We start from the raw sequence: 144,179 nt of genomic DNA on the forward strand, positions 1-144,179 counted from the left end.
TGTAACAAATTAAATAGGCAGTTGCCATTATAAATAAACATGGGGTTTTGTAATGGAATTAGAAAACACCAATGTAGGAATTTAATATATTTACTAAATTAAATCCACATACTCTGGTCCAATTAACTTTTACTCAACTTCAATTTTCCTGACAAACACGGTACTTCCCAATATCAGTTTGACGTTAATTTTGATTAGTTTGAACCTTTGTCCCCATCATAGCAGCGAGAGGGCACAATTTCAATTTGAGCTGATGATGAACATGTATAGTAAGTATGTGCTGAGGCAAAATGACACCGGATTCCAGTTCTTCAGTGAAAATAGTTTATCTGAAAGGATCATGCTTCAGCTTCCAAATTCTTTTCCTTTGGTACCGTTCCCTCCGGGATAACCTAGTCCACTCCACCACTATACCCAACATCTCTCCCGTCACTCATGGGACCTTCCCATCCAATCGCAGAAGGTGTAACACCTGTCTCTTTACCTCTTCTATGCTCACCATCCAAAGTTTAAAACACTCATTCCGGGTTAAGCAGTGTTTCACTTGCACCTCTTTCAATTTGGTCTATTGCATTCGCTGCTCCCAATGTGGTCTCCTCTATATTGGAGAGACCAAGTGTAGACTGGGTGCTTTGGCGAGGCAGCGGGAAGTGTAGACAGAGTCAATAGATGGGAGGCATGATAGCACAGCGGTTAGCACTGCTGCTCCACAGCTCCAGGGACCTGGGTTCGATTCCCGGCTTGGGTCACTGTCTGTGTGGAGTTTGCACATTCTCCTCGGGTCTGCGTGGGTTTCCTCCGGGTGCTCCGGTTTCCTCCCACAGTCCAAAGATGTGTGGGTTAGGTTGATTGGCTATGCTAAAATTGCCCCTTAGTGTCTTAAGATGCGTAGGTTAGCGGGATTAGTGGGTAAATATGTAGGGATATGGGGGTAGGGCCTGGGTGGGATTGTGGTCGGTGTAGACTCGATGGGCCGAATGGCCTCTTTCTACACTGTAGGGTTTCTATGATTCTATGATTCTATGATAAGGAATTAGCTGACAAATAACAATTTCACTCATTTGGATTCTTGCTGCCACTTACTAAAGAGGCTAAAGAAATCTGTGAACAAACATTGTTTAACGTGACCTTGTCACCTCCAGCACATATGGCGGCATGGTGGCACACTGGTTAGCACTGCTGCCTCATAGCACCAGGGACCTGGTTTCGATTCCCAGCTTGGGTCACTGTCTGTGTGGAATTTGCACGTTCTCCCCGTGTCTGCGTGGGTTTCCTCTGGGTGCTCCGGTTTCCTCCCACAGTCCAAAGATGTGGACTGTGTGGATTGGCCATGCTAAATTGCCCCTTAGTGTCAGGGGTATTAGCTAGGGTAAATGCATGGGGTTATGGGGATAGGGCCTGGGTGGGATTGTGATTGGTGCAGACTCGATGGGCCGAATGGCCTCCTTCTGCACTGTAGGGTTCTATGATTCTATGATATGGATATCACATGTTTCTATTCTAACACAGGTTTGCCAATTATGCAGCCTATTAACTGATTTCACCTGTTATAATCAGTGTGTAATAATACATTATGGCAGTATATGAAAGTAGAAAAACAAAGTTTGAAGTAAGTACATCAAAAATGAGGGAATCAGCTAAATAATCGGGGTGCTGAACAGAAGTCAACACCATGCCCAGTATAGTTACAGCAAGTTTTTCATGTAGTGTTGGATAATTTATATTTTTCAGTAAATCTGGATAAAACAATAAATTAGACTAATTTAGGAACAAAACAAACTCAAATCAGTAGGGTTGCAAATAGTAAAAAAGCAGAAGCACAACCAGCTGTTCATCAGTTTAAATTTTTATGTGAAGCACCCTGAGGCAATGGCCCCTGAATTTATATTCATGGAAAATTAGTCTTGGCAAACAAATTAAAGGGAATAGTTGTGCAACAATTCTGCTTTTTCACCAATCTACCCTTGTGATAACTTGCAAAGGACACAGCATGCAGTCCTTTCATTTATGTGCCTCCCAGTTATTGTTTACTGCTATTAATAATATAGATTTTTAATTGGTGCAGTAGATTTACAAAGTATTGTACAATATTAGGAAACAACTAGAAACTTCTGCTAAAGAAGTCTCCCTAAGAGTTCATGAATTGCATGTTGCCTTTTTTGCGTTAATGCTGAAATATTTGCAATGCGAGTACCATATAGCAGTCTTAAGCTCCCACTTTTAAGCTGCTATTGAATTAATTGTAAATCACTTAGTAACTCAAGTACTGTTCTCACTTAGTTTTCTATTTGTTTTCTCCTTAGTTTTGCAATATTGCTGCTGATATGAAAGACACTTTTTAACCTAATTGACTAAAACTTTGTGTAGAAGTACTGGATAGCAATCACTGGCAACTAGGGACTAACAGCAATAAATGTTTATTGATAATGCTGAGCAGTTCTTATATGTTGTGTGTCTGCTCGTGTCCAGGGAGAACTCCTGTGCCCGCAACATGTGATCTCTTTTGTACCCACGTCAACCCAGCGTCCAAATGTTCATCCAGTCTACATCTTCTCTGTTCAAGTTGGGACAACCAGTAATAGTAGTGTAACGGTGTAAGAGAATAGTCACAAAGTGTAAACTATTTACAGCATACAAAGTTAAGCAGGGCTACCAGTACATACCTATTTACATTGTGCAAAACACTGATTGGGCAGCTGCAGCTGGTGCATAGCCCATCACATCTCCTCCCCCCTTTTAAAAAACAAAGTTCATTTGTAGACTAGTTCATCACATAGTCCTTGAACTCTGTATTTGGTCTACCCCTACACCCTGAGCATGTGATTGTGCCAGTTGGCTGTGCTTGAGATGCCCTTGGGTTGGTGTCCTCAGTGTGGATGGCATCAAACATCCTTGCAGCATACCCAGTAGCTGCAGGGCTTGCTGTGTAGGCCTCTGGAGGAGTTTCTGTTTTCATTGATGTGGTGGGTCATGATTGCAGGTCAAATGCGTCATGTACAGTGGTGGTTGATGGTGCTGGTTCAGATACCTACAGTAAGTGATGCCGGTTTCATACGTAATGAGCACCATCTGAGGCAACCACATAGTTGTTTGGCTGTGCGGCATGGCTGTATACCACCATCAGTTTGTCATGGCTGTGTGTTCTCTGGATCCTGACCATTTGACCAGATTCTAAAGGATAGTGTGTGAACATTTTGATCATGATATCTCTTTCTCCTTCATTGTCACTTGATGAGTGCGTCACTCATATTGGTTCGGCTTTTGGTTGAAAGAGGGTCTTGGCAACAAGGATCGTGTGTCTGGAGAGCATTAGCTGTGTTGACAAGGCCAGACCCTGTCTCGGCACATTTCATAGGCTGAGGAGTGCTGCATAGAAATCTGTGGTCTTGGGCACATTTCTCAAGTAGATGCTTGGCTGAGAGTACTGTCCATTTTGCCTGGCTGTTTGACTGTTGGTGTAGGGACTGCTAGTGATGTGCTCAAAGTCCCATGTGTGATAAAAGTTCCTGAACTCCCTGGAAATGAACTGGCAAGTGTTGTCTGTCATTATCCTGTGAGGGATTCCATGAATGATGAAGTGTCTCTTGAGCTTGCCTATGACTGTATTGCTCTTCTTGTCTGACATGTAGTCAATTTTGAACCAATCAGAATACAAGTTCTGGCGGCATGGTGGCACAGTGGTTAGCACTGCTGCCTCATTGCACTAGGGTCTCAGTTTCAATTCTGGCCTCGGGCCACTATCTGTGTGGAGTTTGCACATTTCCCCCGTGTCTGCGTGGGTTTCTTCCGGGTGCTCCGGTTTCCTCCCACAGTCCAAAGATGTGCGGATTAGGTTGATTGGCCATGTTAAATTGATCCCAGCGTCAGGAGGATTAGCAGGGTAAATGCGTGGGGTTGCGGCAATAGGGCCTGGGTGGGATTATGGTCGGTACAGACTTGATGGGCTGAATGGCCTCCTTCTGTACTGTAGGGATTCTATGATATTATCTATGAAACTAGGACCAAGTGCTGTTCCATGTTGAATGTACCATTCCATTCAAAGATATCAACCACCGCAAGTAGCCATGGGAGGTCTGGGAGCTCATGTAGGCATGATGTGGAGATGCCGGCGTTGGACTGGGGTAAACACAGTAAGAAGCCTAACAACACCAGGTTAAAGTCCAACAGGTTTATTTGGTAGCAAATGCCAGTAGCTTTTGGAGCGCTGCTCCTTCGTCAGGTGGAGTGAGAGATCTGCTCACAAACAGTGCATACAGAGACACAAACTCAATTTACAGAATAATGTTTGGAATGCGAGTCTTTACAACTAATCAAGTCTTAAAGGTACAGACAATGTGAGTGGAGAGAGCATTAAGCACAGGTTAAAGAGATGTATATTGTCTCCAGACAGGACAGCTAGTGAGATTTTGTAAGTCCAGGCAAGTTGTGGGGGTTACAGATAGTGTGACATAAGCCCAAGATCACAGTTGAGGCCGTCCTCATGTGTGCGGAACATGGCTATCAGTTTCTGCTCCACTTCTCCAGCTTCCACCCTAAACACGTTAAAGAAGCCATCTCCTACGGACAAGCCCTCCGTATACACAGGATCTGCTCGGATGAGGAGGATCGCAACAGACACCTCCAGACGCTGAAAGATGCCCTCATAAAGACAGGATATGGCGCTCGATCATCGATCGACAGTTCCGACGCGCCACAGCAAAAAACCTCAGAAGACAAACACGGGACACGGTGGACAGAGTACCCTTCATCGTCCAGTACTTCCCTTGAGCGGAGAAGCTACGACATCTCCTCCGGAGCCTTCAACATGTCATTGATGAAGTCGAACATCTCCCCAAGGCCATCCCCACAGCCCCACTTCTTGCCTTCAAACAACCGCACAACTTCAAACAGACCATCGTCCACAGCAAACTCCCCAGCCTTCAGGAGAACAGTGACCACGACACCACACAACCCTGCCACAGCAACCTCTGCAAGACGTGCCGGATCATCAACACAGATGCCATCATCTCATGTGAGAACACCATCCACCAGGTACACGGTACATTCTCTTGCAACTCGACCAACGTTCTGTAAATTGAGTTTGTGTCTCTGTATGCCCTGTTTGTGAGCAGATCTCCCTCCCCACCTGATGAAGGAGCAGCGCTCCGAAAGCTAGTGGTGTTTGTTACCACATAAACCTGTTGGACTTTAACCTGGTGTTGTTAGACTTCTTACTGTGTTTACCCCAGTCCAACGGCGGCATCTCCACATCATGCCCTGTTTGTGAGCAGATCTCCCACTCCACCTGACGAAGGAGCAGCACGCTCCGAAAGCTAGTGGTGTTTGCTACCACATAAACCTGTTGGACTTTAACCTGATGTTGTTAGACTTCTTACTGTAGCTCACGTAGGTGCAGTGGATCTTTGGCTTGAGCCCAGTGCATGGTGCACACTGGATACTTTCCCCTCCATGTCCACGTACATTAAGGGCCAGTATAGGGATTCCCTTGCCTTGAATCTAGTTGCTTCCAGCCCTGAGAGGCCTTGGTGGCGTTGCTGGATATAATATCTCTGCAGAGAGGTGGGGATGACTAATCGTTGGTCACAGAGGTTCAGTCCATCTTGTACAGTTAGCTCCTCTCTCATTGAGAAGAATGTGCTGAGCTCATAGGGAATCTCATTTGAGGACTCGGGCCAGCCTTTCATAATGATATTTTGGAGCTGTCTGTCTGTGAGGTCCGTTTGCACGACATCCTTAAATCCCTCGATTCGACAAGACAAAATTTCCTGTATAATCATGATATCAATCTGCCTGGACTTTGGTGAGTTAGAATGTTCTGGAATGGACATCAGCAACCGCGTTTGTAGACACCATTGAGATTGTAGTGCACAGATTGAGTATCATGCACTGCAGCCATGGAGACACAGTGTGAAAAGACTTTTTAAGAATGGTTATGAGTGGTTGATGATCAGCTTCAATACTTACAGGATGACCATATATGAAGTCATTAAATTTCTGACAAGCGAGGACAAGCCTTCTTGATTTGAGCACAGCAACTCTCATTGTTAGTGTAGGCCTTTGATGGAAAGGCAATGGTCTACCATTCTGGATGAACACTGTGCCAAGTTGGGAGGCATACTAACTTGGGATGCTAGGAGACATCTACTGATAGGAGTACATGCTCAAGCATCAAAGCATTGTAGCACCAGAGGGGCTGAGCATCCACTTAAGCTTGTTGGATGAAACAGTATGGTGCTCCTGTGCTGGCATTTCCATTCAGCATTTTCGTGAAGAAGCTGATGAAGGGATCCAGTGACCTCACTGTAGAAAGGAATGAACTTGGAAAAATAATTCATCATACCAAGGAAGCACTGCAAAGCGTGCGTGTCCTGGGGAATGGCTATCTGTTGTACAGTCATTGTCTTTTCTGGACCTGGCTTCACACAATCGGCTGTGAACAAGTGGTCCATGTAGGGAACCTAGTTGACCCTGAATTTGCATTTAGCAGGGTTGAGCTTTAACTGTATGGTCCTGATTCTTTTGAGGACTAACTGAAGATGTGCATCATATTCTTGCATTGTATGACCTCAGACCAAGATATCACCGATGATGATTTTGCAGGGTTGAACTGCAAAGCGTTGCTCTGTGCACCATTGAAAGAACCCACTGCCAGCGGAGATCCCAGAGGGCTTGTGGAGGAAACTTGCCTGCCCACCAGAGACATTAATGTAATGAGTTTCAAGGATTCTTCATCCAGCGGATTTGCCAGAACATGAACTTCGTATCCAAGATGCTAAACACCTTGGCATTGGGCATGTCAACTGTAATCTGTTCAACCATCTTGATAGGGTGATGAGATCTGAGCAGTGCCTTGTTTAGGTGAACTAGGTTGATGCAGATCCTGACCATGCTGTCTTTCTTTGCTGCAATCACCATTGCTGAAATCCACTCTGTGGCCTCATCTATAGGGATTATGACATCCAGTGTTGTCATTTGGTTCAGCTCATTGATTACTTTGTTTCATTGCTAGAGTTACGCTTCTTGGAGCACAACTGTAGGTGGTACCGAGTCATCTTTCCTCCTGTGATATATATTTTTTACAAGTAGTTTCCCAATGATTTCACAGTTGAATATGTCTTTATATTCTCAGGCTAGGCACTGCAGAATGTGTGCGTCTGGACCAAGATGGATTGGTTCCAATACGATGCTGTCCCAGAGACCCAACAGCAGCTATACATTTTGGCAATGACCTGAAACTGGAATCTGCCCTGTGTGCATTGGAGAGTGGCCACATTTTCCATCTGTCATGCGCCGCAAGGCCCACCTGAATGTTAGGATCTGGGTTGATTTCCCACAACTGCCTGGGCAGGACATTGCACTTTGCTCCAGTGTCGATGTTTACTTTTAGTTATGCTTTCACACAGGCAATGTTTGATGTGGTAAAAATCTCACTCTTTTCCCTAATGGTGTCAAAACTCTGGAGAGGTGACCAACTGCGATGTGGCTGGTGGCATAGGCAGGCTGCTGTGGCTTGGACCTGCAACATTTCGCAAAATGGTTCAATTTGCCACATAATTTACGCCAAACATGTAGTTCAGTTCTGTTCATGATGGCCGCTGCAATTGGGGCAGGATGTACCCCATACTGCAAAAACCTTTGTTTCTCACCTGAGTTCTTTACTGCTTCTTTCTGATTGCTCCTTTAGCATACAAATGCTGATGACAGATTCCAGGCTTAAATCTTTCTCGTGAAGAAGTTGCTTGCAGACAACATCACTATGGACCCCATACACAATGTAATTTCTCACAAATTGGTCTGTGATGTTAGCCAAATTAGGATTTTTAGAGTGCGGTGTATGACTGAATTGATTAATCAAATTTTTGGTTGGTAGTATTGGTGTGTATCCAATATAATATTCTTTACAGGCATGCATCTGTGCTGAAATGTTTTTATCAATATCTCGGGATCCTCCTTCTCTTCCTCCATTGAATAAAAAAGAGTCAAATTTCTTGATCGCCTCGGGGGCCTGCTAAGTTTAGAAGAGTGCACGTCTGTACCTTCTTTGATTTATCTGATAGATCGGCATCACACTAGATACGCCAATCTTATTTGAATTTTGTCCAATTGTCTGCAATTTTTTTCATCAAACAGAAAGGGATCGATCCGGCAAAGTCCCTCTGCCATAGGTGTAGGGGGAGGGAATCAATGCAGGTCAGAAAGGATAAGTGATGCATGACCACAACTGAGTGATGCAAGGGCTACAGGTCACAGTGATTTAGCAAAGTTGAGCTGAAGAGGATGGGAAACTGTCGAGGGGAGTTTTTAAAATATTGGGCCCAATTTTACCATCAAGTTGTGCTGTTTTCGGGCACGAAAACTTGGTAAAGTCGGGCGTGAGGCAAGTAGCGCGATCCACGCCCACATCCGCGCTGGTTCCCCCTTTACTAAGGCCCGAAAATGGCTACGATCGGGACCGTGCCCAAAACAGGCGCGACGGCCATTTAAGTGCATTTGCATGCATTTAAATTGACTTAATGACCGTGTTCGCCCATCCAGAATTGGCGCGAAACAGACATGCTCCATAAATTCGGGTGCTCCAGAGATAGGTGACAAGCGACCGATGGCTCTCTGTTTGAGGTCGGTGGGGGAGCGCATTGGGTGGGGGGAAGGTGGGTCCAACGGCTCTCTGCCTGAGATCGGTGGGGGGAAGGGGGGTCCGCTGCCACTCTGCCTGAGACCAGTGGGGGGGAAGAGGGTCCGCTGCCACTCTGCCTGTGATCAGTGGGGGGAAGGGGGGGTCTGCTGCCACTCTGCCTGAGATCAGTGGGGGGAAAGGGGGGTCCATTGCCATTCTGCCTGAGATCAGTGGAGGGGGGAAGGCAGAGGGAGGTGCCCGCGATCAGTCTGGGTGGTGGGGGGAGGGGGAATAAGGGGGTCAGTAATGTTGTGGGGATGGGGTAATGTCTGTGGGGCCAGGGGGAGACATTATCCAGCCTGGGAGGGATGTGGCTGGGGAGCAGCATTCTATCATTTTTTTTCTGCGCATGCGCAGTTGGAGGCGCCAATCAGAGCTGCAGGGTTTTGGGCGCATTAAGCCCCGCCCACAGGCTGGTGCAGTACGATTCGGAATCGCTGATATTTTTCAGGCAGAGTGTGTATGGGGGCACCTCAAAACGGGTCTAAAAGTCGGATCTGAAATACTCCCAGTTTCAAGTGCGCCTAGAAGTTAGAATCAAAATGGTAAAATAGGGCCCATTGAATCTGAGCATGACAAAGGCATGGTTAAGACATTTGACTGCCGACTCCTGACACCATGTAAAAGTCAAAAGAGAAAATGCTGGAAAATCTCAGCAGGTCTGGCAGCATCTGGTTAAGACATTTGACTGCCGACTCCTGACACCATGTAAAAGTCAAAAGAGAAAATGCTGGAAAATCTCAGCAGGTCTGGCAGCATCTGTTAGGAGAGAAAAGAGCCAACGTTTTGAGTCCAGATGACCTTTTGTCAAAGCTAAAAGGCATAGAAAGTGGGAGATATTTATACTGCAGGGGGAGAGAATGAAAGATGAGTCATTGCCATAGAAACCCGGGGAAAAGACTGCTATTGCTGTCCACAGAGAGAATAAAGGATGTGAATGGCCAAACGGCAGAGAAGCTGTAAGCTGTGACAGATGAAGATGTTGGAGGATGGAGGGTGGGGGGGCGGGGGGGGAAATGGGACAGAGGTAGAATTTAGAAAAGGTGAAGTGGGGGGAAGGTAAGAGAAGGGGAATAAAGTAAGGGGAAAGAGTGGGGGGTGGAAGAAAAATGAAGAAAGACAATAAAGAAATAAAAAGTAGAGAACAGTAAAAAAATTAAATAAAATAGAATGAAAACAGAGGGGGCCGAGGTGGGGTAGAGCAAATCATCTGAAGTTGTTGAATTTGATGTTGAGACCGGAAGGCTGTAAATTGCCTAGCCGGAAGATGAGATGCTGTTCCTCCAGTTTGCATTGAGCTTCACTGGAATATTGCAGCAAGCCAAGGACAGACATGTGGGCATGGGAGCAGGATCATGTGTTAAAATGGCAAGCAACCAGAAGGTCAGGGTCCTGATTGTGCACAGACCCCGAAGGTGCTTAGCAAAGGGATCACCCAGTCTACACTTGGTCTCTCCAATATAGAGGAGACCACATTGGGAGCAGCGAATGCAATAGACCAAATTGAAAGAGGTGCAAGTGAAACACTGCTTAACCCGGAATGAGTGTTTTAAACTTTGGATGGTGAGCATAGAAGAGGTAAAGAGACAGGTGTTACACCTTCTGCGATTGGATGGGAAGGTCCCATGAGTGACGGGAGAGATGTTGGGTATAGTGGTGGAGTGGACTAGGTTATCCCGGAGGGAACGGTCTCTGCGGTTCCTCCAGACTTTCCATGCCCTTCTCGACTCTCCCTTTGTGTGACTCTGGCCATTTCTGCATCCTAAAATGGATTATAATCCTAGCCCTTTTGTGGGACTATTCCAGATCAGGTGTACTCCTTGGATTAATCACTCTCACTTAAGGTTGAAACAGACAGGCCATAAGACACTTAAATGGTTCTGAAGATCTGATCAAATCTCACCCTTGTTGAGCACTCATGCTGGAGAACATCAATTGTTTTTCAACAACATCCTTCAATCAACAGGAAACTGAGAAATGCAGACAATGGTCACTTCCTTACACTACACAGTTTTCAGGATTCAGTTAACAAGTTGTTTAGGGTCATCCTTAAGGTTATCCATTGATAGATTGTAGTATCTTACAATTTATCAATGCCTTTCTGAGGTGATATAAAGGTCAGTATTTGTTATTTTCTGAACTTCCTTGTGTTAGAAGGTATGCGATAGAATATTGTTGCACAATTATACTCAGGCATGTTTGCAAATTTTTTCAACCTTTGTTCAGCTCTGCCTTTAATTTGAACTTGGCTTTTAATTTTTAATCCCTACTCCATTGGATTTTAATCTTATAACTTCATATATTTACAGCTGGATTCTCCTATAGCTTTGTATTTATAGCCACGTCCCCTGTCCCTTCATCCTAGTACAACTTTGGCGTGCATTTACAACAACAACTTATATTTATATGGTGCCTTTAACATAATAAAACATCCCAATGCACCTCACAGGAGCATTATAAAGCAAAGTTAGACACAGAATGACATAGGGTAAGATTAGGCAGATAGCCAAAAGCTTGGTTAAAGAGAAAGGTTTTAAGAAGCATCTTAAAGAAAAGAAGGAAGGGGCATGGAGAACCAGACAGGCATAGAGAGGAAATTCCAGAGCTTATGGTTTAGGCAGCTGAAGGCTTTGGTCCAGCACTTAAAATCAGGGATGTGAGGCTGAATCAAATGAGCACTGATACCTAGACTTTTGGGGTTGGAGGAGATTAGGGAGATAGAGCTGGGTGAGGCCATAGAGGGATTTGAAACCAAGGATGAGAATTTTACAATCAATATATTGCTTGACTGAGCACCAATGTAGGTCAGTGACCACAGGGTGATGGTGAACAGGATTTTGTGCAAGTATTGACAAGGGCAACAGAGTTTTGGATAATCTCAAGTTTAAAGAGGGTAGAATGTGGGAGAGCAGCCAGAAGTGTATTGGAATAGTCAAGGCTCGAGGTAACAAAGAGATGAATGAGGGTTTCAGGAACACGTGAATTGAGGAGTGAAGTAAGGCAATGTTACAAAAGCAGCCTTAGTGGAGGCACACAATGTGGCGGAAGCTCATCTCAGTGTCAAATATGACACTAAGATTGTGAACAGGTTGGTTGACTTTGTTCCTGTTGCATGGGACAGATATGCAGTTGTTCTCTCGGGAACAGTGTTTGAAGCTGGAAGAAAGACAATGGCTTCAATATTCCCAATATTTAATTGAAGAAAAGTTATTTTCATTTAGTACTGAATGTCAAATAAGCAGTCTGATAATGTAGCAACATTGGAAGATTCAAAAGAGGCAGTAGTGAGGTAGAGCAGGATTTCATCGGTGTATATGTGAAAACTAACGTAGTGCTTTCTGATGATGTCACTGAAGAACAGCATATACATGAGAAGTAGGCGGGGGGGCAAGGATAGATCCTTGGGGGATCTCAGATGTAATGACATGGGAATGGGAAGAAAAGCCATTGCAAGTGATACTTTGGCTACATTTTGATAGATCTGAATGGAACCAGGCAAGTGCAGTTTTACCCATCTGGGCGACAGTGGAGAGGCACCAGAGAAGGATTGATGGTCAATTGCGTCAAAAGCTGTACACAATTTGAGGGGAGGGATTTACCTTTGGCACTGTTATATAGTATATCATTTGTGATTATGATAAGAGTAGTTTTGTGGCAGGGGTGAAAATCTGATTCGAAGGATTCAAACAAGGAGTTCTGTGAAAGATAGCCACATATTTAGGACGTGCCAACATGTTCAAGGACCTTGGAGAGGAAAGGGAGATTAAAGATGGTGGTAGTTTGCAAGGATGGGACTTGCAGGAGTCATTTTTATGTCAGGGGTGATGATGGCAGATTTAAAAGGACAGTACCTGAAGAGAGTGGGAGCATGTGGTGGATCTCACAAACAGAGTCGTAAGTTCAGAGAGGGCACACAGGGATATAGGAAACAAACCAGAGAGCGGGAGCTCAAGACTAAGGCAAAACAGATTTGGCCTGACTGATAGGCCGCATGCTTGAAAATTCTCTGTCTAAATCCCTCTAGCTCCCTCTCCTCATTAAGACTCTTCTTAAAACATGCTTCTTTGGCTCAGTGTCTATTTCCTGTGAAACACCTTGAGATTTTTTTTTCATTAAAAGTGCTACATAATTTAAAGATGTTGTATTAACACAAAATTAGTGGATCCAATGTAGAAAGAATACTAATAAATTGAAATGCTTAACTTTTGCATCATGCAGAGAATCTTATTGCTTGATGAATTCTTGTTGAAAGAGCTGGTGTGAAGTTACAGATTACAGCAGCTCACCTAGTTAAGAGATTTAATATAGGAATCCAAAACTGGGTTATGGAATACTAATTTCCTCTCTCTCTTGCTGAAGTGGCCTTCACTAGATCATAGAATCATAGAAACCCTACAGTGCAGAAAGAGGCCATCTGGCCCATCGAGTCTGCGCCGACCACAATCCCACCCAGACCTTACCCCATATCCCTACACATTTACCCGCTAATCCCTCTAACCTACGCATCTCAGGACACTAAGGGGCAATTTTAGCATGGCCAATCAACCTAACCCGCACATCTTTGGACTGTGGGAGGAAACCCAGGAAATTAGGATTTTAAATACCCTGTATTTAAAATCCTAATTGATTAAGTAATCCTTTTTTCATACCTTTTCCCTCTCTCCCCTTCAATCATCCTGCCCCCTGCAATTTATTCATACTTACCGAGGCCTCTTGTTTTTCCTCTCAGAACTTTTTGTATGTAAAAGCAGCAATAAACAATTGCATCACTTTGTCTGACTGTTTTGGTCAATGACCTTTGTCTTTAATTAGTGAAGGAGTGCTTTATTGCTTCACACATTCCTGGCAAATGGAACCTATCACTGGAGCTCACAGCATCTTCCCCAAATAACTGCATGCCACAGTGGGGATATTTTACATTTCTATATGAGACAGCAATAAACACTATGGTCAGATAACTGCACAGTGTTGTTTTTCTTTCCTGGTCATAGACAATGTTTGCTTGATTTTCTTGTTCTTGTGCATCCCCTGTTTATTAATGTGCAAAACATTTACATTTTGCACAGCTGTTATCTTAAACAGGACAACTTGTGAGCAGTCTGAATGGTACCTTCTGGGTTGCTGTGTTTTTCTCTTCTCTTAGCAGTCCCTTGGGATCAGGGATGACTTGCTTCCACTCTGGTCCGGAGTTCTGAGATGGCTAAATAAGTCCACTGAATTTATGCTGATGCACAGGGATCATTGTTGCATGTATTAATAGAAGTTAAAAGACCTACCTTGATAAATAAACACATCAACAAACACTAACAGCATTTATATAGCATCACCAACATAAAACAATGTCCCAAGTTTTTCAGAGAGGCCTGAGAACAAAAAGGAGGCTGAACCAATAAATTGACATTAGCAGAGGGTAACAATTGACTTAGTCAAAGAAATGGGTTTTGAATTAAGGGAGACAATAAAGTTGGGTCCAAGGAGGGTGAATCTGAGGCAACTGAAAGCAAAACTGCCAGTTATTGACTGAAGGGAAGATTACATATTTGAAGAATTGCTTAAATGCTATCATAACTAGGAGGGAAATAAGTAATATTTACAATTTTTATGGATATTAAAAATGAAAATTACATGAAAATACAACAAAATACAAAGTGATGTCGGCTTTGAAGAAATCAGATTCCAATTTTTGTGGTGGAGAATTCTGACCTCAATAATGTCGAAAGGCTGTCATGTGTGCAATCATCTCACAGGTTGCCTCCAGGAAGGCCTGTCCAATTTTCAGAAATTCACTACCCCCCCCCCCCCGCCTCCAAAGTTTCCACAGTGTGGCTGATAGGATTTCATGCTTAAACATCACATGATAATGAAACAGGACTATAAACTTAATCCCTCTGTGTAATGATGTCTTGGCATTTGCAGGTTGACTCAGTGAAAATAATCGGGCTATTAATTTTGAGACTAATGAACATACCCTGGTAACATTTTCAGCCCGAGTCACAAAATGGTACTGAAAATAAAACCACTAATTAGAACAATAATTGGGAGTGACAGCGATACTCCCTTTGCTTTCTCGGTCATTTGCACAATAAACATGTTTTGACAGTTGTGTTAATTTATGCTGGTATAAATCCAAATCTGTCAAAAACTTAAATCACTCAAGATCAGTGCTAGCATTACGTTCTAGTTGAACTACGTTAGATGTTTCAGATGAGTATCAGATTGATCATGTTGATTTGCTTTTTCACACATGAATTTGTTTTGAATAATTGAACTAAGCTAGTCCTACCAGTCCTGGAGTGAAGATGCTTGTTAGAGTTATTTCCTGTGCTCAAGTACACAGTGAATACATTTTATGCTCTCATGTCACATTGCAAAATAACTTCTGACCCATCAAAAACAGCAGCTTAAAAGCTTTGTTTTGGTCTAGTGGACAAAGAAAGTCTATTCCAAGTTCACTGACAAAGACTGATTGTGCTGTATTTGTTTGCAGTTAAGAAAAAGGAAGTTCATTGTAGTTTCATCTCCTCTTTTACTATAGTGTCACTAACTTGTGACTTTTGTTTCTTATTTTCTGTAGACTTCCAACACCCTTAATCTTATCATCACATTGACTAACTTAGGGCTAAGGCAATCATGCAAGGTTGCCACACATTAACCTTTGTGTCTCCATAGTATTTTCAACAAATTTCTGGCTCTAAGTAAATATACTGGAGTAAGTGGCAGCTTCATGGGTACCAAGCAGAAGAGCATTTAACATGAGTGGAACTGCACTTCTAAAATCATAATGAAAACATACACATTGCAATAATATCAGTCAGAGAGAATGGAGTTCAACACAATTTTCATTTCTGCTTGCTTACTGGAAATTGTCAGACACTTCTTAATGTAGTGCCAGAAATAGACAACAGGTTGCTGCTCTTTCCTCTAGGAAAGAGAAGGCTGAGGTGTTGCCTAATTGCAGGCTGTTAAAGTATGAAGGCTTTAATGGAGTAGATGTAGAAAAGATTTTTCCATTATAGAGAATCCAAAACTGAAGTTAATAAATATAAGGTTGTCACTAATAGATCCTGTGAGCGATTCAAGAAGAGTTCTTTAACAAGAAGGAGGGTTTCCTGACACAATATGTGGATAGACCGACAAGAGGTGGGGCCACATTGGATTTGGTACTGGGAAATGAACCGGGCCAAGTGTTAGATTTGGTTGTGGGAGAGCACTTTGGAGATAGTGACCACAATTCGGTGTCTTTTGTTATTGCAATGGAGAGGGATAGGGCCGTACGGCAGGGCAAGGTTTATAATTGGGGAGAGGTAATTACGATGCGATTAGGCAAGAATTAGGGGGCATAAGATGGGAACAGAAACTGTCAGGGAAAGGCACTAATGAAAAGTAGAACTTTTTCAAGGAACAAATACTGGGTGTCCTTGATAGGTATGTCCCTGTCAGGCAGGGAGGAAATGGCCAAGTGAGGGAACCATGGTTCACAAAAGAGGTGGAATGTCTTGCAAAAAGGAAGAGGGAGGCTTATGTAGGGATGAGGAAACAAGGTTCAGATGGCTCGATTGAGGGTTACAAGTTAGCAAGGAATGAGCTGAAAAAGGGGCTTAGGAGAGCTGGGAGGGGACATGAGAAGTCCTTGGCGGGTCAGATCAAGGAAAACCCCAAGGCTTTTTACTCTTATGTGAGGAATAAAAGAATAACCAGGGTGAGGTTAGGGCCGGTCAAGGACAGTAGTGGGAACTTGTGTATGGAGTCAGTAGAGATAGGCGAGGTGATGAATGAATACTTTTCTTCAGTGTTCACCAAGGAGAGGGGCCATGTTTTTGAGGAAGAGAAGGTGTTACAGGCTAATAGGCTGGAGGAAGTAGATGTTCGGAGGGAGGATGTGCTAGCAGTTTTGAATAAACTGAACGTCGATAAGTCCCCTGGGCCTGATGAAATATATCCTAGGATTCTTTGGGAGGCAAGGGATGAGATTGCAGAGCCTTTGGCGTTGATCTTTGGGTCCTCACTGCCCACGGGGATGGTGCCAGAGGACTGGAGAGTGGCGAATGTTGTTCCTCTGTTTAAGAAAGGGAATAGAAATGACCGTGGTAATTATAGGCCGGTTAGTCTTACTTCGGTGGTTGGTAAGTTGATGGAAAAGGTCCTTAGGGATGGGATTTACGACCATTTAGAAAGATGCAGATTAATCTGGATAGTCAGCACGGATTTGTGAAGGGCAAGTCGTGCCTCACAAATTTGATTGAATTTTTTGAGGAGGTAACTAAGTGTGTTGATGAAGGTAGGGCAGTTGATGTCGTATACATGGATTTTAGTAAGGCGTTTGCTAAGGTCCCCCATGGTTGGCTTATGATGAAAGTAAGGAGGTGTGGGATAGGGGGAAAGTTGGCCGATTGGATAGGTAACTGGCTATCTGATCAAAGACAGAGGGTGATGGTGGATGGAAAATTTTCGGATTGGAGGCAGGTTGCTAGCGGAGTGCCACAAGGATCAGTGCTTGGTCCTCTGCTATTTGTGATTTTTATTAATGACCTAGAGCAGGGGGCTGAAGGGTGGATCAGTAAATTTGCTGATGACACCAAGATTGGTGGAGTAGTGGATGAGGTGGAGGGCTGTTGTAGGCTGCAAAGAGACATAGATAGGATGCAAAGCTGGGCTGAAAAATGGCAAATGGAGTTTAACCCTGATAAATGTGAGGTGATTCATTTTGGTAGGACAAATTTAAATGTGGATTACAGGGTCAAAGGTAGGGTTCTGAAGACTGTGGAGGAACAGAGAGATCTTGGGGTCCATATCCACAGATCTCTAAAGGTTGCCACTCAAGTGGATAGAGCTGTGAAGAAGGCCTATAGTGTGTTAGCTTTTATTAACAGGGGGTTGGAGTTTAAGAGCTGTGGGGTTATGCTGCAACTGTACAGGACCTTGGTGAAACCACATTTGGAATATTGTGTGCAGTTCTGGTCACCTCACTATAAGAAGGATGTAGAAGCGCTGGAAAGAGTGCAAAGGAGATTTACCAGGATGCTGCCTGGTTTGGAGGGTAGGTCTTATGAGGAAAGGTTGAGGGAGCTAGGGCTGTTCTCTCTGGAGCGGAGGAGGTTGAGGGGAGACTTCATAGAGGTTTATAAAATGATGAAGGGGATAGATAGAGTGAACGTTCAAAGACTATTTCCTCGGGTGGATGGAGCAAGGGGGCATAACTATAGGGTTCATGGTGGGAGATATAGGAAGGATATCAGAGGTAGGTTCTTTACGCAGAGAGTGGTTGGGGTGTGGAATGGACTGCCTGCAGTGATAGTGGAGTCAGACACTTTAGGAACATTTAAGCGGTTATTGGATAGGCACATGGAGCACACCAGGATGATAGGGAGTGGGATAGCTTGATCTTGGTTTCAGATAAACCTCGGCACAACATCGTGGGCTGAAGGGCCTGTTCTGTGCTGTACTGTTCTATGTTCTATGTTCTAAGAGTGGTGCTACCACATAAAGTATTTGAGGTGAATGGCATAGATGCATGTATGAGGAAGCTAGATAAATGCATGAAGGATACATTAACAGAAAAACATGTTGATAAACGTAGATAAAGAAGGATGGAATGAGATTCATTTAGAACATCAACACCAACACTGGATTAAAGAGCCTGTTTCACTGCTGTAAATTATCTGTAGGAAGTGATTTACAATTTTGAACACTGAACAGTTCCATTGGTATTGATTTAAAAAATCAATTGTATTTTCTGATCTTATTAAATGGTGCTGAGCTTTACTCTTCCTGAAGGTTGCACTTACCAGATTTACCAACTCATGAATTAGGGCAGCACAGTGGCATAGTGGTTAGCACTGCTGCGTCACAGTGCGGGGGGCCCAGGGCCCATTTCCGGCTTGGGTCACCGACTGTGTGGAGTCTGCAGGTTCTCTCCGTGTCTGCATGGGTTTCCTCTGGGTGCTTCGGTTTCCTTCCACAATCCGAACGATGTCCTGGTTAGGTGGCATTGGCCATGCTAAATTCTCCCTCAGTGTACCCGAACAGGCGTCAGAGTGTGGCAACTAGGGGATTTTCACAGTAACTTCATTGCAGTGTTAATGTAAGCCTACTTGTGACAATATTAAATAAACTGATACTTCTGATAGCCATAAAATCAAGTTGGTTTAAAATACGAAGGACAATCGTAGTGAAAGAGCTCACATATACTTGATGCTAGTAAATGCTAGTGTTAGTAAACAGGGTGCTGACTTCATAGAAATCATAGAAATCCTACAGTACAGAAAGAGGCCATTCGGCCCATCGAGTCTGCACCGACCACAATCCCACCCAGGCCCTTCCCCCATATCCCTACATATTTTACCCGCTAATCCCTCTAATCTACGCATCCCAGGACACTAGCAAAGCCAATCAACCTAACCCGCACATCTTTGGACTGTGGAAGGAAACCGGAACACCCGGAGGAAACCCACGCAGACACGAGGAAAATGTGCAAACTCCACACAGACAGTGACCCAAGCGGGGAATCGAACCCAGGTCCCTGGAGCTGTGAAGCAGCAGTGCTAACCACTGTGCTACCATGCCGCCCCATTTAACCATTTACCACCAGATCTGGCTGGACCACATTAAGCATTTGAGTGTCCTATTCTTATTTGCCAAATTGTTCACTATTCCAGGTTAATACTAGAATGCATAGGCCTCTTTTCTTACTGGAAACCATCTCCTTAAGCCCTTCTCCTCTGTCCTCCCCACACTCAATTCCAACAACAAGTACAATGAGTCATGGACTTTTCTTCAAAAAGATTGAGACTAACCAATTTGCTGTCACTGCCACTTTTCACCATTCCCTTAGCCCACTGGACCAAACTTCTTCTAAGATTCTCCTGCTTCACTAGCCCTGAACCTGTATACTTGCTTGGATTTTCTCATGTCCTTTTCACTTGCTGCTCCCTCAACGCTATTCACGTTAAACTGCTGGCAATTTAACTCCCCTTTCTGCCTCCCATGTGAGCTGATTATGTTAACAATTCTCTCTCTTAAGATAATGTACCCATATCTTTGAAATCTGCTGTTATCACTGTTCTCCGCAAAAGTTGAACCCCTGACTTCTCCTTCCCTGCAAACCACCATCGGCATCCCTTACTTCTCCAAACTTCTTAAGCATCTTCTTACTTCCCAAACCTGTGCTCAATTTTCCCAGAACTCCACATTTGAATCCCTTCAATCAGATTTTTTTTAAAAGCTCTTATCAAAATCACAAATGGCATCCTATCTGACTGGGATAATTGGTACTCCCTCCTCATCCTTCTTAATCTGTCTCCAACCTTTGACACAGCTGACCATACCATGCTCTTTTAATGTCTATTCACTGTCATCTAGGTGGATGAGACTGCACTCACTTGGTTCCGTTCCTATCTATTTAGTCATAACCAGTGACTGAATCTACAATGTCTTTCCTTCTCACACTGTTACCTCGCAAAGATGTATCCTTCACCCCTCCCCTTATTTCTCATCTATATACTGCCCTTCAGCAACATCGCCTAAAATTATGGTATCATTTTCCGCTTGTATGGTAACTATACCTAGTTCCAACTCATTGCTCTATTCCCCCACTGTCTCTAGATTATCAGACTACTTACCCAATATGCCATGATGTGGAGATGCTGGCATTGGACTGGGGTGGGCACAGTAAGAAGTCTCACAACACCAGGTTAAAGTCGAACAGGTTTATTTGGAATCACAAGTTTTCGGAGCACTGCTCCTTCCCCAGGTGAGTGGAGAGTTGGGTTCACAAACATTACATATGTAGACAGAGACGCAATTGCAAGATAATGGTTGGAATGCAAGTCTTTACAGGTAATCAAGTCTTTACAGGTACAGACAATGCGAGTGGAGAGAGGGGTAAGTACAGGTTAAAGAGGTGTGAATCGTCTCAAGCCAGGACAGTTAATAGGAATTTGCAAACCCAGGCAAAATGGTAGGGGTTACATGTAGTGTGACATGAACCCAAGATCCCAGTTGAGGCTGTCCTCGTGCATGCGGAGCTTGGCTATCAGTTTCTGCTTGGTGATTCTGCGTACTCGTGTGTCTTGAAGGCTGCCTTGGAGAACGCTTACCCGAAGATCGGAAGCTGAATGCCCTTGACTGCTGAAGTGTTCACCGACAGGAAGGAAACACTCCTGCCTGGTGATTGTCGTGCAGTGTCCATTCATCCGTTGTTGTAACGTCTGCGTGGTCTCGTCGATGTACCACATCTCAGGACATTCTTTCCTGCAGTGTATGAGCTAGACAATGTTGGCCGAGTCGCCTGTGTAAGTACTGTGTGCCTAGTGGGTGGTGCTCTCACGTGTAATGGGTTGTATCCATGTCGATGATCCGCCACGTCTTGCAGAGGTTGCCGTTGCAAGGTTGTGTGATTTCATGGTTGTTGTTCTCCTGAAGGCTGGGTAGTTTGCTGCCAACAATGGTCTGTTTGAGGTTGCGTGGTTGTTTGAAGGCAAGTAGTGGGGGTGTGGGGATGGCCTTGGCGAGATGTTCGTCTTCATCAATGACATCTTGAAGGCTCCAAATATGCAACACCCAATATGCAGTACTGGATAAACAGAAATTTCCTCTAATTAAATATTGAAAAGTCTAAAGCCATTGCCTTACGTCTCCAAGACATACTCTGTACCCTAGCACTGCACACTTCTCGCTGGCAACTCTCTGAAGTTGAACCAAATTGTCTGCAACCTTAGGGCAAGACTTTGCCCTTTGGATTCAGTGTCTGATATTGTGATCAAATGATAGTTACAACCCATGGATGATATTGGAATAGTGTAGGTTAGATGGGCTTTAGATTGGTTTCACTGGTCGGCGCAACATCGAGGGCCGAAGGGCCTGTACTGTGTTGTTATGTTCTATGCTGTGTGGGAAGCAGTCAACGACAGTGTTTTTCCATGAATTTCCTAATTAGTGGCTAGAGGTGCAGGCTTGCTGGCAAATTAAGAATGGAAGGGAGACTCTCAAAACTGGAAGACCAAAAAGAAGCTGGGCAAGAGAAAAAAATGGTCAAAGCACCTATCCAGAAGACCTGCCCCCATTTCCATCTCCAGCCATATTCAACAGAGCAGGAAAGCGGTAGATCAGGAACCCCAAACATTGGTGTGTAAAAGATTCCAGTATCATTCTGAAATTGGATATTTTAGAACTTCTGCAATTTTCAATGAGCATCCACATTTTGGAAGTCTTTCTAAATCACACTTGGTGTCTGGAGGTGTGTATACCCTGGATTCGAGGCAGAAAGAATTTAACAGGTCAGTAAAATTTGGTGTTGGCCCCTTTACAGTTCACCATCAAACATTAGTTTGAGTCACATCCATGTTGTCTAAAGTGAGTTATGACAGTGCTATGATTGAAAAACATAAATGGCAATTAAATGATGTGGTGCCGGATTCTGACAATTGGCAAGTTGTAAGGTAAAAGAAGAGCATTTTAAAAGTGGAAAAGTCTTCAGATCCAATAGAATAGATTATCCACTGAATAAGCGGTATTCTGCATTGTAAAATATGGAAAGCATAGCCGGTGTCAGATCTAAAGCTAATTATTTACATTCTCCCCTTAGAGTCATAGGGGGTGATCTTACCATTTCACTCTGCCCATTGGCCGGCTGGTAAGACCACAAGAGAGCCAAGAAATCAGGTTCATGTCTGATTTCTCGCCTCTTGTGATTTTACGGACACCAGATATCTGGCGAGATCAGGGGGCTGATTGTAATATTTAAATGCTACTTAAATCATAGAATCCCTACAGTGCAGAAGGAGGTCATTCAGCCCATCGAACCTGCACAGACAACAATCCCACCCAGCCCATATCCCTGTAACCTCATGTATTTACCCTGCTTATCCCCCTAATCTATACATCTTGGGACACTAAGGGGCAATTTAGCATTGCCAATCAATCTAATCTGCACATCTTTAGAGTGTGGGAGGAAACTGGAGCACCCAGATGAAACCCATGCAAACACGGGGAGAACGTGCACACTCCACACAGTCACCCGAGGCCAGAATTGAAACCGGGTCCCTGGCACTGTGAGGCAGCAGTGCTAGCCACCGTGCCGCCCAATTATTACAAATATTACAAGTGAGTCCGGGACGGAATCATCCAGTCTAACTTGCTTCTGTGGCCCCATCGGTGGAGGTGCTCTCTGGCGAGGATCACGTATGTTCCCCATCAACGGAGACCAGACGTGATGGCCTTGCTGGTAGAACCAGAGAGCATTGAGCCACCGCTGGGAGGTTGAGGTCAACGGGTGTCCCTTGGGCAGTGCCAGCTTGGCACACTGGCAGCACCCACCAGGCACTGGGAAGTGTCAAGGGTAGGGGCTTGAGGGGGCAGGGTCGGAGGGGGCAGGGCAGACCAGGGTGGGCTTTTCGGTGGGAGGGGGGATTGATGAACACTCTGCAACAGCAATTATTGGAAGGTGGTCGATCGTTCCAGGCGGGAGCAATCGGTCTGGGCAGGGGGGTGATGATCGGTCCGGGATGTGGGGGGGCTGGCAATCGGTAGCTTCTGCTATGCAGGGTATATGTGGTTGTTCGTGGGATTGTCAGTTTGATGCCTTGGCAGCCTTCCAAATCACTAATGGATTCTGCACTACAATGTTTGTTTACGCAGCTGTGCTGGGGAGTGTGAGTTTGTTTACTTTTAAAGGTTTGTAATCTTCTCAAGTGGACACCATTTTAAAATGACCATTTAAGTAATCTGTTTATTTTGACAGATCTATGAACTTTACAAATATCTTAAATGTTATTCTAGGGATTGTGAGTTCTGTTTATAGTGCATACTCAGTGAATTGGTTGGGAGGATTGAGGAAAGTTCGAAAGGGTAAGGGGGTAGGGGATGTAAGAGAAGATTGAGTGAAGGGGTGAGAGAGGGTATATAGAAATGAGGGGACAGGGGATGAGTGTTAGGAAGGCTTTATGCTGATATACAGAATTGGGTTGAAGTCTCAGTGAATGGACACAGGCCTTTTCACTTGGCTGCCATGACATTGGCCCATCTTTGTCTCCACCTTGGGCGGTTACAGGCCCTCCCCATCTCAAGCGATTGACAATCACAATGGTCAGCACTGCCGGGATTGAGGCGAGATAACTGCATTGGGACAACTCTCAATTCCCAACTCCTTGATGAAAATCTAGCTCTCAGGCTCAAACTATTACGTACACCTCATAACTATGCATAGGCTTCATGGAATACATGATTACCATAAACAAATGTCTCATATGTAGCTGTGTTTGTTCCAAGTAGCGTTTGATGCAATAATTTTTTGAATATTAGGTTGATTGTTTGCTGGCTGTTTCCATGAATGAATAAAGTTGTTTGCTGCTGTTTACAGGAAACCCAACTCAGAAACACTAAACTGAAATTTCGTCTAAGGACATTCCCAGAGATTGCACTCAAAATTATGCCCATTCCATGAATGTCAAATGTTACAATCTCAGTTGATGTTATAACTGAACAGGAAGAATGGAACCCTGGCTCAAAAGACTTTTTTTTAATCAAACGTGGAGGAACAGAGTCATAGGACTGGTAATTAATTTTAACAACAAGAAAAAAAGTTCATTAAACATAAAAAAATTGGATTATAAACAATACTTCATTACTCCCCACTTAACTTAACAATTACACACAGGTCTTAACATTAACATGGATTATGAAGTATATCATAATCTACACTGGTCTCATTAATACACAAAGTCCCTTTGACACATGCAAAACGACTATGTTCAAGTACACACTTCTCTCTGAACCCGAATTAGTGGCCGGGATTCTCCCAAAAAAATTCTAAGTCCCCACTTTGTGGGGAAATGGGAGCAAATCATGCTGGGTTTTTTAAAATGTGATTTCCAGAATGAATCTCCGACACACTGCATCACACAGTGCCCTAGCAAGATTCCCTCTGGAAATCAGGGGGCGGCCCAAGAGGCCGGCAGCATAGCACTGAGCGGGCCACTATGCATGTGCCTATCTATCAGTGTGAAGGTCGGCGCATGCGCAATGGCCCTGCATTACCGGCCACCAGATCGCTGGCCATCCTGATCGCTGGCCAGCCCCGCAACCCCCATTGCTGGCCTTGCAGCCCGTTCCACCCCTGATCACTGGCCTCCCGGACCTCCCCGGGCCAGCCCCCCACCCCATCCCCCCAACAGTCCCGACCACCCCCCTCCCATCCCGATGGCCAGTCCTGATCACCTGTTCCCTTCCTCTGCCTGCGATCCCAGTGCAGAGTGACAGTGGGAGCCCCCTCCCCCCCCCCCCCCCACCACCACCACCGATCACCGCCCCCGCCCCCCCCCCCCCCCCCAATAGGCCCTTCCCCAATAGGCTGTGCATCCTCTGGCCCTGCCCCCTTGACACTGCTTGATGCCCAGTGGGCAGTGCCAAGGTGCCTCCTGGGCAGTGCCAGTTTGCCCCTTGGGCCGTTCCATGGTGCCAGGCTTCCCCTACCACAACCTCCTGGGGGGGCCTCAATGACCTCTCTTCCCTCCAGCTATATTCATATATAAAATCTATTTTAGAAGTGTCTACCAGTGCCTGTGCCTAAGAAAATGATTGCAATTTGAAAAGCCTTGGCAAACTTACACAATGCGTAGAATCTCCCAATTTCACCTGGGTGGGGGTAATATAGGTAGGGACAGGAAGGTCAGTTTCGGGTCTCAGAGAACATGTCATAAATGTTTCTATGTGTAACTCACTTACGTTTCAAATACAGCAATCTTTCATGCTGATTCAACTGATTCTGCTCAGATTGCATTGATATAATTGACAGAAATGAACAGAAACTCAACCTCAACTTGTGAAGAACCAGCAATTATGAGAGCCGTTAAGTTTTCAATGTGATTTATACTGATGCCATAAAAATGCATAATTCAGTGAGGTTTTTTTAACGCTTTAAAATTACAATAGAAATTGTACGGTATTGCACGGTAGCACAGTGGTTAGCACTGCTGCTTCACAGCTCCAGGGTCCCGGGTTCGATTCCCGGCTCGGGTCACTGTCTGTGTGGAGTTTGCACATTCTCCTCGTGTCTGCGTGGGTTTCCTCCGGGTGCTCCGGTTTCCTCCCACAGTCCAAAGATGTGCGGGTTAGGTTGATTGGCCAGGTTAAAAATTGCCCCTTAGAATCCTAAAAAAATGCGTAGGTTAGAGGGATTAGCGGGTAAAATATGTGGGGGTAGGGCTGGGTGGGATTGTGGTCGGTGCAGACTCGATGGGCCGAATGGCCTCCTTCTGCACTGTAGGGTTTCTATGATTTCTATGAAATACTGAAAAAATTATTTTATTTCTTGCTGCTTAATTTTGCTCCAATTTGTACCAGCATAATTACAAGAAATTCATGTGTACAGTTCCTAAACCTGGAGCCAAATTAGCTAAAATATGTCTGGGCAATGGCACCATTAGATGAGTACAAAAATATCTTTCTAGGAGATTTGTCCTTCTTATATTTACATGTACAATTTGCTTACACACATATTTTCTACAATTTTTTAGGTTGCATATTTGCTTTGCAACTTGATGGCATGTGAGTCTCGGGGTAAATACAGGTGAGAGGCCTTTGTGCTCAGCATATGATAAAAAATAAATGAGAATAGATCAACCCAACTCAGTCAGAACCTCTACAGATCAAATTGTGCATGGCCTAATTGACCTGAGCACTTAACAATTCAGTTTTATAATCTCTAATCCCAATGCTCATTAATTCCTCACATTATGGTTTCTGATTACTAACCAAACCAAGAAATTATATTTGAATACACCTGTGGCAGCATCGGCAACATTGGATGAAGCACATTTATGAAGTTTTTTTTTCCACACATTTATGAAGTTTTTGTACATGAAACATGTGCATTGTTAGTGATGTCTGTGCAGGCCAATAAGGTGAAAAGGACAATGCTCGGTTACATGGGATGTGGGGACTGGGGGTGGGAGAGGGTGGGGAAGGGCAGAGGCTTGGTGGGTGGTAAGGGCCAGGAGCGCAAGTCAAATGAAGTTTCAAGAGTCATCAAACCCAGTTCATGTTCTTCAGATTTTTCAGTTAAACTTTTATGGATATAACTTAATTTTTGAAAAATCTAGAGATAGGTAGCAGTTGAACACACAGTTTTAATAGATGATTTTTTTTGTACAATTCATTAGTGTACTTCCAATTGACAAAAGTTAAATCCTGATCATTCAAACTTCAGGCCCTTCAGTATTTGCATCACTATGCACTATATTTTTGTTCATTGATCCAAGAATACTAAGTAACAGGGAAGGGCTCTATATTTAATTACAGTTGATAATATGCCTTGTTGCAATGTTGGTAAATTATTCTTCGAATGTTGCATGTTAAAATATGTGTTTTGAAAACGGCAAAGGATGTTCCTGTATGCTAGATGATAGAACACTTTTAAGCAGCTTTGATTTTTGGAATTGTTTTTGTTTCCGCTCTAGAGAATTGTAAAAGTAATATATCTTCCTGGGGATGACTCTTTGAGGGTGACAGTTCCCATTCAAATAACAATGCACTGACAACCTATTGGAAACAACTCATTTAAAGAGGTCAATTGAGATTAAAGGGAAACACAGACACCAGCAAACAAGGATTGTTAGATGAAAGAGCTTTTGTGTGTGTTGTTTAGAAAGTAGTGATCAGCTTTCTTGGGAAATTTGCATCACAGTTAGAACTCCACTGGATTTATTGAGCAGTTTTATGTGACACTTTTAAAATAACAGTGTTGCTCCAATTAAGATAATCTCCTACAGGAATTTGCAGTTATTGAGCAATTTTTGAAGTAGATGTAAGCTGCAAGTGTTCCTCATCACAACTGCCTTTATTTAGTTCTTGAAAGCAAGATACAAAACTGACACCTGAACTCTGAAGGCTGATCCAGAGTATTAAGGAACTGAACAGTCCAACACAATGGGAAAAACTTATTTGCCCCAAAAGGAAATCTCATGGAAATATATTTTAAAAAACCTGGAATACCACACTGACAAGTTCAAACTCAGAAATTAGTTGTGAAATCAGGATTTTTTTCTTCACACTAAGAGCAATCAATTCATGGAACAGATTCCCAGGTCAGATAATTACGATAAACACCCCAAAATAATTTAAGATAAATAAAATCCTGTGTGGGGATGACTTGCTGGGCAAATGAGCTCAGATTTCTTACATTATAATAGCGACTAAACTTCAAAAGCTCGTCATTAGTTTTGGAGTTCTTTGGATTGTCCTGAGGGTGTTAAAGGAATGATATAAATGGAAGTTCTTTCTTTTCATTTAGATGTGGAATATGCCCTCTCTTACTCATTTTAGTGACAGAAAGTACTATTGAAAACAACATTAGTAAATGATTACTCTTGCAATTTAAGAGGAAGAATGAAGAGAGGCAATATAACATAAATGATCCAATTCTAAAGGGGGTGCAGGAACAGAGATACCTGGAGGTATAGGTACATAAATCATCGATGTGTCAGGGCAGGTTGAGAGCACAGTTAATAAAAGCATATGGGATCTTGGACTTTATGAATAGAGGTATGCAGTACAATTGCAGGAATTTATGATCAACCGAATCTTGTATAAAACATTGGTTCAGTCTCATCTGGAATATTGTGTCCCATTCTGGACACCCCACTTTAGGAAGGAAATGAAACCATTTGATAGGGTGCAGTAGATTGATTCACAAGAAAGGAAAGTTCCAAGGATTCCAAATCTGGGAGAAGCTGAGGCTTTTCTTCTTAGAGAAGAGAAGGTTAAGAGAAAATTTAATGGAGGTATTCAAAATCATGAGGGACTGGGCAGAGTAGATAGAGATTAAGAGTTTCCATTAGTGAAGGACTGAAAACTAGAGGACACTGATTTAAGGTGATTGGCAAAAGAAGCACCAACGACATAAGGAAAATATTTTTATGCAATGAATGGTTAAGTTCTGGAATGCTTAGCTGGAGGCAGATTCAATCATAGCTTTCAAAAAAGAATTGGATAATTACCTGAAGAAAAGAAATACAGGGTTTGAGAAATGGTAGGGGAGTGGCACTAGGTGAGTTGCTCTTGCAGAGTGCTGGCATGGACATGAAAGGCTAAATGGTTTCCTGCAAGCTGTAACATTCTATGATTGAGCTCATTTATAATCTATGAAACCATTGTAGCATTGATTTATTAATTCAACTGGTTGTAGCTTTTAAATCCACTTTCTCTGAACAAAAAGGAAGTCCTATTTTAAATTAGTTACAATAGCAAATTAAGTCAGTTAAAGCAGAAGGATGGAACTTGTGCCTAGAATTTTATAGTATTTTCACTTCATAACTTTTCAATAAAGCAAACACCAAATGAAAATCTAAGTCATTTCAGATGGTGACAGTGAGCCAGGAGGTTGTGAGTTCATGTCCTACTCCAGTCTGAGCACAAAAAGCTAAGCTGACACTCCAGCGCGCAGCACCAAGGGAGCATTTAAATGAGATGTTAAATCGAGGCCCAACCTACACTCTCAGATGGACATTAAAGATCACATGACACTATTTTGCAAAAGAACAGTGGAGTTGTTCTCCCTAGGATCCTAATCAATATTTATCCCTCAACCAACATAATTGAAACAGGTTATATTATCATTATCACAATGCTGTTTGTGGAATCTTACAGTGTTCAAATTGGCTGCTGTTTCCTACATGACAGCAGAGATTACACTTCAAAAATACTTAATTGGCTGTGAAGTGATCAACGAACATCATGAGATTGGGAAATGCAAGTTTCCCTTGTTGAGCAAAGTGTGTTGTTCTGTAGTCTGGCATTATGTTATTAATTCTGCATCTTGATCTTTTATCTTGGAAGAATATATTTGTAACTGATGGTCTGAGGAGGTACTGAATGGTTCATGTTGAAGTCAGAGTAGAAGTTATCACCATGTCAAAGCACTAAAAACTGACAGAATTTCATCATAAATAATCTTAACACACAACTGGTATTTGCGTGTAATCTCTTTATCTGATAAGCTAGATCAATCCAAAGCATGTGGCCAGAATCAAAAATGCAGTGGTATGTATGGACCCAAATTGACTCCGGGGCAATAGTGTACACAGACCAGGGGTTCAGAGATACTGCCAAACCTACCATGGAAATGAGGCAAGATTTGATAACTCCAATTGTCCACAGAATATTGCACTGACCAGATTTCCTGTGGGGGAATTTGCAATTGTTTCCTGTGGACTGGCAATGAAACAGGAGGTAAGCTAAACTCATCCATCAGACATTCTGCTTTATTCAGAAAATTACTCCCATTGTATTTATGCTTTGCACATGTCTAAAATATTATCTGAAATATGCAAAATCAGCACAAGTCTGAGGTTTCACCGTGGCAGTGACATTTAATTTTAAAAAGATACATTGGCCCTTATTTTGTCATGCTTTGTAAATGCTTTTTTTTCCTTAATCAAATTGAAATTCTAATTCTGCCAGTTCCTAGTGAGCATAAAGTAATACACCTCCAATATAGATTTATTAAATCTAGAAATATTAAAAATCAGCCCATAAGCCTTTCTTGCTGCTGTCACAATTTTGTCATGCTCGTGCATGAACATTTACCATTGTAAACTGCTTTGTCAACATTTCCCATTCAACTATGTTATGCCAAATGGAATGATGTAGCTTCATGCTCTGACCAGTCGGTGGCTCTATGGAATGAGTTTCTGCGGAGACCCAATCAGTCCACCTGGTATATAAAGGAAATATTGATTGTTGGCAATACCTCAGCTAATGTTGTTTTATTTAGCAATGCAATCAATATGAATATTATAGGAAGTGTTATATATACCCACGTAAAAGTCAAAGACTAATCTTTCTTGACAAAAATTTAAGGGATCAACTTTTACACGGATAATGTTTTCAAGAGGCAAGCTTTAAACTAAACGCACTTGTCCAGCACAACTAACATGGTTCTCAAAAATATCCACAAGGTAATGGGTGAAGTGGTGCCCACAATACCCATTTATTGTCCCTCTCTCTCTCCCTTTCCCTCTGTGTTTTAATTAAGGTGCCTCCCCCGCTATCCCAGCCTGGTCACTGAAGCATCATCACTGACTTCCTGGGGAAGTCCTGTTTCGTCTTCAACACAAGCACAGTCATGCTGCTCACCAGCTATCTCGGCAGTCTGCTCCTCTAAAGGGATGAGGACTCAAATGTCCGGAAAGGGTCTGCACCAACCAGAATCCCAGCCGGACCCTATCCCCATAACCCCATGCATTTATCCTAGCTAGTCCCTTGTCACTAAGGAACAATTTAGCATGGCCAATCCATTTAACCCGCACATCTTTGGACTGTGGGAGGAAAATGGAGCACCCGGAGGAAACCCACACAGACATGGGGAGAATGGGAACACAGACAGTGACCCAAGCCGGGCGCAGTGAGGCAGCAGTGCTAACCACTGTGCCACCACGCCGCCCCAATTGTACAGTCTGTTCTGGTCGTCTGAAGCTTTTGCTCAGGGTGGGGAGAGTGTGAGCCTGTGAGCTTGCCTGCCTTCCACTTGAGATCAATTAAGATCATTCACAGCTTGTTAAAAGTCTGGCTTTCTGAAGCTTTTGTAAATTTGGTGAAGGCAGCCAGCGTTCCGGAGCTGTGTGCCTCAGAATACCTGAAAATAGGAATGCATCAAGTTGGGGATGACTCATGGAGGTCAGAAAAGGTTTTGAAGCTAAGTGTAATATTGGCTGATCGTAGGTGAAGTAAAAGTTGCAAAAGCTCATCACAGGTCAGCATTAAGAATTTTACTTATCAGGGGGTCACCACCTGCTGGCATCACGTGTGTGAAAAAGTGAGAAAGACTGTTCAAACTCCATCAGAGCACCAGGAAGGATGCAGCTGGAAATGGGTGCTGCACCTTCAGAAATTGAGGCCATTAAAGATGAGGAGCAGCAACCTGCACTGGAAGGACAGAGCCATGGATATCAGAAGCCAGTGAAGAGGAACAAGGACTCAACAGAGCAAGAGACTCTATCTGGGGCACAGGATGTTTAGGTAGAAGCAAAGCAATCTGGACATGATTGAGAACACGTGCCGAAGGAGACTGAGACCCTCAATGCGGATGGTCACAGAGGTCTTTGTCATTGTCAATGCAGACCTCACAACTCACACCATGCCCTGTCAATAGCTGTCAGGGTAATTTAGGTCTTGAATTTCTTTGCTGCTGGATTCTGTGGATTAAGAGACCTCCACAGGATCTTACAGCTGTCTGTGCACTGCTGCATCACCGAGGTGACAGGTGATGCCTTTGCCAAGACTGGATAACACATCAGATTCATGACTGATGGGGCTCAGAGGTCACTGGTGTCTGGACCAGTCAGGTGGTTCCCTCATAAAGCCTCCTGCAAGGGTCTCAGTCATGATAGTCTGCTGTGCTCTCCATAACATTGCCCTTTAGAGATTTGGACTAGCAGGGCATCATCATCAGGGAAGAATTAGGAGCAGTAGGTAAGAGAAGATGAGGAATTGGAGGCAGAAGGAGCTGACGCTGAACAGAGCAGCCTATGCTGCATGACAGTGTGGCATCCTCTGCCGTCTTCTGGGAAGGGAATGTACCATCTCTTCCTCATAGATGGTATGAGCCTCTAGCTCCCCTGTGATATCTTGCTTCCACACTGGTGTAGTGGAAGGCTTTGCCGGAAGCTGCAGATTTCTCCCTTAGAAAAGCTAGTTTTTGTGATGGTTATTGGGGTGTCTAAATGAGTCCCACACTTCATCTTCCCTTGCTCTGTTCCTGCCCCCACTGGCTCTAATTGGACAGGCAATCCATCTCCATATTCATTAAATTTCATCCCCATGAGAATTTGAACTTCAGTCAATTTCCCACTAGAGGCACGTTTCTGACAGAGACAAAGACTGGCTCCTGTTTCCTGCCCCCATGGCGAGAATCCAGCCCAGGCATCTTTAAGAATTACATAGGAGTGAGAGTGGGGTTTATCTCCCATTTCTTCCTCTCGACCTCTGGGGTCTGAGGCAAGAGAACAGGAAATTATGTCTTGTATGTTCGTATGACTGTGATCGTAGATTCATCAGCTTAAAAAATGAAAGCACTAATTCAGATTCATCTGTTCCATGAAACATTATTATGAGCATTATTGTTGCTATGTTTAAAAATTTGACAAAGATTAAATGGTATTGGTCAGAAACATGTGGATTGTGTTGATAGCATTGGCATTGCGTGGATGCAAGCCAGGGGAACTCTTGTCGGCTTCCTTTTGGTAATCTTAAAAATACAAACCAATCAGGGGTTTAGGGAGAAGGAGTATTACATGGGTCATTTGAAATCCAAAAGGTTCAAAAACAAAGCAAATAACTGGATTCATCATTGCTTATTATTCTCAAAACTAACCTGACAGATATTGTCTGACTAAAGTTAACTTTTTATTTCTGCTAAAATATACAGCAACAGCATATCAATTTGTTTTAGTCACATATTTCAAGGTCATCTGTTATTCTGAGTTAGTTACTTGCCAGTGAAGAGTATGAGAAACCGTTCCTCTATGGAGCCATATTTCAATGCGTAACTTACAGCAATCTGTTAAAAGTTCAATTTCCCAGTCGTCCAGGGTGCTGCTCTTAGAATGGTCTTTTATTTTCTAAGTTTACATTTTAATTTTTAGTCAGTTCAAAATGGTTCCATTCCCTTGTTGCTATCACTGTGTCAATTATTATGCTTGATTCAGCACTAGTATAGGATAGACTGAGGCAGTGGCAGCTAGTTATGCTGCATGTAGGTACTCTGTTGTGTTATGTCCTGTGTGGAAGTCTGTAAGTTCCAGATCTCATTTGCAAGCAGCATCAAGCGGAAGTTGGGATATTTGCCAAAGGAAGGGAGGAAAAATCAGGGGCCAAGTCATGCGGCATTGTTCTTGTATCCTAGCATTCAGCTTAAGACTGATATTGGCACAGACCATATCTGCCCTCTCATCCAGGCAATGTTGCCTGCAAATAATGGCTTGGAAAATGAGTCAATAGAAAGTAGGCACTTACTTCATTTTTGAAAATTCCAACTGCCTATTTGAATTAGATACCATTAGAATAAAAGGAAAAAAAGACTCGCATTGATAAAAAGTAGATTGAATTTTCAGGGCTGAAATTAATTTGCAAAGCTGGGCATAGTTGACCACAATTACAGAGTCATAGCATCCCTACATTCATTGAGCCTGCACCAATAACAATCCCACCCAGGCCCTATTTCTGTAATCCCACATATTTACCCTGCTAATCCCCCTGACACTTAGGGGGAATTTAGCATGGCTAATCAACCTAACCTGCACTGTGGGAGCAACCGGAGGAAACCCATGCAGACATGGGGAGAATGTGCAAACTCCACATAGTTACTCAAGGCCCGAATTGAACCCGGGTCCCTGGCACTGTGAGGCAGCAGTGCTAACCACTGTGCCACCTTATCTCTAATGTGTTTCTCATCTCTCAGCTGCTATTCCTCAGAAAAGCTTCCAGATCTGCACTGATCACCTTGCATCCTCTCCTGATACCTGGCCCAAATACTTTACACTCCCACCAGAAATGAGTTGACAGGCCAGTGGGAAGCAGGGGGCATGAGTGGTACAATCAGGTGGGATGTCAGGGTAATGCCATGCCCATCGCCTACTGTGGAGTGGAGGTTACAATCAGATTGGTCATGATTTTATTGAATGATGGAGCAGGCTTGAGATGCTGTGTGGTCTACTTCTGCTCCTAATTTGTATGTCCGTATGTACTAGTGAGTGGACAGCACTGCTTTCAGGTGGCAAAATCACTGTGATCCTGAATTTCAATACCATTGATTGTTCTAGATCGGATACATAATATTAGCGATGCTAGTAGGAAGGCTAATGGAATGTTAGCCTTTATTGTCAGGATTTGAGTACAGGAGTACTGAGGACTTGCTTCAATTGTACAGAAGCTTGGTTAGACCATAAGTGGAGTACTAAGTGCAGTTTTGGTCCCTTTACCTCAGAAAGGATATTATTGCCATACAGGAGTGCAACAAAGGTTAGCCAAACTTGTCTCGGGGATGGCAAAGAAAGATTGCGCAAACTGGACCTGTATTCTCTAGAGCTTTGAAGAATGAGGGATGATCTCATTGAAACTTAGAAAATATATAAACAAATAGACAGGGTAGATGCAGATGTTTACCTTGATTGGGGAATCTAGAATCCGGAGCACAATTTCAAAATAAGGGCTCTTACTTTCTCATGGCCTCCAGACCTCACACTCAGTGATGGCTCGCTCTGGGGCCTCCCCTGTGATTTTCAAAGGGGGTGAGGACACATAGCTCTGGCATGCTCCTGCCCATCCTCGCTGGCTCCTTCTTATTGTCGGCTATCTTGGCCTATGGGAACATAAAGAGCTTGTGGAGTACGCAGCATGTGACCACTAACTGCACCACCCTCTACGGGCTGTATTGTAGCGCCCCGTGTTTCAGAACGTGGAACCGCATCTTCAGAAGACCTATGCAGTACTCAATGATGCCCTGGTGGTAGATTGGATCTCCTTGTATCAGATCTCCACCTCAGTCTCAGGCCTTCACACCATCATCATCAGCCATGGCCTTAGGGGGTAACGTTTGTTGCCCAAAGCCAATTCTTCAATGAGGATGACCCTTGAAGATGCTGGGTATCTCCAACTGTGCCTGGATGCAGGCATTGTGCACGCTTGGAGGATAACGTGCACATATGTGGATAATGTTCACGCGGTGGTTGCAGACTATCTGGATGTTCATTGAGTGGTAGCCTTTCTTATTAATGAAGGATACCCTTTGTCTAAATAGATCTCAAAGGGCGACATGGGTGCCATCAATTGCCCCTTGGACTTGGAGCATCCCAGCGATGGCAAAAGACCCATCCTGTTGGGCCTGGTCCAGGTGGAATGTAATGTAGCCCAATGCCTGGGAACACAGGGCATCCATCACCTCCCAGATGCATCTGTGCACTCAGGTTTGTGAAATACCACACAGGTCCCTGCTCAAGCCCTGTGATAAGCCATATGCAAACAAATTCAGGACAACCGTGACCTTCACTGCCACCAGGAGCAGATGTCCTCCTCTTCCTCTTGGTGCCAGGTAAGCAATAACCTGGCACAGATGTTGCACCATCTCCCTATGAAGGCACAGTCTTCAGTAGCACATAGAACCATAGAAAAATTACACCACAGGAGAGGCCATTTGGCCCATCTTGTCCATGCCAGCTCGAAGACACCCGAAGGCCCCACCTTCCTGCACCCGGCACATAGCACTGTAACTTACAGCACTTAAGATGCAGATCCAAGTACTTTTTAAAAGGGTTTAGGATCTCTTCCTCAAGTAGTGACTTCTAGACATCCACCACCCTTTACATAAAAAAGCTCTTCCTCATGTCCCCTCTACACCTCCTGCCACTTATCTTGAATCTATGTCCCCTGGTTCCAGAATTCTCCACCAAGCGAAAAAAAAAATATCCTGTCCACTCTATCCTCATAATTTTGTACACCTCTATCAAGTCACCCATCAGCCGCCTTTGTTCCAAGGAAAATAACCCCAACCTATCCAATCTCTCCTCATAACTACACTTTTCTAGCCTTAGCAACATTCTTGTAAATCTCCTCTGCACTCTCTCCAGAGCAATTACATCCTTCCTTTGATATGATGACCAGAACAGCACACAATACTCCAGTTGTGGCCTCACTAGTGTTTTACATAATTCCAACATTATATCCTTACTTTTATATTTTATACCTCTGCCAATGAAGGAGAGCATTCTATATGCCTTCTTTATAGCCTTGTCTACTTGAACTGCTGCCTTTAGAGACCTGTGTACTTGCACGCCAAGTACTTGCAGGCCATCTACCCTTTTTAGTATATTCCCAATTATTGTGTATTACCTATAACTGTTTGACCTCCTTAAATGTATTACTTCACACTTTTCTATGTTAAAATCCATCTGCCACTTTACCACCCACTTCACCAACCCATCTATATAATTTTGTATATTATGGCTATCCTCCACACTGTCCATTACTTGGCCAAACTTTGTGTCGTCTGCAAATTTTCCAATCGTGCCCCCCACGTTCACATCCAAATCATTAATATGTAACAGCAAGAGTCCCAACATCAAACACTGTGGAACACCACTTGAAACAATTTTCCATTGAAAAGGGCATCCACCAACTATTATCCTTTGTCTGACACTCTTTAAATGATGTGGAGATGCACATCACATCACAATACACATCTCTTTAACCTGTGTTGAATGCTCCCTCCACCCACATTGTCTGGACATTTAAGACCTGGCTGGCTGTAGAGATTTGCATTCTAATCAGTATTCTGTAATTTGATTTCTGTGTCTGTGCCCTGTTTGAGAACAGATATCCACTCCATCTGACGAAGGAGCTCTGCTCCGAAAGCTTATGGTATTTGCTACCAAAGAAACCTGTTGGACTTTAACCTGGTGTTGTGAGACTTCTATACTACTCTTTAAATGACCAGCACCTTCTGTAGACCTGTGGCCTAGAGTAGCGCTGCCTTCTTACCCCCCCTTGAACAAATGGGCAGCTGGCAGCCGAGCCTCTGCGGCAGCCCCTTGATGTTTGGGGACTGTGGTGTTGGGTAAAGCCTGCCCTGGTGCTCCACTGCCTTGGCAGCAATCAATAGCATTAAGGTTAGCTGGCCTGGCTCCAAGCCAAACTTTGGGACCTATTTTACTATTTTGATTCTAAGCGCTGGGTGGACTCGAAACTGGGAGTGTTTCAGATCTGACTTTTAGACCCGTTCTCAGGCGCCCCCACACGCACTCTGCCTGCAAAAATAACGATTCCGAATCTTGCTGCACAAGCCTGTGGGTGGGGCTTAATGCATCTCCGATCGGCACCTCCAACTGCGCATGCGCAGAAACAAAAATGATAGAATGCTGCTCCCCTGCCACATCCCTTTCCTGGCCGGATAATGCCTCCTCCTGGCCCCAAAGGCACTGCTCCACCCCTACAACATTACTGACCCCCTTAACCCACTTCCCCCCCCCCCCCACATCAGCCAGACTGATCGCGGGGCCCTCCCCCCTTCCCCCCCACCGATCTCTGGCAGAGAAATCCACCCTCCCCCTTCCACCCCGCCCCCCCAATCTCAGGCAGAATGGCAGCAGACCCCCTTTCACCCCCACTGATCTCAAGCAGAGATGCTCGGCACTTATCTCCTCACTAATCGGACTTATATGGAGCATGTCTGTTTCACGCCAATTCTGGATGGGTGAATGCGGTGGTAAAGGGGGAAGTACCGGTAAAGTTGAGCGTGCAGTCCATTAAGTCAATTTGGGCGCAGTCCTGATCGTGGCCATTTTGGGGCCTTGGTAAAGGGGGTACCGGCGTGGAGGTGGGTGCAGATCGCGCTACTTGCCTCACGCCCGACTTTACCAAGTTTTCACACCTGAAAACGGGCACAATGCGATGGTAAATTCAGGCCCTTTGTCTTCTCTCCGTTGGAAGGATGGTGAAGGACAGGGCGAGAGAGAGAGTGACAGTCAGCATTGCCACCCATCTTGTGACTCTCAAGTCCTCCCTTATCCTGGAGCAATGTAGTGTCTGACCAGCCCTCTCCATTGTAGACCCACTCAGCCTGGAGGAGCTGCTTCTACCAAGAGTGAACTAGCAGGGTCACAGACACTGGCTTATATCCCTTCCAACTCATCCATGACCTCAGGGCCAGGTGATCCCTCACCTCACTGCACCATATTTGTTGTGCTTCTGGACTGCTGGGGGTGGACACCCCTCTGTGGGCCAATGTTCACCTGGCCCTTCCAGAGCTTCCACTTCACACTACAGTTCTGTCCCCCCAAGTGACTTGGTGGCTGCCCCTGGTGATTAAACTCTCGGACTTCATTATTCATCCTGCTCAAATGAGGAGCCAATGTCCACAACACAAGGTGTCCACGATGGGCTCTGCTGAGCTCCTCCTGCATTTCCCTGGGAGCACAAGGGAGGGGGACACATGGAGGGACCCTGGTGCCTTCCTGTCTGAGATGTGGCAGCAGCTTGTGTGTTGGAGACGTGAGAAATGTGAGGGCATGCGTCTCCCTCTTAACCGGCTGAGGTGATGCCAATTCATGAGGAAGATTGGTCAAGAGACTATTGTTCCCTACATTTAAGGTATTCAATAAGGCTCCATAAACCCACTGCTTAGAAGGAATGGGCTGTCGTAGAGTGCTTCAGATCGCATGGCTGGGTGCGTATTTAGAAATCCTATTCAGACTGAGCAACTGTGGGGCTGAGATAAAGAGCGTAAGCCTTAATGGACCCTTGAGTGATTGACTCAACAAGGATTTCCTCAATGATACATGGGCTGTTTGACAAAGAATTCAGCTGATACTGGGTCATCTGTTCCTTCTGACCACTCTCCTCGGCTGATCATCTCTTTCACCAGGTCTGCAGCTGTGATTGAAAGGAGGTGGAAGTATTTGTGCTTAGGCCAAAGTCAGTCTCAGCAAGGAGAAATTCCTCCTGAAACATACAATTCCCATGAGTGTGAGGAGTTCATGGAGGTCTGCCAGGTCGAGTTTCTTGACTGAACCATGGGCAGGCCCACTGTAAGAGTGGATTCCTGAGAGAATAATGTGGACCTGTAGATGGACAGGTTGCATGGAATTATCTTTGGAGAAGGAGACATCACAGGTGAGACATGAAACTGATAGGAATCAGCTATGACCGGCCAGTTGCCTGAAAATACCATGGAGGCTGTTTGTGTGGATTTTGCATGTTCCCCACTTGCTTGCATGGGTTTCCACCAGGTGCTCCAATTTCCTCCCACAGTCCAAAGTTGTGCAGTTTAGGTGGATTGACCATGTGAAATTTCCCCTTAGTGTCCCAAGATGTGTAGGTTATGGGGATCAGCAGAGTAAATACGTGGGTTTACAGGAATGGGGCCTTGGTGGGATGCTCTGTCAGAGAGTCGGTGCAGACTCGATGGGCTGAATGGCCTCCTCCTGCACTGTTAGGATTCTAACTCTTCAACCACAGCATGGGGACATTCAGCCAGGCCACCTCCGTCCCGGGGGATAGCCAGGAGTGGGGACTCCCCCAGGTCACTCCCTCACCATCAGCATGGACACCCTTACCCCCAGGTGCGTTGCAAGATCCCCCTGCACACCTTGTGGAAGTTTAAGTGCCAACTTTGCCCTCCCTCAATACTCATTCTGCAAGGTCCCTCCTTTTGAGGACCTGTACCAAATCCTGCCTACGTGACTTCTGCCGGGAGTGGGGGGGGAACCATCATGGAAGGCTGCTGAATAGGGCTTCCAGCCTGTCGATTACATGCAGATCAGGAGAAATGCATGTTAATGAGGTTCCTTAGATCTGGGAGCAACCTGATCGGGGCCAGCATAGTGGGGAGAATCGCAACGGGTTGGCATCCAGCGCAAAACATGTTTTTACCTGACACATGATTCTCCAGGCCAATGCGATTCCCACAGGGGACTAGTGGGCCTGGAAAATCACCCGCCTCATCTATTCTATCCAGACTGTCAGGCTGGCTGCTTGGCGCATGGCTTATGATACCTGTGAACAACCAGAGCACATAAACTCAATCATCAGTTTGAATTGGTTAAGTTTAATTTATCAGTGTCACGAGTAGGTTTACATTAACACTGCAATGAAGTTACTGTGAAAATCCCCTAGTTGCCACACTCCAGCGCCTGTTCAGGTACACTGAGGGAGAATTTAGCATGGCCAATGCACATAACCAGCATGTCTTTCAGACTGTGGGAGGAAACTGGAGCACCTAGAGAAAACCTATGCAGACACGGGGAGATCGTGCAGACTCCGAACAGTGACCCAAGCCGGGAATCGAACCAGGATCCTTGGCGCTGTGAGGCAGCAATGCTAACCACTGTGCCACCATGCCGTCCGTGCTTTTAAATTGGGGTTGACAGGGAGGCAAGGGGGAACCCTATAGGAGTGGTGATCAGCAGATGGGAGCTCAGCAGGGGTGGTGATTGGGGATCTTTGCAGGGGTGGTGATCGGCAGAGGGGACAATTGCAGATGGGGGTGATCATTGTGGGGGGTGCTGCAGAAGTGGGGTGATCAGCAGGTGGAACTCTGCAGACGGGGGGGTGATCAGCGGGGGGGGTGGGGGGATAGAGGAGGACTTTGCAGATGGGATGGAGATGTGGATGGACCAGCACAGGGAACAATCGGTGGGGGAGGGGCCAGGGACCAGTGAAGGGAGTGTTCAGTCCGGGCGGATGGGGAGGGTTGGTGATGTCTGTGGGGGGTGGCAGTTGGTCTCTCAATTCTTGGCACCCCAAGCATCTCTGCTCCTGACTTCACTGGTGAATTTAGGCTCCGCCCCCCCCCAACTGGTGAGAGTCGCATCGGGGCTATCTTTTTGCACTGAGTGCCATAAGTTGCATTTCATAGCTCGCAAAACAATCCAGTGCCATTCTTTCCTGTTTTTTCATTCGTTCGGCGCTTAGAATAGGTGTGCATGAGCCTGAAGATGATCAAGAAAATGATGGTGTAAAAGAAAAATTGTCATGACCAATCATACTAAAGCTATGAGGCAGCAATTAATTGGGGTTGACAGGGAGGCAAGGAGAGGAGACTTCAAGATTCAACTGAAGAACACCTCCCTTCCCAACTCTCTCTTGCCATCACACCAAGCTTCCTACACTGATTATATTATAACCCTCCAAGTGTAAACCTTCCTATGTTTCATGGCATCACCATTATGCAAGTTAAACCAGCAGCATAGTTAACAAGAGACACCAAGGTAAGGTGTTCTAAAATCAATTATTTCACAAAATTAACTGTGGAAAAACTAAAATCAACCTAGCCCAGAGAAAAGCTCTGCCTCCTGACAGATGCACTCATTTCTCAGTTTTGCTGCTTGATGATGTGTTTCCTCTGCTGTTCGAGTGTGGGAGGTTGATGACTTCTGAATTGGGCGGCATGGTGGCACAGTGGTTAGCACTGCTGTCTCACAGCGCCAGGGACCCACGTTCGATTCCCGGCTTGGGTCACTGTCTGTGCGGAGTCTGCACGTTCTCCCTGTGTCTGTGTAGGTTTCCTCCGGGCACTCCGGTTTCCTCCCACAGTCCAAAAGACGTGCTGGTTAGGTGCATTGCCCATGCTAAATTCTCCCTCAATGTACCCAAACAGGCGCTGGAGTGTGGCGACTAGGCGTTTTTCACAGTAACTTCATTGCAGTGTTTGTTAATGTAAGCCTTGTGACACTAATGAATAAACTTTAAAAATTTTCCAGTGAGGTCACATAAGATCGCCATGGTGGGAAACCTTAAAATCCTTTGGATGCAGACAGCCCTTCAGCAAAATGTGCAAACGGTCTGGTACAGCCTGGCCCAGCTCATTGCTTATACCAAGAGGGACACTAGCTAAGGAGCTGGGGTAGGGAGCATTCCATATGATAAAATTTAGCTGCCTTCAGTCATTCCTGTCTGCTTATCCTTGCGACTAACTGTTCCTTCCTCAGATCTCCCAGAATCTCCCTGGTGAGCGGAAGAGAAGGACACCATAATGGAAGACAAATTGTCATTTAACCGTCCCCTACCCCACCTGCCTCTCAACTAGTGCACTTGTTGGTGCCAAGCACCAGCTGGGCCAGACAACCCTAGCCACTGCCTGGATGAGTCAGTTTGCAGCAGGCCCCTCTGCATCCAAAGGTTTTTGAGGTTGCCTACCATGGCTATTGCATCTGACCTCAGTGGAAATTCAGCAGTCATCAACCTCCCAAGCTTCAACTGCAGGTACAACACATAATAGGGGCATCATAGATAAACAGAGGAAAAATAGCTCAATGCTCTATGGATGCTAAGGAGTCAATAACGTGAGATTTGTTAGGAATCCTATCATAGTAACCCTGGTGAGGTCAGTAAACTTGTGACATTGCAGCCAGGTTCTGGTGCTTTGTTCCTAGCATTATCCTCCATTATTACTTCAGAACACCTTTCCACTGAAAGGGGGAAATGAGGGGGCAAACAACCTCCACTTGAACTCCAAACTTTAAATTTAAAAATTAAAAATTTCATGAATAACTGGCATCTATGAAGTGGCAGAGTGGTTAGCACTGTTGCCTCACAGTGCCAGGCACCCTGGTTTGATTTCAACCTTCGGTGACTGTGTGGAGTTTGCACGTTCTCCCAGTGTCTGCATGGATTTCCTCCAGGTGTTCCGGTTTCCTCCCACACTCCAAAGATGTGCAGGTTAGGTGGATTGGCTATGCTAAATTACCCCTTCGTGTCCAAGGATGTGTTGGTTAGGTGGATTAGCCATGGTAAATGCGTGGGGTTATAGGGCAGAGGAGAGACCCAGAGGGTGGGCTGCTCTTTCAAAATGTCAGTTCAGACTCAATGACCAAATGGCCTCTTTGCACAGTAGAAATTCTTTGGTTCTATGGCACGGCTCTCTGAAGTATAGAAAAGTGGACCTTCACTTTGAGAGGTACAGATTACCTTAAATAACATCAGCACTTATCATATTCATATCCCTGATTAGGCGAGCTGCAACGAACAGCATAAGTAGTGCTGGATGCCTGCCTATTTTATTGTAATTAAAGATAGGACCAATTTTGAAGCTCAATAGTTGTCTTGTTGCCCTCCCCATGTTCTGAATTCATGGGGAGAGAAATTCAATGTTACAATGTTGTGTTTCAAGCACTTGTACTTAACCAAAATACACCTAATTAATGGCAGTGATTCAATAAAGTACCAAATGTGTACAAACCCTGGTGTTGATATTTGGGGATTTTTGGAAATGTTTTCACTTCAGTCTTTTATTCTTATAAACAAAAAGTAGTGAACTCTCAGTTCCACTATAAATTCATCATGAATATTCTCGTCAAAAGGCATCTCATGTTCCTTCTAATTACATCTCAAAAAGAACATTTGATAGTAGTCAAAAGCGTTAAACATTCTCAGCAAAAAAAGGCCACCAAAATACTAATGACAGATATTTGGCGATAGTAGTTGGCAAACATTACTTAGCTTATTGCATAGGCACATGCGATTTGGTCCACTTTAAACAGTCAATTACCAGGCAAACTATGAGCCAAATACTATTCCACAATACTCTGTTGCTGTCATTGACCAGTCATCTGATTTATTGCGACCTATTCACTTGTACTTGTGAAAATCTACATATCAAAAATAATTTGATCAATTAATGCTTGCAGTGATTTGACACTTATTTAAGATTTTTATATGAGAATTCAAAGACATACAAACAATGCATAGCGGGGGGCTGTAAAATGAGATTTTTAGAACAATAATGATGCATAAATCATGAGCAAAATAACAAGCATGATCAGGACCACAAGTGGAATAAAATAATTTCCTATAATTTATCATGAATTGTGTTTACACCACATATTAAGTAAAAAAACTCAATTCACAAAAATTCAATTGAATTTTAAATCTTTGATCAAAGATACTTGCAAAATAAATGTTCACAATTTATAGGAGACAAAAACTCATGGCAGCATGGTCATGTTTATTTTCAAACAATTGTAAATAACCAAATGTGCAGATTGAGCTCTGGTTCCAATGGCATCATCAAAGAAATGCCTCTTTATATCAGTGCCATCTGTTTTCAAATGTGATATTATCTCCATACAATGCAAAAAGCACTTCACAAAAATAAGCTGTGGTATAAACATAAAAAGTTTACAAATTACGATTATTCTACATTATTTGTTTAAGTCTAAAACAAAACTTTCAACTGAGTTGTAGTTCTGGATTAAAGTAGCTGGTATAAACTAATGAACTGTGAGTGAAATGGTTTGAATGATAGCTCGGGCAGAATTTCAGACTTGTAGTCATTCATATTAATTTTATTACCTAAAATTCTAGACTAAGCAATATTACTTTGACCTGCAAAATGTCCTGCATGTATTTATGTTTTTTCCAGGCCGGTTGTTGCAATGCTCAGGCCTGACTGCATTCTAAAATAATACTGAAAAAGTATTTTGAAATAACCTTGATAAATTTACATTTATGTATTTCCTGTACTACCATAAAATCTATACTTTTGTACTAAAACAGCTTTTGACCTGTATAATTCCTTTATCCAAAGTCTACCTGCATTATTTACGTTGATGATTTATATTCATAAGGATTTCTATATGCTTCATAATCAAGAGGCAGTAATGCAATACTTGAAAGTTTTAGGTGTAGCCTCAAGCTTAGGGTGGTATTTTCCGAATCTATTTGACACAGGTGCAAATCCTGTTATGGCTGGAAACTCTTGCGAGGGCCATATTGGGATTTGTGCCAAGGAGATCTCAGAATGAGACCTTTCCTGCCCCCTGCCGGGGCGTAATCAGGTTCAAACCCAGCAAGAGTATGAACCTAATTACCATCAGTTTAAATAAATTAATGCCATAACTTCTGGGAACGTCAGATGTTCCCCCCTTGCCAGTATCACGACTGCTCTCCAGCAGTCGAGATGACCACATCAGGGCATGGAGGCCAGTGTAGCCCCCGGGTAGTCAGGGGTATGGCAGGGTACTATTGCCAGGGGCAGGGGATGGGGCCAGGTTGGCACAGCCAGAGGCGGAACAAGATTACCAGCGCCAATGAATGGATGGGAGGAGAAGATTGCCAGTAGCAATGAGGGTGAGGTTTCCGATGTCCATTTCGGGGTGAAGGGGCCTGTCTCTTAACTTTGAGATTGGGGCACCCTTTAAAGTGGTGCCTTGACCTCTGTGGAGCCAGCCTCACCAGCGTCTTTAGACCCTGCCGTTCAAGAATTACCATGCAAAACGCACTCCTTTTTTAAAAACAAAGTATTAGAAGATGTGGAGTGAAAATCTGGTTGTGTTTCTGGGAAGAAACATGCCTATTTTCTATCAGAACCTGCTGCTTTGCATTTTTTTCAGAAAATTCCATCCTTACACTTTATCCAGCAAATTGCATGACAAAATTGTACAAACAGTGCAAGTTATGACACAGTATAACGCTAACCTAGACTCATGGGGGGGAATTGATTCCTGCACTATTGTAAACACCAAGAAAGATGGTCACATTCTGTACAGATATAATCCTTGATGTAAATGTTACTGAGAGAATTTTTGAAGTGCAGCCCAAGTTGGTGATGTTTCAAGGATGTGGTATTTCCAACCTGATTGCTCTGAAGAAATTCAGATGACAGCTTGAATTGCAGCTCAACCTTACTGATATCTGGTATAGTCATGCAGAGGAAAGAGCTTTGTTGTTTTGTCATTTGCCAGTAAATACTGAATGATGTTGGAATGAAATAAAAGAAAGGGAATAGAGTGGGTATGCTTACTTCGTACATAGCACTTGTCTACAACAATCAGTAATAAATTGTCATGCATTTTATAAAATTGTTAGTTATCAAGTCATAAGACAAGGATTGCTAAAAACATTCCAACTATTTAGATCTCTCTACTAGCCCAAGTGCAAATTCCCATTCAAAATGTAAATGATCAAATTAAGACAAATTAAAAGTGCTTTGTGATAGGTTGAACTTTTGTATAAACTCAGAATGCAAAAGTAATTTTGTAGGTGACTTGATGACCATTATCCCATGCATACAGAACTTTCTCTTTAGGATTGTAGTCAATCTGTGTGGTGTAAGTGTATTCATTGATGAAGGGTAATTTTGGATTTATTTCAGTGTTTGTGTGAGTATCATATGCGTAAGACACTTGGCCTTCTTTTTCATTGTAAGTATCTACTGCATACAAAACACCACAAATAATGAAACAGTTGCCGTACGAATTGCGCTTGAGGCCTGTTTTCCAAGTTGTTTCCTTCTTCATTGAAAGATCAATAGGATCTAGTTTGCTGATGACTATGATTTCATGCTGGGAGTACTCATAATAGAAGGCAGGGTAAATAACCCACAGGCCACTTTCATCAACAGCAAAATCAATGTCTGAATGTCCTCGCCATTTCCATGGTGTTGTGTCTTCATATACCACATCATGAAGAAGGGTCCAGGCTGCCACATACCGCTGCTTAATATCATACTTAATTATATTCCTGGTAAAAGCCCTATTGTAATAGAATGACCCATTATAAACAACATGGCCTGTTCCAATCCAGTTATAAGGAAGTTTGTACAGATTGCTCCAGCGCCCTATTGGAAAAGAAGATACAAATGTTAAAACTATGAATTAGTGAAGTCACTCAGTTAAAAAGCAAATCCTTCATAAAATATACTGGATGGAGCCAAATGGGGAGATATCGTTGTTTCATGGATGTGTGGGAGTGTTGCTCCTTTAATAATGCATATTCGATAAAGTGAACTTGGAAAGTTTAGCATACAGCGATATAGACTGACTTGATTTCAAATGTGGAAGAATGTACAAAAGTTAGGTACATGACTGAATCAAAGTTCCACTGGTGATCTATGACTTCCAACAGTCAAATCAGTTAAAACATCAGTCCTCAGCTAATGTAACAAATAGAGAAGCACAATCTTATAATTATGTGTGCAAAACACAAGGGTCATCACTAAGCAGAATATTTCTACTACACCTATCTGTTGATTTGTAAAACATGTTATATCTCACCTTGTTTAAAGTTTTCAAGGTTCCTGAATTCTACCAGGTTGTTTCCATAGTAATAGTTTGTCACATAGATCCTGTTATCTTTTGCAATGGGATCTTTCATCCAAGCACCCTCATTACGGCCATAACTGTGATGTTTCTCAGGAGATTCAATCGTTGACAAAGTCCCATAACACTCACCTTCTCTGACTTTAGATAAAAAAAACAACAGTATGAATACCAGTAACTTATTGATATAAAGTCTTACTTGTGCAGTAGGTTGCTGTAACCTATGGCAGGAATTTTATCGCCTCACCTGCCCCGATTCCGGGGCGGGCGAGGCTCACAGAATGGAATTCTCTGTTGGCCTCAGGCAGGTTTTCACGAGCCTCGCCCGAGCAGATTTCCTTCCCTACAGGACATTAGTGAACCAGAATGATTTTACAACAATCAACATTGAATTGATTGATGACCATGAAGCCAAAGTTCACAATATGGGTCCCAAAAGATTACCTTGGGTCTCAGGGTTACTAGTCCAGTGACACTATGCCACTACCTCCCCTACTGAGATCCCAACCTTAGCCACACTCTTATCGGTGGGGTAGGAAAAGAGCAGAAAGAGGTATTCAACAGAAGTTGTTGCTTCAAATGAGGAGAAGGGAAAATAGAGGCCGAGCCATCAACATTGATCTTGTTGCCTCTTAACAGTTTATTTAAAAAGGAACCTTGAATTCTTGTACTTTGTATTCTTGCCCTCTCAGAATGGCATTGTGCATTACACAGGATGATCAAGATAGGAAGAAAATAAATGAACAAAGCTAAACTCCAGATAATGATTTTATGAATGAAAATGGATCATACTAGCTGTTTTTAATAATAAAAAACAAAAATAATGAACAAGTAAACATCCAATGGTTAAATCTCAATATGTGAAGAACAGTGCCATTGAATCATTATCTGTTTGATTATGCTCCTGTGCGGAACCTTGGAACATTTTACTATGTTAAAGGCACTATATAAATGCAAATTATTGTTACTCTTTGCAAACTGTACTATTTTCTGAGTTGTTACTGTAGCTGGGGCTGGGAAATATTCAGAAAGAATTTTTCATAAGAAAATTTGTGACTAGGTGAGATTGTATTCAAAATATTGAAAAGTTAAAACAGTTAAAAAATTATTATAAACGTACCTTTATTTGGCCCAGCTGACTGTGTGCTGGCAATGAGCGTGGTAGTCTCTATGGTATCAGTGCTTGTAGTTGCTGTACTGGTTGCCATGGCACTGCTGGTGATAGGGGCTTGAGTAACTGTTATGTCCTCTTTGGTCTTGACAGCTACTTCGGATTCACGAGAAACTGGAGTCTTTTCTGCTGTTCTTGACTCCTGATCCTCAGAACGTAAAGTCCCTTTAAGCGAATTATCTGATAGTGGTTTAAAAAATATCAATGTGACTATTTCAATCTTTGCAACGGAAAAGTGTCACCAACTGAATTATACAAATTTATAGAGCATTTATTTATTATTCTATTGTTGCAGTTCAGAGGCACCTTTCGAGCACTGTAAATCATTTTTCCTTGTTTTACAATTGTTAAGAAACTGGCTGAGGTTTTCTGTTTCTGCATTCATCAGGCAGATTTTATGTCTATTAAAGTAAATGGGTGGAAAACTGCAGGCTGGCAAACACAGAACCACCAGCCAGTGTATTTGGTGCCACTGATTTACAGTGACTTCAGTCAAATTCCATTGTCATTGCACACAATTCTGAAAATGCTTTGATGATTCAATTACATGATTCTATCCATTTATTTGATTGTGAAAGTCATAAAAAAGTCTTTGGTTATTATTTAATTCTGAACTGTAAAGCATTATTATAGTTTTGGAAGCAACCCCTTTGCAAATTTCTGGCTCTTTTATCATTTGTACCAAGTCTCCAAGAAAGAAAAAAGTTTTCAAAATGTGAAGGACGATACATATTGTTCTTCCGCCTTAGTGAATTTGAATCTACCTTATGTTAATCAAATTAAAACTTCTCTTTGAGCAGCAGTTTCCTGTCCCTGGGATGGCAAGCTTGGAGGCCAGGAAAATAGCGGGAGGCCGTGGCAAGTGTGGGGGCAGCAAATTAAGAGGTAAGCTCTAGTAAAACTGCTGAGCCATTCCCACTACCAGAAAATATCGTCATGGGTCAGATTCTTGGCCAAATAAAGGTATGTTTATAATAATTTTTTAAACTGTTTTAACCTTTCAATATTTTGAATACAATCTCACCTAGTCACAAATTTTCTTATGAAAAATTCTTTCTGAATGTTTCCCTGCCGCAGCCATAGCAACAACTCAGAAAATAGTATAGTTTGTCCCCAATGTTGGTGTCCCGAAGCCCAGGTAAAATCCTACCTGTTTTCTCTGAAAATCCTACCTGAAAATTGCACAAATGGTTTCAATTCAATTCCTAATGGGCATATTTGAGCATAATTCAGCATAAAGTGGCTGGCCTATAGAAACCCATTGACAATGAAATTGCTGAATATTGCACAGAATTGTGTGCGCTTTGAGATGCTACTGAAACTTATATATCCTGTTCATTTAACTTGAAAAACACAGATCACAAGGAGATTTAACATTGTTGGAGTTTTATCAAATTCCATCTCCATTAGTTTTTATCCATAACATCTGAGCCTCAGCTGGGGAGCTGCTAGATGGGATTCTATCTCGACCACAGTGATGCTGACTGGGTCAGATTCTTGACTGAGGTATGGGGAGGTGATAGTGGATCCTACGGCTGCTGAGAAGGAGGGGCACTGGGAAGAGGGGCATGTCTGTGATGGGAGAGAGGCTGATTACAATGTGTGTGTGTCTGTGAAGGATCATTAGAACTTCCTGGCAACACTAGTAATACATAAAGAAAAATCCCAAGAAAATGGTTCATTTTTAATGTGAGTACAAAGAACCACAATTAATATTCCTTTGATCCATCCAATCTAAGTGCCATTAAAATGCAATGGTCATCTGAGGAGGTGCATTAACTTGGAAAAGTCACTAAAATATGAAGTATATGTGAATTAAACCATTTGAGATCTGATTAATCTAATTCTAATTTTTGATTTCCTGAAGTCTTACCAACAGCCTAAGTGTAGTCTGGCATCAATTCACCTTGACAAAGCTATAGCAAGAAAACTAAAAGGATCCAACAAATCCTATTATTACTGCAACTGGAAGGCAATAAAACATATCACTCATGGCATGATGAAAGACACATTCCCAACACTCAATATAATGTGCATAAAACCCATGAATGAATGTATGATTCTGTTAAACTTAAGAATTGCAATAAAAATAGATTCAAGTGGGAAAACAATTGTTAGTGAACCAAGAAATTAAATTTACTTTCAGTACATTTGCTTTTTAATTGATGGGGCATTTATTTATCTTTCAAATATTTTCAGTAGTGCAGATTATTCATTATTCAATTGGATTTGAATTAGTAGCAAGTAAAATGTTACATCCTGTCACAAAACCAAACTCACTTCTGATGGCCTGCATCACTTACATCACCCACCGAATATCTTCTATTTCTTCCACTTTCTTACAATTTAATTAGTCTAAATACTTTTCCGTTCTCGCTGCTTAATAGCACCTGGTAAATTATCTTATTGCAGGTCAGTATTTACTGGTGTCAGTTACGCTTTAATGTATGCCTCTGATGCAATAGGAACTGAATTTAACCGAAGATCGACATCATTAAATTGCATTACTTGCTTCCCAATTGATAGGATAGGAAGAGAAAATATTTGGTAACTTCAATACCTGAACTAAATCAGCACATTATATTCTGACCAAAGAAATAAAATAGTTGTTATATAGAATATTCATTATTATTTAAATGGAGAGAAGAGCAGCAACACCACAAAAGAGAGACTTTACCAAGAATGTTTTAGTTCTTTTTCAAATGTTGACTTTTAACTCCATTGTATTATTCAGGAATGAAATTTTAAAAATCTACTGACATTCTCTCAGAGTACGTACTGTCTTGTCAAATATTACACTTTCAAACGACTAAACCTTGCATCGTGTAACATCCTTTGTGTGATGTTAAACAGCATCAATGTGCTTGCATAATGCCATTTTGGGTATAGTGCAATAATTTTACCACAACTTAATTAGTATTGTTGGTAACTTATTTGGCAACTTCTACATCTGCAGTATGTGGTCAAGAAAACAAAATGCCATTGCACTGCCTCATTAATGCAGCTGACTTTATAAGAGTATGTTGTGTATGCACCTGCATCTTTATCCAGCTTAAAAATGATCGAAATAGCTTTCTATGATAAACACAGAACTATTATTAGAAGGCTGCACCCTAATTAACAGTTATCAGACCATTTATGAAGATAGCGCACATTAAAATAATTCTTTCCCATATTCATGTTAAATTGATTAACTTACAATAAATTTTGGTCTGAAGTTCAAAAATTAAACCATTTGTGTGATCAAAAACATTTGAAATATAACATTTAAAAACAAATCATTCTTTGAATTTCCAGTGTCATTAGCAAGGCCAGCATTTTATTCCCATCCCTCAGTACCCTAAGAAGGTGGTATTGGGGCTCCTTATTTAACCGCTACAGTTCATATGGTGAAGACACTCCCACAGTGCAGTTAGGTAAAGAGGATCCAGGATTTTGACCTAACATTAATGAAGGAATGACAACAGCTACTCATATCATGAAGAAGTGTGATTTGGAAGGGACCTTGCAAGTGATGGTGTTACCTCTACCCTTGTTCTTCTAGAACAGACTTATCCAACATTTTCACTTGGGGGGCGCACATTTTTCTCACTCAAAAGGCTGATGAGCAAGTTTTGGCAAGATAATTTTGGCAAACTTTAAACTGAGTTTCCAAAAAAATGTTGAGGAATTAAGAATATAAACAATTGCTCAGCAAAAAGAAAGCAATGTCATAGCAATAAATTAATTGTAATTAATAAGATTGTGAGAGGGTTAGAGTGTGTGTGCCAGTCTTACTCCCAGTCTCGGGGTGCTCACTCACTTATCTTCATCCACTGTGAGTTGGTGTGTGTATGTGTTAATGTGTAATGGTGAACATTAGTGAGAAACCTGAGACTGGGAGTAAGGTGGGCACACACTCCCTCCCTCTCATATGTTCCCTCCCAGACATACTTACATATCTGCACACACGCACTCTCTCCCGCCATTCACGTGCACACTCCCCACATCTGCCTGCACATTCACTCACTCCATTCATCCTCTTCTCTCCCCCCACCATTTCCTTCAATCCAAACCTCCACAGCATCTCACTTCTCGACCTTGCAGCCAGCCTTTCCTCCTCTGGGCTCCGGCATCCTGTCCACCCACGGCAGGGCCACAGCCCTCACATGCTTTCCCATCACTGGCCCTTGTATGCTTTCCTGCTGCTGAGCTCCAACCCTCAAAAGAAGATCTCTTCTGCTGGCGTTCACTGTTACTGAAATCACACTACTTCTCTCCCATATTTGACTGAGATGATTAGCCTCTAAAATTGCAACCATCTTCCTCTGTATCAAGTATGATTCTAGCCACTGGAAAGTTTTCCCCTTAATGTCCATTGTCTTTTGCTTTAATTTAGCAAAACCGGAATTATACCAGATAAATAAAAACAGATAATTTAGCAAGTGCCGGAATAAAGATACTATAATAATATAATCCACAACATGCTCAAAAGATGATTATGGACTTACACCTGTTATTGAAATGTTAGTAATTCATTTATACCTGAAAATGGATTGTGAATGGGGTACATTATTCAATGCTGCAGTATATAATACTGAAACTAATTCCCTAATCAATTTGATATTTGGCTTTGCAGATCAATTTAGGCTCTTGAAAAAATGGAAAACAATTGTAGCTTTACTGCCAATATAAAAGCTATCTTAAATCATGAGGGAATAAGGACACATCTTCCTTGCAAAATAATAGAGAAACAGATGTACCATTAGACCACCAGGAATCAAGTGCAAAACCTCACTGTAACTACACAGGTCAAGTTAAGAACTTGGCTATGAGTCTCTGCTCAGCGACTCTGAGTTGTCGTGTGTCGTGAAGGCCGCCTTGGAGAACGCTTACCCGAAGATCATGCAGATGCTACGATAACGGATGAATGAACACCGCTCGATAATCACCAGGCAAGAGTGTTCTCTTCCTGTTAGAGAACACTTCAGCAGTCCCGGGTATTCGGCCTCAGATCTTCGGGTAAGCGTTCTCCAAGGCGGCCTTCACGACACACGACAACGCAGAGTCGCTGAGCAGAGACTCATAGCCAAGTTCCGCACACATAAGGATGGCTGCAACTGGGATCTTGGGTTCATGTCACACTATCTGTAACCCCCACAACTTGCCTAGGCTTGCAAAATCTCACTAACTGTCCCGGCTGGAGACAATACACAGCTCTTTAACCTGTGCTTAACCCTCTCTCCACTCACATTGTCTGTACCTTTAAGACTTGATTACCTGCAAAGACTCGCATTCCAACCATTATTTTGTAAATTGAGTTTGTGTCTTTATATGCCCTGTTTGTGAACAGAACTCCCACTTACCTGATGAAGGAGCAGCGCTCCGAAAGCTAGTGGCTTTTGCTACCAAATAAACCTGTTGGTCTTTAACCTGATGTTGTGAGACTTCTTACTGTGTTTACCCCAGTCCAACGCCGGCATCTCCACATCATGAAATCACCATTCCAGGGGTGATCTTCAGTTCTGCCAGGGCTAAAAGCAGCAGTCCAATCACGAGACCCTGAACCTGGAGGAGAGTGGTGAGGTCAACCCCTTAGTCCCAACTCGAGCTCACCCAACCCCCACGACCCTTGGAGGACACTCCGTCTATATCCTGGCAGCAGCAGAAGGCCAAATGGCCACTGGACCTACCTCCTTGATCCCACCCCCTCCCCCTCAAGACCCAAGGTGCCTGAGTGGGAGGGGGTTGAGTGGAGATCTGAGGGGAGTGGGGTCAGGTCACCCTAATACCTGCATGATGTGGGGAGGTGGGGGTGATTTGTTATTTGAGTGGTGGGAGAGAGGATGCCCCTCTTTGCTGAGTGCCAAATTCTCCATTCTCCCTGGCAGTGGGGCAGTCACAGACTAGATCGGAGAATCCCACTCTTGGAATCAAGTTTCTGGTACACTTGTCTCTACTATCAGACCCAGCAGAATCCAAATGATGCTCATTCTTTCGATTAAGCATGTTTTTCCTATCATCTAACATAATTTTATTTCTCTGGTCAAACGTTCCCGATCTAATTTGAAGCAATATTCTGAGTATTATGTCGATACCAACCAATATTTATATGCCTCAGTGAGACCCTCTCCTTTCTCAATTAATCTTAATCTTCTCTAGGTCTCTCTGAGCAGTACCTGACCAAAGATGTGGAAAAACCCTAGAAGTTTGTACTGTACTGAACAGGTGTCCTGGGGTCTGATTTTACTTCTAGGGTCAGGAAATAGATGTTGAGACTACTTTCGGGTCCTAATCCCACCCCTGAGGGGAAGCAGTTGCAGCCTTGGTTTTCCTAGGGTCAGACTGGCTGGAGGACATTTTAGGCAGCTAGTTGCTACAGAGGTGAGAATGGAAATGGGACAGAAAGAGAGAGCAGGATTACTTTAAGCCCACCCTGGTTGCCAGCCATTTTAGAGACTTATGCTGCATTACACATGAAGTAGGAAAGGCAGAGGGCTGGAACTTGGAGCTCGCTGACCCTCACTTTAATGATGCCATCTTAGAGGTTGGCCTTCAAGCAGTAAAGAGGAAAAGAGGGAGATCCTCTTTCCGGAAGTTGGCAGGAGGAAGATCACCATTCCTGACCAAGCAAGTATGGATCAAGGTGGTGGAGACCACAAGCAGTGTTTTAGAGGAACTGGGTTCAGTGCAGAAAGAGGTTCAATTACATTATTCACTCTGGCAAGGTTAGTAAAATGCCATTTTAAACATCTAACAGCTATTTGGTGAAGGAGGAGACCAGTAGTCAATATTTACCCTGATTAGATTTACTCACAAAATGAAACATTACAAGTTTACAGCCTCTACCTCTACTCATCATCCCAATGTCAATAAGTATTGCTTTATATGTGCTCAAATAATGAGTGCCCTCCACCTATTTATCCTTGCATCTAATCTATACAATTAACACACCAAACTCTCAAGTCAGGCCTCTGGGTATTTCTCCACATCATATTTATCCACCGGCAGACATTCCAGCTGAGGAGCCTGAAGGCACATTCTGCTCCTGATCACAAGTGGAATGTGTCCTGAGGGCACTTATTGACATCCCCTCAGCAAAGCTCAGAGCCGTAGCACTGCTGAGGATTGCTAGCATTGATACATGCCACTTCTTGCTATGAGCTATTGGCATTGTCTATAGAGGCCAGCGGTGCCGTAATCTCTGTTTTTGTCCTTCCACATGCAACAATGCTCATGAAATTGCCCAGGAAAGAGGAGGGATCCCCATCCTTCACACACTATAATTCAAGAAGGAAGCATGGAGATCAGCTGACCATGAACAAATCCACAAAGATGAGATGGTGGAGACGGTGAATAGAAACTGGAATGCATAGACTAAGGGGATGCATTGCACTCTAACCCATCTGACAACATGCCAAAAAACTCAGCTATATTGGAAAGCCCCAGCACAGGTTTCTGCTCTCAATGACTAGTTCTCACGATCTCTTCTTGCTTCACCCGCAGGTTCTGACTTTGAGGCACAAAGACCAATCCCTGCGTCATTACTGGGCCAAGTGCTGCTAGGGAAGGCATCAAAACAAGTACAATCGCACCTTATAAGTGCACTCTTCACCAACTCAATTTCAGTCAGCTTGGTGGGTCCTTGTGCACGCATAGATATGGCAATGGATGATGAGCATATCACAAGTATTCAACAGGAGGTTGCGAGAGATAGGGCCTGCTTTGTGTGCTAGTCCCCCTTGGATACAGGCAAACAACCCTGCTCAGCTGGGTCTCAGGAGTCACAGTCACGGAGAATCTACTTAGATCAGCAGCAACAGATTTGCTCCCACATGCCAGCGTTCCCTGAGGCGGTGCAATGTTATAGACTGAGAATGTAGCAGTCCATCCAGTTAACGTGCTTTGAATAGATGAGCTCCTCCATGAACACTAGTCAAGGGATGAGGCAATCTCCAAGACACCATCATCATCAGCCTCCTTGACCTTGGCATCTGAGCAGCAGAGCCCAGTAATGGACCAGTGATGCTTTGCAACAACCTTAGCAGCACCTCCATGATAGATGATGGCCATATGCATTTCTGACACAAGCCTAGTGAGCAGAATAACTTCACCTCATCTGGGGCCTCAAGGGGAGAACCACATAGCAGTGGCCAAGAATGGAGGCACTGCGTAGGTCACAGGGGTTTGTTCCATTTGTAACTCATTGTCTTTGTAAGCACAATCTAAAAATTGATACATGAAGCCAGATGTAAGAGTTTTCTTTTACGAATTGTGTAATAAGAAAAGAGGAATGAAACTGTGAAAAGCAGAAAGTATCCATGAATAGTAGTGAAACCCCAGACAGATGTGCACAACTGCGCCTGTTTGCCAGTGACCGAATGCTCCCCTCAACCGTTCCCCTTTTTATGCACCAACCTAATTAGGTGGGGCAGTCATGACTGGCTCCCTGCTATGTTGGCATCTCTATGTACCTGGTCTGCCCATGACCCAGTGTGCAGCCCATGTGCCTCCATCAAAATCTCAACCTTCTCCTCAATGTGCTCTCAATGAGCTCTCGAGCACTCAGCAGATCGAATGGGTTCACAGGCTGGCCTTGCCTTACCCTCTGCAGGAACAGCAATAGGAAACTAGCATGTCAGCTGATGCTGGTATTTTCATTACATGCCCACTTTTGTTCCCACCCCCAACAGGACCTAAAAATTCAACCCCATTTATTTTCTATTTGCAGGCTGGATAGATGCATACTATGGGCCACTTATGAAATTACAGTCCATTTTCCCGTCAATGTAAGTATATCTCAAGATTGCTAATAATAACAAATCTTAATGTTATAGTTAAGGACTTATCCACTATTGTGGCATCAAAGCTAAAACATCCCTTTCCAACCTGTGGGCCCGCTAAGTTCAAACAAGGCAAAAGAAAAAAAATAAAAAGTGCAAATACAACTGAGTTACTTGAACTTCAAGCACTAGGTTACGAGCAATCAGGAAACAGGGTGGACACCTTTATTATTCTAGTTATGTATGACAGGCAGACTTTAATGCATATGCATCACAACATCTAAAAAGTTTTTCACTTAATGAATTACTTTTTCAAATGCAGTAACTTGTGTAAACAATGCTATATATTAGCATTTTAACAACGGGATCTTCTAACCGCTGCTGGAATCATCTGTTCCCGCAGAAAATCAATGGACTTCTGTCTGGGCAGCCGAATCGCCCATGGCAGGTCTCACCACGATAGCCTAAGTTTCCCACAATCAATTTACCCCTCCCCAATATGCACACTTGCCCCTTGCTCTGTATACTCAAAAAGCTTTAAAATCTGTCTAATTCTCACAGCTGGCTGTTGGATTAAATTGGATGTCACTTCAATGCCTGTTTTCGTTCCAGCAATATTTTCTGACATCAAGACTGAAAACTGACTCACTGTAATTATCTCTGAGTGCAGGTGAATTCAGTAAGTGGCAGGACTAGCAACGGTCACATAGCCAAAACTCGTACTCACCTGGCTTCCTGCAAAGACTCAGTTCATGATCATTTTTGTGAGACAAAGGCTGCTCATTCAGCCTTGTTGCTCAGTGGTCATGTTCATTGCTACCAGCCAGTGCTACTTGTTCCTGCACATCTACCCGCAGTGGGGGCTGGGCATCTTTTTACTGGCGGCCGAGAAGAAAAGCCCTAGATTGCCAAATCTGATGCAGGTTGGACACGAGAATCATGTTTCCTTCTTACGTTGTCCATCCTGAACTCTACTAATATCCCGCAAAATACAATGGAGCAACTTAAGTTATTGCACAATCAGCTGCTCTTTCAGCTACCGCATGAATTGAGGTTGGAAATGCCAATGCTTGCTCCAAAAATAGAAGCTTGGCAACTACATAATTAGCGTGTCTTTTCCTTTGAAAATAAAATATAGTAAGATAATCTAGTCCTTATCAAAACATTTAATCGGAGTTCTTTTGATGGCTAAATGGATAAATTACCAAGTGCTGTTTTACAAATTTTTAATCCACTTTTAGACTGTATTAAGACCAATGCCAACTTCCAATGTATAGTTTTCCACAGTTGGCTGGAAGTCAAGAAGAGCCATTGTTAATGAATACTGACAAACTTTTGAGTTGTGGCCAGTTACACAAGTCTTGCATGTCAGGAGGCAGCCCCAATACAAAGGTATAAAAGCAGCTCTACAGACCAGGAAGAAATCTGTCTGAATGCTTAGTTTGTGCTGAATTAACTTGATTTTGGTCAGTGTAGTGCGGGAACTACAATTGACTTAGTTGGTTTTGCATTACGTATGTCTTACTTCATAACAGACTGAGATGTGATGATCGATAGTTACTTCTCATCTGAAGAATGGTCACTTGGGTGTGGGAATGGAGATCTCCCCTTGACAGTGGACTCATGCCCAGCAAGATTTACTGCCTTCAGGGGAGAAGAATTCATACTGGTGGAAATTCTTAGAAGGATAACTATTAACTGAGGTAAGTTATTTACAAAAAGATAACTTTATTCTGCTGGACACCCAGTTCATTTTCTTACTGATTCACCAAGGTTCATTGAGAAGCAGTAGTAAGTTTGCATTCCTGACATGTAAGAGCATCTGTTAACTATTTTCCATTCTCATATTGCTTCAATGAATATCGTATTGTTGGATTTGATAAATTCTCCTCTCTACTCCAAGCAAAAGTTTAATCATCTTAAAAAATTCTGCTTTCGAAAGTTAATGGAGTTATTGAATAAAGTTATTGAATTTGTTTTGCTGTTCACATTACTTGAAGTGATTTGCTGATTAAGCTTTGCAAAGCTTGAAGACATCTATTTCCTACATATTATGAAACAAACTTTCATTCTCAACAGTATATATAATAATTTGGGAAGGCGTAGATGCCTCACAATGGATCAGGAATATATAACACAGATCTTTGCTAATCTTCAGCTGTTGTCTGGAATGGAAAGAAATGAAAATCAAAAATCCCATGGCAAGATAACTGATTTAGAGGACCATCAGACATATTTGAAAGCAAAAGTCAAACTTCAACAGAATGATAAATCTCCTGTGACAGATGTTCAAATTTAGGAAATTGAATATGAAATCAGAAAGATCATACACTAGAGCTACAAGGTACACAGATGCTTCAAAAGTTTCTTCATCAAATTTCCTGATAATTTTTAAGTTGCATCAATATTCTAATTCTAAGGATACAAATATATAGGAACGCAAGATAATGTATTGATAATCTAATCTGATTATAATGAGATAGTGATCGTAGATTACTATGTTGAACATGGAAAATGTTTACATACATAAACTACAATGGTAATTGTCCTCTCCTAATTTTGTATCTTTTTCTTACATGGTGATAAATGGTACGTAATATATGATTTGTAAATACATTTCTCAATATTAGACTATTGCTCTTGTGTCCATTGAAAGATACAAGTTAGAAATTATGGCTTGCAATGTTACCATACAAATGTAAAACTTACTTGTGTGACATTTGTTTGCAGTGGTGAATAGAATATTGGGCATTTTAACCTAATTTACTGGATAAGAAAACACTGAATATGGTTGAATGGCATCAATGACTTCAATGGAGAATAAAGCTGGATGGATGTAAAACTAGCATTGAACCTGATCTCATCAGTTTGGGTTAGATTAACATTCCCCTGTTAACTTGCTTATCTATCCAAAATATTGTTTATATGTTATCCCCATAAAATGAATTCTCTCTTCTCTATTATATCAGTAGAGATGACCCAATACAATTTGATGGATATTTAGCAAGTTTTACATCACCAAGAATACAGTATCACTTAATTGTGGGTCTTACTGAATCAACATCTTGATTTAATTGAAGTTCATCCATTTCACTTGGAAAATTACATAATTTCTGGACTAACAAGAGGGGTATAAAAACATGAATAATTTAGTTTTGTTCATACGTACTCTTGCCACCATTGCCCATGTCTTCAAGTCTTCCTGCTTTGTAGTAGGTAACACTTTTTACAATACCTGGCTGATGGATACCAGGCTTAGTCTTGATAGTGGGCTGTGGTAATTTTACTGATGCAACATGTTTTGTTTTTGTAGCTGGCTTCTTTGTTTTAATTCCTTTGTCTTTCACTATTTTGGGAGGAGGTTTTCGAACTGCTGTTTTTTTCTTGTTCTCTGCTTTGTTTGAATACTTCTTTACAACCTTGGCTGTTGTTCCAGATGTGTCCTGAAAATAAAATCATACATTTGGTTATAACTTAAAAACTTCACAATTTTCCAGAGCCTTTTACTTAAGCCAGGGTTCTTTGCAGGTACTTTTATTCCGCCTTGTAATTCTTCTTTGTGCATCGAACATACACAGGGCTCAGAGTCTCTGACACTTACTAATCAGAACTCTCATCTTTGCATCCTGAATTCTAGTAGATATTCTTCCCTGTTGAACCCTGTCGCAATTCTAAATTTCTTTTTCTTGGCATCTCACATTCTCTCTTCCTTGGTCCTCATTTTCCTGAACTCAGCTTTGTAGTTCTTTCTCCATTTCCTTTATTTCCTTTCAGCCCTTGTTAATACTCTGCAGTCGATATTCCATATTCGCTCCAACCTGCCCAGTTGGTTCCTGACCCCTCCTTCCTGCAGTCTTCATGGCTGCTAGCTTTTTCTACACTAAAAGATCCAAACAGCTTGGAACCAATGTTAACATTTAAGAATGTGTGGGGCCATTCTAACTTACTTTGGCTTCATGTTAATCTGGACTTTCCTGATTGTCCTGGGAAATGGTTGTATCTTGGAAATATCATACTGATGTAGAGGTGGATCCTCTAAGAATTCCAAAAAAAATAATGAAGCTATTCATCCATTATGTCTTTGCCAATGTTAATTCTTCAACTGGAATTATCTCACACTGAGGTTATCAGATGATTGCCTTTACTTTGTTGGATGGGATGCTTGTTGCTGGCCAGTGGCCTACATGCCTCCAGTTGCAGTTAAATCAGCTGCTCTAAATTTTCCATGATCCAGTAAGTACTCAAATTAGTCATCATGGTTCCCTGAAGCATGGAAATTTTGAATCTGTTAGTTTAAGTACAAGTGTGCACAGTCCTCCAGTCTTCATGGCTGCTAGCTTTTTCTACACTAAAAGATCCAAACAGTTTGGAACCAATGTTAACATTTAAGAATGTGTGGGACCATTCTAACTTACTTTGGCTTCATGTTAATCTGGACTTCCCTGACTGTCCTGTCCAGTAAGAAGTTTAACAACACCAGGTTAAAGTCCAACAGGTTTATTTGGTAGCAAAAGCCACACAAGCTTTCGAGGCTCTGAGCCCCTTCTTCAGGTGAGTGGGAATTCTGTTCACAAACAGAACTTATAAGACACAGACTCAATTTACATGAATAATGGTTGGAATGCGAATACTTACAACTAATCCAGTCTTTAAGAAACAAAACAATGGGAGTGGAGAGAGCATCAAGACAGGCTAAAAAGATGTGTATTGTCTCCAGACAAGACAGCCAGTGAAACTCTGCAGGTCCACGCAACTGTGGGAGTTACAAATAGTGTGACATAAATTCTGATTCTAGGATCGCATGATAAAGACTTTATCATGCGATCCTAGAATCAGAATTTATGTCACACTATTTGTAACTCCCACAGTTGCGTGGACCTGCAGAGTTTCACTGGCTGTCTTGTCTGGAGACAATACACATCTTTTTAGCCTGTCTTGATGCTCTCTCCACTCCCATTGTTTTGTTTCTTAAAGACTGGATTAGTTGTAAGTATTCGCATTCCAACCATTATTCATGTAAATTGAGTCTGTGTCTTATAAGTTCTGTTTGTGAACAGAATTCCCACTCACCTGAAGAAGGGGCTCAGAGCCTCGAAAGCTTGTGTGGCTTTTGCTACCAAATAAACCTGTTGGACTTTAACCTGGTGTTGTTAAACTTCTTACTGTGTTTACCCCAGTCCAACGCCGGCATCTCCACATCATGTCCTGTCCAGGCCATCCTGATATAAAAGCAATCTACTTCATCATACCTTAATATTAACTATTGTTAACCTGGAGTACTCAATACTGAAACTGGGTCACAAATTGGAAAACTATTCTGTTGTTTAGCACTGACAATATGTCATGCCACTGCTCAAAACATCCTGCACAAAATAAGAACATTTGAAAATTAATATTTTAATTGTGTATTATATATTCTAAAGGAGTGGCATTGTTAATCAAGGATAGTTTAACGGCTGCGGAAAGGCACTTCGTGGGGGATCTGCACACTGAGGTAATATGGGCTGAAGTTAGAAATAGGAAAGGAGCGGTCACGTTGCTAGGAGTTTACTATAGGCCCCCAAATAGTAATAGAGATGTGGAGGAAGAAATTGCTAAGCAGATTATGGATATGTGTGGGGGTCACAGGGTAGTTGTCATGGGGGACTTTAACTTTCCAAATATTGATTGGAACCTTTGTAGGTCAAATAATTTGGATGGGGCGGTTTTTGTGCAGTGTGTGCAGGAGGGTTTCCTGACACAATATGTGGATGGGCCGACTAGAGGTGAGGCCACATTGGATTTGGTACTGGGAAATGAACCGGGCCAAGTGTTAGATTTGGTTGTGGGAGAGCAATTTGGAGATAGTGACCACAATTCGGTGTCTTTTGTTATTGCAATGGAGAGGGATAGGGCCGTACGGCAGGGCAAGGTTTACAATTGGGGGAGGGGTAATTATGATGCGATTAGGCAAGAATTAGGGGGCATAAGTTGGGAACAGAAACTGTCAGAGAAAGGAACTAATGAAAAGTGGAACTTTTTCAAGGAACAAATACTGGATGTCCTTGATAGGTATGTTCCTGTCAGGCAGGGAGGAAATGGCCGAGTGAGGGAACCATGGTTCACAAAATAGGTGGAATGTCTTGTGAAAAGGAAGAGGGAAGCTTATGTAGGGATGAGGAAACAAGGTTCAGATGGCTCGATTGAGGGTTACAAGTTAGCAAGGAATGAGCTGAAAAAGGGGCTTAGGAGAGCTAGGAGGGGACATGAGAAGTCCTTGGCGGGTCGGATCAAGGAAAACCCCAAGGCTTTTTACTCTTATGTGAGGAATAAAAGAATGACCAGGGTGAGGTTAGGGCCGGTCAAGGACAGTAGTGGGAACTTGTGTATGGAGTCAGTAGAGATAGGCGAGGTGATGAATGAATACTTTTCTTCAGTGTTCACCAAGGAGAGGGGCCATGTTTTTGAGGAAGAGAAGGTGTTACAGGCTAATAGGCTGGAGGAAATAGATGTTCGGAGGGAGGATGTCTTGGCAGTTTTGAATAAACTGAAGGTCGATAAGTCCCCTGGGCCTGATGAAATGTATCCTAGGATTCTGTGGGAGGCAAGGGATGAGATTGCAGAGCCTTTGGCTTTGATCTTTGGGTCCTCGCTGTCCACGGGGATGGTGCCGGAGGACTGGAGAGTGGCGAATGTTGTTCCTCTGTTTAAGAAAGGGAATAGAAATGACCCTGGTAATTATAGACCGGTTAGTCTTACTTTGGTGGTTGGTAAATTGATGGAAAGGGTCCTTAGGGATGGGATTTACGACCATTTAGAAAGATGCGGATTAATCCGAGATAGTCAGCACGGATTCGTGAAGGGCAAGTCATGCCTCACAAATTTGATAGAATTTTTTGAGGAGGTAACTAAGTGTGTTGATGAAGGTAGGGCAGTTGATGTCATATACATGGATTTTAGTAAGGCGTTTGATAAGGTCCCCCATGGTCGGCTTATGATGAAAGTGAGGAGGTGTGGGATAGAGGGAAAGTTGGCCGATTGGATAGGTAACTGGCTGTCTGACCGAAGACAGAGGGTGGTGGTCGATGGAAAATTTTCGGATTGGAGGCAGGTTGCTAGCGGTGTGCCGCAGGGATCAGTGCTTGGTCCTCTGCTCTTTGTGATTTTTATTAATGACTTAGAGGAGGGGGCTGAAGGGTGGATCAGTAAATTTGCTGATGACACCAAGATTGGTGGAGTAGTGGATGAGGTGGAGGGCTGTTGTAGGCTGCAAAGAGACATAGATAGGATGCAAAGCTGGGCTGAAAAATGGCAAATGGAGTTTAACCCTGATAAATGTGAGGTGATTCATTTTGGTAGGACAAATTTAAATGTGGATTACAGGGTCAAAGGTAGGGTTCTGAAGACTGTGGAGGAACAGAGAGATCTTGGGGTCCATATCCACAGATCTCTAAAGGTTGCCAGTCAAGTGGATAGAGCTGTGAAGAAGGCCTATAGTGTGTTAGCTTTTATTAACAGGGGGTTGGAGTTTAAGAGCCGTGGGGTTATGCTGCAACTGTACAGGACCTTGGTGAGACCACATTTGGAATATTGTGTGCAGTTCTGGTCACCTCACTATAAGGAGGATGTGGAAGCGCTGGAAAGAGTGCAGAGGAGATTTACCAGGATGCTGCCTGGTTTGGAGGGTAGGTCATATGAGGAAAGGTTGAGGGAGCTAGGGCTGTTCTCTCTGGAGTGGAGGAGGCTGAGGGGAGACTTAATAGAGGTGTATAAAATGATGAAGGGGATAGATAGAGTGAACGTTCAAAGACTATTTCCTCGGGTGGATGGAGCTATTACAAGGGGGCATAACTATAGGGTTCGTGGTGGGAGATACAGGACGGATATCAGAGGTAGGTTCTTCACGCAGAGAGTGGTTGGGGTGTGGAATGGACTGCCTGCAGTGATAGTGGAGTCAGACACTTTAGAGACATTTAAGCGGTTATTGGATAGGCACATGGAGCACACCAGGATGATAGGGAGTGGGATAGCTTGATCGTGGTTTCAGATAAAGCTCGGCACAACATCGTGGGCCGAAGGGCCTGTTCTGTGCTGTACTGTTCTATGTTCTATGTTCTATGTTCTATAATTGACAGCGGGCAATGAACAGCAATTTGATTCACAAAATGCTCAGCTTTTAAATTATAGTCAATTATATTACATTATCAAAATCATTTAATCAAATTGCTGCCTTGTAATTCACTGTAAACCATCATTTACTATAATTGTGAAGTTTACATTAACACACTGTCTGTGTGGAGTTTGCACATTCTCCTCGTGTCTGCGTGGGTTTCCTCCGGGTGCTCCGGTTTCCTCCCACAGTCCAAAGATGTGCGGGTTAGGTTGATTGGCCAGGTTAAAAATTGCCCCTTAGAGTCCTGGGATGCATAGGTTAGAGGGATTAGCGGGTAAATATGTGGGGGTAGGGCCTGGGTGGGATTGTGGTCGGTGCAGACTCAATGGGCCGAATGGCCTCCTTCTGCACTGTAGGGTTTCTATGATTCTATGATTTCTAGGGACACCCCAGCACCTTGTGCAAAATCAGTGTTTTCCTGTTTGTATTGCATGGTGATATCATTTTAGCAAAGGAAGGATGCATTTAATTCAACAAATGGTATGATGTTCTCATGAAAGAACGCCCATTATTGTACGGCTGTGTAATTAAGTTTTGTGAGTTAACCATAAATGGCTTTTTAAAGGACTACTTGTAAAATATTGTCTCAATTGTTTCAAGTGTAAAAAAACCACTACCTGTTGCTTATCTTCCACAGCAGCATCCTTCTGCAGCAGCTGCAGGCCCAATTTTGAAATTTCCTTCTTTACACTCAGCATAATATCAGAGTAGTTTTCATACCGTTTCATTTGGTCAGAGAGAGTTTTCACACTTTCTTTCATGAAGTCATTCTCTCTGGTCAGATTTGATTTGATGGTCTGAAATACAAAGTAACATTTAATCCATCTGTTCGATCCAGGACTCTGAATCAAGTTAGTCCAGCTTCAGAGTTGCAATCACATCAGCAGCTGCTTCAGAAGAGCAGCTTTCATTGTCCCAAGTTTGTTGAGGAAGAATGATCTCAGGTTAAATTGAGGCACATTGTTTTCATTTCTCATTAGTTACTCTTTTCTGGTGTGTGGATTGGCAATATCAGACATGACAATATTTTAAATGTGATTTATAATAATTTGTACAAATAGAATTTTTAAAATCAATTGCATGTTTACAGCACAGCCCAAAAGTGAAATTTGATGGAGATATTGGGTGGAATTTTCTGCTCCCTCCAGTGGCAGAAACTGTGGCAGGTAGGGGCACTAAATTTGGGGTAACGGAAAGATCTGGGGAAGGGGGGAATGGGAGTGACTTTGGGAATGAGGCCCTGTGGGAAAATTGAGGGTACTGGTGATAGGAAGGAACAGTCACAGTCAGAGAGGGAAGTAGAATCTGGTAGGGTGGCAAGTACTGTGTGAGAGTCTGCTGCTGCTCAGTGGGTCACAGAGGGAGACAAGACAGGTGGCTTGGATAGTGGGAGGGGACAGGCATTGGTTCTTAGGGGAGGAAAGGTGGATATTAATAGGGTCCAGGTTAATGGTGGTTGGGGGGGTTTAGGGGTGATAGAAGGGAGAGGAATAGTGATATTGGGTGGGGCTATGGTGATGGGTGGATGTTAGCAGGTGACGAGGGAGAGTAGAATGTGGAGAAGTGTCTCTGAAAAGCTAAGCGCACCATTTTCACAAGGTTGTTCTTGACAACACATTTGCTCTGGACATGTGAATCCTTAACGTGGATGGAGGGTCGTTTCTCCACATTGAAGGTCAACACAAGTGGCCAACTAAAAGGACATGCTAATAATTATGAGGCAACTGGATGTCACAACTTTTCAGTTGTGTTCTCCTCTCTATGGTGAAGCTCACATTGCAACAGGCTTGTTCGCGACTCATGGATCTCATAACATCAAGATACCAGCAAGATGTGGAGCTGCCATTTATTCTGTGCCATGTGCCATCGGCTAAAGTCAGAGGCAGGGATAAAGGGAGAAAGGGATAATGGTGGATTTCTCTAAGGGATGCGGCTGATGGTGGACAGCCAACCATGACTCCAAACCTCCGTACTCTCGGGTGAATGGTCATGATTGACAAGACATCATGTGGTTAGTCTTCTATGCTGCTAAGGCAATGGTCTCTCTATAGAGTCTCAAAGGTAGCAGAGACAAGTGGAGAAGTGTCTGTGTGAAGCTTCTTGCATATGGCTCTCATCACCCTGATCAAAGAGCAATGTGTCCATCTACATTCATGAATAAACAGACGGATCACCCATCTCGACATCCAGGATATCCTTTACCTGGAAGGTGTGGGCAGGGATGTCATGTCTAGACAGAGGCCAAGTGAAGGGCTTAGCACTTAGAGTCATAGAGCAATGCAGCACAGAAACAGGCCCTTCGGCCCAATTGGTCCATGCCGACTATGGTGCCCTCCCAGTTAGACCCAATTGCTTGCATTTGGCCCATATCCCTTTAATACTCTCTCATCCGTGTACTTATCTAAATGTTTTTTAAATGTTATTAAACATGCCTCAACAACTTTCTCTGGCAGCTGATTCCATATACGCACCACCCTCTGCGTGAAGAAGTTGTGCCTCAGTTCCCTATTAGATCTTTCCCCTCTCAACGTAAACCCATGCCCTCTGGTTTTCAATTCCCCTACCCTGGGAAAAAGACTATATATATTCATCTTATCTATACCCATGATAAGGTAATTCTCTTACGTTCCAAGGAATAAAACCCTAGCTTGGCCAACCACTCCCTATAACTCAGGCCCACTAGTCCAGGCAATATTCTTGTAAATCTTCTCAGCACTCTTTCCAGTTTATCAATGAACAGGGTGACCAAAACTATACACTGTACTCCCAAGTGTAACTTCACCAATGACATAGACAACTGAAACATAATGTCCCAACTCTTATACTCAATGCCCAGACTGATGAAGGCCAGTGTGCGAAACGCCTTCTTCACCCAAGCTGGGAATCGAACCCGGGTGCCTGGCACTGTGAGGCAGCAATGCTAACCACCGTGCCACCGTGCCGCCCCTGGGCTGCTATGAGTAAATGTCTACCAAGATGCCCTTTAAATATGGTGCTGGAACCTTTGAACCCATGAGATGATGGCATGCAACTTCCAGCCCACCCTGCCACAAACTTTGCTGAGCTCGGCATGGAATGCATAATTAATGAGCTGAAAAGTAGAAGAGTGTGCATGTTCACCCACTCAGCAGGAATCACGTTGACTTTCCCACCTGCCACTGCATGTAAACTCCAGAATGAAAAACTCCACCCATTGACTTAATGTTAGTGAATGCACAATAAATTGCTTCTTCATCTTACTATCAGGGTACTGCACACAAATAATATCCTGAGCTGTAGGGCTATCGTTCACCACAACAACAGATCTAAGATTTTGGATTGGGATTTGATTGAATGCAATAGTGACAGTTTTGAAGATGTACTATCAAAAGATTATATGAAAATATACTCCTAAAAATATACAATGGATTCTTTTTATTGTTCTTATACTTAGATACCATTAAGCAGCATAGAATCAAGATAAATTATTTGCATTAAGATTGCTCATGGGTTAGTTACATCTTGTACTGATCACCAGAGTAACACAGATAAAAATTGTGATTTGGTTTGCTTTAGAGAGATCCTATGTCAGTTCATGGGGGAAAAAAAACTGAAGCAAAATACAGAAAACCATGTTCTCAGATTCATTGAATGCATACTTTCTTGTAAACCTTACAAATCTGAAAACATTACGTAACTGATAGGATCACTTATATTTAGTGTTTCCAAATAAAAAAGGTGGCTTGCGGTGGTGGGGGCATAGAGGCCAAAGCACATTCATGCAATGCATCCTGGATTGAAAGTAATATTACTTTCTTTCACCCAGTTCGTAACTACATTGGGAATTTATCTTATGTCCTGCTTTGGTGACTGTTGCTTGGTCAATTGGGGAAAATCAAAGAGCTTACATCCTTGGATGGTTCAAAACATCCTACTCACCTGAAACAGAAGCCTGGGGTTCACCACCAAGAGAGTTATAAAGGAGAAAAATAACTTTAAAATAAGTTATGTATCTTTGTAATGCTGTATTTTGACATTCTTTGTTCTTAATTATAAATTACTTGTCTAATTTCTAGCTTCTGTTATTGCTGTTATTTATACAACAGTCATATTTAAGCAAGATGGCAAAAGACAAAAGATAAGTTTACTGTCTCGCAAAGGTTTTCATGGATTATTCAAATATTCAGAGCCCATATTTGTCTGAAGCTAATGTGTATTCACTGTCTTCCAACTGTGTATCTACTGATACTGTAATATTGGGCCCGATTCTCCCATCGCGACCCGCAACTTTTCTGGGTCCAGTTGGAAGAATCGCATCGTCGGCCTTTTTCCAGTATTTGCGCATGCGCCGGAACGCATGCGCATCTCCCAGAACCGGAGAATAGTCGGTGTCCAGACCACGCTGGAAATCGGCAGGAAGACAGGTGAGTGATTTGAATATTTTTTTAATGTGTTTTGCATGTGATTATCGGGAATTTGTCAGGCCCGATTGAATTTCCCACCCTGCCAGGAGTACTCCATTCCAGCAGGGTTCAGATTAGCTCCCCACGTTCAGGGAACGAGTGGGAGACCCCACCGGAATGAAGGAGGGGCAATCGGGGCCCCCCAGCGGGTCGGGCAGTGAGGGGGTGGTGCCCCCAGGGCATGGGCACCCTGGCAGTGCCAGCCTGTGCACCCTGGCACTGCCCAAGGGGCAAAGTGCCCATGCCCAGGGGGCACCTTGACACTGCCCACTGGGCATTGGGCAGTGCCAAGGGAATGGGGTCTATTGTGGGTGGGGCCTAGGGGTGGGAGGTCCCGCTGCCGCTCTGCATGGCGATCAGTCTGGGCTGGAGGGAGGCCAGTGATCGGGGTGGGATGGAGGGGTGGGGTGGTCTGCCAGTGGGGGTCTGCCTCCTGATCGAGCTGGCCAGCAAGTGGGGAGTCTGACAGATCGGGACCACTGCGCATGCACAGAGTTCCAGAGCTGTCAGCGTCTGGTGTGAATAGCACCCACCCCCGAGCTTTTAATGAGATCCCTGATTGTGACCTCAGCATTGCACAGAGTGGGGAGATTCAGGTCTGAAGTTGCCCACTGAAAAAAAACAGTCGTGATCTAGAACAGTTTTCCCACCAACTCAGCACTTTTGGGAGAATCGCCCACATTACTTCTGAATCTACAGTGAAAAAGCTATTAATATCACAAGTTCTGTCATGATTCCAAGCTATTCGGTTCTTCATCAATATTCTAGAGAATAACTGTAATTCATTTCTCAAATGACATCTCAAAACCTTCCCATTAAAGAAAGGGACAATTACCATGGCAAAACATTTTTTAAAATTAGTTTCTGGTCCAAAGCATAGGCAATAACTAAATTAATTAAAGGCAATTATCCAATCCGGCGACTTGAATGATAAATATGTACCATCCAAATTTCACTCTTGTACTTTTCAATCTGTCTTAAATGCAATGATTAGACAAATTATTATATTTTTAATCATATGATAATCCATCACTTTTGATCATTCATTTTAGTGTATAGTGTGCTTGCAACAAATTGACTTTTTCTTGACATTACTTTCTCTTCAAATTGATTTTTTATTTTTTGTGAGAGATGAAAATTTGCAATGCTAATACACCACATACTTATAAATATTGAAAAATAAAACATAGGACAATTTAAACCTTAATGTTTACTAGGAATTTTTATTTTGTGTGAAACAGTCTTGGTTGTCCCTTTAAGTTATCTTTTTAAATATAAAGTTCTATTTGCTGTGGGAGAAGCAATAAGTATGAAGTTGAGCATTGCCAAATTGTTAAATGAAGAATGTAGAGATTTTCTATGATGTCACCCATACTAGATTTAATACTATAATCAATTGTGGCTACATCACCTCTTCAAGGTTGTTCATCTGTGTTGCGACTTTTCGTATGTACGAGTGAACCTTCATCATATCGATGCTATACAAGGTTCCTTCCAGTAGATCAACCAGGGACTGCAACTAGAACAAGACCATAAAATGCTAAGTTAGACAATGTAGAGCACTTAGCTTTACAAAGGATCATTTTTTAAAAGCTTTCTTTCTCAATAGATGTCACTTTCAGAATTTGCAGAATTTTAAATCCATAATAATCTCGAGAAGGTTTCAACTAAAATATATTTTTCTATCATTCTGTCTTTCTCTCAGAAGTCATTAATTCTTTGCTGAGCAGCAGGTTCACAGGTCTGAATATCCTGCAGTATACAGTCCAAAAAGCTATTTTTCATGCATGAGACAGTAATATGGGTGTCAGCAGACTGTTCTATTCTTGGCGGTTTCACTGCCAAGCCAAATCCTGTCCTCACCTGATGTCCAAATGTTCAACTTGCCAAAATAGGCTCTTAGCTAATGATCAGAAATGGGCGCCAGAGCTATCGTTTTCCCTCCCTAAGTCAGGTTGCTGAGGCAACCCCAGATAGAATCCCTATAGTGCAGAAGGAGGCCATTCGGCCCATTGAGTCTGTGCCAACTCTTCAAGAGAGCAAATTACCCAGGCCACCCCCACCCCAACCCTGTGCATTTATCATAGCTAATCCACCTAACCTACACGTCTTTGGACACTAAGGGGCAATTTAGTATGGTCAATCCATCTAACCTGCACATCTTTGGACTGTGGGAGGAAACCAGAGCACCCAGAGGAAACCCACGCAGTCAAGGGGAGAATGTGCAAACTCAACACAGAGTCACCCAAGGCTAGAATTGAACCTAGGTCCCTGGCGCGGTGAGACAGTAGTGCTAACCACTGTGCTGCCCACAGATGAAATTGGGTAACTCAACAGAGGCTGGGAATCCAGCAAGAGAATTTCAGGTTTCTATAGTTCAGTCACTCATTGCTTTAGCAACTGCGCCATCGAGGAATCAGAATATTACCTTATTTAAATGAAGGGATCTCTCCTGACTAGCTCATGATTTGTCAGAGACTATGGTGTTTAATAATGTTAGGAGTATGCCACGTAAGGCATAATGCATTATTCTGATGTTAAAGTGGAAATGATGCTTTGGCTGAACTTTTACTTATCTGAGGCATGGGGAGTGGGTGGATCATAAAGTCACAGGGGAACAGAAAGCAAGGACTCCTCAGCATGCTGTGGAGTTTGAACAGAGTACCTGTAATATCACCAATTGATTGACTGGCTTGGCTTCAAGTTAAGCAGGGCACCTGGTTGATGTAAGCTGCAGAAACAGGTATATTCGTGGGGCAGGGTGGGTTGCTAATCATGGGCTCCCAGTTAGGAAGTGGACGAGGGGAGGATTGGAGGCTTGTTTGGAAACGACTGCTCTGACTCCTGATGGGGACACTGGGAGCCTGTTTGGGTGGCAGCAGAAGAGGCCAGAGACATAGGAAGTGGGAAAGAGACCTGGGAAGGAAAGTTCGGGGCTTGGAGGGAAAATCGCTTCACTGCTAGGGTGGAGGTCAGAAGTTGGATGCCTGTGGTAGGGAGATCAGAGGCCTAGATGGGGTGTGGGGTTTTAAGGTTTATGGGACTCGAGGCCTGATGGGGGATGATCCCTGCCCTGGTGAAGGGATTGAAGGCCTCATGGAGAAAGTCAGAAAGAGTATGCAATTGTGGGGGTTCTTTGGGTGGGCATGCTGGATTCAGGAGGTATGTGTAAAGGCACTCTCCTCCTGAATCCAAGTCCTTATCTGGATGTAGTTGCCGGATTCCCTGTGGTGTGGGAAACCTGGCTAACCAGGGTTAACATTTGAAAGCTGGAACAAAAGCTGAATTACAATGAGGATCTTGATGTGGAGATGCCGGCGTTGGACTGGGGTAAACACAGTAAGGAGTCTAACAAAACCAGGTTAAAGTCCAACAGGTTTATTTGGTCGCAAACGCCACTAGCTTTCGGAACGCTGCTCCTTCTGTAAATTCTGTATTCTGTAAATTGAGTTTGTGTCTTTATATGCCCTATTTGCTGTTTGTTAGCAGAACTCCCACTCACCTGACGAAGGAGCAGCGCTCCGAAAGCTAGTGGCGTTTGCTACCAAATAAACCTGCTGGACTTTAACCTGGTGTTGTTAGACTCCTTACTGTGTTTACAATGAGGATCCCAGCCTCGCTGTTGCATTTAAAATACTCCCTGTCTCCTTGGAACAGGTTGGTTGCCCTCCCATCTTGCGGTCTCCATTAAAATAGGAAGTGGGTGGATTTGAGTCAAGAATTGGGAATTTAAGACTTTTAACACCCACCCCCTCCCATCCAGCTGACCAAAACCAGGCTGTTAGATTAGATTAAAATTCCACGCCTTTAAGTCCACATAAGCTATTGTAAATTTGTAGAAGCCTGAAATAAATTAGAGTTTAACTGTTGTTGCTGAGGAAAAGTCACAGTTTGCCAAGAATTTGCAAATATCCAACCCTAGGCTAATTTACAAAGTTCCCCAGCAACATCAAATAAACCGTAACTTTTCAGTTATTCAGCTGTGATGTTTTGCATTTGGCATTATTATATTTGGAATGTGATAGCTGGTTTCACATTTACATTCATGAACTGTATTACTCAACCATTTTCTATTTGCTACAGATGTTACTTGGAATTCAAAGGGAAATGTTTCTGATTCTTTTATATAATTTCTAAAATAACTTTAATTGAACTACCACCTCTTTTGATTCCTCCACTGTTGCTAAGTTGTTGGACTGCTTATCCAACACCCAGCACTGGAGGAAAATAAATTTCCTCCAATTAAATATTGGGAAGATTGAAGCAATTATTTTCGATCACTGCTCTGAACTCCATTCCCTTGCTACCGATTAACCTACCAGGAGGTGGTAGCATAGTGGCAATGTCATTGGACTAACAATGCAGAGACCCAGACTGACGCTTTGGGGACATGGGTTCAACGGCAGCTGGTGGAATTTAAATTCAAGTGATAAAATTTGGAATAGTCTCAGTATTGGTGGCCATGGAAGTATCATTGATTGTTGTGAAGTCCCATCTGGCTCACAATGTGCTTTAAGGCACACCCCCGCTCATTGGCGGCATGTTTCCCCACCCCTCCCTGACATGACTGCTGGTATTGGGGCCCCCCTTCATGACCCCCGACATGCCCCCCCTTCATAGCCCTCTTTCATGCCTCTGTCATGCTCCACCCGTTCATGATCCCTACTCAGACTCCTTCCCCCACTGAGGCCCACCCCCTTGGCACTGCCCCGATATACTGGCAATGCCCACCGAGCACTGTCAGTGTGCCAGGTTGGCACTGCCAGATGAGCACTGTCTAGCCATGCATCCAATCACCGAGCTACAGTCCCAGGCCTGCTAATGATATGCAAAATACATTAAAATTCTCATTTAAATAAATTATGCAGCTCCACGCGATTTCAGGTGCAAAGCTGACGGCACTGGAAATCTGGCTGCCGGAGACACGCGGAGGGGAGCCCGCAAAACGGCTTCCGCTAGAGTCTCCCGGCCTGCTGCGCTACAAAAGCGGCACAGCAGGCTGGGAGAAACCCCCCCCCGCCATGTAGAATGGGCTAAGCATATTTAAGTGCCTTTCTGGACTAGATTCTGTTTGTGCCAGAAGGAACAGTGATTGCAAACTATTTGGCGCCTGGCACGAAACCAGTTTTTAAGCCCACATGCAATTTTCTGGGATTGGCGCAATCTGCCCCAGGCACAACAAGGCCAGAAAAATCGCAGCTATGGTAAATGTTATAAAAACCTAACTTTAAGATTTAGGTAGTCAAGCAACACAAGCTCAATCTTAGAATAGCAATCTTAAGTTAGTTTCACACAGTTTATCAGTCGGGTTCACAGTGTGGCTCACTTATGACTGCTAGAAGCCACATATATTCACACACAGACAGAAAGATCATGTCCATGTAGTACGTCTTTTCCTGCGAAACAAAAACTTGGGGACAACCATTCCAAGGCTCATTCCCCATGGCAATGCCTTGACCAGAGTCAACCTGCCCGGTTTGAATTTGAAACAAAAGCTTGGCAGTAGACAGTTTACTATTCTGTGCTGCATTCTCTATGGCAACACCTCTACCAATCTTAGTTCACTTGCCGACCAATCAGCACTCTCTTCTCATGCAGTATAAAGAGTTGTTCCCTTCACTGTTGTTTATCTTCCAAGCTATCCTGATAAGTGCAAAGATGAAAAGCTTTGACAGCGTGTCCCTTTTTTCAGCCATTTTCAAGTTACATCCCACCAAAGGATTATTTATGAAGCTACATCTTATGTGGCATAATCTTTATTATACATAATCTAACCCATATAGTATTCATTTTTCAGACTTACCAGACACAATAGAATTTAATTTTAATAAATTTAATGGACATCAACAGAAATTGGTTTTGGATTTTCAGATTTTTTAGGTATTCACTTGACATTGTATTTCAGGCGTACCTTAAAGAATTCTGGAGCCTGCTTTCTGAGCTTTTCCATTCTCCACTCGTTTTCACAAGGGTTGAGAGATGATGGGGGAGCTGTACAGGAACACTTACAGTCTGTCCCAGAGCTAACAGTTTCAACTGTGTAGAAGTCTTCAAAACGTAAGCTGCCATTTCTGATGCGACTGCAAGCATCCTTTGTCAGAGGTCTCATGATGCACTTGCAACGGCAGTCTGACCCCTCAGAAATCATCTGAACTTGGTCATTTTCCCCAAACAACTGTGGAAGTAAAAATAATTGGTTTAGCAGAAGCATATAAACCAAAGTCAATGAGGTTCAGTGCTTTTTACGGGCCTATCTTCATAGCACTAAGAACGAGTGTGTGTATGAAAGAAAGAATTTAAATTTATTTACTGCCTCTCACATTTTGGCATGTTCCAATGCAATTCACAGAGAAATAAGTATTTCTTGAAATGTACTTACTTTTATAATTAAGCATATAACTTCCAATTTGCACACAGCCAGCTCCACACACAAGAATGAAAGAAATGACCAGACAATCTGTTTGTGATGGTGTTGACTGAGGGATATGTATTGGACAGAATACGCATTGAATTCCCCTTCACTTCTTCAAAATAGTGGAATATAAACCTGAGAGGACTAAGAGGTCCTCAGTTTAATCTCTCAAACAAAAGACGGTACTTTCAACAATGTAGCACCCTACAGTATTGTGCTAAGGTGTTAGCCTGTATTGTGTGCTTTCATTTTTGAAATGAAGCTTGCACAACTCCGAACGAAAAGTGCTACAAAAGGGTCACAGCAGGTACCTTGGCCAGATTTTTCTGGGCGTTTTCGCCGACAGGATCTTCCAGTCTCGCTGACGGCGAATGCCTAATGAGGTTTCCTGACGGTGGTGTGCATAGAATGGGAAAATATGTTGACAGCGGTGGAATCAGATGTTCCTGCCACCAGGACCACCTCCACCACCACAAAGCACACCATAGAGGAAGCGGAAAATCCCATCCCTTTGAACAATCCTCAATATAACAATATTTGGTGTTATAGCTCATTTATGACATCCCAATGCCAGTCGAAGAATGCCAGTGCCCAACCCTTCCAATCCCAAAGCCAGGAATTGGATGCAGGTGCCCTCACTTGGTTCTCTCGCACTCTAGCCAAAATGCCCAATCCAGAGGGCTCCACAAATTCAGCCTATTGTCTTCTAAGTGACATGAGCATTATAGCATATTATTCTAGAGTTGTCAACCCTTCCTGATTGTCCAGGAGACTCCCAGCCACGAATGCAGCTTCACACGTGTGCATTTCCTTCACCTGCTTATGACAAGCTTAGTAAGAAGTCTCACAACACCAGGTTAAAGTCCAACAGGTTTATTTGGTAGCAAATACCATAAGCTTTCGGAGCACTGCTCCTTCGTCAGATGGAGTGGAAATGTGCTCTCAAACAGTGCAAACAGACAAAATCAAGATGCAGAATACTGATTAGAATGCGAATCCTACAGCCAGCCAGGTCTTAAAGGTACAGACAATGTGGGTGGAGGGAACATTAAACACAGGTTAAAGAAATGTGTATTGTCTCCAGACAGAACAGCTAGTGAGATTCTACAAGCCCAGGAGGCAAGCTGTGGAGGTTACTGATAATGTGACATAAATCCAACATCCCGGTTTAGGCCGTCCTCATGTGTGACATTCTTTAACCTGTGTTTAATGTTCCCTCCACCCACATTGTCTGTACCTTTAAGACCTGGCTGGTTGTAGGATTTGCATTCTAATCAGTATTCTGCAACTTGATTTTGTCTGTTTGCACTGTTTGAGAGCACATTTCCACTCCATCTGACAAAGGAGCAGTGCTCCGAAAGCTTATGGTATTTGCTACCAAATAAACCTGTTGGACTTTAACCTGGTGTTGTGAGACTTCTTACCGTGTTCACCCCAGTCCAACGCCGGCATCTCCACATTATGACAAGCTTCCCAGTTCTCAGAACATCTTGCATGACAACTGCTACTACAAAATCACAAGCAAAGACAGTTAACCATAAGCAATCCCTCCTTTATAAAGTAGATGCAACGTCATTTGCAAACTCAGTCAACATGTCACATCACATCATCAACATGCGGTCAAATGTTTTATGAGCACACCTCCAAAAATATGTCCAGGTTTGATAATCCTACCTTCCAGCAGTACAATCCCTCCCGTCCCCCCTCTGTTTTCTGAACCTTCCTGATTCCCACCCTCATAACAGGGCCAATCAGTTGGTCTCCACTCTCTGCAGTGGTGGGAGGTTGACATCATTGAGCTGGAAGCTTCTGTGCCCTGTTATCCAGCGAGATTGCAGATACTGCAGCAAAAAATACAAATGCAAAGATCACCCAGGCTAGCAGCCACAGCAGTGCAGGAGAGATCCATGCCCCTATTCCAGGAGTATTAGCAATCCTATCAATGATCAGCTTAACGTGTTTTAAAGTGTATTTTCAATTGTGACAAAATATTAAGTTTCAACTTCATTGTTTAATGTTATGTTTAGCTGTGTCATTTTCAAATAATTTTCAAAGCAAATCCAGAGCCCATGCTGTCACATTGCCTCAGGTGCTGATGGAACAATAGAAGCATGGAAGGGGTTGTTTAATTTATGTGTAAATTTTTTGAAGCAAACAAAGGATACAGCTCTATAAACAAATGGCTAAAGTCCCGGCCTATAGATACATGGAAAACTCTGCTGCTGTAGATAATCGAAGGCAGCAAATCCTTCTGCTAAAGTGGTACATATAAATAATAATATATTTAAAAAAAGGTTTCTTGGGAGGTTACAAGGTTTCCATCAATTTCTTAAACGGTGGCACAGTGGTTGGCGCTGCTGCCTCACAGCACCAGGGACCCAGGTTCAATTCCGGCCTTGGGTGACTCTGTGTATGGAGTTTGCACATTCTCTCCATGTCTGTGTGGGTTTCCTCCGGGTGCCCTGGTTTCCTCCCATAGTCTAAAGATTATGTGGATTGGCCATGTAAATTGCCACTTAGTGTAAGTGCATGGGTTACAGGGATAGGGCGGGGGATGGGCCTGGTAAGGTGCTCTGTCGGAGAGTCAATGCAGACTCCATGGGCCGAATGGCCTCTTTCCGCATTGTAGGGATTCTATGATTTTATGAGAACCTAATGAAACTGAAAGTTGACAGATCACCTGGGTCAGATTCCCTGTATCCTAGAGTTTAAGAAGCGGTTAACTATAGAGAGCGCGAATGCTTTCATTTTGGTTTCCAGAATTCCCTAAATTCTAAAATAGTTCCCATGGATTGTAAAGCAGCAAACATAATCCCACTATTCAAGAAAGAAGGGAGACAGAAAACAGGGAAACAAAGGCCAGTTAGCTTGACATCAGAATAGGGAATGGACTCAATGGGCCAAATGGCCTCATTCTGTGCCATAATCACTATGAAAAGAATGCTAGAATCTATTATGAGAGGTGTGGTAACAAAGTGCTTGGAAAATCACATTATGATCAAACAGAGTCAGCACAGATTTCTGAAAAGGAATCACATTTGACGAACGTGTCAATTCTTTTGAAGTCATTTTTTGTCATTTGTGTGGCATGAATGTTACTTGTCACATATCAGCACAAGACTGAACATTGTCCAGGTCTTGCTGCAGGCAAGCATGGGCTGCTTCAGTATCTATGGGGTTGTAAATGATACTGAACACTGAGCAATCAGTGAACATCTGACCAAATGTTGGACAGAAGGTCATTTATAAAATCATAGAATTCCTGCAATACAGGAGGAGGCTATTCAGCCCATTGAGCCTGTTCTGACTCTCTGAAAGAGCATCTCACCCAGACCCCTCACCCCGCCCTATCCCCATATATTTATCAGGACTAATCCCCCTAACCTACAAATCTTTGGACTGTAAGGGGCAATTTAGCATGGTGTGATAGGTATGACACCAATTGTGTTGCCCTGAATCTCATGATTCAGAATGTGCCACAATGCCAATTATATTTGACCCCACCAGAATTTAGTGGTGGCTCAGGGATTTAATGGGACTCACATTTTCCATGGCTCCTGAAAGCTGCACAGCAAACCCTATTTGATTTTCCTGCGGCCTTGTAGCAGGTGCAGTCCCTTATTAGAAGGCTGAGTGGCCCTGGAAGAACCCAAACTGAGCATTGGTGAATGAATTATTGCTGAGAAAAAGCAGCTTGATAGGACTGTCAACAACACTTTCCATCACATTGCTGATGTTTGAGAATAGACCGATGGGATCAGACTTGTCCTGCTTTTTGGGGACAGGACATAGCTGAGCAATATTCCATACTGTTGGGTAGATGTCAATGTTGTAGCTGTAAAAGAACAACCTGGCTCAGGGTGGTGCTATTTCTGGAACACAAGTCTTCAGCACTACAGCTAGAATGTTGTCAGGTCCAAAGCATTTGCTGTATCAAGTGCCTTCAGCAATCATTGCTACCTAATTCAACAGCCCTTGAATAGAGTAAGGTGTACATAGCCAATGGGCTAAGTTAGTTGGCAGGGATCACAATACACAGTTGTCCCATGCCTGATGGAAGTGATACAAGCAGCATACAAACTTTGTGCTGCCGAATGGCCTCCTCCCGCACAGCAGGGATTCTATGATTGTGACATGCAGCCAGCACGAAATGCACAGCTCTGTGCAGGTTTGTGCAAAGTTAAGATCAACCAAAGATAGCCAACACTTCTTAGAGGCAACCTACACCTCTTAAAGGAGAAGTTCATTCTGGATGCAGTGGGGAGTGATTTGAAAGAGTTTCTGAGCAGGAAGAAATTGAAGTAATTGGGCAGTAGTTCATAGAGTGCACTTCCAGGCTCTCAATGCTGGAGGTCTTGGTGCAGAAGGTATAAAATGTCTTCTCTTTGCAGGGGGCAAGGAGGTCTTCCAGACAAGCATTTAAAAGGGATTGGAAGCAGATGGCCTTGGAAGTCAGTGCCAGGAGTCTCATCTGAGCGTCTGTCTACAATGCCTGACCTTGCACAAGTGGTCAGGGTCAGTGGATGCATCTTCAAATGCCATTTCCTATTTACCACAATACCAACCTCACTAGGAACAACAAGTGAAAAAAATTGTCACTATCTTACAAGACCTAACAATTCCACTGCCATCATAAAAATGGTCCCTTAAAGTCACATGTTCAGTCCTAGTCACACAACAAAAAGATTGCAGGCATTGGAAAGGGTATGGGGAAGAGCAATCGATTTCAAATATAGAGGGAATGAATTATAGAGAGAGAATATAGAAAATATCTTACAGAAACCTAAGCATATTTGCATTCATTTAAAAAAAAACTTCTCATCTGCCACATACAAATTGCCTTGGCGACAACAATGCTAGCTGACTAATGGAAGTTATCTTTTTATAATCCTAATATCAGATTCTCAAACAAAGCTTCCCTCCGTCTTTTAATTTTGTGGAATATATATTTGATGAACTTATACTTTTATAGAGGCAGATTACTCAAATGTTATTTATTTGTAGTATTTTGGATGCATTTATAGGACTGTACCATAATTACGACTAATCCAAGATGTTATTTTATATCATAATCCAATTTCATAACTCAGAATAAAAATGATGGATAGAATAAACTGAAAATCAAGGAACATGGTCACAAAAATATATGAGCAGTCCACAATATTCAATTCTAATAGCAGGACCAGTGTTTATAAGAGTTGGAACACTAAGTTGTTAAGAAGTAGACACAAGATACCAGCTTGTGTCTACTTCAATTAGTCATATGGCACAATGGTTAGCACCGCTGCCTCACAGTGCCAGGGACCTGGATTCGATTCCTGGCTTGGGTCACTGTCTGTGTGGAGTTTGCACATTCCCCCACGTGGGTTTCCTCCGGGTGCTCCAGTTTCCTCCCACATTCTGAAAGATGTGCTGGTTAGGTGCATTGACCCGAACAGACGCCTGACTGAGGTGACTAGGGGAATTTCACAGTAACTTCACTGCAGTGTTAATGTAAGCCTTACTTGTGACTAATAAATAAACTTTACGTTATAGTGCATTTGAACTAATATTAGCCCAAAATACATATTTTCAAAAGTGATTCTTACAGATGCTGGAATCTGAAACAAAAACAGAAGCTACTGGAAAACCTCAGCAGATCTAACAGCATTTGTGGAGACAGAATGGAGCTAACACTTCAAGTCTGGATGACTCTTCATCAGAGCTCAACAATGAGTCATCCAGACTTGAAATATTGACTCTGTTCTCCCTCTACAGAAGTTGTCAGACCTGCTGAGATTTTCCAGCGTTCTCTGTTTTTGTTTTAAAAAGTGTTTTCATACAAAATAGGTGTTTGAGTGCAATAAATTTCTGATCTGGTGACTAATTTGGTAATTTGTAGCTATACAGTGAGCTAATAGATGAAAAATAAGGCATGTTTCTCCACGTAACATTAGTGTCTGCATTTTTTAAAAGTCTGTTGGTTGTAAAGCTGGTACATTCCCAAGGATAAGGGAAGATTCTTTAAAAAGACAGGTTCTTTATTATGTGGTAGTAAGAGAAAAGAAAATGAAAGCAGTCATGATGAGAGTTTGGAAAGAACATGATTGACTGATTATTTGTCTTTAAAACATGGATTAAATTAATGTTTTCTAAATGATATTCATTGTCACTAGATATTCTGTAAATCATGATTTATATTGTTTTTGAACTCCACACAAATTAATCTAACTGGGATTTATTTGTGAGCAGCTGAATTTGAACCCTCGGGTCATGTGTGTTTGTCTCTATTTTAATTAATAACTTTACTGTGACTCCAAGTATATGTGTAGAGAAAATAATTGTCTGATTGTGAATGGGTGCTGACATGGTAGAGAATATTCAACAAAGCTGGCTGCAGCATTAGTGACCAAGCTAAATAGCTGCTAATTCAGTTTTATTTTATCTACGACTCTAATTGTGTTGTGTCCATTTCTAATAGTTCACTCGAGTGAACATGCCCAATTCCTGAAGTTCTTGTTGGAAAGAATTTCTCTACATTCCCTCAGGAAATGTTTCTTTGGCTTCAGACTTTACAAATTTCCAACTATGTGTCTTTTCAAATTAAAGATCACAATGTCAAATGTTCATCTCAGCATAAGCTCTAGTCTCCTTACTCAGCATTCTTCTCAGTTCAACAGTTTTCAAACTGGAGGCCTGTGACCAGCGGTGTGCCTCAGGGATCGGTGCTGGGTCCACTGTTATATGTCATTTATATTAATGATTTGAATGAGAATTTAGGAGGCATGGTTAGTAAGTTTGCAGATGACACCAAGATTGGTGGCATAGTGGACAGTGAAGAAGGTTATCTCGGATTGCAACGGGATCTTGATCAATTGGGTCAGTGGGCTGACAAATAGCAGATGGAGTTTAATTTAGATAAATGCGAGGTGATGCATTTTGGTAGATTGAACCAGGGCAGGACTTACTCAGATAATGGTAGGGCATTGGAGAGAGTTATAGAAGAAAGTGATCTGGGGTACAGGTTCATAACTCCTTGAAAGTGGAGTCACAGGTGGACAGTGTGGTGAAGAAGGCATTCAGCATGCTTGGTTTCATTGGTCAGAACATTGAATACGGAGGTTGGGATGTCTTGTTGATGTTGTACAAGATATTGGTCTGGCCACACTTGGAATACTGTGTACAGTTCCGGTCACCCTATTATAGAAAGAATATTATTAAACTAGCAAGAATGCAGAAAATATTTACTATGATGCTACTGGGACTTGATGGTTTGAGTTATAAGGAGAGGCTGGATAGACTGGGACTTTTTTCTTTGGAGCGTAGGAGGCTTAGGGGTGATCTTATAGAGGTCTATAAAATAATGAGGGGCATAGATCAGCTAGATAGTCAATATCTTTTCCCAAAGGTAGGGGAGTCTTAAACTAGAGGGCATAGGATTAAGGTGAGAGGGGAGATATACAAAAGTGTCCAGAGGGGCAATTTTTTACATAGAGGGTGGTGAGTGTCTGGAACAAGCTGCCAGAGGTAGTAGTAGCGGCGGGTACAATTTTGTCTTTTAAAAAGCGTTTAGACAGTTATATGGGTAAGATGGGTATAGAGGGATTTGTGCCAAACGCGGGCAATTGGAACTAGCTTAGGGGTTAAAAAAGAGGCGGCATGGACAAGTTGGGCCGAAGGGCCAGTTTACATGCTGTAAAACTCTATGACTCTATAACAGAGTGGGATACTTCACTTTGGAGTTCAATCTATCAAAAACATTTTAGCCAAACTTCCTCAGAACACTGTTAATAAGAAACACCGTAAACATTGCATTAGTTGCAGGACTTAAACGGGAGAGTGAATGTATACATGCATAACTGAATTACTCTTCTTATCTAAGAATGATGAGCACTAAAGGTCTATCTGAAACAAGAATAGGAGACATCATAACCAAGAAAAGGGGATGTCTAAAACAATAATTGAGCCAGAAGCTCCAGTTTCAAGTTCCAGCCCAGGACTTGATGGCCAAGGAAGATGCATTCATAATGTGGCCAAACAGATTGAGTATCAATCTGCAAATCCTTCCAATGTACCACAAAAGGCAGGCAGTAAGAGCGGGAGAGATTCCTGGTCAGCCTTGTGACGGAAAGAACATTGAAGCTTCCACCATCACTATCCATAGCTCTGGACTACAATGAGCATGTAAAGTAAATGCACTTTGTCACAGAACCTCAGACTCCCTGAGTGAAATGTAACACACCACCACCACCAAAAAAAAACAGAGAGCAAATTTAATAAACAGGTCCTGGTGACACACTGTGAAGACAATCCAGTACGTGGCTACCAAAAGGCCATAGTCCCAGCTGACTGGTGGTGATATAACCTGAGGATCACCATACCTCAGGCGATGGGAAAGATTGAGAAGGTGGGGCCTTCATGAATAACCTCAGCTGGCATGGGAATTGAACCTGCACTGTTGGCATTATCCTGCATCACAAATCAGCTGTTGAGGCAACTGAGCTAAACCAAACTGAGCTTAAAGGCCATGCAGAAACTAGATACAGTTTTTTTATGAAGTTGATTTTTATTTGGGCAGAGTTTATTTTTCTGTATAAATAAATCAATTAGTAACGACAGAACCAGAGACAAAAATGAAATATTAATATTGTGGAGGAAGGGTATTAGCTTAACACTCTGTACTAATGATCCAGTGGACTGCGCTCTGAGGGAGCAGGACATATGTAATTCCACAAATTGTGCATTTTGATCTTCAGGGGAAAGAGTACAAATTGGGGTCAGGTTTGTCCCTACCAGGATGAAAAGATTATGCAAATCTTGCTCTCTTATGACCTGGTCTCGTTGTTCATAAAATGACCTATTTTTACTTTACTAGTAAACTAGTAATTTTCAATTTACTGGAATTGTTTTGCAATCTTTCACACGCTCTCTTGCCTGCATACATTTTAACTCTGTGTCTCGCTCTCTTTTTCCTGCACATAACTGTTACAATCTGCCTTATTCTTTTTCCTGCATACAATGTCATTGTTTTGGCTGTTTCTGTTTTTCATATAAATGGACTTGCAATCAGCATACAAGTATAACCTGTCCCATTTACTGCGTGCATGTTTGACATCTTTCTCATCCACTTTATTATACAAGATCTCATTCATTACATTCTTGTCTGGCAAGATGATATAATTCTTACTAATGTAATTGTTATTCATGATAATCTACTAATGACTAGGTTAGCTGAAAGAAAATACAGTTAAAATCTGCTCCTATTTCTTCATTTTACTTTCTTCTTGAAAATCATCTGTTATACTTGAAGTTAGGTATGGAAAGTCATATTTTATTGAATACTTATAAGAACTAACTGCCCTTCTAAATAAGGACAAAGAACCTTTGAACAAATGCATTGTCACATTGTTTTGTTTTTTAAACTTAATGGGCAGGGATTTTGTGCCCTCGTTTGCCATGGGCATAAATGGCAACAGGGTGCAAAATGTCATTGAGGTGCTGAAAATGAGATTCACGCCAGAGAGATCTGATGATGTAATTATCCCTGCCCCCGCCATCAGTGACATAATGGGTTTCCAACAATGCGAAGAAGGGAATCCCATTTCAGTACATTTTAATATCATTAGTGGGCTTTCCTGCTGTATCATCCCCCCCATTCGCATCTCCCCCCTCACTGATGTGATGTCATATCGGTCATATCGACCAACATGAACCAGGCAAAGAGAACCTGCCAGGGGTACACAGGTAAGTACAGCTCCCAAAAGGGAGAGGGACATGTCTGGGCAGCACCTTGGCTGTACCTGGGCACTGTCCCCTTATTTATATATTTATTAGTGTCACAAGTAGGCTTACATTAACATTGCAATGAATTTACTGTAAAAATCCCCGAGTCGCCGCACTCTGGCGCCTGTTTGGGTACACTGAGGGAGAATTTAGCATGGCTAGCATGTCTTTCGGACTGTGGGAGGAAACTGGAGCACCCGGAGGAAACCCATGCAGACACGGGGAGAACATGCAGACTCTGAACAGACAGTGACTGAAGCCTGGAATCGAACCTGGGTCCCTGGTGCTGAGGAGCTAACCACTGTGCCACCATGCCACCCTCGACATAGGGTGAGGTTCCCATATGTTCATGGGGAGGGGGGGGGGCGGGTGATCCATGTTTTTATTTTATTTTACTTTGTTAAAAATTGCACTTGATCTCTGGAAGACCGATGTTGCCGGCGGGCCAGCTGCCAACATGACGTTGTGGGACCCACTTCCAGCTATTTGTTTTCTCCAAGTGTTTAAAAGTTTGGTGGAAAAGCCAGCAACGTAGCTGTATCTTCCCCCACATTTGGATCTCCCTCCTCACCAATGTGATGTTATGTCGGCATGGTCTACAACAAGTCTGGACTAACATGAACCAGGCGAAGAGAACCTGCCAGGGGTACACAGGTAAATTTGAGGCAGGCACAGACTACTTTTCTCACTTGGGACAATACTGAAGAAAATAAGAAAAATTCCGCCCAATGAGTTCTGAGCAGAACATGAACTGTGCCTTTTTAGTTTTATTAAAATTAATTTTATTTTCCTCACTAATGAATGAACAGCGACATGACTTTTATTCATGTTTGCATTCTTATTTGGGGGAAAAAAAATCATTTTTAATGAAATAGGTTGCGGTGGAGAAACCCCTCATTTTAGGTTGAAAGTTCCTCAAGAAGGACTAAACTTTCATCACTGGCTGGCCAGCATTTATTGCCCATCCCTTGTTACTTTTGTTCAGAGGACAGTTAGAGTCAACCACATTGCTGTGGCTCTGGAGTCACATGCAGGTAAGGACAGCACATTTCATTCCCTGAAAGATATTAGTGACAATATTAGTGATATTTCTGACAATCAACAATTGTTTCATGGTCATCAGTAGATTCTTAATTCCAAATATTTTTTATTGAATTCAAATTCCACCATCTAATGTGGCAGGGTTCAAACCCGGGTCCCCAGAACGTTATCTGGGTTTCTGGATTAATAGTCTAGTGATAATACCACTAGGCCATCGCTTCCCCTTGGTTACATGCTTTTTCTCAAAGAGAGATATGACAGCTATATAGTTACAGGATTTCAATTCAATCAGTTTGGATGTCTGCCACATGTAAAACTGTGACTTTATTTTTCCTGTGAATTGCATATTACTTAAATTATTTTTTTCTCCTACTCATTGCTGTAAATTAGGTATGACAATGTTTAACTTTAATTGCAGAATAAAGCTCCCCTATTTCATCAGTCCAATACTGTATTTCCAGTCCCAACAATAAGTGCTGTCCACTCTAAATAAAAGTACAGCTTTCGCGATGAATTGTACAGCATCCTTTGCTATGGATTTTCACCCACTAGAAACTTAATTGAAATTCAGATGTGAACTAATATATTCATTATCTTCCATGAGATATTTGTTGTCCTGACTTGCTCCCTTTAGCTCTTTGCCTTTCTTGTATTGTACTGTAAATCCCCTTTATTCATAGGCTCGCCATGTAAAGTGGCTGAGATCCCAACAACAATTATATCCAAAATGGAAAAATAATATTGTTAGGGCAGAAATTGAACTGGATGCAAAATGGAGGTAAAATCTTCAGTTTAGAAAGCCAACCCCCGCATCAAAACAGTGTAGAAGCACATCCAGACAATGTAAAAAAACAAACATGGAAAAACAATTATTTGCTGCACTTTAATGGCCTCTCGCAATCCCTTTAAGGATCACTGGTTAAACTGCTTTAGACCCATAAAAACTGAGAGCCTGATCCCAGTTTATTTTGCCAAATTTGGTCTAATTGGTGGTCTAGGTGGGCAACCCAGGCACTTGGAAGTTTAATGGCAATTACTGTTTTTCCAGGCGTTATGTCAGTTGCATGAGAATGCACAAAGAAATTGAACCCTGCACAGGACTTTTCTACCGAAACAAAATCAAGCAAAGATTCTTTACCGACAGTTTTGAAAGAATCTACATTTATATTTTCTTTATTTTTTAAAAGTCATTAGGAATGTTGCAGAACTCCAACTGAGCATGGCAATGACACAGTGATTAAAATTTTAACCTGCAAAAGACATTGCTTCCAGATTTAACAGATGTGGGCAATGTAAACTTACATTCTAGATTAGAACTGTGGTTCATCATCACAAAAGAGTTAATTGAGTTTGGTCTGTGGAGAAAAATAAATCTTCCTGCAGGAAACATTGACCCTGCTATTCATTCTCCACAGCTAGGATCTGGAGTTCCTAATAATACCAGAGATGTGATGCATTATTATTCTAATTCGAACTGTAAGCCAATGAATAGCTGAAAATAATTTCTGCAATGTTTGACTTTCCTAGCGCCCAGGTGGCTATAGACTGCACCCATGTAGAAATTAAGACACCTGAGGAACAGACAACAGCATGCATCAGAAGAAAGATCTTTCACTCCATTAATCTTCCAATGGTCTGTGATGGAATATAAAAGAATCATACAAGTCTGTGCCAGGCTGTTGTGATAACACCTTTATTAAGCTAGTGGCTTTTGCTACCAAATAAGCCTGTTGGACTTTAACCTGGTGTTGTGAGACGTCTTGCTGTCTGTACACAAAAAGCAGGACAACTGTAATCTAGCCAATTACCGCCCCATTAGTCTACTCTTGATCATCAGAAAAGTGATGGAAGGGGTCATCAACAACGCTATCAAACAGCACTTGCTTGGTAATAACCTGCTCACTGATGCTCAGTTCTGCCAGAGCCAGTCAGCTCCTGACCTCTTTAAAGCCTTGGTTCAAACATGGACAAAACAGCTAAACTCCAGAGGTGAGGGGAGAATGAGCACATTTGACATCAAGGCAGTACCTGACCAAGTATGGCATCAAAACTGGAGTCAACAGGAATCGGGGAAAAACTCTCCGCTGGTTCGAGTCATACTTGTGCAAAAGAAGATGTGGTTGTTGGAGGTCAAACATCTTAGTTCTAGGACATCACTGCAGGTGTTCCTCTGGGTAATGCCCAAGGCCCAACCATCTTCAGCCGTTTCATAATGACTTTCCTTCCATCAGAAAGTTAGAAGTGGGGATTTCACTGGTGATTGCACAATGTTCATCATTCGTGACCCCTCAGATACTGAAGCAGTCCAATGTCCAAAACGCAGCAAGATGTGGACAATATCCAGGTTTGGGCTGAAAAGTGGCAAGCAATATTTGCATCACACAAGTCCCAGGCAATGACCATCTCCAAGAGAATCTAACCATTACCCCTTTATATTCAATGGCATTACCAGCGCTCAATCCCCCCTGTCAAGATCCTCGGGGTTACGATTGACCTCAACTGAACTGGACTAGTCACATAAATACTGTGGCTACAAAATCAAGTCAGAGGATAGGAATCCTGTGGTGAGGAACTCACCTCCTAACTCTCCAAAGCCTGTCCACCATCTACAAGTCAGGAATGTGAAGGAATACTTTCCACTCGCCTGGATGAGTACAGCTCCAACAACACTCAAGAAGCTTGACACCATCCAGGACAAAGCAGCCAGCTTGATTGGCACCCCATTCACACCCTCCACCACTGATGCAGAATGGCAGCTGTGTGTACCATTTACAAAATGCACTGCAAGAACTTAACAAGGCTCCTCAGACAACACCTTCCAAACCCACGACCACTACCATCTAGAAGGACAAGGGCAGCAGACAAATGGGAACAAACACCACCATCTGGAATTTTCCCTCCAAGTCACTCACCATCTTGACTTGGTAATATATTGCCTTTCCTTCACTGCCACTGAGTCAAAATGCTGACACTCCCTCTCTACCAACACTGTGGGCATACCTACACCACATGGCATGCAGCAGTTCAAGAAAGCAGCTCACCACCATCTTCTCAAGGGCAATTTGGGATGGCCTAGCCACTGATGCCCACGTCCCTTGAATGAATAAAAAAAAATTAAGAGAAATGTCAAAAACACCATTAGGAAGGCAAGGATGAACTATGAAATTAAATCAAAGAACATAAAGCAAAATAATAAAATACTTTCTAGGCACATCCACTAAAAATGAAAAGCTGCGATAAAAGACCTCTTGATCTATCTGTCTCCATTTCTGGCAATAGACTGATCACCAATATTCATTACGAACCTCCCGATTCCCACAGCTACCTCGACTACAACTCCTCACACTCCACTCGCTACAGGGATTCCACCCCATTCTCCCAGTTTCTCCGCCTCCACCACATCTGTTCCAATGATGCCATCTTCAAAACGGACACGTTTACCTTTCACAGGGAACTCAACAGTGTTTGACCCATCTCCCGCACCTTTGCCCTCACCCATAGAACCATAGAACATTACAGCACAGAAACAGGCCTTTTGGCCCTTCTTGGCTATGCCAAACCATTTTTCTGCTTAGTCCCACTGACCTGCACCTGGACCATATCCCTCCACACCCCTCTCATCCATGAACCTGTCCAAGTTTTTCTTAAATGTTGAAAGAGTTAAAAGCATTCACCACTTCATCTGGCAGCTCATTCCACACTCCCACCACTCTCTGTGTGAAGAAGCCCCCCCGAATATTCCCTTTAAACTTTTCCCCCTTCACCCTTAACTCATGTCCTCTAGTTTTTTTCTCCCCTAGCCTCAGTGGAAAAAGCCTGCTTGCATTCACTCTATCTATACCCATCATATTTTATACACCTCTATCAAATCTCCCTTCATTCTTCTACGCTTCAGGGAATAAAGTCCTAACCTATTCAACCTTTCTCTGTAACTCAGTTTCTCAAGTCCCGGCAACATCCTTGTAAACCTTCTCTGCACTCTTTCAACCTTATTAATATCCTTCCTGTAATTAGGTGACCAAAACTGCACACAATACTCTAAATTCGGCCTCACCAATGTCTTATACAACCTCACCATAACATTCCAACTCTTATACTCAATACTTTGATTTATAAAGGCCAATGTACCAAAAGCACTCTTTACGACCCTATCTACCTGTGACGCCACTTTTAGGGACCCCTACTCTTCCAGACCAAGTCAGGGACTCTCTTGTCCACATTTTTCAGTCCACCAGCTTCAGCATTCAAAGGATCATCCTCTTGCCAATTCTGCCATCTCCAGCATGATGCCACCACTAAACACATCTTCCCTTCACCCACCCATCAGTATTCCACAGAGACCACTCCCTCTGTGACACCCTAGTCCACTCTTCCATCACTCCCAACCCTTCATCCCCTTCCCAAGGCACCTTCTCATGCAATTGCAGAAGGTGCAACACTCGCCCCTTTACCTTCTCACTGTCCAAGGGCCCAAACACTCCATTAAGGTGACGCAATGTTTCACTTTCACCTCTTGGGCCTACTGTAATTTCTGCACCCAGTGCCGTCTCCTCCTCATTCAAAAGACCACCCGAATGCCATCTACAAGCATGACCCCAACCTTCTGGTCACTTGCCATTTCAACTCAGCATCTTGCCCTTATGCCCACATGTCTGTCCTCCATCTGCTGCAATGTTCCAGTGATACCCAACGTAAACTGGAAGAACACCTCAGCTTCTGATTAGGTACGTTAGAGCCTTCTGGACTCAACACTGAGTTCAATAATTTCAGACTGTGAAATTTCCCCTCCATCTTGACCCCCACCCTTTTTGTCTTTTGTTTTCCAGTTCCCTTGGCTTTGCCCAAAACAACCCCACCCCTCCACCACAGGATCACTTGTCCCTTGTTGTTCAGTTTTGCTTCCACTGAGCTCTGACTGAAATAACTGCTCAGAGGCCGATGTCCCTTCACAAGATTCCCTTTATTTACAAACTTATCTCCATTCCCAAGAGGATTTCAGGTACAAAATCAGAATGCGGAGTACCAGTAGACCTGACACTCCTCATTGTATACACAGGCAAAACTCCCTGATTTGGCAACCAATCATTGCCTCAATCAGGAAGTTCATACTCCAACAGGCTAACCTCATGGGCCTCATTGAGGTCATTACACCCCTTCCCCCTCTTAAAAGAATATAGTGAAGAGATAGCAGAGGCACTAATACTGATATTTAATCATTTGTCAGAAAAAGGTGTCGTGCCAAAGGACTGACGGAGAGCTAATGTTATTCCTATATGTGAGAAGGAAGATAAAAGATGTCCAGGGAATTATACATCTTTACTTAAGTCAAATTAAGTAAAAATAATGGAATCCCTACTAGAGAAGAGAATACAAAAACATCTCAACATTACAAATACATAATGAATAGTCAGTGTGCATTTCAAAAGCAAAAATTATGTTTGATCAATCTCATCGAGTTCTTTTGAGGAGGTAAACAAGAATAGACAATGATAATGCAATGGATGTAATTTATCTGAATTTTTAAAAAAAACTTCAATAAGGTGCCCCATAATAAATTAATGAATAAGGTTAGATAACGTGTCTTCAGGGACAAGTGGCAGAATGGATTGCTAACTAGTTTAGGGCAGAGAGTGAGAGTAAAGAGTAATTATTCAGAGTTGCAAAAGATGGGAATTAGTGTTCCACAAGGATGAGTGTTGGGGCCATAGCTCTTTACAATTGGGATTAGCAATTTGGAATCAAAAATTCAATTCCTAAATTTGTAGATGAGACCAAATTGTGCGGCCAAATTCCCCTCCAATTCGATTTTCAAGTTTGCTGACAACACCACTGTAGTAGGTTGGATCTCAAACAATGACGACAGAGTACAGGAATGAGATAGAGAATCTGGTGAACTGGTGCGGCAACAATAGTCTCTCCCTCAATGTCAACAAAATGAAGGAGATTGTCATCGACTTCAGGAAGCGTAAAGGAGAACATGCCCCTGTCTACATCAATGGGGACGAAGTAGAAAGGGTCGAGAGCTTCAAGTTTTTAGGTGTCCAGATCACCAACAACCTGTCCTGGTCCCTCCATGCCAACCAGCCTCCCATCCATTGACTCTGTCTACATTTCCCACTGCCTCGGCAAAGCAGCCAGCATAATTAAGGACCCCATGCACCCCGGACATTCTCTCTTCCACATTCTTCCTTCGGGAAAAAGATACAAAAGTCTGAGGTCACGTACCAACCGACTCAAGAACAGGTTCTTCCCTGCTGCTGTTAGACTTTTGAATGGACTTACCTTGCATTAAGTTGATCTTTCTCTACACCCTAGCTATGATTGTAACACTACATTCTGCATTCTCTCATTTCCTTCTCTATGAACGGTATGTTTTGTCTGCATAGCACGCAAGAAACAGTACTTTTCACTGTATGTTAATAATGTGACAATAATAAATCAAATCAAATCAAATTGAGGAAGATAATCCATACAAATTGAGGGGGCTGCAACAGATTTACAGCATGGCGTTAAAAAATTGCAGAATGAATAAATAATTGTCAGATTAAGTTCAACACAGTTAAATGTTAGGTAGTACATTTTGTTAGGGAGAACAGGGGGGTCATATAATGCTTGGGAGGACAAGTCTGGATGTGGTAGAAAAAGTAGGATCAAGAGTCTTGTATAAGGATCTAGCACATACAGGATTAACATAGGATTGAGTACAGTACCATCCACTCAGTGATGTAAGAGAATTTGACCCCCACATCTGGGGGGGGGGGGGGAGGGGTGGTCTAGTGTTGAACAGAACTCTATGCACAAGCAAGCATGGAGATAGCTCCTAGCTTAAATCCTTGACTGTATATATGTACATTGTTCTTGTAGCTAGTAAATACATAAAGTTGCCCTACTCAAGACTACAAAAACTTTATGATCTATCAAATGGTATCCGACACCCTACAACATGGCAGCAGCAAAACTCAAAACCTCGCAAAAATGCAGAGACACACTAAAGTCCTGAAAAACTAAAGAAAAATGCAAAGAACCATTCTGATCTGAAGAAAAGCGCAAGTAGATGTGCAGAGGAAATTCGGCAGACAAAAGCTCCAAGGAAAAGTTTGAAAGCTGAAGGCAGAAATTTAAAATTCCATGTGATCTCTTGGAAGTCCAGCTTCAATTCCCAGAGTGCAGAGTCGCAGACACAGCAGGGTGAGCTAAAACTTTTAAATTCCAGGATAAACCAAGTCCTGAGAAACGCTTTAATAGTTCGGTGGTCAGAAAGTTCAATTTAAAACCTCCATTGGAAAAACTAGATGCCTGAGCTTGCTCCGAAAAGGAAAAAATAATTAATTAATTTGGAGGGATCATGACTAAAGACAAGCAAAGGCCAGGATTTGATACTTGAAGCATATCGCTGAAATGGAGAAGTCTGCAGCTGGTCAACCCAAGCAACCATTGTTTTAAATTTTTTCAAGGCTTAGTGTGAACACTTTTGCAGCCGGAACCCATCAAAACTGGCAAGCATGGGTAAACTCTTTGTCCTCAAATAAACAGTGGTGCCATCCTGAATTTCAGCAACTTCTTAAAGCTAAACCTACATTTTACAGTTTTAAACATGGATCAGAAATCCACTCTTACAGATAAATTTGGATTTATCCAAAGCCCAGATCAATCACATATTTGGGGACTTTGGAGAAAAAGATTCCTTTGACCATGATTGCTTCAGGTCTAGATAAAAACACAGGAGCTGAACAAGTTAATACACTCTTTATTCAGTGGACCCAATAATGAACAACATGATTGTTAAACAAGGAATCAACTAAATACTTGATAAATTTGAAGAAGTACTAAAATCATTCAATGTTTATTTTGACCCTGGAAGAAAAAAATCCTTGAAAGGGCTCAATTTAATAAGCATGTCAAGCTGCCAGGAGAACTTGACAACTCATTCATTAATGATCTGTACAGGATGGTTGAAGACTGCAATATGGAAACCTAAAACCTGAACTTATCAGGGATAGAATATTTGTAGGAGTAGTGAATGATGCACTCTCAGACTTGCTGTAAGTGAAGGAAGATCTAACCCTCGAGAAACCTATCCAGATTCTTAGACATTCTGAATTCCGTGTGCAGCATGGGTCCATTTTAAGAGGAGAAAGTAAACTATAGTAGAAAGGAAACTCCATAGTTCAGTTAGTTAAAACAGCACGGAAACGGGGACAGTCCAGACCAAGGGAAGCAGTACCCTAACCGACCAGAAGATCCTTAGCCTCCGCCACCAACAATTCTTAATGAGGTCAATACTGCGACCACAGAGCAAATGCTGTAACTCCTGGCCAGCTTGACAGTGCCATAGACAATGGTGAAACCAAGTAACAGCGATCCACTGCCAACAGCACACCACACAGCTAAGTGCAAAGGTGAGCTTACTAAGAAAAAAACTACATCCTAATAATAGGAATGGCCATCTTCCATCATAGAGGACATTAGGATGACCCACACAATGAAGGAAGAGGAGGAAGAAACAAACACAATGTTCATCTACCCCACAAAAAACAGGATGGAACAGCAACCACTATTATTACAACTGTCGAATCAACATAGAGTGGTTTAATACTAAGAAATGGAAAAAGAAGATAAAAAGATATCGAGGTGCCTTAACAACATCCTAATATATACAGTTTATCTGCAATGACATTGTCTACTGCTCCTCCCTCAGTATTGCAAATGAGATATGGAAGTGTTAGAACCCTCTAGACTGCTTAACCCATGAACTCAGAGATTTGAAGGGGAGAGATGGGGTAGTAATAACAATATAAATATATGGAGTAAACTAGAATAACTTGAAATACATTAGATCTGGGGATGGGGAGGGACGGATGTGTAGTATAAGGATCTGGCGCATATAGGGTTACGAGGGGACTGAGTACAGTACTACCTATACATTGTGATGTAAGAAAACACATGACCTGAACCGAGTGGTTAGTCTAGTGTTGGACGGAGCTGCATGCACAGGCAAACATGGAGACAGCTCCTGGCTTGAATCCTTTACTATATAGATATACATAGTTCTTGTAGTTAATAAATACATACAGTTACCTACCTAAGACAACAAAGACTTCATTAAGATCTACTGAACAGTATAGAACACCTTACACCATTACATCAACCACTAGAAGTTGTGCCACAGGCTACTAAGGCCATAGAAAACTTACCAACACTTAGCTTTATTTCGAGAGGGATAGAATTGAAAAGTAGGTTTGTTATGTATAATCCATATTGAACTTTGGCTCCATTATAATGCAGAGATCTGCAAGGGTGATACCAGAAATACTTGGTTGTACAGATCAGGAAAGAATTAACAAGCTGGGTCTCTTTGCTCTTGAAAATGATACATGGCTGAGTGGTAACCTCAGAGAGGTCTTTAAAATTATGAAAGGTTTTGAGAGAGTGGATGCAGAGAGACTGTTTCCCCTTCTGGGGAAGAGCATAACTGATGGCCATCAATATAAGATAATCACTAAGAAGTCCCAAAGGAATTCAGAGGAAACTTCTTTACCCAGAGAATGGTGAGAAGATGGAACTCACCACTACAGGGAGTGTTTGAAGTGAAGTGAAGGTGCATTTAGAGGCAAGTTGTATAAGCATAAGAGAAGGGAATAGATGGTTGCTATTGTAGATTCAAATGAGAAAAGATGGAAGGAGGCTCGAGTGGAGATGAACACCGGCATGCACTGGTTGGGCCGAATGGCCTGTTTTTGTGCCTTATATTCTTTGTACTCCTATTTAATCCTACACAATATCATTTTTAATGAATGCAAAAGTTTGTTGGGATGCAAAAACCCCATAATTTTTAAAAGAAAGATTTAGCACTTTCATGACCACCAGATGTCTCATAACAGTTAACATCTAATGAAGTACTTTTTGAAATCTGGTCACTGTTAACACCGTGGGTGGCATGGTGGCACAGTGGTTAGCACTGCTGCCTCACAACTCCAGGGACTTGGGTTCGATTCCCGACCTGGGTCACTGTCTGTGTGGAGTTTGCACATTCTCCCCGTGTCTGCGTGGGTTTCCTTTGGGTGCTCCAGTTTCGTCCCACAGTCCAAATATGTGCGGGTTAGGTTGATTGGACATGCTAACCTTTAGTGTCCTGGGATGTGATAGGTTAGAGGGATTAGTAGGGTAACTAAATTGGGAAAGGGCCTGGCTGGGATTGTGATCGGTGCAGACTCGATGGGCCGAATGGCCTCCTTCTGCACTGTAGGGTTTCTATGATAGGTGACGAGACCTGCCTCAAATTCTTTGATTTTAGTTCAGCTTCCCTATACTCCCATGATTATCAATTCTGCCAAGACAGTTTCCCATTCATAGAATCACAGAATGGTTACAGCACAGAAGGATGCCATTCGGGCCCATCCGTGTCTGCATCGCTCTCTGAATGAGCAATGCAACTAGTGCCACACCCCACCTTCTCCCTGTTACCCTGCACATTCTTCCTTTTCAGATAATAATCCAATTTCCCCTTAATAACTTGATTGAAGCTGCCTCCATCACACTCTCAAGCAGTGCATTCCAAATCCTAACCACTTGCTGTGTAAAAAAGTTTCTCTTCATGTCACCATTGCTTCTTTTGCAGATTATGTTAAATCTGTGCCCTCCAATTCTGGGAATAGTTTCTCCCCATCTACTCTCCACAACCTGATGATTTTGAATATCTCTATCAAATCTCCCCTAAAAATTTTCCCTTTTCCAAAAAGAACAATCTTAACTTCTTTAATCTATCTATATAGCTGAAGTTCTTGGCCTCTGAAACAATACTTGGGAACATTTTCTGCATCCTCTCTAATGCCTTCACATCCTTCCTGAAACTTGGTGCCCAAAACTTGGCACAATACTTCAATACTTGAGGCTGAACCAGTGCTTTATACAGGCTTAACATAACTTATTTTCTTTTGTATTCTATGTCTCTATCGATAAAGCTGAGGATCTGTAAGCTTTATTAACTGCTTGCTTAACCTGTCCTGCCATCTTCAATGACATATGCACAAAAACACCCAGGTCCTTCTGCTCATTCACCCCCTTCAGAAATGTATTCGTTTATTTTATATTTTCCACATTCTACCCACCAAAATGAATCATTTCACACTTCTCTATACTAATTTTCATCTGTCACTTGTCCACCCATTCCACCAACCTGTCTGTATCCTTTTGAAGTTACTGGGGGCTAAGCTTTATATAAAGAGTGGAGATGGCAGCATTCTGCATGGCATTTCCCAAGATCCTGTGACACCAAAAGGAATTTGTATAAACAGCTTTTCAGAAAATAGTGTGTGAATCTTCAGTAATTTTAGAATTAAATTACTAGATGAAAAATTATTTCCAGTATACTCAGGATTTTTAGATCTGCTCCCAGCGCATTGAATACCCTTCCTGTGGCGCACGTTTCATACTCCAGGATTTGAATGTTAATGATATAAATCAAGAAATACAAGATATACAAACTGTAGAATTAATCCTATTACATTTCTAACGCTGGTCTCATATATAGCTTTTTATTTTACCAACCTGCAGTGCTTTTCTATCAACTTCTGTTTTTATTTTAGATTTCCATTAGATTTTTATTCTTTAAATATATGTGTTACTTTGAGGCTACTAACAATTCTAAAAGTGAAAATTCAAATGATATCCCGCAAAACTTCAAACACTGCATGGTAGCATTGTTACTTTATTTTTTTAATCAGTCCCCAGCATTTTGTACACAGAAAATCAAATCTGCCTGTGGTGCTGATGGTTGTGAATTGTAATCATTTGGTTTAGCTACCAGAATGATAATGTTTGTACTACTGCCAATCTGGAGAATATATTTATTTAGAAAGTCTTACCAGATGCTAACAATCCAAAGCGGGTTAAGAAATCCTGCCAGAACCCAGTCTGGGTTCTTATGAACTGTTTTTGTAAAGTATTATGTAATATGTTGTGAAATGCTAAGTGCCTTTTAGATTGAATGGCTTAGTTGATGCTTTACTTGTGACAGAAAAATAAAATTAGGATTTTTTTGATTTAAAAGTAATCCATCAGCCTCCATATTTTAAACATGCTGCTAGTTTTGAAACATTAATAAAACACAATCTATCTTTTACGTCTGTATTGATCTTACCATTTTGTGCAGCTGAAATAATAGAAGACCGGGGTTCTTTTTGATCATTCTTTCCTCTTTATGATTGTCATAGCTAAATGGGTGGGAGGTATCCTGTTCTAAACCCTGTGTCAATCCTGCTGAATAGCCAGCTACTAGGAGATCAGCAAGAAGAACCTAAGTGATCCTGATATTCCTGGTGGTTAATGTCTGGCCCCTTTGCATCTCATCCTTAAGATATTCACAGTGAGGAATCAACGGGACAACCTTTGTATACAATACATAGGTATTGCACCACTTTCTGTTAAAACCTTGAGCCTGTTCCATCATTTATTTAGATCATGGATGATCTGTATCTTAATTCCATATAAACTCATTCGCTCCATATCCCTTAAAACCCTTGCCTAACAAAAGTATATCAGTTTTGAAATTGATGGTGATGAACTTTCATAAAAGCTTTAGCCCACTGCAGTATTGTGTCCAATTCTGGGCACTGCACTTTAGAAAAGTTGTGAAGGCTTTAGTGAGGGTATAGCAGAGGTTTACAAGAATGGTTCCAGAGAGAGGCTTCAGTTACATGAATAGACCAAAGCTGAGGATGTTTTCCTTAAAGAGGAGGTTGAGAGGAGATTTGATAGAGGTGTTCAAGGTCATGAAAGGTCCAGACAGAATAGTTGGGAGAAACTGTTCCCAGTGACAGAAGGATTGAGAACCAGTGGGCATTGATTTAAGGTGATTAACAAAAGAAGGGATATGTGAAAAGCTTTTTATCCAGAGAGGTTAGGATCTGCAATGCACTAAGTGTGGGATGAAGACAAATTCAATTACAGCTTTCCAAATGAGATTGAAGAAGCATCTGAAGAGAAAAAAAGTACTGGGCTACATAGAGGGGGCAGAGATGTGGGACCAAGATTTTGAGTTGCACTTGTAGAGGGCCAACATGGATTTGACAGACTGAACAGCCTCCTTCGCTGCAGCAACCATTTTATGATTCCAAATTTTCAATTGATCTAGCCTCAACAGTTTTTTTGGAGGATACAGTTCTAGATTTCCATTATCCTTTTGTGTAAGGAAGTGCTCCTTGATATCACCTCTGTACAATCTATCTCGAATTTTAAGGTTATGCATCCTTCTTCTGGACTCACCTCATTCTATCTATACTGTCAAATCCTTTAAACATTTTAAAGATGTCAATTAGATCACCCTCAATCTACTATACTTAAGGGAATATAAGGCTAGTCTACTTATTGATAGACTAACATTTTGTATCAATGTTATCAAAACTAATACATTTCCTATTTATATTTCTATCATCTGACATCCAACATTGAAAGAACTAACCAGATACCAAACAATTTAGAAAATTTCCTTGAAAGAAATATGATTGATACCGAGCAGGGACAGAGTTCCAAAATGTTCATTATCATCCTAGAGTAATGTTTATTAAACGGATGTATGTTTATTATGAATCATTATCAGAAATGCACTTATTTCAACCATTTTCATTTTTATCCAGTGTTCACTATGCTATATCACCTATGCTGTAACTCCCAATACTATTATTGACCTTGCTTTAGACAGATGGAAAGGAATTGTATTGATGAAAGCTGCTAATACAGTACTTTCTTCATTTGGGAAAAGCAGTTTTATTGGTAAAGTTATGGTCCTCATACCCAAGTAAGGACATATCGTCTTAGGGTTGGTGCAATGAAGGTTCACTAAATTGATTTCTGGGATGAGAGGGATTGGTTTATGAAGATAGATTGAGTAGAATGGACCTTTATTCTCTGGAATTGATCTTGTTGAATGTTGAGAAGGTTTAACAGGGATGATGCTAAGAGATTATTTCCTTTGGCTAGATAGTCTAGAACTAGCAGTCATAATCTCTGTATAAAGGTCAGCTATTTAGGACTGCGATGAGAAGAAATTTCTCCACTCAAAGGCTTGTGAATCTTTGGAATTATTCACCCTAGTTTTCTTTCATTATGTTCACGTTTGAAAGCAATATTTGTTTTGGAATCTAAGGGAATCAAGAAAAATGGGGATTTTGCAGCATTATTTAAGGTTGAAGATCGGCCTCACTGAATGGAGATTTAAGGGGTCATATTCCTACTCCTGCTCCATTTCTTGCATAACAATTACAAAATATTGTCTTATTTTTATCCTGATCATTTCACTGGGCAATGTAAAATACACAAAGTCCTGCCAATTAACGTGCAACTGCGGAAGCCAACATATTTAGTCAAATATTGCAAGTTTTGGAATTTGTGCTCAGCCCCACCCCAACCCCCCTGAAATATGTCCAATGTAGCATACATATCCTGATCATTATGGTTAATAACCGGGTAGGACAGAACACTCTGAATCATTACATCATTGCTGAAAAATTTCCTGATGAAAATCGCGCAACAATTAGGAACCCTCGACTGTCCTGACTTAAAATCGTACATTAACTATATTTATAGGAGTAGGATTTCATCCAGGTCAAAGTAAATTCGTGAATGCTGAAAATCTGAAATAATAGTAGATGCTGAAAAGCATCTGATTACACTCAAAATAACACTTTTCCAGGTGTTGATGGACTTGAAGTACTTGTTAAGATTTAAGACACAATTAGAAATTGCAGCTGTCCTCATTTAAATATTTTCAACACAAGATTAGATTCTGTCCTGAAGTTTTGGAGAAACGGCACCACAGACGCACGGTTTGTCCGCGCTGAAGAAGGAAAGTGCAACTCCTGTATTTCGATCATCAAAGCAAATGCAATTGGGGCACTTGGGGTATATTAGCTGTAAATAAAGATCCTGAAAAAAGCCATGTGCCAGGAAGCATCACTGAACAGTTATTCTGACCCACCTGCTGTGACTTCACCGAGCTGAATCCAATCCAGATGTTCAGAGGGAACTCTCAAAACTTATTTATAACTCAAGGTTGAGTTGTGTGATTGATGAACTCATACAAAGATTAGGGAAAGGCCGCTAGAGAAGGCCCTTCAGCAATTGTACACTGAGGGGTTGGAAGCTGTGAAAAAAATCCCTCATGTTATATATTTGACATGTAATGAATAAATCAACGAACATTGACTGTAAACGTAATAACAAACAGAATGGGAAGAAACTGATTACTTTATGTAATGTCAACATTGAACAGTCATGTAACATACTTTTATAAATGTTATGAATAAAGTATTTTGGGGAGATCAAAGTTTGCAACGTAAGCCTGACATTCAAGTCCTCCGCTTTGTATTGAAATCCTGTGACATTGGAGAAACACTTCAAAAAAGGCCTGTTCCAAAATAGAAGTTTGGTAAACGTTGTAATTATTTGAATGTGAAGAGAATTTATTTCACATAAAAGTTTAATTTTAAAGCGTTTAACTCTCAACAGTTATTCAAAAGATAGTTTTAAAAACTTACCTTACTGGTTGCATTAACTGCTCGTGATAGGATAAAAAGAGAAAGAATAAATTTGGGAAGTTTCCGCATTTTTAATGAGTGCATATGTGCCTTTTTTCTTCTCGATATTTGAAGAAAGCGATTTGAGCAGAAGTGCTGCAGCTTTCGCGGTAATTCGGTGACAATGCGGACCAAAGTCACTGCATCAATCCTTTAACAAGATATGTCTTTGGTTCTCTGCACAGGCTTGCACTTTGCGGGATCTCCACTGTCTTGCACTCAACTCCTCCTCTGAAACTGAGACAACTGCGGCTGTGCAGTGCAGCTTTCAGTTTACACGCAGAAATGACTTTTTTTAATTCCCAGTGTATTGAACGCGAGGGAGGGCCAATCGTGACTGAATATCGTGCCAACTCAGTGTCCACACGCAATCAGCCACAAAATCATTGACAGTCAAATATCCAAAACTCGAATCACCGGGAAATATATGTAATATAAAGAAGTGTTTGATTTGAATATAAAAGTGACATTATTAGTTTATCCATTCATTTCAGCGTGCTACATTGAGTCAAAGGGAGTGGTTTAAAACGGCGAGACCGCACGTGTGTACCCGCTTCCTAATTCATCACCGCGGCCCAAACGACTATTCTTGTATTTATTTTCTGATGTGATTGCGCCATCTGATGGTGAGAGGTCCCCTCTTCCTGGTCTGGAGAGGAGCCGAAGTACTTACTATATTTACGCTTTCGAACTAAATAATTACTAAATTTCAATTGCCAGAATTACATTTCGAGAATATGTATTTAAAAATGCTTACATTTTCAATGGGCTGTTGTGGACTGCTGAAACTGCAAGATTCAAGGACGCCTAGTCTCAGCTAAGAAAGTACCTGTATTGCAGGTGCTAACTTCGCAATGTGCTTCGCGTTATAAGAATTAGTCACTGCTGTTATGTAGATATCCGATTTTGTGCACCAAGTTAGAAGAGATGGCTAAAGGCAAGATTGGTCTACAGAAGATGTTTGATTTCCATCCCGATTCCTAAAGGAGTGGAGATTTGGTGGAGGAGGCGTTTGCAAGATTATTGGAAAATGGCAAATGTGTCACTTTTATTCAAGAAAGGTGATAAGGGCATTCCTAGCAACTTCAGACCAGTCAATTTACCATCAGTTTTCTTTTAAAAGTTAAAGTTTATTTATTAGTCACAAGTAACGTTTACATTAACACTGCAATGAAGTTACTGTCAAAACCCCTAGTCACCACACTTGCACCTGTTCGGGTCAATGCACTTAACCAGCACAGTCTTTCAGACTGTGGGAGGAAACCAGAGCACCCCCACACAGACACGGACAAAACGTGCAAACTCAAGACAGACAGAGACTCGAAACCAGAAATCAAACCCAGGTCCCTGGCACTGTGAGGCAGCAGTGCTAACCATTGCACCACCGTGTCGCCATGGGATGTGGACATTGTAGGATAGGCCAGCATTTATTGCCCATTTTTAATTACCCTTCAGAAAGCGGTGGTGAGCTGCTGTGGATGGATAAGATTTTGGAAAGAATCAGGGAGAAAAATCAACACCCACTTGGAGAACTTTGAGTTAGTTAAGGAGAGCCCACAAGGATTTGTAAAAGGTAGATTGTGCTTGACAAATCTAATTGAATTTTTTGGTGAAGTAACAGAGAAGGTTGTTGTTGGAAATGAAATGGAATTAAAAACAGAGTGTGCTGGAAAAATTCAGCTGGTCTCTTGTCTATATAGATTTTAAGAACATGTTTGCCTAAGTACCATAGAAAAGGCTGGTTATCTAAATTGAAGTGAATGGAATGGGAGGGTCACCGTCAGCTTGGATTAAAAAATGACGTAAGGACAGAAAACAGAAAGTCACAGCAAATGGTTAAGGGCATTCTTCTGCCCTTACCCCACTTGGCAGCATGGTAGTACAATTCCAGCCTTGGGATGACTGTCTGGGTGGAGTTTGCACTTTCTCCCAGTGTTTTCTTGGGTTTCCTCCGGGTGCTCTGGTTTTCTCCCACAGTCCAAAGATGTGCGGGCTAGGTTGATTGGCCATGCTAAATTGCCCTCGAGTGTCAGAGGGACTAGTAGGGTAAATATGTTGGGATAGGGCCTGAGTGGGATTGTAGTCAGTGCAGGCTCAATGGACTGAATGACCTTCTTCTGCACTGTAGGGATTCCATGGCTGCGATTCTCCCATTGCAACCCACAACTTTTCTGGTGGGTCGAGGTGGGAGATGCGCATCGCCAGCCTTGAATCGGGATTTGCACATGCGCCGGGAATGCATCGCATCTCCCAGAGCAAGCGAACAGTCACTGGTCAGACCATGCTGGAAACTGGCGGGAAGGCAGGTAAGTGATTTAAATATTTTAAAAATGTATTTTAAATATGTTTATCAGTTCATTATCAGGAACTTTCAGGTCCCGATCGAATCTCCCACCCCGCCAGGAGTACTTCATTCCGGCGGGGTTCAGTCTAGCTCCCCACATTCGGGGAACTAGCAGGAGACCCCACCGGATTGAAGGGGGAGGAAATTGGGGGCCCGCAAGGGGTTGGGTGGCAGGAGGGTATGGGCACATTGGCAGCGCCAGCCTGTGCCCCTGGCACTGCCCAAGGGGCAAAGTGCCCAGGGGGCACCTTGGCATGCCCATCAGGCATCGGGCAATGTCAAGGGGGCGGGGCCTATTGTGGGTGGGTCCTAGGGGCAATCGGTGGGGTTGGGGGGTCCCGCTGTCATTCTGCAGACAGGATTGGTCTGGGATGGAGGGAGGGCAGCGGTTGGGGTGGGTTGGGGAGGTGGTCTGCCAGAGGGGCCTGCTTCCGGGGGTGGTCTGACCCTGGGGGGGGGTTCAGCGGGGGGGGGGGGAGCTGTGCATCGGGGCGCTCCTGGATGGGGGCTCAAGGCTGGCCCAGGAATTGCTGTGGGGGCTGCGATCAGGCCGTGGGGGGGCTGCTGGAGGGGCAGCACTGCGGGGATCCCGGGCTGGCCAGCGATCAGGGAGTCTGACAGATCGGGACTACTGCACATGCGCAGAGTTCCAGAACTGTCAGACTCCGGCGTGAATCGGCCCCCCATCCCTTCTCCCCGGATTTTTAATGATATTTACAACGGGGACCTCTGCAGTACAATGAGTGCAGAGATTCAGGTGAGAAGCTGAACTGACAAAACAGTCGGGATTTAGAACAGTTTTCCCGCCAATTCAGCATTTTTGTGAGAATCACCCCCCATGATTCTATGAATATCTTGCTCACAAGTATTTTATTGATGATTGGAGAAAGTGTTATAGCATTTTATGAGGAATGACAGGGACAATCCAGGATCATCACTGAACACTGATGCTTCAACTCACTTTAATGATTACTGTCGCCTCATAATTTGTAAGGACTGTGAACATCTGTTGCTATACATTCTATGATCCAAATGATTCAGTCAAGATAGGAAAGAAAACTGTTGCAATGTTGTTCTGAGCTCACTAATTCTAGCAGTTTAGTGAAGGGGCAGAATCCTGTCTTAAACTGTCTGCATATTCTGTCACATTCTCAAATCTCTTCAGTTTAAGAAAAATCAATGAATTAATGATGTTGCAGAACTGAGCATGATTTTGCAAAGTACTGACAGTCTCTTTATTTTAATGCATGCTATGTGATACTTGAAAGTAAATAAACTAGGTTCATGTTGCATTTTCCCCCTATAAAGATGGCAATCGCGCATGCACCCTACAAGGGGGCAGCTATGCATACAACTGCGAATGCAGCCATGTATAAATGACTTGGATATCAGAACACAGAGTAAAATTTCAAAATTTACTGATGTTACCAAGCTTGGAAATGTGGTGGACAATGAGAGTGATATCAATTGACTGGAACAGGAAATAGATTAATAGAATGGGCAGACAAGGGGCAGGTGGAATTTCATACAGAGAAGTGTGAGGTGATGAATTTTGGCAGAAGGGGGCAGGGAGAGATATTCTAAAGAGTGTGCAGGAACAGAGGGATCTTTAAAGATGGCAGGACATATTGAGAGCGTTGTTAGCAAAACATACAGGATCAAGCTTCATAAATAATGGTATTGAATACAAAAGCAGGGAAGTTATGCTGAACCTTTATAAAGCTCTGGGCCACTATTAGAGTATTGTGTCCAGTTCTGGTCATCACATTTAGGTAAAATGAAAGGATCCTTGAGATGGTGAAGAGGAGATTTACCAGAGTAGTTCCAGAGATGGAGGATTTTAGCTAAAAGTTTAGGTTGAGGAAACTGGAGCAGTTTCTCATGGAACAAAGGGAATTGAGAGGAGTTATAGTAGTGTACAAAATTATGGCTGGTTTAGATAAGGTAGACAAGGAAAAGCTGATTCCATTAGTTGATGGTACAAAGACTAACATACACGGATTTAAGGGGTTGGGCAAGAGATGCAGGGGGATGAGAAAGAACATTTTTATGTAATGAGCAGTGATGACCTGGAACTCACTGCCTATGAGGATGATGGAATTGGAGATGATTTTTGCCTTCAGAAGGAAACTGGATGTGCATTTGAGAAAAATAAACTCACAAGGCTAAAGGGATAAAGCACAGGAATAAGACTCACTGTGTTCTTCCATAGAGAGCTAAAATAGGCTTGAGGGGCTAAACGGCCTCCCTCTGTGCCATAATGACAAAGAACAAAAGAACAAAGAACAATACAGCACAGGAACAGGTCCTTCGGCTCTCCAAGCCTGCACCGCTCATGTGTCTACTAGACCATTCTTTTGTATCGCTCTATTCCCAGTCTGTTCATGTGGTTATCTACATAAGTCTTAAACAATCCCAGCGTGTCCGCCTCAATCACCTTGCTTGGCAGTGCATTCCAGGCCCTCACCACCCTCTGTGTAAAATACGTCCCCCTGACATCTGTGTTGAACCTTGCCCCCCTCACCTTGAACCCGTGACCCCTTGTGTTCGTCACTCCGACCTTGGAAAAAGCTTCCCACTGTTCACTCTATCTATGCCCTTCATAATTTTATACACGTCTATTAGGTCGCCCCTCATCCTCTGTCTTTCCAGGGAGAACAACCCCAGTTTACCCAATCTCTCCTCATAGCTAAGACCCTCCATACCAGGCAACATCCTGGTAAACCTTCTCTGTACTCTCTCCAAAGCCTCCACGTCCTTCTGGTAGTGTGGCGACCAGAACTGGACGCAGTATTCCAAATGTGCCTAACCATCGTTCTATACAGCTGCAACATCATATGCCAACTTTTATATTCTATGCCCCGTCCAATAAAGGCAAGCATGCCATATGCCTTCTTTACCACCCTCTCCACCTGTGCTGCCACCTTTAAGGATCTGTGGACTTGTACACCCAGGTCCCTCTGTGTGTCTATACTCCTGATGTACGGCAACCAACACTTCCCCACATGAGTGGATGTTTGTCTTCCCTAGGAAGTCTTCCTCTGGGACCTCACTGCCGTCTTGGTTGACGTACTCAGGACCTGTTCTCCTGTGGCGGCATGTCAGGGCCCGCAAGTCCGACCCGTTGGTTGAACAGGTCCATCTCCTCCACGCCAACCCTCAATATGCCTTTGTGGCATATCCTGACTGGCGAGAGGACACAAAAATCATACCTTTGTCCTGGGTATGATTCCCACCAGTAAAGGCAGGTGAACCTTGTGTGAACTAGCCTTTTCTCCAGCCCATCGTCAACGCAGCTACCAGTAAGAAAGGAAGCTTTAACAATAAAATGAATGGACCTGGAAACCCCCGTCACTCCCGCACCCCTAGTTAGGATTCCTTTGCCCATTCTCTCCCCTCCTGACACGGCGCGGGCAGCATCGGGACCTCAACTTGATCCTCTTACTCCCGTGTGCAGCTTGCCTGAGTCCAGGGGATTGTCGCCATCTCGAGGTCGGCGGTCGGGAGAGGAACTGGAGGAGTCTGTGGACACCACCTCGGAGAGAGGGTCGTCACTACGGTCACCAGAACCGGCACTGGAGCCGGTACTGCGGAGGTCGCAGAGACGGTGCGGACCTCCGGTTCGGCTGAACTTGTGAACATGTGGACAGTTCTTATTGTTTTTTTTTACCCCACCTGTCTTTGTTTTTTTAAAGGAGGGGTGAATGTGGTGAACCATAGATGGTTACCACTATGGGTATATATGTTACTCTCGTTGCTGTTGGGGTTAGGGTTGTTGGGTGTTCCACCTGTTATTACTGTTTATGTGGTACACTCCGTTCGGCTCCGCCCAGGACTCCGCCTTCTTACAGGAGTATAAAGGTCACTGCTACTTCCTAGTAGTCTTTAGCCTGGGATAATATTGTTGAGTCGTGTGCTCCTATTTGTAGTGAATAAAAGCCTTTATTCCCGGGTACGTTCTAGCCTCCTGTGTGAATCAATCGTGCATCACTCCCACTACAACAACCCTATTTTTTCTGCACCTGTCCAGAATCTCCTTACATATCCGTTCCTCAACTTCCCGTGGGCTGTTGGGAGGCCTGTAGTATACCCCCAGCATAGTGACTGCGCCCTTCCTGTTTCTGAGCTCCACCCACAGTGAGTCATTACCTGACCCTTCCATATTGTCCACCCTCTGTACCGCTGTAATATGCTTCCTAACCAGCATTGCTACTCCCCCACCTCTCCTTGCCCCTCCTAAAACACTTATACCCCGGAATATTCAGCTGCCAGTCCTGTCCTTCTTTTAACCAAGTCTCCGTCACTGCAACCACATCCAAGTTCCGCGCAAGCATTAAGGCTCTAAGCTCGTCTGTCTTGCCCGTGACGCTCCTTGCATTGAAGCAGATGCAGTCCAGAACTCCAGGCCCACTGAGGTCATCCTCCCCCAGAATGCTCTTCCTCTTAGATAGCCTTGTCTTGGCCCCAACCTCGTCCCCAGCCTCTATGCTTATTGACCTATTGTTCTGATCCCCACCCCCTGCCACATTAGTTTAAACCCACCCGAACCACACTAGCAAAACTCCCAGCTATGATATTCGTACCCCTCCAGTTTAGGTGCAATCCGTCCTTCTTGTACAGGTGCCATCCTCTCTTAAAGACTTCCCAGTGATCCACAAATTCGAAACCCTCCCTCCTGCACCAGTCCTTTAGCCATGCGTTCAGCTGTGCAGTCTCCCTGTTCCTAGCCTCACTAGCTTGTGGCACTGGGAGTAGTCCAGAGATCGCTACCCTAGAGGCCCTGCTTTTTAGCCTACTACCCAACTCCCTGAATTGCTCTCGCAGGACCTCCCTGCTCTTTCTGCCTACGTCATTTGCACCAATGTGGACAATGACGTCTGTCTGGTTACCCGCCTTTGTTAGGATGCTTCCTACCCGATCAGAGACATCCAGGACCCTGGCACCAGGGAGGCAGACTACCATCCTGGAGTCTTGTTCACGCCCACAGAACCGTCTGTCTGTGCCTCTAACCATTTCATCCCCCACTACTATTGCTCTCCCGGTTCCCCTCTTTCCCTTCTGAGCCACAGAACCTGATTCCGTGCCAGTGACCTGGTCACCGTGGCTTACCCCTGGAGGATCATCCCCCCCCACAGTATCCAAAATGGTCTACTTATTTTGGAGGGGGACAACCACAGGGGATAGCACCACTGACTGCTCTCTCCTCTCCTCTCTCCCGTCTGACACCCATCCCTTACTGTTAAAGGGAACAACCACTGGGGTACTCTCTGGTACGTGACCTTTACCCTTCCTAACCGTGACCCACGTGTCTTCCTCCCGTGGCCCTGGTGTGACGACCTGCCTGTAACTTCTATCTCTTAACTTCTCATTTTCCCTGACTAGACTAAGGTCATCGAGCCGCAGCTCCAGTTCCCTAACGCAGTCTCTCAGGAGCTGCAGTTCGACGCACCTGGCCAAGACACTGACTCTATGGATGGAGTTTAAAGTCCAACCATGAGGTGGGTTTGGAGTTGGGGGTTGTGGGCATTTAATCAGGCAGGAGAATGCCAGTTCAAGATTCCGGTGCCTTTCCACCTCAGCCCCAATTAAGTCCGGACAGGAAGGCTCACGGATGGCCTTATAATGTCCATTTACCTTATCCTGCCCCCGCTGGTATTTAACTAGCGGCAAGTGGGGCAGTTGCCTTATGGGATGTACTCAGTACTTGACAAAAGTAAATAAAATGATACTGATACTTGATGAATGTACTGGGACGGCACGGTAGCACAGTGGTTAGCACTGCTGCCTAACAGCTCCAGAGACCTGGGTTTAATTCCCAGCTTGGGTCACTTTCTGTGTGGAGTTTGCACGTTCTCCCCGTGTCTCCGTAGATTTCCTCCAGATGCTCCAGTTTCCTGCCACAGTCCAAAGATGTGCGGATTAGGTTGATTGGCTATGCTAAATTGCCCCTTCGGTCCTGGGATGCATAGGTTAGAGGGATTAGCAGGGCAAATATGTGGGGTTACGGGGATAGGGCCTGGGTGGGATTGTTGTCAGTGCAGACTCAATGGGCCGAATGGCCTCCTTCTGCACTGTAGGGTTTCTATGATTCTATGAAAAGGACCCAGCATTGGAAAAGTGGGGTATCTGCTAAAAGGCATCCCCCTGTCCTTCCTGTCCCCCTCCAGCTAGTGACTCCTTTGCTACCACCTCCATCCTGCCCTAACTCACCTGTGACTTGGGTCATTCGTTAATCCTGGGCTTCCGGCAACTATCATCGCTCCCCAGTGGCTTTGATAATGATGAGGAGCTCCTAACCAACAGCTCTTGGAGGGTCGAATTTCAGCCTCTGGGGTCCTTGGTCATGGGGAAGGCTGGCCACTGGCCAGTTAAGTGCCTGATTGGCGCATAAGGTAGTGGGCCTCCCCAAAGGAGGTGACTCAGGGGCCCTTGCCAGCTTTTTATTTGACAGACAGGAATCTCCTGGCTTGGATTAAGTTCTCCCCTCTGAGTTTAGGAAGGGAAACTCAGAGGTGGCAGCTGAAACAGTTGCTACCAATGGTAAGATAAATGGATAGATAAACATTTGAACAGTAAAGGAATTAAGGGTTATGGTGAGCGGGCAGGCAGGTGGAGCTGAGTCCATGAAAAGATCAGCCATGATATTATTGAATGGCAGAGCAGGCTTGAGGGACTAGATGGCCTACTCCTGCTCCTAGTTTTTATGTTCTTACGTTCTTATGTAAATGAAAGGAAGGGTGGGGGAAATCCACAGAGCAGATCAGGGGTTATAAAACAGAAAAAAACATAAGTGTCTCCACAATCTGAAGACAGCAACTAATAAAAACACTTTTACAACTGGACCAATAAATTAAAACTATATTACAATCCAATTGTTATTATCAATAAAACAGTTATTGTCTAAAAGTGTCTATCAGTTCAGGAGGGCCTCAGATGAACTGGTGAGAATTTCATTGTCTCTCTCTGTGGCCACTCGGGTATGCACAAGACTGTGAAAGAGAAGCAGTCAAAATGACTTCCACCATGGATCTAATGCCTCTTGGACGTGTGAGTGACTGTTTTGGTCAGGTTCAGGAGCTGATTGATAAGGGGATCTTCTGACCAACCTACACTCCAGTGCTACAAATGACAAAAGATCTGAAGGATCAAGGGAAAGTCTCAAACCATTCAATTCAATACAGTGTTTGGACGTACTTTCTTAACAGCTTTTTTTGAGCTGAAGAAATATATATTGAAATTTCCAGTGAAACTTGGAAAATACTAAGTCTAACTTGCTTCAAATTAAATTATCTGTCTGAAGCCATCTTAAAGGTGAAGGCCGGGTATTTCCTCAAAGCTGTTGCTGCTCAGCTACCATAAATTTCTGGAAATATTGTGCAAACCCCACTGAATGTGTTTGAAAGTTACAGTGATGGAATGGCACAACAAACTAAATTATTTGGTTGAGGTGCCCAGTTGACCAAGTAAGCACTGGGTCTGCTGTATGAATGTGCCCAAACCTTTTTTCCATCTTGAGGAAAAATGTGGACATAGCAGGTATGGAGATTTCAAGTAGACGTGCATGTGGATTGATGACAAATCCAACAGGTGGGAGACCACCCTGCAGTTAACTAAATTTTTTATTTTCCTTTCAATTAATGTTTTTCATTTGAGGATCTTGATGTTTGTAATAACTGGTCATCTTGTGTGACTTGATGGAGAGCAAATAGAAAAAAAAGTGAGAAAATTACTTAACAATTAATGAGCAGTGACTGAAATAAAAAGAAATGCAATTAGAACAGTGAAATGAAAAATAGTAAGAGCACAGAGAACATCAGGGAGCTAAATAAACATTAAGTAAATATTGAAATTTACATCAATATTCTTTCTGCATTCACATAAACATTGGAATGTCCCAAGAAAATTATGGAAACATTTTGATTGTCTGCATACTCTACTTCCACACTCTGGTAAAATCAGATGTGAAACAGGGTGAAATTAAACTGTGCCACACAAGTCTGACCACAAAGGGCATCTTCACCAATTTCTTGGACCATATAAGGAGTTTAGAATTTATTAATGGTATAAACTGAAAAAGCAATGGGCAAGAATATGACATTAATTAAGTTTTTCAACTAATGAGTAAGACTTTTATAACTCAGTATCGACTTGCCTACTGATCTGCTATGAGATCTCCCCTGCACCTGGAGAAAATTATACATTCTCTGTACATGATAGTTATTGATGTGCATCCTCTAGATAACATTGGATTACTATAAATGAGACGTAATTAAAGGAAAACATTTCCAATAAACAAATTAAACAAATTATTTGCATATTTCTGTATAATATTGCAAGTTATTTGCAGGCAGTACAGTGGCATAATGGTCAGCACTGCTGCCTCGTAACACCAGGGACCTGGGTTCGATTCCGACTGGGTAACGGCTGTATGGAGTTTGCACTTTCTCCCTGTGTTGAATGGGTTTCCTCCAATAGTCCAAAAATGTGTGGTTAGGTGGATTAGCCATGCATGGGATTATGGGGATAGAGCAGGCATTTGGCATGGGTAAAATGCTCTTTTGGAGAGTTGGTGCAGACTCGATGGGTCAAATGGCCTCCTCTCCACTGTAAAGATTCTATGATGATATTATTTTGATTAATTACTACTGTAAGGTAATTAGTTTAAAGCTTTTGACCACTGATGCTTAATAATGGATAACTTAATGATGAAGGATTTGAGCTTTCAATTCTGTTAGAAAATAATTGCAAACATGTTATTTCAGTTATTCAGTGGAAGTATTTAATTTTTTAGTATGCTATAACTAATTAATGGAATCACTTGTCAAACTAATTAAGTGGCAAAATTGAATGGATATTCATACACAAATCCCAAAAGACCTTGAAATGATCTTGCCTATATGATTTATTGTTTATCCTGTGTAAGATAAATTAATATTAACCAACATTATAGCAACAGATGGAAATAAATTATTTATATTGACAGATGAGACAATTTATTATATTTTTCAATGCCAGAAACATGAGAATTACTTCCTAATTTTCTGGATGGTGATATAATTTTTAAACATATTAAAAATGTTGACATTCTTTTTTCCTACTTACAGCAATTCCAAATCATTCTAATTCTGTGGCGTAGTAAATTCAACTAAATTGGAGGACATAGATTCATAGACACAATGCCATATAGGTTGTGTTCCCAATCTTGGTTGTGTAACAAGGGGGAGCCACCAAGCAGAGAACCACACTTGGTTGTAAGAATGAATTGAGAAAACAGAGAGTCAACCCAATGCACTCTTGTGGGAACCAAACTGTACTTTCACCTAGTCACCAGATGATGCACTACATCAGTGAATCATATATGACTTGGGAACACAAAGGGAGAGAAGAATAACATGTTTGCAAAAAAACCTGAAACTTGCACTGAGGTTTTTTTTTAAAATGTGTAAAATTATACACATGGTAGCGGTACGGTAGCACAGTGATTAGCACTGCTGCTTCACAGCTCCAGGGACCTGGGTTCGATTCCCGGCTTGGGTCACTGTCTGTGTGGAGTTTGCACATTCTCCTCGTGTCTGCGTGGGTTTCCTCCGGGTGCTCCGGTTTCCTCCCACAGTCCAAAGATATGCGGGTTAGGTTGATTGGCCATGCTAAAAAAAAAATTGCCCTTAGTGTCCTGAGATGTGTAGGTTAGAGGGATTAGTGGGTAAATATGTAGGGATATGGGGGCAGGGCCTGGGTGGGTTTGTGGTCGGTGCAGACTCGATGGGCCGAATGGCCTCTTTCTGTACTGTAGGGTTTCTATGATTTCTATGATTTGCTATGAAAATGCTGGAAACACTAACAGGTCAGGCAATATCTGTGGTGAGACAAACAGGTTTTGATTTGAATTGAATGTGACTTTCCTTCAGAACTGAATTATTGCATGAATTTTAATTGTGAAAGAGATCTCAAGGAGCTACATAAAAATGTCTCTTGATGGACAAAACAATATTTTCGTGATCAAAGCCATTTCATATTCCAATGTGTTTTCCCTGCTTTATGTTTCTCATGGCGCTGAGCTCCTGTTCACTTAACCCTGGTGTCCTACTCCCATCTCTCAACTCCTGGTCTGTTGCTTCACTTCCTTAGGTTTCTAATCCACTGCGCCCATGTTTTAAGTTTTTAGACTGAAACTTCCCTCCCTCACTTTCCAGGTCACCTGTTGTCCTCCCTCTAACTATTGGTCTGCCATTACCATCTCTTAAGCTTAGTTCAATTTCTGCTCAGTGATAATAGTGGGTGGAATTTTCCGAAAATAATTTTAAAGGCACGAGTTCACAAAAAAAATTCTAATTGCCGAACAAACAAGAAAAGGGGAGAGAATCACGCTGGTTTATTTGGCAAACCGAGAGTCGCACTCTTATGGCACTTAGTGCAAAGAAAAGGCCTCGATGCAATTCTTGCAGGAATGGACCCTCTGGGCATGACGTTTTGGGGACAACAAGGCAACCTGCTTGCAATCGATCGTCCTCTGCACTTTGGGCATCCTGGCAATGGTGGCAAAGTCTGCAGCCTGGGATTTCTATTAGGACTGGCCCACGTTGAATTTAATGTACTGGCCTGCCCGGGCGAACAGGGCATCTACCACCTCATGGACACACTTGTGGACTGAGGACTGAGAAATCCCACAGAGGTCCCTGCTGGCGTCCTGGAAGAACCTGGTTGCATAAAAGTTTAGGGCTTCCAGGACCTTTACCGCCACTGAGGTTCCACTGAGTGTAAAAAAAATGTTTTGCTAAGCTTTACTACATTTAGAAGTCAAAGAAACATAAAAGTTTAAACCACAAGAGGCTATTCAGTATGTTGTACTTGTTCTGGCTTTTTCCACACATCCTTTGTGTTTGTAACTTTGTAAGTTCCTCTTCTTCATTTATCTTTCCAACTCCCTTTCAAAATTATTTATGGAATGAACTTGTACTATCTTTCCAGGTGGAGTGTACAGATTCCAACAATTCTGAATGAAAAATTCACCAATCTCCCCTCTAGATCTTTTGCTAATGAAGCTTTGATAGAGTGTATAAGAAGAACGGTATTCCTTCTGTTGAATGAGTCAATAATGAAATGTCATATGTTTAAAATCATTAGCAAAAGATCTAGAGGGGAGATTGGTGAATTTTTCATTCAGAATTGTTGGAATCTGAATAGCCTCTTGTGGTTTAAACTTTTTTGTGTCTATGGCTTCTAAATGTAGTAAAGTATAATCCAGAAATGTTTTGTCTATCCCACATATATAATTTGAGTTTAATAAATGTCCATCCATGGATGAAGAGTTAATGGGGGTTGTGGCTGAATAGTACCTTTCAGGCTTGTGAAGGACAAGCTTATGGCTATAGTTCAGCATTCTTGTGTTTTAAGAAGCATGCACTTTATTTGTTTTATAAATGCTGATATAAAGTTGAAGTTTATTTATTAGGTTATTATATTATTATTTATACTATGCTAAAGTTTATTTATTAGTGTCATAAGTAGGCTTACATTAGCACTGCAATGAAGTTACTGTGAAAATCCCCTAGTCGCAACACTCTGGCGCCTGGTCGCCGACACTGAGGGAGAATTTAGCATGGCCAATGCACCTAACCAGCACATCTTTTGGACTGTGGGAGGAAACCGGAGCACTTGGAGGAAACCCACGCCGACATGGGGAGAACATGCAGACTTCGCACAGTCAGTGACCCAAGCCGGGAATTGAACCAGGGTCCCTGGTGCTGTGAGGCAGCAGTGCTAGCCACTGTGCCACCGTGCCGCCCCAATACTTAATGCTTGGTACATGTTTAAAGTATCTGAAACATATTATTTACAGTCTCATGAACAGAAGTAGCGCATTAAAAAAAGTTTATATCAAATTATTTATGAACTAGTTTATTGAACAATTCATATTTTATATAGGATTGTTTGGACACTTTGTAACATTCTTTATGTAGATGTGTATTCTTGTCAATGCTTGTATCAGCAGAAGACCATATCATTTCGCATGTGTAATTGAGCATCGTTGTATAATAGGGCTGAATAATACTTAACTTTCATTATCACAAATTTTAACTACAATGCCAAAAAAGATCAAACACTGAGACTGTGTGGAGGACCGCAGGATGGATTATAGCAAAACATTTTTGTTACACTCAGTGGAACCTCAATTATCTGTTTTCCTGATATCCAACAGAATTTTCACAGGACGGAGCCTTGTAAAAGACATTGAACCGACCTATTCTTTTGGACTTTGTATCTCATCTCCCTTGCCTGTTTTTTTTCATTTGTGTTGCACTTGTCCTCATGCTTGTGTCTTATTGATGTATCAAACATAATGTCAAAATTTAGGGACTGTTGATTTTACACCAATTTTAATTCTCCATTCTTTTGAGATGCAAATTGAGGTTTCATTCTATATTTGAACTCCATGAGAACAGGCAACTCATATTGCACAAATATACCCAATAACCTTCACAGGAGATTTATTCTAAGAGATAGGGTTTGTTATAAAAATGTCAATAAACACTGCAATATATTGGAACCTTGGACCTATCATTGCCATAAAATTTTGCAATTCATTAACTAAAGTGTGAGATGATGATTGTTTTCATTGGGATTACAGTGGCATTCACTGTGTGTTAAATATTTATTTAACTACCTTCATCCACCCTTTTGAATGAAGAAGGGTTTAACCATTATTTAAACTAATGGATAAGGTCTTTTCTGATTGTGCAGGTAATGAATTTTGTTACCTGGAATGTGCTTTAACAAATGTCATTCCATCTCCATTAAATTTAATCAGCAACTTTGCTTTGACTTTCAGGGTTACAGGGTTAAGATGAGTTATGATGTCATGGGATGTCTGGTTTTATTTCCTTCCCTATATAAAGATATTGTATTTTCTCCTCTGCCATACACCATTCCTTGACTAAGAAGGCAAGAATATTGCTTACTCACAGGTCTCTGATTTGACACCTCTGCTAAATTGTGCATGAGAGCTACTCAGGATGCCTTGACCAGAGATTATAGGAGAAATGAGACTCTGTCCCAGTTCTTGTCTTACTATTTCTAGAACTGCTATTTGACTCGCTTATGACATTTCATGATTTTGGCTGTTGGAATTTGAGAGTTGAAAAAGCTTTGCAACTTCAGTCCTGTTCCTGCTCCCATAGAACAATGATTATCAACTACTCATATTTTTAACATTGTATAGGGTTTCTACCTGTCTTGGGTACCTGGAAGCAGCATGATAAATACAGAGCTAAGCAAACCTACAACTAACCGATCAAATCAAAGCGCTGCAGTCCTGCCATACCTAGTTATGAATAGTGGTGGACAATTAGGTAACTAATGTGAGGAGGAGGCTCCAGGAACATCCCAGTCCTCAATAATGGTAAAGCCCAATGTGTGAGTGCCAAAGAAAAGACTGAAATGCTTGCAACCATCTTCAACTAGAAGTGTCAAGTGGATGATTCATCTCAGTGTCTTCCTGCGGTCCTCAACATCACAGAAGCCAGTCTTCAGCTCATTTGATTCACTTCACCTGATATCAAGAAACAGCTCAGCACACTGGATGCAGAAAAGGCTATGGGTCCCAACAACATCCTAATTGTAGTGCTGAAGACTCCAGAACTAGAACCAGCGACGCCTCTAGACAAGCTGTTCCAATACAGCTTCAACACAGGTATAGAATCATAGAATCCCTATTGTGCAGAAGGAGGCCATTCAGCCCATCGAGCCTGCACCGACAACAATCTCACCCAGGCTTTATCCATGTAACCCCACAAATTTACCCTATTGAATCTCCCTGATACTAAGGGGCAATGTAATATGGCCAATCAATCTAACCCTGCCCATCTTTGGAGTGTGGGAGGAAACGGGAGCACCCAGATAAAACTCAGACATGGGGAGAATGTGCAAACTCCACACAGTCACCTGAGGCCACAATTGAACCTGGGTTCCTGGTGCTGTGAGGCAGCAGTGCTAACCATTGTGCCATCGTGCTGCCATCTACCTGACAAAGTGGACAATTGCCCAGGTATGTTTTTCCCTTAAAAAGTAGGAGAAACGCAATCTGGTCAATTGCTGCCTCATCAGTCTACTCTCAAAACAACAGCAAAGTGATGAAAGATATTTTTGGCAGAGGGACATTTACTTGCCAATCACCTCACCTCTCTGGTTGGTATCTGCCAGAGTACACAGCTCCAGATCTAGTTACAGCCTTCGTTCAAACATGGAACGAAGAACCAAATTCAAGAGGCAAGGTCTTGACATCAAAGCAGCATTTGACTGAATCTGGCATCAAGGTGCAAAACTGAAGCTAATGGGAATCACAGGGAAAACTCATTACTGGGTGGAGTCATACCCCCTACAAAGAAAAATGTGCTTGAGTATTGCTGAAAAAATACATTCTGTTGAAGCTTTTTACCTTGCACTCATCAGGACAATCTTGTAATTGACTTGAGTGCAAGACAATATGTTTCAACAAAATGTCTTTTTTCAGCAATACTCAAGTTCTGTACTAAATGACTATGGTTGTGCTGTTTAAGACCTATCATATCAGCCCCAAGATGTTGTTGCAGACATTCCTTCGGGTAGTGTCCTAGGCCCAACCACTTCAGCTGCTTCATCAATGACCTTGCCTCAATCTAAGTTCAGAAGGCGGTATATTTGCAGATAACCACAGTTTTCATTTCCATTTGCAACTCCTCAGATATTTAAGTAGTTTGTGTCTGCAGGCTTCCAGGTTTTGTTAGTAATCCAGATTAACTGGTGCATCATAAACATTGTCTGTCTGCCGAATGAGATATGAAGCAGGTTCTACAGATGATTTACATCTCCAACTAAAGGTTCTATTCTGTGAGATGTATGTAAGTTCATGTTGTGACCAGTAAGTTGGACGCAATACATAAGCATATTGTACGGCAAGTTGCACTCTTGAATGAATGTAAAAATCCTATTGGACAATTCAAAGACAAGCAGGGAATTTTCCCAGTTCTCTCAATTAATATTATTAAAATAGATTATCTAGTTATTATCTCATTGTTATGGAACCTTGCTCTGTGCAAATTGTTGCTGTGTTTTACTTCTTTAGATTAGTAATTACAGTACAAAAGTAGTTAGTTGGCAGTAAAAAGTTTTGGAGTGTACTGAAGTTGTGAATTATGCTATATAAAAGTAAAATCATTTACTTATTTTGAGTACTGTGGACCTTTCTTTTCAGGTAGTGGAGCTTATCACAGAGGATTGAGTTTCTCAAGAAATTGCATTGCCAGCTGGATCTTCTAGGAGCCACATTGACCATCAAGACACTCTGTTTACCTGCCTCCCAAGGTGACTGGTCGCTAGTTGATTGTCTGACCATTGACAGCTGCAGGTTTGTGGCCCTGCTAGGTGGGCAATTGGCATCAGGAGTCCCCAGTGACCTCCTGAGGTACTTCCTTGAGATCAAGGATGATTCAACTCCACGCTGGTTTGATGTGTTCTGAAATGGCTAATAAATCCAATTTTCGATCTGCAGACTCTACCACATCTGGGGCAGGTAATGCTTGAAGGATTGGGTGAGTAGATTGATTGAAGATTTGTGTGCTTCCATCGATGCTTTGACACTGCCTCTGCACGTTCTTGATGAAGTTTCTCAATGTGTTCATTGCCATCCTGGATGAGCCTTCTCTATTTTGATCACAAGCCAAGGACTCTCATGAGTCGGTAGTAATGTTTGATCTCTTCAGGGATACTTTCGGGACATCCCTAAAGTGTTTCCACTGTCCTCCTGGCAAATGGCTTGATAAATAGCGGGACAGCCGCAACTTGCCACACTGTGTGCATTATCAGGCAATTATACTAAATACTGTATAGTTAATCTAATCTCCAATCATGAAAGGGTTAGTTTGCAATAGGTAATATAGTAGTTCAGAAAAATGCTCAGGGATCAGCTGTTAACATTGCATAGGTTTCCTTTCAATGGATCTGCGTGGGCTGAGTGGTCCAAACACTACCTCTGTTTACTTTTCTGCAGCCTACAACAACAACTTGCACCAAAATAGCACCTATAATGGAGTAAAACATCCCAAAGTATTTCACAAAAGTGTTATCAAACAAACTTTGATATCAAGATATTGGGAATTGTGAATCAACAGTTTGGTGAATAAGCTAGACTTTAAGAAGAGTCTTCAAAGAGAGAGAAACAGAAATAGAAATGGAGAGGTTAGACAGGAAAAAAACTTGCATTTGTACAGCATCTTTCATGACTGGCCACCTCAAAGTGCTTTACAGCCAGTAAGTACTTTTGAAGTACTGTTGTAATATAGGAAATGCAATAACTAATCTGCACACAGTAAACCCCCACAAATAAAATGTGATAATGACCAGATAATCTGTTTTTGTGATGTTGATTGCGAATAAATATTGGACAACACACTCGGAAAACCCCCTTGCTCTTTTTCAAAGTTGTACCAAGGGAACTTTTATGCTCACCCGAGAGGGCCTTGGTTTAGCATGTCATATGAAAAATGGCAACGTTCAGTTCAGTACTCCCTCAGTAATACACTGGAGCATCAGCCTAAGTTTTTGTTCTCAAGCCAAAAGAGAAATTGCTGGTAAATCTCAGCATGTCTGGCAGCATCTGTAAGGAGAGAAAAGAGCTGACGTTTTGAGTCCAGGTGACCCTTTGTCAAAGCTAAAAGGCATAGAAAGTGAGAGATATTTATACTGTAGGGTGAGGGAGTGAAAGATTCCAGCATTCACAATAATTTGCTTTTATTTTTGTTCTCAAGTCTTGGAATGGGACTTGAACCCACAAACCCCTAACCCAGAAGTGAATGCACTACCAATTGAGGCACAGCTGGAGAGAATTTCACACTTTAGGGAGGAGAAAGCTGAAAACATGGCATCCAAAGATGAGTAATACAAATCAAACTCAAACCAATAATAAGTCTGAAATCCAGGATACAGATTTATGTATTTCCATTGCCCACCTCTGAGCCCATGGAGAATTTGACTATTGTTCTTTACAAATAGCAGTAATAGTCTATTCAGTTCTAATTCAGTCTACATTTTTCTGCAGTGATATTTCTCCATGTAAACTGTTAAAGATTTAAAGTTTATTTATTAGTGTCACAAATAGGCTTACATTGACGTTCCAATAAAGTTACTGTGAAAATCCTCTCGTCGCCACACTCTGGCACCTGTCCGGATACACCGAGCAAGAATTCAGTATGGCCAATGCACCAAACCTGCACATCTTTCGGTGGAAACCAGAGCACCCTGAGGAAACCCACAGAGACATGGGGAGATCATGCAGACTTCAACAGACAGTGACCCAAGCTGGGAACGAAACCTGCATCCCTGGCACTGTGAGGCAGCAGTGCCGTCCTGTATGTCTGATTATTCTCAACAAATTGTAATTATTTTGATTGCTCAATAATTGATTACTTTCGTGCATGCCAGTTCACCAATACTTGTGTCCACACAACTTTTAATGCACTTGTAATATATTTCCTAACTTCTGTACATAAACTGAAGTCCCACAAAGTTAATTTAACATTTGGATTTCAAAAACTGCAGAGGCTACTTTAAGCAGTTGGATAATTAAGTCAGAAGGGGCTTGTTTTGCGTGGGGGCAGATAATTTGGGGTGAGACGGGTGGGATATTGCACAATGTTTCATGAGCAGAATAAGGGTAAAGTTCATGTTCGGGTCAAAAGCAGATAGTCCTTCATTTCCACTTCACAGGAAAATATCAATTTACGGTTTACAGTACTCCCCCCCCCCCCCCCCCAACCCAACCCAACCCAACCCAACCCAACCCGGGTAAAACATTCACAGCTCCAGCGGGTTTGAAAGGGCAGCGGCTGGTGGATATAACCCATTGTCAGCTCAGGCTGTGAAAAGAACAATTGCAACCCTGTGACAATGCGTGGAATGCTGGGACCAGTGGTTTGGGCTTCGCGCGGTTCGCGCATCCTCTGTCCAGTTTGGGGAGGGGGGAGGCGGAGCTGGGGCTGGGTCTCCGGGGGGGGGGGGGGGGGCATTGCAGCAGAAGGCCGTGAGGCGCTTGCGTGAGGCGCCGAGCCGTTGGCAGCGCGAGCGGCATGTAGTCCAGCCGAGCGTTATCGATGTGCGCGAGAGAGTCGGGCTAACCGCCTGACAGGTAAACACCATGGGCGACGCGTGCTGAAATTACCGTGTGGGCAAAGAAAACAACAGCAAGGACATGGAGATCGAGAAAAGAAAGAATGGCTACGAATACGAAGAAAAAAACGGGATAACACCAATTAGCAGTAAGTCAGCAAGGTTATTTGTTTCTTTTAAGATTTTTTTCATCACTGCTGAAACAAAAATTGCACATAATGGTGGTCAGTTGTCCATTCATGGTTGTCAATTTTGTTTGCATTCAACTGTTTGTTTTCAAAGTAATAATGGTAACTGGTTTAACGGTATGTTTATCCATTCACCCTCCTGGTTTTTTTTTTAGAAATGCACTTTTGTTTCTAAGAGGTAGTGATTGGGGACATTTCGATGTTTTTTGTGCCATTTTAAGCCTGATTTTGAGACAAAATGCAGCTGGGGACATTTAATAGAAATGTGTTTCTCTGTAGTGATGAGTCTTTGTAAGGTCGTAAAACGTGAACTTTTGAACTTGAGAGCACCCTGAAGCAATTAGGAGGAGGCATAATAAGGACACCGCCGAATTACAAAGGATGTATAAAAAGAATAGAAAACATCATCAATCAAAATAGCATCATATAATTAAAGTACATCGACGTAAATTGGTGTCGTGCCTTACAAATACAATGTGTATGAAGACATCTAGATTTTAAATTAATTTCAGAATCAATCCAAATGAAATTAAGGCAATTCTCAAGTTTTGCTTGAAATGTTAAGTAAATTGATGACCTGTTTGAATTTTTGCTGAATGGTTTGGTGCTAATAGTGTGATTTTAAAAGGTTGATTTTGAAGAGTGTAACGTCTTTTAGAGAAGGACCACATTGGATATTGTGAAACTTCAACATTTTGTTTCAATTTTTGGAGTAGTCTTTGTAGTGGAATGATACTGCTTCAGATGATTTGCTTAACTCTTAATTTACAATTCTTGATTTTGCTTTTGTGTATTCTTGCAATCACAATGCAGTTTTCCTGATGATTTTAAAATTCATTTTAATATAAAAAACTTTCATTTGAAGTTGTATGGTAACAATGGAAGTACAAGAATATTTTGAAGATATTGGTCAATGTATTAATAACTATCCAGAGTAAAATTCTCAAATTTGTGTATGGATGGGAAATTGAATTTGTATATTTTGAAGTTGCTCTACAATTGCTTGTGTTTAAAATGCATTTGCTTTAAAAATTCAGGCCTGGCTAAAACATTTTTTCTTGAAGCATAGTTTTCCGGTTTCTTTGTTTCAATGGGCAATTCTTGTAGAATTGGAATGTTGATGAACTTCTGGAATAATATATAAAGATTAATGAATTGTATCCCATTTATTGTGGCAGAGAAGCTATTTTGCTTAAAGGTTTTCCTCCTTTAAACATGGCTTATATTGATCACAGTATCTCAAAACAGCTATTTGAAGAAAACTAAGTAATAGGAAGACAACCATCCAATACTTTAGCAAAACAACTTGCTCCACTGTGAAGGTAAAGATGGTCTTTGCATTTTAGGTTCCAAAGGACATAATAGAACAAGGCACAACTGAAAGCTTTCTTGTAAGGGAGAGAAATATTGAAATTCAGCAGAAAATATTTTGCCATAATTTGTACAAATTTACCAAAGTGCCTTCCAAGCATTGTGAATTAACCGTCGAGGTAACAACCTGGGGTGGCACGGTGCTGCAGTGGTTAGCACTGCTGCCTCACAGCACCAGGGACCCGGGTACAATTCCTGGCTTGGGTGACTGTGTGGAGTCTGCATGTTTTCTCTGTGGGTTTCCTCCAGGTGCTCCGGTTTCCTCCTACAGTCCGAAAGACGTGCCGGTTAGGTGTATTGGCCATCCTAAATTCTCCCTCGGCATACCCGAACAGGCACCAGAGTGTAATGGCTAGGGGATTTTCACATTAACTTCATTGCAGTGTTAATGTAAGCCTACTTGTGACACTAATAAATAAACTTTAACTGTCTTTGAGGGCATGTAAACTTGGAAGTGGAATTATGTTTTGGAGGTTGGATTTCCGCTCACCTCTTCAAATTTTCTTTTTGTTATTTGAATTACTGGCCTTTATGCTCTTATTTGAAAACATCTGTTAGGTTTTATTCTGGGACTGTGAATATCATAATGTCAGTTGTTTCAGATTGTGCAATTTCCATTTGGAGGAATAAGTTCCAGCGCAGAATTAATGTTACAGCGCTTTGTATTTTAAATCCTGTCTAGGAGCATATCTGAACAAATATTAATTTTAGAACAATTAACAAAAACATTTCAATATTCCAGAACCACAAATTTTGATGTGATCAATTTGATCCTGAAATTATATAATTTTATGTAATGACCTATTAACTGCCGGTTCTTAGGAACACACTTGGGCTATTTTGTCATTACTTGACCTTTAACCTTCCTACATCTTGTTCAAAAGGGGTTGGGTAGAGAGGGGAAGCCTGGCTTATCTGCTAATCTAGTGTTAACAAAACAGTAATGCTAAAATGGAGATAGGCTATTCTTGCAAGTAGTTCTGGAGGCATTCCAATAGCTTTGTCTTGCTCTGTATTTTGCAATGAATGACACTCCACACATTTATAACTACTGCGTGGAGTATTTTTCATAAATTAATTAGCTCTTGCACGGTATCTAAGAAGAATTTTAGTGTTTTGTGATAAATATTCATTTATAAATAAGAGAGATTGAGAAATACACACAGCTCTCAGTACATAGCTAACTGAATGCTTAAGATTCTAGACCGAGGTGTGTTTTCAGTTTGAAGAGCCGCATTTTTAGAAGATGCTCTTGGCTTGTTGGAATGTTGCTGTCTCCATAATCAAGAAAAATGTGTGCAGAACTAAATGGGCATATTATATTTTGGCTTGTTGTTCATAATTGTGTTATGGGGATCAGTGAGTGTTGCAGTGTAACATGTTGGTAAGATTCTACTACATAGAACAATTTAAGTTCAAAGAAATTAGGAAGTGTTATAAATGGGAAACTAAGTTGGAACACAACAAGGACATTTGTTTTGCTGAAACAGCCTTTTCACAATTTGGAAGAAATATTTTTAGGGAATCTTATGATTATATACAATTCTCAGCATGTAGTTACAGACTTTACTGGTGGTCTATTTCTATGTTTCTACTAGAATTATTTGCTAGGAGGTAACACTTAGTTATTTTTTGAGTGTAAAGGTCAGTTTGATTCATGATATATTCAGTATGTACGTACTACATTAATTGTGATCATTGCATTAAAGTATGCTCATTTCTGTTATGGGAAACAGAGCAATTTCTTAAATTTGTTGACATGGGATGTGTCTTTTGTAGTGCCCTGGAAATATGTAAGTTTTTTTATAAAAAAAAAATCTTCATGTGTAAGAATTCTGGCTTGTCCAAGTCAACATCATTTTGTAGGTTTGGACTGACCATTTCTTGGTCACTATGGTATCAAGCCATTTTTGTAACAAAATTGCTCTTAATTATGAATTATTTTATGTTTTATAAGTAACACTTTTTGTCAGGCCATATGACAACTAAAATTGCAGATTTTTGTATTTCATAAATGGTGCTTGTTTTGCATGGTCTATTTTCAACAATATTTAAAATGTGATAAACCTCCTCAATTGTTTCAGATAATATTGCTAAGAATATTAATTCTCATGCTCTTCCAGTGCTGCAAAATCAAAACATCCGGAGGTTTGACATTGATAAGTGGATTCTTATGTATTTATTTTACTTGTCAATTGCAAATCTTGAAATTCTGGTAAAAGTGTTTATGAAGATTAGTGTCAATCACCTGGTCTAACATCCATGACAATTTAGTGGGCTGTAATACTATATTATTATCAAACCATATAGTTGCCTTCATGATAACATTGTTTCTAAAAATATTCATACTCAATAATGGATACTCGAACCCAATGTTTAAATTTTAAATATTCTATCTATCCAGACTAAAAGTTACATATTTAGTTAAGATTGCTTCTTATATATCTGCTATATTCTGTCTCAGTACTCATTTTTGGTAGAAAGTGTTAAAATTAAGTCCCACAGTGCAACACTTCTCAGAAATCAAGAAAAGTAGGCACTTTTTCATTTTCACCACAGGGATGAAAAAAGTAAACAATTTATACTGAAGTTGAGCTAGAAGAAGGTTCACTGCTCAGCAAATAGTGATTTACCTGATCATAGGGATAATGTCGTCGCCTTCTATCACTCGTGGGCTCTTGTCCATCCTTTTGGGCTGCAGCAGGACAGGGCAATGCAGCACTGGTAGCAGAGAGAAAGCTGTGCACCGAAGAAAGCAAAGGTCTCTTAACAGAAGCCTGTACTTACTTGGGTTATTCAGAGAGTACTTCTATCCTCACCTCAGCCAGAAGCAGTGTCTGAAGTTATTGGAATTTACCAATTCAGGACCTTAGGACAGCATACAGAAAGGATACTGATGTGCAGGTACAGAAATGCTCCATGCATTGCCAAGCTTGCTACAAAGCCACCACAAACATTAGTTTGCTACACGCATTCTAAAATAACACCTATTGATTCAACTGCTCTGTGGGAGCGTGTTTCCAAATGTATGGTAGTCTTCTGCCTGCTGCACTTGCCTCTCAGGCACAGATCTTCAGTGAGAACTTTGGAGTGGGGAAGGTATCCTAGATGTCATCGCTCCAGACAGACCACCTGTGAGCATCTCATCACTGTCTAGTTGTCCTAAACCCATCCAACATCAACACTGTCTGCAATTCCTCATCATCCTCTTGATGAAAGCCCTGAAGTAAAATACATTAAATACATTATTTAACAAGTTTATCCAACAACACTTGCAATAATGAATACAAAATGGTTGCAGCATGTCTGCATGATTGAAAGCCGCTAACTTTAAGTGGGAAAGATTCTAGATGGCAGTGCAGAACACTTAAGCAGCTCTGAACCTTGTGGACTGCACCATCATGGCATGGGCAGCAACAATTTGCACAGAATGGCACCAAAGGGGCTGGTGGAATGATGCCAAGAATGCTGTCCCCCTGAGAGTACTGCAGGTTTTGTATCATGGAATCACTGCCTCTCCTCCAGAGGGGTGCCTCAGCAATTCTGGTGATCTCCTGGAGCACAGATTGCTGGACTACTGTGTGAGCTTATATGCCCCTTTGAGCACTGGTATATACTGCCATGATGGCACCAAGCTGGGCGTGCATGACATGTCGGCGTGTATCTCATGATCTCAGTCTGAACTTCCGCTGCAGCACTGACATGGCATGTGGCTTCTGCTTGTGCTGCAATGGAAGCTGAGATCTTTGCCACCAGAAGCTATATTACAGGTGGTTCTGGGAGTGCTTACTTGGAGTTGGCCATCATTTCTGTGCTAGAAAGCATAGTCTTCAAGCTCTGCATGATGTCCTTTTCTAATTAGGAGCTGGACTTCACCATGCTTTTTGACAGTGACAAGGCTTTGTAGTAAGCTTGCCAATGCATCAAGCAATTCTATACATGCCCATCTTTCTGTATGCTGCACCTTCAAGTCCACATCTGAGTCACACAACGGATTCCAGAGGTGGGGAACAGGAAAGTGGAGTTCAGGCCACAGTCAGATCAACTTATCAAGGACCAAATGGCCACCTGCTCCTAATTCATATATTTGTATGAGCACTCTGTAGCAGAACATACCTGCATTCTTTTCCTTGGGGAAACTGGCACACGTGTTCCCCTTTCCTCTGGCCTTATTGCAGCTTGTGCCTATTTTCTAGCCTGATGCTGATCTTGCCACTATACTGTCTACATATTGTGCGGTACCAGAATCTGAGGTTGTGGCTGCAAATGTCAGATCAAGTGATGGTGCTTCATCATCTGACACCTGATTTTGTTTGTATGTTTGAAGATGTGATGGCTAACCAGGTGGCAGTTCTGAAATCTCTGAAAGCATAAATGAAGGAGGGGATTAGGGGAAGAGGGGATTAGGTGAAAAACAAACTGGGTGACACTTGATATATTCACTGACCTTGACCACTGATATGAAGTCAGTTGAACCTTTTCTAGCACTGAAGCTGGGTCTTCAGCACACCTTGATTGACTTCCATGATTACCTGCTCTCGCTCTTTTAATATTTTCCTTAAGGGCCTTCTGGTCCCCTGCAGAAACATGACTGCTTACCCTTACACCACCTCGCCTGAAGCTTCCAGCACTGCATCAACTTCCCCATTGGATCTTGTAGTCTTCTGAAACACTTTTTCAAGCAGATCCCCCAGCTGTTGTAGCCAGAATATACCTCCCATTTGAGAGGCGTAGGCTGACTGAAACTTGTGCTTGCTGTACATGCACCTGGGTCTTTTGCTGAGAGCACAGCCAGTCAGTAGCACATTTTGTGCTGGGTTGCATTCTGCTGTTATGCTGTTGAACAGACAGATTTTGTTTTCGCCAATTTTCTTTCTTCCCCCCGCCTTCTCCTTTTTGAAGACAGTGATTCATTCTGAGGATTTGGCACACCTACAGGCCGACATAGTCTCAAATTATTCAATCATGAGAGGGGGTGCGAAACCTAGCAATCCTGTCCTTGTCCACTTCTAGCGCACACTTTTAATATGGTTAATCAAAACAAATTTGAGCAGGTATCCTTGTTTTTCCTTCCTTAGCCCAGGGATTTGTAGATGAATTATGAAGTTTCTGCCACTGCCTCTGACAGAGATCAGCTAAATCAGCATAGCCAAGGGAATAAACCTGGGTTACCGTAGTCCTTGTCACTCGGTACAGTTAGCACTTGAGCTATTGGGTGTACATAGAATCCCTACAGTGCAGAAGAAGGCCATTCGGCCCATTGTGCCTGTACCAACAACAATCCCACCCAGGCCCTATTCCTGTAGCCCCAAGTAATTACCCTGCTAATCCCCTTGAGACTAAGGGGAAATTTAGCATAGCCAATCAACCTAACCTGCACATATTTGGAGTGTGGGAGGAAACCAGAGCACCCGGATGAAACCCATGCAGACACGAAGAGAATGTGCAAACTCCACACAGTCACCCAAGGCCGGAATTTAACCCAGCTCCCTGGTTCTGTGAAGCACTGTGCCATCATTTTCTCAAATTATTCTTGAGTTTTGTTTGTTTAAAAATTACCATTTTCAATTACAAAAGCCATAGAAGTTTTGTCCCTGACACAGGTTGGCACTGCTAAGTTCGCAGTGTCATGTCACTGTTTGGTCAGGTCCCTCCTCCAGAGGCTATGATTTTCAGTGTTTTATATGTTCAGAATCTTTTACTCTTTAGTTTGCATGTCTTTTTATTTTTTGCCTCCCTTCCAACAATAAATCCACCAAGTTATTTAATTCATAGATGTCATGAAAACTTCTATGGATTTTGTAATTGAAAATGGTAATTTCTAAACAAACAAAACTCGAATAATTTGAGAAAATGAGTGAAGTGTATTATTGTAAAGAAAAGTTTCTATTCTGGCTCTTTCTGACACATTTGACATTCCTCTTCAACATGTAAAAAGTATTTTACTTCACTAAATAAGAAGAGAAACCCACTTCTTATTCTGTTCTTGGATAAGAAGCTAAATGTTTATCCAGTCTATAAACAGGGTTGCTTAAGTGAGAGAGACTTTAATTGTGTAATCCGCTCTCATTTACATAAGAACAGGATCAGAATCTTTTTCAGCTGGCTGTTGTTCAGAGAATTCTGGTTGTCTTCCGGGTGTGTGATATTGCTTTGATCCCTCCTTAGACCTCCAGGTCAATTTTCTATAATCTCAAATATTTATTGAATAGTAGTATCCCTTTGCTATTAACCTAACACCCCAATGTTTGCTTTTCATAGAATATATACATAGTAAATGTATGATAGTTTGCATTTTCCTAAAAAATTGTTAAATGTTGCTAAATACGAATTGTGGGCATAGGCACCACAATATATAATAAAAACAGAAAATACTGGAAACACTCAGGCCAGGCAACATCCATGGAGAGAAAAGCTGAGCCAACTTTTTTCTCTCCACAGATCCTGCCTGACCTGCTGAATATTTTCAGCATTTTCTATTTTTATTTCAGATTTCTAGCACCTGCAGTATTCTGCTTTTCGAGTAGCACAATTTGTCATCTGTACTGCTAAGTTGGTAACATATTAATAAATTGTTTATGATTTCTACATTATGACTGATCCACAGCCCCAAAGATTTTTAAAACTGAATTTATTTGCTTCAATTCAGAACTATCTGGCCCAAAGTCTCTGTATTCTTTCAACTAGTTCTCTGTTCCTAACACCGTTAACTAGAAGATCTTTGTCTTCAAATCCCTCCAGAGTCTCATCTAAGCAATCTCTCTGGCATAGCTTCTCTTTTTTTGAATATGGATTACTGTTCATTCTTCACACCACTATCAGTGCCCACTTCTTCAATCATTAAACCCTTGTTCTTTGGCACTCGCACTGTAAACCACTTTGTCTTACTACCTCTTTGCAAAGTCTCTTAAAACCTTATCTCTTCAGCTGTGTTTTTGGTCTACCCTGCCCCCATTCTTTTTGTCTTCTGTGCCTGTGCTATGTTGTAAAGTGATACAAGCCTGTGATCTTTGCAACCAGCCCAATGGATGGAGATGGTTGTTTTCCTACATATTATTGTGTTCCTTACAAAGTTGGGGCATACAGAAGCATGCATAAGTCTATTTGGTGATGCATGTCTCCTGGAGCTTGCTTTATTGTTTTAGAAAGTTGAGGAAGAACTATTGAGAATTTCTTTTGAATTGGCTGGTAGTTTTTTTGCCTCCCTCAGTGGATGTTGAAGGTGATGCACGAGGTTCTGCTGTCAAATGGAGAGGGTGAACTTCGATGAGCATGATGGTCTTTTCCCTTTTATTAATGTATACTTGTGAATTATTGAGGCACTTGAAAGGCGCACTAAAAATGAAGGAAACAATTGTGCTATTTTTTTTAGGGGGGTTTGTAAGTAAAAATCCTACAAGAATTAACTTTTATAAAGTAAAAATTAAATTTCTCTTCTAAAAAGTGAGTGTCAACAATATTTAGCACTTGTAAGAATTTAGCATCTTGAATGTTTGAATATTTTGACCATCAGAGCTATTTTGAAATGTTGGAAAATAATGTGGATTAATAAAGTAGGTAATTCTTGCTAGCTGTTCAATGTCTTCAGATTATTTAAAAGTTAAAATAACTTCCCTCTGTTCCTATTACAAAATGCTGTCCATTTTGTATTCCTCTTCCTTCAGCAATAAGTGTACAAAACAATTAGATCATGATGCATCACGAGCTGTTCACTGTGGTGAAAGTTTTTTTTGCAGATTTGAGGTCTAGTCCTGATTGTATGTGTTCAATTCCACATAATGTTTGGCAGTATTTCCAATGTGATGAGCAATTAACTAATAGTAAATAGCATGACCCCATTACTGATGAAACACACTTAAAAATGTTTTTGTAGTTGTATCTTCTCGTCTCGTTATGTCCATATTGCATATTATATGTCCATTAAATCTAAACTTTTTATTGAGTTATAAATATTGTGAAATAGCTATTCATGTGCCACCACTTCCCCACAGTGGATGGTCCGAACTCTTAAGTTATCTGTGTACAGAGAAATCAAATTTTAAGGATTATCTTTGATGCCTTCCACTGTACTTTCTCTGGAACCTTAACATGTAAAATCAAATGTGGGACCTAAACTGGGCAAAGATTCCAACTGCAATGTTTGTGTGAGACAGTTCAAGAATAAAATGCGGAATAAGATCCCTGGTAAGCTAAAGAAAGAGAAGACTAGACTAGCAAAGCATCTTCCAAATAATGTTTCAAAAGCAGACAAGCTCATTGGACCATATAGCTGTTAAGAAAATATAGACTAATTCTAAATATTTATGCGGAGGATGAGTATCTGAAGAATTATAACAAATGAAAGATATCATTGTGCTGTGCTTCCAATTCCCCTTGCAGATGCACATCAGAAATTGAGGGCCACCTCCTCAAAATTAGACACCTGTTTCAGCTTGTGGGTGTGTGTATGTATATAACCACAACAATCTATTGTATGAAGGAAGCTCCTAAAAGAAAATAGTGCAATATGCATGGTTTCCAGCTTGCCACCATGAGCGTGCAACAGTTGAACATTGACATTGTTGTTTCTATGCTTCACCAAGACACTTAGTTGTAATTTTGAGGTGGGAGTAATGGTGTGAGAATTTGTACATTGGCTGGGTGGACCTTCCAAGACCAGTTAATGTTAATACGCTTATTCACGGGAGGTTATATTCATCACTACCAGATTGACCTGTCCTAGGGTCAGAGAGTGGAGAATCTCAGCAATGATTCCAAAGGCTACTTTCAGCTTCTCTGGTGCCTACAGTGTCTTTTTGTAGTAAATCATCACTGTATCATTTATTGTTGGGTGAATGGTTTGTTTTCTTTAATGCAGGATTAAAGGAGTGATGAAGAAGGTAGCGAGGATTATTAGTTATTGCAGAGGTATTTGTGTAATTCTTCAGGGAGGAGAATGGGCAAGTCATGATGAGTGCAATGCTATCAACTGACAGTATCACTTGCAATGGCTTCTCTTTCCACTTCACTTTCCCTTGCCTCTGGTGTTGCCCAAGGGTCTGTCCTGGGCCCCATTCTGTTTCTCGTCTACATGATGCAACATCATCTGAAAGCACAGAGTTAGTTTCCGCATATATGCTGATGACATTGTTAATTTGGTGAGTGTCCATCTAACAAAGGAAGAAGCTGGAACCAGTCTGTTTTCAATGTAGGCCTGTTCACAAAACTTAGTACAATATAATTGCAGGCTACTTTTTCCTTCCACATAGTTTCCCCACACAGGTGACAATTGATTCTTATATATGTGCCCTAACCTTTCCACAATTAGTATCAGCTGCTCTTAATCACAACTAGAGCACGCATTCAATTGTCGCAATATGTGCAACATTAACAGACATAACCACCCATAGGTCCCCATCTAGGGTTCTCTATTTCCACAAGGCTTCTCTATTTACTGTGTCAAAGACCTTTGTCAGGTCAACAAAGGTACAAAACATAGAGTTCCATCTGTTGTTTGCAGCATTTGTCTTATATTTCCCCAAGTGTGAAGATCATGTCCTGGAAATACATGTTCTGCTATGTGGTTAACCATCATGTTGAGTAGAACCTTTGCTAGAATCTTACCGGCTATCACAAGCGGAGATTCCTCTGTGGTTATGACAAACGGAGTTTTATCTTTTTTTTCAAAAAGTGAACAATGATGGTATCTTTGAACTCCTGAGGAATTATTTGTTGATCCCAAATTCTGTGAAATAACTGAGAGCGCATGATGGCTAGATGGAGATCTACAGCTTTGTAAATTTCTCCTTAGATTACAACTGAGCATGAAGCTTTGCTTGAAGATACAAATCTGATGGCTTTGTCAACTCCCACAAGAAAGGATTTGCTGTCCAGATATGGCCAGTCTGGAAATGTATCTATGGCTGTCCCATTTACAGTGGATGATGGTTAAGCACACACCTGAAGTGCTCAACCCAACACTGTTTGATAACTGCCTTGTCCATCAGGAAAGCTTCCCAGTCTGTGCTGAGAATAGGTGAGTAGCTGCATGAGGAAGGATCACACACAGTCTTTAGGGTTTATAGAAATTAAAGTCATGCTGATCAGCACCGACTTGAAACTCTATGGTTTGTTTGACCCACTGTGTATCTTGCACCCCACACAGCTTCTGTTGCAGGTTCCTTTTGCTCTCCTGGAGTGAATTGATTTTAAACGTTGTTTATTAAGTTTTAACAGCAATCATAATTAATAAAATAGCTTACATTACAGCAATAATTTAATAAACTTACAATTGGAAGAGAAAAAGGAAAGGAGGAGGAAGAAGAAAAAGGAAAAAATCCTCCCAAACAATAAGAAAAATCAACAACAATCATAGGACATATATGGTTGCACACGATACAACATATAAAACCCAATTATATACAATCTAATTAGGGTCAGTTATTTGAAAGTAGAGAGCTGCAGTTCCTCAAAATAATCTAGGAAAGATTGCCAAGCTCCATAAAATCCAGTAATGGTGCCTCAGTGTGGGGCAGTATTGGCAGCGTGGTGGCACAGTGTTTAGCACTGCTGCCTCACAGCGCCAGGGACCTGTGTTCGATTCCCGGTTTGGTTTGCACATTCTCCCCGTATATGCGTGGATGTCCTCTGGATGCTCCAGTTTCCTCCCACAATCCGAAAGACATGCTGGTTAGGTGCATTGGCCATGCTAAATTCTCCCTCAGCGTACCCAAACAGGTGCCGGAGTGTAAAGGCGAGAAGATAATGTTGAACAAGCGAATGCATCAGTCTGAATCTTTGTAAGAGGGATGTCATTTGTTTCCACTTATAATAGGAGAAGGTTCAATGTTGCTACTAAAAATACTTGAGACTGGTGTAAAATGTTTTCTCCAAGAAAAGGCAATTTAGGGCATGACCAGTACTTAAGAATGAGGGGGCTGGATCAAAATTTGGATAAATCTTTGACAATTTAACTTTGGATCGATGGGTACAGTGTATTATAAGTTGTAGCAACCTACATCTTGCACATACAGATGAGGAACGTACACAAGAGTATAGGCTTCCAATCATCTTCTGTTAAGTCTAAATCAAAATCTTCCTCCAGAAGAATTTTTAAGGTAGAAGTGAAGGGCAGTGTGGTGAAAAGATTAGAGAATACAATTTAGAAATGAAACCCCTAACAAAAGGATTTATTTCTAATATAATAATATTGATCAGTAATTTCCAGGGCAATAAAGGAAACTGAGTGATTTTTTTTTGTCCACAATCTCTAATTTATAAGTAGCAAGAATAGTGTGTACAGGACAGATCACATTTCCGAGACAGAGAGTCAAAAGAAGCAAAAATATCATCAATATATGTGAGCAAGAGTTTTGACATCTTTGATGTCCTGACAGAGCTGTAAATCAGTAGTTTCATGGTGGAATTATGCCAGAGTCATTGAGTGTGGTGAAAATACTGATTCCTTTGACATAACAAGTGGTGTGAAGCAGGGCTGTCTCATGGCCCCAATGCTTTTCAGTATATTCTTTGCTACCATGCTTTCTGGGGCATTTTGATAAAATATATATCCAATTCAGACCAGACCTTGATCTCTTTAATCTGAGATGACTGAAATCTTCGACAGATGTATCAGAGATCATATTATTGTTGTTTGCTAATGATGCGCCCTTGTGCCTCAATGTGAGGGCACATGGCCTTCAAAGGATCATGAACTTTATCAAAAGTGGCTGGCTGCTATAGATTAACCATCGGCTTAAGGAAGACAGAGATACTCCACCAACCACACCATAATTCTCACTTTACCCCACTGACTATAACAATCAATGACACAACCCTGAAGGCTATAGCTAACTTCACCTATCTTCAAAGCACAATCTCCAGAAATGCCTGTATTGATAACAAGGTTACAAAATTGTCAGAGCAAATTCAGCTTTTGCCTGTTTACGAAGTCTCTATAGAGACTGAGTATCAAACTTGCAACAACATTTGTGTACAAAGTTGTGATAATATTTACCCTCCTATAGGCCTTGGAGATCCGGCTGGAGGTCTGTGACCAGTGGTGTTCCGCAGGGCTCTGTACTGGGACCTCTGCTATTTGTGATATATATAAATGATTTGGAAGAAGGTGTAACTGGTGTAATCAGCAAGTTTGCGGATGACACGAAGATGGCTGGAATTGCGGATAGCGAAGAGCATTGTCGGGCAATACAGCAGGATATAGATCGGCTGGAAAATTGGGCGGAGAGGTGGCAGATGGAATTTAATCCGGATAAATGCGAAGTGATGCATTTTGGAAGAAATAATGTAGGGAGGAGTTATAAAATAAATGGCAGAGTCATCAGGAGTATAGAAACACAGAGGGACCTAGGTGTGCAAGTCCACAAATCCTTGAAGGTGGCAACACAGGTGGAGAAGGTGGTGAAGAAGGCATATGGTATGCTTGCCTTTATAGGGCGGGGTATAGAGTATAAAAGCTGGAGTCTGATGATGCAGCTGTATAGAATGCTGGTTAGGCCACATTTGGAGTACTGCGTCCAGTTCTGGTCGCCGCACTACCAGAAGGACGTGGAGGCATTGGAGAGAGTGCAGAGAAGGTTTACCAGGATGTTGCCTGGTATGGAGGGTCTTAGCTATGAGGAGAGATTGGGTAGACTGGGGTTGTTCTCCTTGGAAAGATGGAGAATGAGGGGAGATCTAATAGAGGTATACAAGATTATGAAGGGTATAGATAGGGTGAACAGTGGGAAGCTTTTTCCCAGGTCGGAGGTGACGATCTCGAGGGGTCACGGGCTCAAGCTGAGAGGGGCGAAGTATAACTCAGACATCAGAGGGATGTTTTTTACACAGAGGGTGGTGGGGGCCTGGAATGCGCTGCCAAGTAGGGTGGTGGAGGCAGGCACGCTGACATCGTTTAAGACTTACCTGGATAGTCACATGAGCAGCCTGGGAATGGAGGGATACAAACGATTGGTCTAGTTGGACCAAGGAGCGGCACAGGCTTGGAGGGCCGAAGGGCCTGTTTCCTATGCTGTACTGTTCTTTGTTCTTTGTTCTTTGAGATGTGGGCTACCTACCCCAGACTTATTAAGCACAGGTTCCACATGAAGCGCATTTGGAACTTCAAGCATGTAAAATGTGAAGATAAGATGCCCAATACTGAAGTGCTTCAAAGAACAGAAATATTTGGGATTGAAGTACCCATCATCAGAGCCCAGGTGAGATGGAGTAGACATGTGGTATGTATCACTGATGATAAAATCCTGAAGGCAGTCATATATTCGCAACACAAACTTGGACACCACCTGTGAGCCTGGGATGTTCAAGAACTCCTTAAAGGCAAACCTCAGAAAATATGATGTCCGCCCCGGGGGGGCATTGTTTCTTTTGAACAGCAAAGAATACAGGCAGCCAAAGGGAAGTTACAAAGATTGGGCAGTCCCAACAAAATCAGATCATTTATCCTTTGCAGTGTGGAATACCAATTCAGGTCTGCAATCGGGTTCCACAGCCGCGTTAAAACGCACAAAAGATGACTCTAAGCATGCAACAAATGGCCAACATTGATAATGAAGGGAAACCAATGATGGGCAAACATTACAACCTTGTATCTTGCACTTGCATGCTGGGTTTTTCCAGCGTTAATGTGGAATGTTGATAAGTCTCCTCTTTCTGTTAATTTTCTGGTTGCCCACCACTATTCCCGATTTAGATGTGGTTTGGTTACAATTTGATCTGATTTATTGGTTGTATGACTGCTTAGCTTTGTTTATATCCTGCTAGTTTTGGTGTTTAGGAACAGGAGAAGGTCAGATTGCCGTTCTGCCATATGACCATTAAGAATTGGCACCTCCACTCTATTTACCTGCCATTTTATCTCTATCCCTTGATGCTCTTGCCTAATAAGAATCTGTCAATCACAGTTTTGAAGATTTCAATTAATCTAATGTTTACAATTTATCTGGGGAAAACATTCCACATTTCCAAGATCCAGTGTGTTTTTTTTGCACAGAGCGGGAGTCATTTTGTTTCTCACTGAAGGGGCAGATGGACAAGGTTCGGCACAACATTAAACAGGATTTTTTACAGAAAAGACTATCCATGAAAAGGAACTACCTGTGCAAAAAAAGTCAAAGCATCAAAATGATAAACTAATAAATTAGGGTGACTGTGACTCACTCTCTCTAAAAAGTAAAGTTTACTTATTAGTCACAAGTAAGGCTTACATTAACAATGCAATGAAGTTACTGTGAGATTCCCCTAGTGTTAATCAGAGGAAAGGGAAACAAGCTTGATTTTTTAACTTGTTTGACCTGGTGCAGTAACCACATCAAAATTAGATTGATATTCAGCATGTTAGGTAGCATCTGTGGAGTTGAAAGACGGGGTTAACATTTTGGGTCAGAACTGGGAGATGTTACAGGTGAACAGTTTAAAGAGGAATGCATTATAGCCAGCTTAAAAATCATGGATGGTCTTTGATTAGGTGGAAGACAGGAAATGATCAATTGACGATGATTGTATGATAAAAGGAGGCAATAATATAAGGAATTGAGAAATACAAATTATGCATGAGAACACTGTAAATGGTTTCAATAATAGAGGGGGAGTGAAGCATGAAAATCTGACAGCTCCAGCAGCTCAAGAGTATGATGGAAGAAAAAAGCAACGTGATTGTCATTCTAAGTACCAATCCTTAAAATGCTCCATTTCTATAAGTGCTGGTCCACACAATCCACAAAACAGCATCTGCTGGCCAAGAGAAAAATGAGGTCTGTGTTGAGGTCTGCAAGCTTTTTTTTTGTGTCTCACATCCTGCTTGGAGGCTATGTGGCACCTTGCTGCTTAGGGCTGACAGTCATGCACTAAACTGTTACTGCTATAGTAACCTATGTCCCTTCTCATTCCCTAAATTGTTTTCTTCCTTTGGAAAGGCAGCAAAAACGTAGGGAGGGTATCTGAGGGAAACGTTAGCAGTCATTGTATATAACAGCTCTACGCCCCAGCTCAGAAAGGTAATGAGGTAAAGGGGCTTCACACAGCATTAGTGAGCAGGCAATTGTTGGAAGGGGAGCTTAGACACGGCTTGCTGGAGGACAGGCCTGAACCTTAGTACTGTTGTGGTGGATTGATATGCTGAAGCGCAGCCAACAAAATGAGACTCCTTGACATATTGCATCAGCAGTTGTTAGAGTATTGGACTTGGCTGCTTAGAACTTAACACAACATGAGACTATGGGTGCATTCCATTCCAGCATTTGTGGCATTCTGACCAGTGGCATCAGCAATCTTTAGTCTATCTGTCTTATGATCTTATCATTGTATGTGTGACTGTCTGGAAGCTGCAACCAGGTCCACTGTGCAGGAGTCTGCATCATGAACTCTGATAACTTTAATGGAAATTCATACTTGTGCCATTGGGGCAGGCTGGGGTCCTCAGTCTGTCAACTTTCAAAGATTGGTGTAATTATAATGATTTCAAAAGCACCTCTAATTTCCTCCCGTCTGTTCTCCCTCATATCACTATGAAGTTTTGCAGGCCGATGGATCTGACAATGGCTTGTGCTGTCTTCTCTGGGAGTGACAAAACATTTGCTCCCATGCAACCAGTGTCTGCCATGATACAAGAAAGTTTGGCCAGTCTTCCTGCGAATTTTGCTGAGATTTCACATTTTCAAGGCTGCTGGAAATAACTACTCATCATCCGTATTGGCAGATTTTCATCACGTCTGGAGAAGATACTGGGGAGCAACTCGTACAAGGAGTAGAAAAAAAAGTAGAAAATACTGAAAAACACAATGTGGTCATGCTATAGCACAAATGTTCTGTAATAGGCTGTAAGTGCATTAAACATTTTGTGAATTGGACAAGTGCATGTTTGTGTTTGGTGGTTTATAATGAAGTATTCAGCCATCAGTGGCAGAGGCCTTCTATGGAAATGGTGATCAGAGGGTCTTTCTTTTGCAATGTGGAAAGTAAGGTTGGCTTGATATTATTGAACAACTGTTGCCTTAGAGGTGGTTTCGCATCTTTTACTGGAAGTGTTGTCATTGAAGACAAAAAAATAAATATTCAAAGAATTTCTCTGTTAACTCAACCTAGACTATTTGAAAAAAGCATACAGGATCCTTGGCTTTACAAATAGAGGTATGCACAAAAGCAAGGAAGTTATGACATCTTCATAAGTCAATGGTTGGCCACACTTGGGGAAGATGATGAGGCCCTGAATAAGGTTCAGAAGAGAATTTTAATTGTGTGCAGAGGCTAGAGAAATTTGAGATTGTTCACCTTGGAGCAGAGAACATTTTAAGGAGATTTAGCAGGGATGTTCAAATTGATGAAGGCTTTTGATGTAGTGGAGATGAAATTGTTTCCATTGGCAGGAAGGTCAGTGCTCCGATTGACCAAAAAGCCAAAAGGATTTTTTTTTAACATCGTGAGTTGTTATGATTTGGCATGCATAACTTGAAAGAATGTTAAAAGCAGATTCGGTACTAATTTTTGAAAATGAATAGGATGTACAAGTTAAAAAGTAGACATTTGCAGAGCTCTGGGGAAAGAGCAGGTGAGTGAAATAAATAATTGGTCGCTCTTTCCAAGAACCAACATGAACACTGTGGGCCTAACCTGTGTGATTCAATATTGAAGTTGCAATTAAGACTTTCAGCAGAAGCGCACTCAATTTTTGGCTGCAAGTGCTTGTCTCTTTAAATCAGGGTGTTAAGTGTCAAATCTGACCTTTGACACCAGATCATCATAGGTGGAATTTTTTTGTAATAGTTCTGTTTTAGGCAATTAAAAGAGGATTGGGTTCTTAATCATGTCCAAGTACTCTGATTTGCATATGTCGAGTTCAACATTGTGTATCTGCCTAGGGCAAGATTGGGATAATGGCATTGTCCGCACTGATGGACAGAAATTGGGTAGTAATCCTTGATTTTTGGGTTGTTGCTAGCCTCATTTTTTTGCTTCTCAGAGGCCTTAAAATTAGTCCAATCGTTTATGTAGTCATGTAATTAGGAAAAAAGAATAGCTCTCAATATGGCTGGAAAAAAAATTGAGCAAATAAGGGGGCGTCCTCTCATATGTTAATGAAGTATGTAAAACGCCCCCTAGTAGGGGTACCACTGCATCATTTAGAAACATACATCAATCATTATCTATCTGGCAGCCATTTTATACAAATCCATATCAATCATATGTTAAAGGAAAACCTCTCTAGATCATGCAGCTGTCCATTATTCATTTCATCTCTTTCATGCTAAATGGTAGTTAAGAGTATATCCTTTCGAGCGAGGAATTCAGTGTAACTAATTTACACAACTAGTACTATAAATTCATTCGAAGTCTAACCTCTTGTCTGACAATGTTTAAACATGAATTAAAGGTCAACAAAAATAGATTTTATAAAGGAATATTTGAAATTGTATATTCACAAGATCTCTTTAAAGCTACACAAATGTGTTGAATAGTAATTAAGTTAATAGTTATTTCTCAAATGAATTGTTGGTTATTGAAAGAAATGTAGTGACTAGATTTGCTGTCCCAAGAGTTGGATTAGAATTGATTTTTCTTTCACATTGGAACACTGTACATTACTTTGTGCATCAATCATAGCTTGATGAACTATTAAAGAACTTACGACAAAAGCCTATTTTAATTCATCTAAGATCAAACGATTAAGGTTTTTTTTAGAAGTTTGTTTGATATTTTTAACATAGGTAATGTATTTATTCAGTTTTTCCAGAGTATTAATATTGAGTAGACTTGCAGCTTATACAGTATAATGCCTGCCTTGTCTGAATATATATTCCCTTATTTAATACAAATAATGACCCTAACGATTCCATGTGAAATGTTCTTACCATGTTCAGCACTGTTATGTAACTTGGATTTGTTGAGGTATATTGCATTTCATGTAGAGCCTGTTATGCTGTTCTATGGTTTTTCGTAAGATTATAGTTTTCCTGGACTTCATAATATCAGTACACTTTGAAGGTTAGATGCAAAACATCCTTTCGATCAGTGAAAAAGACAGATTAACTAAAATAACTAAAAATTACTCTGGTATAATAAAAAGAGCAGGCTTTCTTTTTATGGTAATCCTAAAGGTTTATCTTTATCTTGTCACATTTGGGTTTGATTTTTCAAATGCTTAGTTTTATTACAAAATTGTATTTTAGGAATTATTTGATTGAAATGTTGCAAGTAAATTAAGTTCTAAATACATAAGCAACTCTGGTTTTGGATGTTTGGATGCTTCTGGGGTTTTAAAAAAAAAACAATTTTACCTTGAATACAAATAACCTCTCTGACAATGATGCTGACCCGACACACCCAACGTTGCGTAAGGGAACTGATGTTTGCTGCGTGATGATGACATGGTGATGACATGTGCACCAATGAAGATGGATAGTGATAACGCACATGCAATGAAAACACAGCGAGGGCGTTGATGACGTGCAGCACATGTGATGGTGATGATGCAGAAGACAATGATGCAAAATAATGTTGAAGTGGAAATTGTGACTTAAATTGGGGAAAACTGACCTCAAATGAAAATGACATTAAAACAAAATAAATTAAAGCCGGGCAACTTAAAATGAGGACTTAGTATTTCTAAAAGTAGTGGGCAAATATGTTACACATCTTCAGTGAATTCTGACTACCATGTGTAATTTTGCTTGGGTTAGTGGTTTTCTGTCTCGATTTTTGTCAAGTTTCCAACACAACTTATTAAATTACAAATTCATGTCTGCAAATCTTACAATTTCCTAATCTAAGTACATGCTTGCATGTATGTATCAATTTGTTTCAGTTGTGGTTATTAAATGAAAGTAACATCTGACAATACATTAGAATAGAGTCCTGTTATGCATTATGAATGATTAATTGCTAATAATTAAAGATAAAAAATGACTGGATGCACCATATATGAAGTACATGTAGTTAGAAGTGTGTTAACAGTAATATGCCGATTTTTGTCCTTTATATAGATGCAAATGTCTTTTTGAGCCCCAAGAAAAATTAAGAGAATCTCAGTATTGATGTGCCACACCACATAAGGAACTTGCAACAAATATGAAGACGTTCTGAGACAGAATTCAATAGGCCATGAAAAAGGGCATGGGAACTGTGATGCACAGCTAAGCCGCATCTGTTGCTTTGGAGGCTCGTACAGCAGCACACTAACTTTGTGTTGCTTGCTATTTTGCATGATTGCTACATGCAGGCAATGCTAACTGTGCAGTTGAGTGGTTGTGTGCCCCGGGGGCCAAGTTTGTGTAAGGCTAACACCACTTAAAATAGAAAATGCTGGATAAACTCAGCAGTTCTGGTAGCATCTGTGGAGAGAGAAGTACAGTTGGTTTCAGGTCCATATGACCTTTCTACAAATGACTTAAAGTTGGCCTTCACCACTCCCCTGTGAGGGGAGAACATGTGCTGCCAAGACTCTGCTGCACAGAAATTTTGGTGGAAGAGGTCGAGAGGTTAGGTGGTGATCTATCACAAGAGGCCCTCCAGACAAGTTTGGGATGGCAAGGGAAACTTTATAGCCGTGGTGATCAATACCAGAGGTTGAGCCCTGTTGA

The 144,179-nt window shown here is 42.1% G+C and overlaps 2 protein-coding genes across 4 annotated transcripts in view; one reads left to right on the forward strand and one right to left on the reverse strand.

The window, feature by feature from the left end:
- Positions 1-43,843: 43,843 nt before the first annotated feature.
- On the reverse strand, positions 43,844-102,815 carry LOC144502500 (olfactomedin-like protein 2A). 3 transcript variants are annotated; one of them, XM_078226506.1, is made up of 9 exons: positions 102,529-102,806; positions 101,970-102,134; positions 75,692-75,955; positions 71,192-71,299; positions 65,956-66,135; positions 60,356-60,629; positions 48,374-48,604; positions 47,209-47,394; positions 43,844-46,772 (listed from the first exon to the last, which is right to left on the reverse strand). In XM_078226506.1, exons 3-9 carry the CDS (start codon positions 75,926-75,928, stop codon positions 46,171-46,173), a joined length of 1,818 nt encoding a protein of 605 aa, XP_078082632.1. In that variant the 5' UTR covers positions 75,929-75,955; positions 101,970-102,134; positions 102,529-102,806; the 3' UTR covers positions 43,844-46,170. The 3 variants fall into 3 exon arrangements, with proteins under 3 accessions (XP_078082632.1, XP_078082631.1, XP_078082630.1); XM_078226505.1 differs by lacking the exon at positions 102,529-102,806 and adding an exon at positions 77,867-78,033 and having other exon boundaries at positions 101,970-102,051; XM_078226504.1 differs by lacking the exon at positions 101,970-102,134 and having other exon boundaries at positions 43,849-46,772; positions 102,529-102,815.
- A 20,212-nt stretch (positions 102,816-123,027) lies between these two features.
- The window catches only part of LOC144503088 (nuclear receptor subfamily 6 group A member 1), a 387,078-nt gene continuing 365,926 nt past the window's right edge, over positions 123,028-144,179 (forward strand). The window contains exon 1 of the mRNA XM_078227588.1: positions 123,028-123,198. Coding sequence (XP_078083714.1) covers positions 123,132-123,198 — 67 coding nt within the window. The 5' untranslated portion in view covers positions 123,028-123,131. The remainder of the gene's footprint in view (positions 123,199-144,179) is intronic.

Source organism: Mustelus asterias, chromosome 13 (assembly GCF_964213995.1).
Source record: "Mustelus asterias chromosome 13, sMusAst1.hap1.1, whole genome shotgun sequence".
Taxonomy (NCBI): domain Eukaryota; kingdom Metazoa; phylum Chordata; class Chondrichthyes; order Carcharhiniformes; family Triakidae; genus Mustelus; species Mustelus asterias.

Bases quoted from the DNA above. Each gene is read 5' to 3' on its own strand.
- LOC144502500 (XM_078226504.1), bottom strand. From the start codon at position 102,612: ATGCACTCATTAAAAATGCGGAAACTTCCCAAATTTATTCTTTCTCTT. The intron at 75,956-102,528 runs GTAAGTTTTTAA...TTACTTCCACAG, and splicing joins CAGTTAATGCAACCAGTAAG to TTGTTTGGGGAAAATGACCA. The intron at 60,630-65,955 runs GTAGTGGTTTTT...TTTTATTTTCAG, and splicing joins CTGTGGAAGATAAGCAACAG to GACACATCTGGAACAACAGC.